The 124,603-nt window shown below is 32.5% G+C and overlaps 2 protein-coding genes across 2 annotated transcripts; both read left to right on the top strand.

Moving 5' to 3' along the window:
* Window positions 1-10,058: 10,058 nt before the first annotated feature.
* Window positions 10,059-77,064, top strand: LOC137927501 (chaoptin). The gene is made up of 7 exons (XM_068771313.1): window positions 10,059-10,375; window positions 65,064-65,325; window positions 69,115-69,378; window positions 69,549-69,648; window positions 70,662-70,951; window positions 73,482-73,628; window positions 73,832-77,064. Exons 2-7 carry the CDS (start codon window positions 65,071-65,073, stop codon window positions 76,745-76,747), a joined length of 3,972 nt encoding a protein of 1,323 aa, XP_068627414.1. The 5' UTR covers window positions 10,059-10,375; window positions 65,064-65,070; the 3' UTR covers window positions 76,748-77,064.
* Window positions 77,065-92,408: 15,344 nt separating this feature from the next.
* Window positions 92,409-118,468, top strand: LOC137927110 (peroxidase-like). Its single transcript, XM_068770909.1, has 15 exons — window positions 92,409-92,430; window positions 93,005-93,143; window positions 95,200-95,283; window positions 95,999-96,138; window positions 96,668-96,835; window positions 97,525-97,712; window positions 99,332-99,527; window positions 99,929-100,129; window positions 101,573-101,717; window positions 101,793-101,949; window positions 102,898-103,065; window positions 104,703-104,901; window positions 105,530-105,635; window positions 107,358-107,478; window positions 118,337-118,468. The coding sequence occupies exons 1-15, from the start codon at window positions 92,409-92,411 to the stop codon at window positions 118,466-118,468; spliced, it is 2,166 nt and encodes a 721-aa protein (XP_068627010.1).
* The last annotated feature ends 6,135 nt before the right edge of the window (window positions 118,469-124,603 follow it).

Below are 124,603 nucleotides of genomic sequence, written 5' to 3'. Positions count from 1 at the left end.
TAGCCAACATCATTGAACGCTTTAATTACAAAAATTAAAATACCATTAGAGTTATCCTTTTTATATTTCAACCAATAATGAATGAATAGTGTTTTTGCTGCTAAATATTTATAACCAAAGCTGATGTTGCAAGATTTATATAACATTTGAAAATATCTTTGTAAATCAAAAGTTTGCAGTAAATTCTAACATATCAACAATATTGGAGGAAATTATTTGAAACAGGATGATTTTTGTACGTTTTTATATAGGTTTGTAGCGTTCATGTAAAAACGTTCACATAATGCTTTTTTTTAAATAATTGTTGGGCATTTGAAATCAAATTCGAACGAGGACTTGAATTCGGTCGATGCTAGTAATATTATCGTCGTTTTACGATTTTGACTGATTTTTGAGGAACAAATACGTGTACGAGTCGTAGTTTACAATCATCCGCTAAATGCTTATAAGTTTGTATGTGAAATCTCGTTAAAAATGTCTAACTAAAAAGGCACAGTTTTAATTAGTAATAACTTTTATCAATAAATCAACTCATCTATTAATTATTATTTTTAAACAGTATTCTGGTGAAAAGATGTATAATTATTTAAAATTATACAAGCGATATTTTTGTAAAAATATATAAAATCTGTTCAATTATCAACTAGATGTATATTTGCCCTTAACTTGAATTGCCGCTGTCAATGTGAATGCACTTAGCATCACGTACTGTTTTACGATTTCTTTTAGAGATTAAGTAAGCAGGTATAACCTGTTCCTGGTGCTTGAATTCACTAATTATTTTTACTGCAAGTAGATAAAAATAGTTGGATGGAGAAAGGATTCCTCTCTACCGTTTTGTTAGTTTAATATTATCATAACAAATATTTTACGGTTTATTACACGACATTAAATATGTTTCAACATCATTTTTATATTATTTTATTACAAAGCTAGTAATATATTTTTTAAAAGAACACAAGAAAGGCACGATAAATGGTTATAGACCATTTATCGTGATTTTACAAAAAATATTCTACACTGATAAGGCACTTAATTGAAAAAAAATATAAAGTAGTAAAGGTACTATACTTTTATAATTAATATTATTAATAAGAATTGCTTAATGTCTTCGTAATCTACTGCAAGAAATAATTTTGCCTTATAACAAAACTTGCAATGGTAATTGATATAAATTACAAATATTGTTATATGATGTCGAAGAAAAATAAAAGATATCAGTTCATAATAGACGAGTAACGAATCGAAAAAACAACAATAGAAAAATTCGTCTTATGTATAACACAAAAGTCTAGTTATGTGGACTAAGATAAAATTTATGTCATTAATTAATAAAATAATAAATAAAAAAATAATGGATAATATTGGTAAATAGGATTCAATTTCAAGAAGGCAAGTAACAGTAAAATTCAGTTGAGTCTACAATCTTCCATAAAGATACATCGTGGTAATAATTTTCATTAAATCGATGTCTAATAAATTAAGATTTATTTAGCGCAAATTCAAAAGTTTGATTTGAATCTGTTTTTTGTTTTGACATAATTACTTTATACTTGTTATTTAAATAAAATAAAACATACATTTTTTATTACGCGCATATTTTAATTAGTAAATAAAAATAGCCCTTAAAATTTGAAACATTATTTTTTTTATTTTGTGTATTCCCCTTAAAATTAACGTTTTTTTATCTATGTTGTAAATATCGTATCTTCAAAATTAAGTTAATATTTCACCATAGATCTTGACATTGTAGTTTTGGTAAGATATTTTTAAATTATTTCTGAGAAAATAAAAAACGAAAATTTATTGAAAATCTTTGATAGGTATTAGGTAAAATAAAAATATAGGTCATAGAAAGGGCGCATTCAGGACTCGATATTACAAAGGCCATCCTCTTCGGAGGCTATCATCTTGAGGCTTACTCCTTTTGAAACTGAGTCAACAGTGTGCCAATCTCTAGACAAACAATTAATATCGTTTAGTGCCGTGCGAGTGTTCAAAATTCTATCGACATTAAAAGGTTATCGATAGTAAAAGAAAATAATTCTTTATCTGTCAAAGAAAAAACAATTTTATTCATCGTAAAAATGGTGTCATTCAAGATACACTCATTTTGATATAGCGTCAAGATATGATGATATCTTGTTGATGATGACATGATCTTGCATCGATTCGTGTATCAGATAATTGTTCATTATTTATATTACGTGTCTGGTTATGTGTTTCTCTGCATCCTTTGTTATTGATATTACAAGCCTGCTATAATTGTTTAAGATGCCTTGTTTAGTTATTCTTTATAGGATTTCAAAGAGAATAACATTAGGAAGGTTTTAAAATTATATAATTTTACTATGACTTATACTGGATCTTTATAATTTAACAATGTTTTATGCCCTAACAATTAGATCATAACGGATATATCAAAACAATAGTAAAAGTTAATAATATCTACTAATTGGGGAAGCGCTGTGAGGTCGGGGCCATAGAAAAAAGGCCAAGAGCGCTGTAACTGCGGGTCTTGACCAAAGATTGACGGAACGGAGCAACCGATAACCCACTCTTTCCTTGCTGCGCGCATATCTAAGGCGCGGTACAGCATTTTCGGTATCACTATTATAATTATTTCTACTGATGGAATTTCGAGAGATATGTATATATGATAACTTAAAAACATAGGTAAGACAGTTCATATTTTGATTTTTATAGTATGATAAACACAGTATACAATAAAATGTGTATTGTAGTTAAACAAATTAAAAAAATTAATTTCAAAATTACCTCCTAAAAAAAAGTAAGACGATTCGACTTTCTACCATCATCTAATAGAAGGCCTCCCCTAAAGACAACCCTAATGACATCTTGAACTGCCCGTATCCGGCGACTTTGACTGTGTCGTTCGTCCTATGTATAGCGTGATTTTCTATAGTAGTTAGTAAATATTTACATACATTTTTGTCAATTAACTATAATCTGATAATAGCAACAGATCGTAGCAATGTTCATTGCTTATGTGCATCCGCGAATCTAAATATAAGTGTTTCAAACGATAGGCCCTGTCGTGGTCTCGTTTTCTTAGGTCCGTGCTTTCATTAAATCTATAATTCGACTTTAAGAAGGTCGTCTTTCCATCTAAAGGGCGGAAGACCGAAACTGCGTTTGCTGGTCTGTGATCTCTATTCTAGAATCTTAAGGCTCCAGCGGCCGTCTGTTCTACACTATGTAAAGTTTTAAATTTTACCATGGTATGAGATAATGTTTGTTACTAAAGATTTTAATGGATTTCAAAATTCAAGTAAATAATTTCATCGATGAAATAACTTATGCAGTTAATTTTTCATCAGAAGAAATGGTGTTTAAATAGAAGTAGAATACTGCTACAATACAACTTAGCGTGCCAAATGCAGTCGTTTACTTGGTTTGTATTACTTTGCAGTAGCTGGTACTGTTAAACTCCGATGTAGCCTGTAGAAGAGCGGGGAATTTCAAATTTGCTGTTTCTGAAAACTTCGTGTTATTGTGTAAGTTTCAAGCTAATAGTGAAGATACTTCAAGACTATGTTCTGCTTTTACTTGGACAAACATTTACCGAATACAATTTGTGTAGTAAAAATAGAAACTTTTTATCCTTAAAAACTGTTTTCATTTCTGAATTAAGTTTGGTTAAAATTGGCGGTAAAGCCCATGAGCGAAAATCATTAATATTAAGTTAAAAAGATCAATAACAATAAGAACTACAAGGAAATGTGAGCAAACTTGTTGATAGTCCAAGAGGAAAGAGACTGTGACACATGTGGAAAAAACAGTACAGTCGATTATTTTGTTGTTTGTTTTGATTTTTTTCTTGGCATCATTATAGGGGCAACTTGTTCACCTCTTATAAGTATAGACAGGGACTTTACTATTCATAGCGTTAACATTTTTTTCAGTTTAATTTTCGTTTCGTCTTTCATATTTCACATTTTCTCTCACATTTTTCTTCATTCTCTTTTCATTCTTTCTTCGATCATTCTTTATTATTTTAATTATGTAGTGCATACATTTATAACACTATGTAGTAATGTACATAAAAAGGAATTCAAATTCACGGCAAATAACTTTGATTGCTTTTATGTTTTAGTAAGATTATTAATTTATAATGAATTTGAATAATTTCAGAAATCAGAAATCTAACATAGCGCTTTGCTTTAAAATCATATCTTGCGCGATGTATTAAATGAAATAGTAATAAATCATCGTCAGTGCTGTCCTCGATTTTACGCGCGGTTAAATCCACGTCCGTCCCAATTAGGCTCGGATAAATGTTGCTAACTTATCTGTTGAAAACCAGCGTATGGTTCTTTGTCGGGCGCTTATTGTGAGGTACGATATTGTGATATTCATTTATTAGACGTCTCACTAACGATGTATGACCCTATTATTCGACTACCTTACCTGTTAACCATGGTGACAACGTAAGTTTTCTAATAATGAAAATATAATCGGAATGGCCAATTTTTAAAATGCACCAATGTTTTTTAAGCTTGCTCTTCGGTAATTTAGGATACTTTATAATACATAATAGAAAATTTAGGTGACATTGATTGTTGCCCGAATGTACTAGTTTCTTAGTTTAATAAATAATGTATAACATAAATAGTAATTGATTATAGTGAATGTTTAGTCCATTTACTGTTAATTAATTGTAATAGAGTTAAAAAGCGTTTAAACTATTCGAATTATATCATATTTAAATGGATTATTGTTTATTATCTGTCCCTGCAGACTTTATACTGCCGGAAGTTATTGGCGGTCACGTTCTTATAGAAAAAAATATTAATGTAGCTTATTTCATAGCGATCACTTTATACAGGATGATTAGAAATAGATGTAAAAGATATAAAGCTTTTTGTTATTAAATGACCCTTATGTATATTATATACACTTTCACTCTTCTAAAGCTTTTAGATTTATTTCCAATTACCTTGTAGCAAAAAGTCATTAAAATTACCGTTTTGCATTGCGTTTCTATAACATAATTAAAAAAAAAACATCAAAAGGCGTAATAGGCAGAATAATACTATTGATTGTGTCATATCTGTCATTAAAAAAATTTTTCCTGAATGTCTACATTCGTAGAATAGCCATTTTGATAATTTATATTAAATTTAGCGAAATGAAGTATTTTATTTATAATATTGTTATTATTTTATAATTACTGAAAAATTAGATAAATTAGTATCGTAGTTGCCTCTTTTTGCACTGGTAAAACTGTACAGCGGTAGAGGACTGAGGTCTGTGATTGAAGGTCGCGGGTTCCATTCCCTGGTCACGATTTTATAACACTTTGTGGGTTAATTATATAGGATTGCCACTGTTTACAAACAAGTTTCCAGAGGATGGGCAGCAACATCCTCTACGTACCATAATCCCACACTCTGACTATATAGCGTGGTGAGCCTTGCAGTGGGCGTTTATGGGTTGAAACGTCGATGCTTTGATAGGCTACTAACGCATAAATTTTTCGTCATTTTGGTAGCAATGTCCCAAATAGTATTTACAGTTTCCACGGATTCGAAGGAGCAGGATGTAGATGACACTTAGCCTAAACCTCCTTTATGGGTAGCGAAGGATGCCTTCCGAAGCCTCGGTTTGGGTCGCTAATTTTGATTGTCTTATGTATATGAGGTCGCCGAGCTCTTAGATCGCTTAGACAGGAGTTCGATTGAGTGATCTGGAGCAAGGGCCCTCAAAAGAGGACCTGAGCTTAGGTTGTAACTCGATACCCGGAAAGCATTCCAACTGAAGAGTTTCCGTGCGGACTGAATCTCTACTTGGTCGGTTCTTAACTAACATTTTTACCACAGAAAGGAAAAGAAGTGGCGAAACTCCAAACACTCTTCTGTCTAATATGACCGAGGGTAGGTTCACCTGTGATAATAGTATATCACAGGTGTCTAATATAGTTTCTGAAGAAGCTGTTTATTTGTAGTGACAGCGTTCCCATATTTTTTTTTGTATTTACAATAATATATAACGACTTTAATGTTCGAGATGTTCGCTCAACTCATTACTTGACGCACAAGTTAATGATCCATAACAAACAAGCAAGTGTCTATATATAGCAGGCGATAAACAGCTTCAGCGGAAGATTAAAAAAGTAGGGTCGTACATAATTTTATAATTGAAATTCCTCTATGCTCGGATGACTCTAAGCCATTTTCTCACGAGTCCTCTTGTCCGCGGACTATTAAGTAGTTGTCGGAATTTGCATCCATAATCAGTCATCATCTGTCTCTGTCTGTGATATAAATGATGTAAGTGATAGATAGATAGCGACTACGAAAGCGTACATTCACAATAAACGCTATAACACGTAAATATTTTTGAGGCGGTTTTATAGGCAAATGGAATAATAAAAATATTTTCTTTCGTTTCTTGTATGCTATTCGTTCTAAATATGAACGCGTCTTATTTGTTTTGTTGATTATTAAAGGTTATTATGTTTGTCTTTTAACAACGCAAAGAGCTGTAAATTGGAGTTGTGTACTTTTACATACGATATTATTATGTATCACTGACAGTTAAACTTGAGAGTAAATAAGAATATTTGGTTATTGAAATACGAAACACGCACATTTTGTATGTATAATTCTATCTCAGATGACAGCACCTTTATTGCGTTGTCTAGATCATAAGCTTTATATTATATATATTTTAGCTATGTATAAAAAAACACATTAAGTATTTGTTAAGTTATAATTAGGTTGTTTTTTTATGCAAAATATTATATCACGTAAAATATTTAAACTTATATGAGAGTGGTTATGACACCCAGCGAACGCTGCTGCCTATCCTCTAGAATTTACATCCACTGGGAATCATATTTAATTAATGCAAAAAAGTATGAATTATACAAGATGGTATCTCAAGAATCGAACCAGCGACCTGCGATCGCAAGTCTCAGTCTTCTACCGCTGGTTTACCTCTGTTCAAAAGAGACATCTATGATACTAATTTGATAATAAAAAAAGGATTTTTAGCAATTGTAACATAACATCAAATTTTCTTAATTAAACGATCCACTTTTTACGAATACAGACCTTCAGAAAATCTCTTTCCAATGATTATAATAAATGACACAATCAATAGTATTTTTATAGCTAATACGCCTTACAAAACGATAATTTTTGTGATTTTTTCCTACAGGGTGATTGGGAATAGGTCTAAAAGCTTTAGAGGAGTGAATGTATAGTCCTCTCGGCTGGGCTACCGCTGCTTTCCATGTACTCACTTATCACGTTATATTTCTTTACAAATGGTTTGCATAAGATTTAGAGACTTAAAATTTGCTAAAAATATTTAATTCGCCATACGCAGTGAGCGTTTTTGGAGCGTTCATTAAAAATGTATATTTTCAGTCTTTGTTTATATATATGATGAGTATTACTTTACGTATTTACTTTATGCGTCTATTTGGTACATGCAATATAACATTTTTTACAAATTACATATATACAGCTACGCGGGGGAATAAGAAAATAATTAATTTATGTAGAGTTCCCTCTATATAAATTAATAGTGATGTTAAATTAAAAAGTGAATAACAAAATAGGTTTTTATTTCAAAAGCAATTGATTTTTAATTTATCATTGATATCTAAAATCGCGTTCTTACAAAGATACGCTTCAATGGTTAATAAATCTTGGAACTAAGCGGTATAACGACGAAGATACTTAGATAATCGCCATGGACGCATCTATCTTCAACGTAAATAGCTGTAACAAATTATTAGATTATGGCCGCCGGTCGTAATGTTTTGAAATAGGTTTCTCAATAAACTAATTTAGAAATTTACTGTTTATAATTACTTAATATTAATATTACTATTTATCATTGTTTAATTATTATTTGATATGTTTTTAATAAATGGCTGTGATGTGGATCGATGATATAATCAAGGTCGCGGGAAGTCACAGGATGCGAACAGTGTAAGACCGGCCATTTTGACTAGTTCTAGGAAAGTCCTATGTCTCGCAGTGAGCGTGTATCGGCTCACTTGAATGAATGTAGGAATGGCTGTAATATTGTAACAGGAAGTTTTTATTGCAAAGTAGTATAAAATGTATATAAAAAGGATTTTTAAAGAATAATAAAATAAACATTGGGCAAAATAGCGTTTTTTCCGTGTCACTTTTCAAATAAATCACACAGGGCGTAAAGCGCACAATATTCTACCGAAACTTGTTCTATCAATCTTGTCATCCCTACAATGTGTGACAGTATTAATATTAAATACGTGAGCTCGCGTCTGGAACATTCGCGCCTTTACATCAATCATTCGAAGCTAACTGTTACAATGCGAACCGTTCGAAGCCTCTGTGAAATTGTTTGGAATGATTTGAGTCAGTTAACATAAGTTTGACAAGCCGTTTAAGCCAACGAATTGTTTCAGTGTGACGATGTCAGAGTTGTCCTAATTTATGTATTACCGTTTGCGTTAAAATAAGGATTCATCATTATCATAATTTCATGGACATAGGCCTACCAGCAGATTTCCTATAGGACCAGTTGAAATTAGCTTGTATCCAGCGTCGTCAGTCCATGTGGACAAATGTCCCACGCTGCCACACATGTGTGATGTGTGGTGATAAGTAGCTTCAGTGGTCGTGCAAGTTTAAGGTTTTAATATCCTGTTATGAAAAATAAAAACTTCTGGCGTAATTAAACAAAAGTGAAAAAAATGTGTTAATGATTTTATATTATGTTTAATTAAAAAATTATATTGGTATTTGTTATTAAATTTATTTGATTAAATGACTGTAAGCTTAAACAGAAAAATGTAAAGAATTTTTGATATAAAAAATACCGTTAAATGTTAAATATGGTTACGAACTATAAAAACCGCAAGCTGATTGATTCTTAAACAGAATACGTCAGTAAGATCGAAAGATCTAAGTCGGAGGATTCTTTGTGTGATTTCAATGTGAAAGCAATTTGTGAGGGAGCAAAAATCCTCGACAAGTTCGCCGTCGCTTGTTATCTAACTTTGCATGAGATACGCGAATTTGGAGCGAGTTGTGGCACGATTTCCAAGTATCAATACTTCTTTAGCTTTTTATGGATTCTTGACATTATTAAACAGAATTGTATAATTTCATTTACCAAGAAGTTTGAGAAATAATCTATTTAATCTCAATTGAATTGGAATGAAGAGAGCTTCTGGGTCTTCCTATCATTGGTAAATATTCTTACAAAGCTATTTTATTTGTGCATCAAAAAAATATCTGAGAAAATTTGGCACGACTTAAAAACTCAAAGCTAAGAGGGTCCCCAAGTCATTCCTAAGGCTTGATATATGTAGAGCCTACAATAAATTCAGACATTTTTTTATTATTTTAACATTACGCTTGCAATAGTAGAGAAATATATCCTCAAACTTAATAATCCCTCTCTCTGTAATAGGTTGGTTTTAATAAATAGTTTTAATAAGTTTTTGTCTTATTAACATTTTTAATTTATTACATGATAATATAGCGACATAAGAGTACATTGATTTTTTAAGATGCCTAGAGAAATGTTCACAAGCTTATTTTTATTTCTAGCGCGAACCTTATTTAAATCGCTATTTCTTTTATATTTTTTATAAATGTATATGTTGTCTACGTATTGTAATATTTTTTCTTAAGGAAACGTTTCTCTTTGAAAGCCTTTAGTTTCTAAATAGATAATACTGTGCACTAATATAATAAATTTATTTACTTGTGTGCAAGAAGCCTCTGAATTAAATGTTCAAACCTATTTTGTATTACTGTTTGAAGCTTCAAGAGTATCTTTGTTTAATGTCCATGAAAAGTGAATAGTTATTGTTATTTCATGTGATATAAGACATAATGCGCGTGCGTTTTCGCTCAGAATGTGTCGAAGGTTAATAAGATCTGTAACAGATCTATACTAACAATGACAAAGGTAATGTCGCACGCAATGAAGTAATGAAATAACTTGGAAATGTCAAAGCCTGTCGGCTAATGTTCGACCTCGCTCCCACTCTCGGAGCAACGGTACTCGTGTCTCGGCCGACGAAGCCTGCGGCTGTCTCCCAGGCACTGAGGTCTGTGCCCCCGCGTCGGTTAATGTGTGTTTGCGCGCGCGCATCTTGTTAAAAACACGATCTCAGGTATAAAATATATCAGTATTTAATATTGTGTAAATTTGGAGAAAGGAACAGGAATTCTGGTTAACGTATGTCGTCTAGAAGATTTCGACGCGACGCGTGTTCTGTGCAATGTCGCGGATTGTGAAAAATTCAAGTTTGCACGACGACAAAGTGCTTTTGTATCGTGTTTGAGCTGTTGTTTGTGAATTTACTTTTTAAGGACTTTGTTGGAATATAGCGGAGGTAAGTTTGAATGGAAATTTCGCATCTCAGTATCTTATCAATATGAATAAGTACGAGGTTTCCGTCAAAACTCGGTCTTACGAATAAATTTGTTTTACAAGGCGGTCGTTACGACTACTTGAGCGAGATGGGTCTGAATAAATGAATGTATTGTCTTGTTAATTAAAGATGAAATTTTGTCAGACGAACCACAATGGCTAATTTAGAAGAAAATAGTAATTTTTCGGGCTTTGCATTAAATTTGTGCTAAGAAAGTGGAAAAATATTAAATATGAAGATTTTTTATCTTTAGAGGTTTTATTAAGGGGGAGGTAACATCCACTTTTTTAATTTTTTTTTGTATTACTTTATTACATCGTTATGCATAAAAGAACCTAACCAGCTGCTAACAATGTCAGACGAAACAGACTAAGCCTCGTTGCTCGCTTTGCATCATTAGAGTAAGTAAACGTGTCCTACTTTAGCGACGAGGAAAAGTCGAAACCCTTCATTATTCCACCTCTACAACGGCGAGCACTCCTTAATTCCCTTTATGAAATTCTTTGCACTAATTAAAACTGTGTTAAATTAAAAATGGAATTTTCAGGAATTTCTTTTGAAACTCTTCGACACTTAGCATGTATAGACATGCTTTATCAATATAGTGAACAAATATTATATCATCATTATTATTTGGACTGGACGTCCACTTCTAGACGTGACCTCTTGAAAGCGGCCTTCATTCTTCATTCATTCAGTGTCTTTTGACGACCTTGATAAGGTTGTCTGTCCAACTCGTTGGTGGACGTTGTTCCGTGATCTCGACTCTCAAAACCTAAAAGCCAGCGGTTATCTGTTTTGCCTGCTATGTGGCTTTCACAACTTGTCAATTGATACCTGTCCTCATATCTTATTCGATCTCGTAGAGAAATCCCAAGCATATCCCTATACATGACTTAATAAAGATTTATTTGATAATAATTGTAATGTTGTACAGAATGTTTCTCAGATCTTGCCGTAAAATAAATAGTAAACATTTATAGAGTGTAAGATTTCGTGGCGAACGGGGCAGACTTATGAAAGAATGATGATGCTTACCTTATTCTAGTACATCGGAAATATCATAAAACCCTAATAAACAGCAATTTCAATTTTTGCTGAAATATATTTCAACCAAAGACTTTCGATATGGCGAAATAGCTTACTATAACTAATGAAAAAAACTTTTTATTTTAACCATGAAGAAATTTTTAATAGGCGCTTCTATCATTAAATGCTTTCTCTATGCTAAGCTTTATGCTTTTTCACTAGTTTCTATTTGAATAATGATGAATTGTGCAATTTGTTACTTTAGGATTTTTAAAAAAAATTAAAATAGATAGAGCGGCGGTAAACAATGTCACATACTGTACGACCCATCCGTAATTCGACAAGAAACCGGCTTTGCGCCATTTCATCTGCCTCGGTGTGCGATGACGTAAACCGTTTCGAGGTGAACACGTGATCCATCACATCATTTTTGAGAACGGTGAAAAATTCATTTTCTAAAGAAAGCAGAATCGTTAAACGGTAAACGGGAGAGCTTGAGTCAAGGGGATTGAAGATTTTACTTCGAGTTTAGACTTTTTTTATATTTTTACCTTGGAAGTCGGCCGTTTTAATGTCATAAGAGAAAGAATCTAGGATAGTAGAGATAGTTACAAGGCGATGAATGCGTCGTAACGCCATTTGAAAAATAACATTAAACTTACGAAATAGGTTTTATAAAAATTAATATCAATTAATCATGTATATGGTACGATTTGATTCATTGGATGTATTCAAAATTGTGTCCTAAATGTACATTGGACACTGTATTCGAAATTTAAAATGTCGTAGTTATTAAAACCAAATTATTGAAATGTAGGATTTTTTTTATTTTCCCTTATAATAATTTTCGTTTTAAATTCACTATAAATCAATTAATAAATATTATTACATAAAAAGTTTAAAGGAATCCATAAGACAAATATCTAACCAGACAGGTCAAACAAGGAAAGTACATGATACCATCCGTAAGGAACAGAAAAAAACCCGAAAGTCAAAATCCCAGTGGTATTTAACTAAGTCGATTTTTTTTTCGAATATTATAAATGTAATCAGCTTAGGGTTAAAGTAACGAAAGAAGTTATTAGACATTTTGTTCTTACAGAGTATTGATTGTCAGTATAACTGCATGGTAGGGTAACATACACATACTTATACAGCCAAATTTTGTCAACAAACCGTATGTAGTTTGACCATATTGCATGTACCTATTTTTTGACAAATAAATATGTGTAAAATAAAAAACTTTACTCAATACATGGTGTAGTCAACGTTATTATTTTTTAATTTCATTAAAAATTACAGCCATATTAAATAAAATAAAGAGAACATAATTATAAGAAGGCCATTGAAAAGTTCTCACAAATGTAAAAAAAAAACAAAACAGTTATATTATCGGTATTATAAATAGAGAATAACTAATTATATATTATTATTACACATGGTGTGATAGTTTAACAGAATAATTTTAAAAACATTGCATTGTAAAAATTTGTGATAATATTTGTAGAACATCCATCCAACCGGAAATCCAATTACTTGATGTGGTGGATTACCTCGCACATGGCGTCTATCTGACAGAAGGCTTGAGTTTCAACAATAAGAGTAACGCAAGACTTACATGTGTTAATATTTGTGCAGTATACCTAGCTAATCCAACTAAGCGTCGAGTCAAATCAAAAGTAAAGCTTTTACCGAGGTAAAAAGTTTATATCGATTGCAATATCTCAAACTCGCCTATCGCACAACAAGGCCTTTGTTTTATAAATATTGTTATGATTGCTTTAGAGATTATAGCAAAGGGTTAGTGAATATCTAAAGATAAATTGATTGTAGGTATAAAATCGGATCCAAAATCATAAATAATGGATCCAGTAATATTAAATATTGCAATAGAGATATTGTTGGAAAAAGCATTACAAAAATTCGGATTACTACATATTAGAATTAATTATTGTTTACTATCTGTCCATGCAGACTTTATTTTGCCAGAAGTTAGTAATTAAAGACTTAAAAAAATTCATTTGGAATATTCCCTTTGCTGTGTTAATTAAGAACGGATTATAGGAAATACAGCTAGTTTCATATAAAATTAACCCACAATCAATGCGTGATAGGCATTGATCCCGAAAGCTTTCAGAACTGTCCAGTTTCAGAATAATATTACAATATTACGAGGAAGTGTATTAAAATAGATCATCGTCTCATTGTTTGGACAGTCCAGCTATTATGCAATATTTGTTTTCAAAAAAAAAAAGATAGTCGTAGCAAATGGGTACAATAGCATTTGTTTGTCTGTTGTTTTGAAAAAGTTTGAAAATAACGTTCTCGTAGCAAAGTCCACTTTCATCAGAACAACTTGTCAGCGCAAAACGAGTACCCGAATATTTGACTATGGCAAGTGTGGAATTGTTAGGTCATCCTTTTTACAGTCACAACCTTCTAACACATTTCATTTATTTCTAAAAAGTTATTCTTAAAGTTCATGGAATACGATTTCAAAATGCCAAAGAAGCGGTGGTTATGTTCTAAAAAGCCGTGGAAAAGACTCTTGAAAAGGAGTGCTAATTAATAATGCTTTTACAGGATGCAACAACGCATAGATTGTCAAGGAGACTATTTTGAAAAACAATTAATAATTTATAAGTTGCTGCTTAGTTTAATTTTTGTATTCTACACTTTGAATGTCACCATTCGTATTACGTGTACAAGTAAGACACTTCCATCACAAAGATTGGATGCGAATCTAAAACACAGAGCATTGTGTTCTTGCCGCTGGTGTTTTCATTCCTAGAGTGCATTTTTTAAAGTAAAGTTTCTTTAATGATGATAAGGATGACAGCTGAAGTTAAATGTTTTTTGTAATCTATAGTAAGAAGTAGTAGCGGAGTGTAATATACAGGTAAATTCTTACGACTTTTATAAAAAAAGTTCCTTAATATATTTTAGATCTTAGTTTTAAATCTAATATTACACATATGTTACTATACAAGTAAATTATTAAATAAATTTTATCACAGCGTTTAAAAGTTTTTAGTTAATTGAAATGTATGGAACTTGGTTTTTTGACTTATTTACATGGTTTATATTATAATGGCATACATCAAACATTGTTAAATTTAATTTTCAAAGAGCAACTGTTTTTAATTTCTTTCTTTCTTGCTCTTCACAGCAGAGCTGGCTTTTAAAATTAAATCCAGCATTCCGAGCTTACTGCTTATAATGGTTAAATAGTTGACGATTAAAAAGTGCGCTTATAAATATTCAATTTGCATTTGAATTTGAAACGATGACCAAGCTGGCTTTGCGCCATAGCTTTATATATAAGCCTATTTACTTTTATTTTAAAGGTTGTTGTTGGTCATATTCGGACGGAGCCCGAATGAAGGAAAGTCTACATTAAAGGAAAGAACGCTCATTGTGCATTTCCAAGACCTGTAATAAAAACTGCGAATACGTCTCTGCCATTAGACATCTTCGCGTTGAAAGAAATATTTCTTGAATATTAAATTGTATGTATATATATAGTGCAGAAAATTAGAAAAAAAAAGTAATATAAGACCCAGCGTTAACTTTACTTAATATTAGCTTTTTAAATCATTTTCGTAATATTAGGCCATTTTTTCTATTTTACATAATTCATAATTTTTGAATTTATAATGACATTTAGGATTATTAATTTATTGATTGAAAATATTTCACGTTTATTGTTTACATGTAATGTTTCTGTAACTGGTAACTTTATACATAATAATATGTATTTAAAATTATCTTATTTTATGAAAATTAAAACGACCGTGTTTGCTATGTAATTTAGATAAAAAAATCTCGATCTTGAAAAATTACATAAATTTGCGAACTCAATTCTCGTTGTATCGATTAGGCAACAATCTATTACCTTAAATTTTCTCTCTATTTTATTTTTAATGTTACCGGCAACATAGCAATAATACTGGCAAATTAGTAATTACATTACCAATTCCAACGCGTAATGTACGTTTAGACGTGCAGTTGCGGGTGTGATTATATTAATTACTAAGTTAACCATGCTTGGCTTAAACGTTTTAGGGACAAAATTAATTTTAATTCACGTGCTAAGTTTCTGTTCAGAATAAATTTATTGATATCACTGATTTATTAAATTTCTATGCAACTTTATTAACAATGAAACTTAATGCAATTGAACATTTACCGTCAGACAACTCATGACATTTAAAATTAAGATAAACTTAAAGAACACGAAAACCGGAGAAATATTTTCCTTGTTTCTTGTTATAATATAGTAATTATTATTGATATATTTGGAATTTTACTTCACTTTTAGTAAAGGTATTTAGTAAAAGCACGAAACTTTATGCAAGTTTTTGAATCTTAGCGGATCTTAGGCTTTTTTCAAGTCCGTGGAGAAATATTTATTTTAATAACTAGCTATAAAACAATCTTATATAATATTTATAATAGACGTGGAATTAATTATGATACATCCGAAATGCGTACAATTTTCTGCTAAGAGTCTTAACAAAGGTTATTTATACACATTGGATCGTATTCTTATTTTATATATATTATAATCATTTAAAATATTTTGCAAAATGTAGCCGTGAAAAGTATATCTGTATATATACATGTATGAGATTTCCACCTATTTACTGACTAATCACGATATCTCTTGCACCATGAGATTAATAAGGTTGAAATTTGGTATTTATATTTATTTTTCCAAAAATGAGTCAGCTAAAAAGAACTTTACAACTCACCTATAGTGGGGTTAAGGAGATGTTCATAAGATTCGCGAAGCGGGCTTGCGAGAGCTAGTATAAAATATCATCACAAATTATCAATAAATAGTCTAATAATGAATCAACTACACTAGCTTCTGTATGTGCCATTTTGCCAATTGCATCACCAAATAGATTCATTATGCAAATTTAATGCAATGTTATAAAATCATCTCTATTAATCTAAACACTATCTCTCTATCTATTATTATATACACTTATTTGTGAATATGAATTTTTTTATATAAATGATGAAATATAAAACTTATGGATACGCAAATTTTGTATCAAACATCGCGAGTCAAAATCCCATGACGCTCGTGTTTAATATTCGTGTTTAACGCGCGTACTTGATAGCGCATTCTGGTCACGTATTCTTTATTTCTCGTGCATTTGACACTGCATTCGCCTTGCATACCCTGGTTGTATAAGGCATCCGTCTATGGGTATTTATATAAAGTTGGAATTACAATTTATTATCGATAAGAAAGGTAATTTGTAAACCTTTTTTATTTTATGTTTTATTTACGATGCTGACAGCATCCTATTATTTGACAGTTACGTTAGAATATATGACATACATATTAAGAGCTTTTTGTTATTCTATACTTACTTTTTTAGGCCTTTTGTCCATCCATTATATGTATACAAATTTATTTTTTCCTACACCTGGTTTTTATTCAATGTTTCTTTACGCTTTTTTAATTTAATATAAATTAGAACTACTATCTAACTAACTATTGTAATTCACTAATTTTTTTTATTTAATTAATAATATTATAAACGAGTAAAATATGAACGTTATTCTTTTATTTTTTATTATGTAAATATATATTTTTTTTCTATTTCGTAGATGTGAAACAAGCTTTTGTAATACTGTTACGTTCATGTACATAAATTTCAAGTACTTACGTTATGGATTTTTATAAGTAAGCAATTGTTGAGACATTTTAATATTAAATAAATAAGTAATTGATTAATACCCAGCAAGCTCGTACTCAGAAAGAATTTAATAAGAATGCCGTTTTTCGAATACGAAGAGGTATAATCGAGGAATGCGGTAAATTTTAGGAACAAGAATTTAAAAGATTCAGTGATTTCTACAAACCCCTAAGGGACTCGCATTGTGGAGAGTAGAACGTGCGCCTGTTCTTCTGGTACCTATCTATATCTATGTAGACATATCTCTATGTAATTATAAGGGCTGTGTAGTTAGATGGGCATGGATATTATTGCCAATTTATAGTAGATACAGAAATACAATATATATATAATATAATCACTGGCCAATTTCAGAAGTGTCATTTTCATCTATGTATATTAAAAAAATTGTTTCTTAATATCACAAGTTACACATGTATAACTTGCGATAGTAGAGCTTATATGAACACTCACGAAATTAACCGGTTTTAATAATAATCAGCGATTGAGACGTAATTTGTTGCTGTTATTCAACGAATAACTTACAAAACCGTTGCGTTGCTTGTTACGCTGCCTTTTAGCTTTTTCGCAAAAATCGACGCGTTACCGTTAAAACTCACTCGAATGTCACGCCGCTCGAACACGTCATTCTCTTTCGAGTTATCGGCAAGAATCTGTCATTGTCGGTGTGAAATGCGGCAACGTTTTTACGCTACGTGAGAATCGAGATATTTCACTATAATGTGTCTTAATGCACATGGCGTAGAGAAAAATGAAACCGCTAGGGCTGTCACACGTCTATTTAGTGTAAATGGGTAATTCTTACGGAGAGTTTCGTGCCCGAGAGACTCGTATGAAAGTGTAATGCGATAAGTTTCCTCCGTTCTAGCCGAAGGTTTTGAAATATTACGCGGGAAAGCCGACAAGAGCGAAAGTGTTTGATAGGTTATATTTGATTTCTTTGAACAAGGCTTACTTAATATTGTTTGTAAAGGTCGAACATGATTGAGGGCAAGAGACATAAGGAGATTGTAAACTTTGTCTGTAATAGGTAGACAATGATATTACTATCAAAAGTTAGTATATTAAATTACGTTCTTATTGTAACAAGTTTATGGAATTTTGATTAATTTCTATCTATTTAAAATTGATGCTTATCTTTGGTTTAGATTAATTTTACATACATATTTAAACGAACTTTTGTGACAAAGTCTGTATATATATACCCTGTAAATAAATTAAAACTACATTATTTCTTTATACTAGTGTTAGCTAAAAATACGGTATTTATATTTAAAAAGATAGTCGACATTCCAACAGGTGACTTTATTTCATATCATCATCATCATTATCATAAGCCTCCCCCTTAGACTAACGAGGTCGTCTGTCCGGCTTAAGAGTGTAAGTCCTATGCTGCACTTGTCGGTCTGTGGTCTCCACTAGAACTAGAACCTTTAGGTACCAGCGGCCTTTTGTTCTACACGTTATGTGGTCTACCTATTGCCAATTTCATATGCCAATCCACTGGTCTATATCGGTTATTTACGTTCATTTACGAATCTTATCCTTCCTGATTCATAGTGAGTCAACAAAAGGAATAGAGACATAAGAATAATATATAGCTTTTGGAGCAACAAATGAATTATTATAAATTTCATATATAGTAAACAATAAATATCAAATAAAACGTAGCAAAACGTCAACAGGAAAACAAAACCGTGGTCTGTAGTTTTCATGACAGAACCGTAAGGTCTTAGTGGCCTTTTGTTCTACGCGAAATGGGTCCTGTGCTCTGTCACTTGTAACTAAGTATTAAGTTTATGCAACGTTTTTAACAATAACGTTATAGTGATAAAATGCTCCTTCAGTAAAAGTAGGTACAGTAAACGGAGACGGCACACTTCACCAGATAATATCACCTCAGTATTGCTTTATTTAACTTAACGAAAGCCTTGTTAATTTACTGTCGGCGTAAGTTAAACGCGCCGCTTTAATCATTCGTCTCGAGATTAACTGACATTCAAGTCTACGGAGTTCAAAATTAAATTCAGTACAACGCTTAAAATTAATCAAATTTAATCAGATATAATTAACGAATATCCCACAGAGACTGTTTTAGATGGTAAAAGCAATTTGCATATTGTTGGAAACGATCTCGAAAGTAATCTTGTTACACATAAGCGAAGTTTTCTGCTGAAACACTTCGAAGTTCGTTTAACAGATTGAAAGAGATTAATTCCAGAATTGAAAAGTTTCGCAGAGGTGCTATTTGCAACGGAGGAGTGCTTTCATGACTGTTTATCGTCCATACCTTTGCATTTTGCATCTATATAAACTACAAGATATTTTTTGGTACCACAAAGTAACGTCGTGGCGATTAACAAAATCATTATGATACAGATTTTCTTTTTGTCATGAATAAATACGAATCTTACGTTGGCAATAACAGCCTTAACCTCTTTATTTATTTATTTAGCGGCAATTAAAAATATTGTAACCAAAACATAAAATATAACCTTTAATGTCGGAATACTATAATTAGTAAAAGTAATAAGTGTCCATGTATTAATAAAATCACTTTTAATTTTTTAAAATACTAAAATGGTTATGTACGGATAATATGTTGTAAAATAAATAATTTTTGCTGTTTATTTTTTTGGAAATATAAACTGGCCATAATTAAACCGAACTGTAATAAAAAAAAGAAATCGCCTATATGTCTACGTCGTATATTAGCTCTACGCATTCTGACGTTGTCATGCTCCCATTGTATAGAAAATCGCCGGCACGGCAATCTTAACACGTGGATGATCAATCATCCATTTTCATTAGACTTCTTTCGAGTGTGAGTTTATTGTACTCAATTATTTGTTAATTCTGTACCAATATAATCTTGTAAATAATGCAATCTATAATAAATATAAAATTAGACTGACTTTTCAGTCATTTTGATTTCTTTGAATATGATAAAGACAGCGAAATGAGAATCTCAGGCACCTTACGTGAAATTAATTAATAACAATTTTCAATGTTTTCATTACAGGAGACTTATTTTAAAGGCTTTAAAAAATAGGTTAGTAACAAGGAATGATATTATAAATTTGAAAAAAGGTTACAAATATAATAATTAACAGCCAACATTGAAAATACGATACAAAACAATGTTTATCGTAAATCTAAGAAACACAAGCAAGGATTACGTAAAATGAATTAGGTCGCAAATAATTTTCACAATTTTTAACTGCACTTAATTGTAAGCTCTGAATTTATTTACAGTTATCACTTATTAATATTCATGGTGATGCATTCAGCATTTCATCATATTGAATTGTTGGAAATATAATAAGGACACTTCCTTATTCAAGAATTTTATACATGTATTCGTAAATTATGTAAAACTATTCGCATGAACATTACGTGTTTTATGTTTCAGGCACGGATTAGATTATCTATGAATATATAGTATTATAATTTGAGGTGTACACCATAAAAATATTTCATATTATTTATTTTATTTTGGAATAATTTAGTGGTTGCGGCTAATTTTACCAAATATCTTAAGTAACTACTTCTCAATTACAATATGTGTCGTCGTTTCAGCCCATAGGCGCCCACTGCAAGGCATTAACCTCCTCCTAAGATATCTATGGGGTGATATAAAATAATTGCTACGCTTGATAGGCGGGTTGGCGATCGCAGTGTGGTATTATGGTACGCAAAGGACGGCGTTGCCCATCTTCTGGAAACTGTTTGTGAGCAGTGGCAACCCTATATAATTAATGCTCAAAATATGAATTATGAATGATTGTATCCCGGGAATCGAACCCGCAACATATATTTTATATTAATTAAACGTGACTATACTTTTGTACTCCTAAAATCTGTTATATTTTAAGCACGGGTAAAAGAATTTTTTACGTCGGAAATTATCGACATTGAACGTATGTAGCGGCGTAATTTAATAAGGAAATTTGTACCGCAACGGCGACTTACGGTTACAAATGTAACGATTATAACAGATGCCTTAATATCACATTTTGGCTTAGATCAATAACATTTTATTTATAAATTGGTACGTACGTATAATTGGTACGTGGTATTATACTGATGGCTGATTTTTATTGAAAAGTAGGTAAAACGTATGCATAAAAAAATAAAATGTTATGGACATTACTTGTTTATATAAATTTAAATCTTAAAAGTCATTATTTCTATGACGTACATTTATCTATTATGTAGGACGCTTCCTATTGGCCTTACTGGAAATTAATAGGGACGTATGTCCTATAGTGGACATACGCCCTCATAAATGAAATTATGGTGATGATGGTTATATATTTATGTTCTGACTGACTAACACCAGCTTTTACGAATGAAATAGATGTGAACTATTTTCTGCCACGTGGACTGGGTGTGTGTGACGTAGACTGTGAGTTTTTGGTTTCAGAGGAAAAAAAGTCATTAAACATCTTGTGTAAAATATCTCTATCTCTCTCTATATCTCTTTTGGGGAAAATAGAGTTATGAAGGGTACCTAGCCGCTTACGGATGCTCAATCTCCAATGGGACATATTGGTACTCCTCGATAATTAGACCAGTGACGTCCAGCGAAGGAGAAATGTGCTTGCTGTAGGCTTCTTCAAATTTTTGGATCCCTTTCTTGGTTTCGGGGGAAAATCATCTGGATGTTCAAGATAGGTCATCATCCCATTCAAAACTTTAGAAATTTTGGGATATAAGTTATGCCGGTTTTTTCACCTTTTTATCCTTTGTTATCTATTTTTATAATTAACAACAAGATTGCAACTGAACTAAATTAAAAGTATTATTCTGAATTTATTATAATATCAAAATCATTTTCTATTAACGAAACTCATTTAGGGAGATGAGTCAAGATGAAAGCTGGTGCAATATCTCAACAATTTGGAGATATCATCGGGCTGAGCTAACGCCGACGTAATTACTGTCTTTGAGACAGCGTGCCATACTCCGGCGTTATTAACAAACTAATAACGCGATAGAGCAGGCCCGATTAAAATTGAATAAGCAATAAATTTTGTTAATGACTTATAAATTAAGGAAAAATTGAAACGGGATTCGGGGTTGGTTACGCCTGAATGGACGTAAATTTAAATGATAGTAATACCAAGGGGACCCACTAGAATAAACCATTGTAGAACAAGACGATAATGTTTGTTTAAAAAATTTCTACTTCATTTAGTTTAGTAACGTAGTTCCATCTGTTTTATTATTACGGTTTCATCAAATTTCGTTTGTTTTTTGATTTGTTGTGTGCAATAAAAATATAATAATTATTATTAAATTGAGAAATCTTGACTTTTACCTGAAGGTTCCATGCTTTAAAAGACAAACAATAATGTACAGGAAAAAAGAGGGGAGTGTTTTTTGGATATTAATATTCCATTAATAACAGTATTCTATTTTAGTCCGAAACTAAACATCTTTATTAGCAGATACTTTAAAATTACATTGTTAAGTGTTATCACAATTAAAAATTTTGGTGCACCTGCTTATTAAAAATCTGTACAGTGTTCACATGTTTATGTGTATATAATCAAGCAGAGGCATGGATCATTTAATGAAATTCGTGCTCGTCTACTATTGAAAAAAAAATGTCCGAATCAATTAACCATTCGAATACTGGCCACACAAATTGTTTTTTTCTATTTTATCAGTGCAGTTACGTTCGGCTGGTTAAATTGTTTCGATCGCTTGTTTTAATTTGAAAATTTAATTAAAGATAGTTCTATTTTATTCTTTGTTTACTAATTCTATAATCTACATTTACTCAATATTTGAGAAATATAAATATAAATTGCCAAAATGTTCTAAAATTCGTTTGAAATGGTGTATAACGATGATTAAATTTTGAGGTTAATATTGAAAATTAGCGATTTCGATTAGGCTTTTCCTTCAAGTGCCTTTTCAGCTTAAAAAGTTGAAAATTTCTCATATTCTCTCTCACGAAATAGTTTGATGGAGCTGATTTTCTTTCAATACAAAACATTTCTTACTAACCACTTTTTTTCTGCACAGACGGAGGCCTAGGCAAGGTCGATTACCTTGCAAGTCAAAGCAATTTCTCAAGCACGACCACAGATATCAAAAATCGTTAGAATGAGCTTAAATCGAAAATTTTAATAGAATGAATTATTTCTGTGGCGATTCAATAGCGCATAAATTATCCTTGGTTTGTGATAGGTCAACGTCAAAGATAGTTTGAAATTCATTTAATTTTTTAAAATTAATTTTTTTGGACCGATTTTGCTATTATACTGGTTGATCAGTGGTAAATTAGTTGTACAAAAATAAAAGAGGCACCCTATTTGCCAGGGAAAAAAATTAAATATTTTACATGAATTAAGTTACATTTTTTTCGTAGTCTAGTTTTAAAGTCTGCGGGGAAAGATAACTAATAATAAAATTTTAATATGTGCTAATTTGAATTTTAAAAACGTGTTTTCTAACCATGAATAGATATCACAATAATTGTTATTGCTTTATATTTTAGCTTATATATTTTTTATTTTTCTTATTAAATTTTGATTAAAGGTCAAATGATTCTCTCAAACGTATCTATTGTTAACCGATATGGTTCCACATAACATTGTTGAAGCCTTTTTTACTAAAACGTACAATATATTGATGACACAGCCCTTTAGCTTTATAGACTTGAAGTACACCTTAGTTTCCTTCCCGGATATTAAACTATTTTGCGCTGATCCCGGAAATTAAGTTGTCTAACGACCACATAAAATCCTGTTACATCTTTACATGACGTGGGTCTCAATAGGGGAAAGGAATATACCGGACGCCCGGGACGTAGCAAATAGCACCTATCACATACGTGATATTTGGTACGCTTGACATCGCTTACACGGAATAAAAAGTTATAAAGTCGTCCAATTTCGATTGTATTTATGAAAAGTATTATGCTTTTATCATCATCATCATCGTATTAGATAATAGGCTCCCACTGCAAGGCATACACTTTCCCAAAGATTGCCACTGTCTTGCACTCCCATTAACTTCCCAACCTTAACTATGATGTCGGTCCCACTAGAGGGGGCCCACCTACTCATCGTCTACCGGCTTGTGATCTCTACTTTTTTCTTAACCTGTCTTGCACTGCCCCCAAGTAACATTTGCTAATCCCACGGATGCATGCGCCCTGCCTTCTCACAAAAGTCACTTGGACAGCAGTGCAAGACTGGCCAAAAAAAAAAGATGCAGAGCGCTGTGTGCTGTGGTCGCTTAATCTTTTTTAAACGCTTCGGCAGACGCTCCATGGGGAGACTAGGGTTAAGTATCGTTATGAGGTTACTTCAACTTGGGCTGTCACTCTTTGATAATACTCGGTTAGCATTTCGACTCAAGGGCGCCCGAAAGAGCCGAACCTCTATTTGATCGGTTAATATCATCACTCCAGAATCTTCCTAATCTAACGGTTGTCCATTTCACTAGCAATGATACTTTTATTCTAAATTTAATTAATTGATAAGCATTTTCTATCCAGAATTACAAACACGACATTTTCGGCCTCATTTTGCTCTATTTTTTGAGATCTTTGCCACTTTTCTAAGGAATTCTTGTGCACTTGTGACAGAAATTGGCGTTAATTATACCCCGGCTTAATTTGTAGTACCTTGTGAAATTACTACACTAATACACGTTTCATCTTAAACGTAATAAGCGGGTGTTGCGTCAAGGAAGTGCTAATAAGAGTAATATTCAAAACACACACAAAGCTAATCTATATTAATAAATTTATATTTTACAATATTTATGTAGTAACTCAATGGTAAATAAGCTAAGAAATAAATAAAATGTAAAAGTTATTTTTATATCGACAATAAAGATATTTATGAATAATTTATTTTTCGGTACGTTGAAAATAAAATCTATTTGTCTTCAAGCGATATAGTTTCGAGAACTAGATGAAGCGAAATGATTATGGTAAGACGATATTGTTCGTGTATATTTAATGTATTGAATACGTGAGTCGGTTGCGAACGAACCGTTTCGTACTGTACTTTGTTCATAGTTTCTTAGCGTGTTATTCGAACGTCATAACTTTGCGAATAGTCGGGCGAGTGTTCGTGACTGGCTTTCGTTGTAACAACTTGGTGGATTATCACTATTGTATTAACACAATTTATTAAATTATGACCCGAATTTAGCCCCGCTGTCTTTTGAATTGCGAATACTCAATTACTGTTGTTAATACTCGTTTGTTTTGAATACGTGATTACGCCTACGTTACGAGTCAAGAGCCCTACGACGGTACACCGGGTTTCATAGCGATCCCTAAATTTCCAAACCATTAAGAGTATTTGCATATATTCTTATAAGATATGTTGCATTCAAACCTTCACTTGCACCCATCGGGCGTGGTTTCGGGCCTTTGCAGCTTTAATCGCAGAAGCGACAGGACCTTATTTATAATTATTTATAGTTTTTATGTATTTATTCTTTTAAAAACGTCTAACAAGGGATTAAAATCATAATTTGCACGTATATACGTAACAGCATCATTAAGCATGTAATAAATTTATTACCGGGGCATATTTGATAGCTGATCCATTTGAATAGCTTGCTGCACGGTTAGGGTTTATAAAATTAGTAACTAAAACAACTGTCTTACAATACACTTCCATGTAATGTCTCAAAATTTACTTTAAATCAATTTAAAAGTTTATTAAAGAAATATTTGATAATAAAATAGCAGATTAGGTAAAATTTTTGAATTTTTTGAAGCATTTTTAGTGATAATAAATCGCTTTAATTTGAAGTGTCCACATAAAAAAAACTTGTCTGTGTTGTTTGTTCTTGTTAAACGATGGCATTAGTGGAAGTTCAGAGATATTTTTCACATGATACTCTTGCGGTTACTGCAAATTATTCTATGTTGATAATATGAATAAAGGAAAATATTTTTCTAATTTTAATATTTTTCTTTCATGTTTTATAAAAACAGCGTCAAATTATTTTATAAAGTTATCATCAACAATTTGCAGTTAATGCTATAATAAAACAAGGGCATTTGGTTATTTTCGTATGTACAGTTGTCAGAAAAAAAATTGGTAACCGTATGATTGGGTAATCAACGTCCTCGTTGCCAGTCGGATCATGGCGTCATTCGAATTGTATCGAAAATTACGTTAATGAAACGTAAATTGGGTTGCCCGGCTCACAACGTTTGTGCATTAGTAAACAGGAACAGATAAGCTCTCACGGTGTTCGTATCAAACGGGGTGGTCAGATTTGAAATGTTTAATCACTTTTCCTTCAAATTTTCAACTATTGCGACATCGCCGCAGTGCAATACTTTATTTGAAAAGATACCGATAACAATATTAAACATTTTAAAATCTAAATCGGAATTCTGTGGTTCTGTAGCGGAGACCACGGACCGGTACGTGCAACGCAGCATGTCCACCCTCAAGGTTGTTAGCATCGTTTGAAGATTTTAGATGTAAGCTTTCAGCTAATCTTCTAGGAAATCTTTAAAGAAGTCTAACGTCCAGTGTTCTATGTTCTACAGCTGAAATAACGATGACAAAAAACAAAAATAAATATATAAAAAATAAATAATTTTTGTTTTGATTGTTTTAAATTATTTATCAGTGACTTAGTTTTCTCTGTGGTTTTAATGAGAAATAAAAATTGGTGTCTTTTCAAAAATGTTCTCTGCATAAGTACCATCCCTGTGTCTTAATGTAAAAATGAAAAGTAGCGGAATCGGTCATTTTTTACTGTGTCATCTTTAGCATGTAAGCCGATAGATGCTCACTGCAAGACCTATGGGCCTATCCCCAAAGATGGCTATTATAACTGGTTCTGCACTGCCTGCATGTAGAGACTTTCCGCAACCTTGAATTTATTGTCAGTCGACATAGTGGAGCGTATATCGGGTGGAATCTTTCAGCCATAATAGCTGTGAACGACAGCGTGAGCGATTTGCCCCGCCCACTGTCACTTCAGACGAGAAATTTTGTAGATTAATTTCTATTTATACATAGGTGTGATATGGATAACGTATAACAATAAAAAATGTCGATAACAGTATGCCGGTAACGTATTACTAACCTTGCGACGTATGTTACACTGAAATGAGACAACCCGCGGGGACCGCTCCCTTTGTTATCGACGCAATCCTAATCCTTATATCTAATTCATCTTTCGTTTTATTGAATCGAACGGACAAGGTACGTGGGAATCGATAGCAGATTGCGCTGGCTTTGTGAAATAGCTGATATAAATCATTTCGTACTCTACAGTGGTACACTGAAAACCTTTCGGTTTTTATTGAGGTTAATTTATCTACTGATCATTGTTAGCCTGAATTTCGGTCGATAAGATATATTTGCAATAAGGAGATAGATGCATCTTTAAAAGGGTATCTTTATGACAAGGTCCAGACCAATCGTAAATCTATTAAGACTACATTCAAGATAAAAAATCATTACATTTTTAAAAAAAAGTTTTTCGGTAATGTATTTCGTATTGCGAGAGCTGCATAAATGAAAAAATCCTGTTTGAGTTCTTTACGGGTTTTTTTTTCAGATCTGAGTGAATTTGAAGACCTCGAAGCGTTAAGTTGAATAATATTTTTATAGAGTAGTTCAATCTGACTCTAAATTCTCCCAGATTGGGCTCCTCTAACATTTTATTAATTGAATATAAAAATAGCTACTGTAAACAATCACAATAAGTGTGTGAATGAATAATTAAATTATGTATAAATACAAGATTTTGAAATTGTAGTTTAATTGGTTTTGATTTAGTAAGTAAGCTCTCTAAGTGTCCAAGAACAAAGATAGATAGACGTATAAGAAATTCCGATTGACCGACCTGGTGAGTGAAAGAAATTATCTACATTCGCACACAGTAACTTTTAGCTTTTCACGTATATAACTAACGAAGGAATTATTTTTCACTTCAGGGCTTTTTTAGGATCAGACTGTCTCTACTGTCCATATGGCATTTGCAGATTCCGCGAGTTTGAAATGGCAGGGGGTACATGGCGCACAGCCTAAGACCTTTTAGGCGGCAGAGCCTCAGCTCGGGCAGCTACGTACTAGTATTTTATCGGATTTAAACTCTAGGACATAAATTTTCTATGTAGGAAAAATAGCAATAGAATCGATAAATCTGTAATAAAGTATACTCAGAGATAAGGGCGTGTTTGAAAGGTTCGTAGATTAAGTTAGAGTTTTCGTCATCATGGGTTCTGCTGACATATATAAGTGGCCATTTTAAACTGTATAGTTTGGTCGGCACATAGTGGAGCCGCGTTCAGTTCTTCGACTATGTGACTTAGGCTTTTGTACGAAATGCTTACAGTACGTACGTTTTAATATTTTCAATTACTTTATAAGAATCGATTAAATCTTTTTGAATCAATGGGTCTTTAAATAAACTTCTATTTCATGTTGTTCATTTACGTTTCTGTGGGATGAAGACGACGTTATAGCTGATTCAGTTGCCGAGTCAGACAGTTTTGATAAAAGCCATAGAGAATAGTGCTTTCAACATATTGGTTGATGAGGTTGAATGTACTAGTAGATGGTCTGTATTAATATGGGCTATAAACTTCATACCAGATGAGCCGGTCAAAAGCCTTTTTAAATAATTAACATAGCAAGAGAAGTTTAGGGGTAAATTTGTAACTCCTTCGGGAAATTTGTCTTAATTTAGTTTACTTATGTTAAAATCTTTGATCGAAGCGTAATGCAGGTATCGTCGTAACATTACTGAAATTTTGATTCAGGAGTCAGGGAGAGTAGACGAGCTAAATTACTCGTCATGTCTAAGCAGATTGGGAAGGTGAAGTGTAATGGGCAAGCCACAAGGCGTCTGTACGCTACACTACTAATGGCTATTCTGTAACAGTTGACTGCTAAGGTCTTGAGGTCCTGAAGTGAAGAAACGAAGCGCAGGATGTCTACGCACTAGGTGATGGTTCTGGATACAGGCCGCTCGAAACGGTCCTCTTTGTGAGCGGAAGTTCTAAGCTGTTCTTCCGGATCCTTGATCTACAATCCATAATCTCGAGGCACCAGGAGGTTTTATGTTATACCGGACAATTAATAAATAAACAAACATTAAGGAATTTTAAGCTACGTAGCCCTGCAAGGCTATGAAACAAAAATAATATTTAATACATGATATTTATATACGGCATATACATTCACTATAGAAATTATAATCCTTTTCCCCTTTACGTGATACAGCCGGCGAGTGTAGAACAATAGGATATTTTATTAAATTGCCGAGGTAAAGACAAAAGCTTCGAGCAGGAACGGATAAGTGCGTGTTTTGCATTGCAATTGATTGAGGTGAACTTTACGAGTCAGTAATGGGTTGTTTGTGCGCCATTACAATAAGCGGCTGTATTGTTAAGGAATTTACAAAAGAAAATCATTTTATTATTGGATATCACAAAAGTTCTTTGTAAATTATTTTCTATTTGTTAAGTATTGAAATTAAAGACTAGATGTAGATGAAATTGCCTATTTATACTTTAATATACGACTTAGAGATGGCTTGTAAAAGTACCTGCAGGTGCTAATTATAAACAGATATGTACCATATTATTCTAAAACGAATTTAATATAGCGCGCCAGATTAGGGCTCGAAGAAAAAAAAATTATCGCGTCGCCGTGATCGATGTCGATAGGGAAGATTATGCAACTGACACTATCAGATTTGGTGCAGTCATCCTATTACGGTATTGCTTGTGGTTGAGGGGATTAAGGTGGTAAGGAGCTTAAGTTTAAGCTAACTTATTTAACATTAAGTTAATGGTGATTTTATGAAGATGTAACTTATGATAAATTTTTTTGTCAAAACCTATTTGATCTAAACGGCGACCATCTTTCATTAGCCTGGCTGGATTGAGTTACTACGAGACACTCGGACCCTATAAAGAGGATATGAGTGAAAGAGGTAGAGCAAGCTGTTTCATTGATCATACTAGTATTGAATAAAATAGCCTTTGATGAAGGCTACTGAAGAATAGTGTATTGGCTATGTTTTGTATCGGCAGCTTACTAGACGGCTATAAGAGAATAGTTTGCTGCACCAATCAGTATCAATATTGGATCAATATTGGAGTCCTACTCTACTTCTTCTTTCCTGCCTAAAAATCGCCACGGCGAGCGACTGCCCGCCACCTTATTTATCTACGCCATCGGCTCACCTATGGGGGGCCTAACCTCGCCGCGTTTTTCGGCTCGTGGTCGCCACTCGTGAACCTTTCGGCCTCAACGGTTATTAGTTGCACGAATGAAGTGACCCTCCAGGTGTACTGTTGTCACGGAATAAGTTAGCAATATCTACTCCGAATGATTCTCAAAAGACGTAAGTCTGGTTTTAAACTATGTTTCTAGATTTGATTTCTTCCATATCATTAACAAGGAACTAACAATCAATGTACAATACAAAGAAAAGATAAGTGAGTTAAATCAAGTTCATGGTCGTTTATTCGCAAATTAATTATTATTATTTCTACTTTTTACAAAGACAATTTGCAGATTCAATATACGTATCGTTTATATAACGCAAAATAATTAATTACGTAACAATTGAATAGAGAATGTAAATAACTAATTTAATTTGTTGTTAATGATGAGTCTAAAGCAGTTCGTTTGTAATTATTTTCTGTTTTTAAACGTTTCGCGTATCAAAATATCCTTTTATGGTAAGTTTGTTTTTGTTTAGGCGCCCAAAGTAAAGTAATAAAAACTTTGCTTACGCCGTACGAAGTAATTTATTGCAGGAACATTGGAAGTGAGTTTGGGAGAAAAATGTCAAAGTTGGTACACAACGTGTCGAAATATTTAATTTACCAGTTCTTATAGAGATTGCTGAACTTCTCTTATTTGTTGAATGATTTGAAAATATTATTGTGAAATTGACACAGTATTAAGTTTGTTTTTTCACTGGTGTGGATGACGTGAGAAATGTTACTGTTTTGGTTTTGAACCGTGATTTATTTGTTTTTGTTTCAACCAATGTTGTATAAGTCGAGTGGTAGTTATTTTGCTTAGTTTATCCGTTTTTGTAAATAGTACGTTTAAAAACGTATTTAATGTTGAAGGTTATATATATGTTTAGTTTCTGTTTTAATTTTTTTAGTCTTTGACTATTCATAAAGCTTAAAGATTTGAAATTTGGAAGGATTATTTTTTTCGCAGAGTAGAAGACTTAAACTGGACTTTACGATAATTTAAGAGATAGTGAGGGGTTTGCAAAGCGGGTGCTAGGCTGCTAGTAATACTAAACTTCCTTCATACGCAATATATATTTATAACTTTGTACTTATTGCTTCTTTCTTTACAAATCATTTATGAATGTATTGTTTAAAGAATTATGTAACAAAACAATATTTAAAAAGACATTTTGATTACGCACATATTGAAAAATTAGAACAAAGCTTTTTTTAACATACGGCACGGATATTGCATATTGAAACTAGTGAGAAAAGACTAGTCATAGTACATCTATCCTTTTCCTACCTGTAAACCAAAATCTTTCACAACCTGCGCGTCAGTCAATCTAGAAAGCACACGAATGTTCGTTGTCAAAGTATTTGCTAAATGAAAATATTTCTCAAGAGTACATCAACAAAAAAGAACTGTATTCGATATAAAATAAATATTGTTATATTTACATTACTTTACGTACTTAAAAGTATGATTGAAGTAGATAACCTTATTTTATATTTAAGAGGTATATCTTTTATGCTTGAAATTTGTGTTAGGGAAATAATAAATTAAAAATGACAGCGATTTTAGATATTTGATTTTCATTCCAGATATTATAAGTATTCAAGGTAAGAAAAATCAGTGAGAGGTATTAGCCCGAGAACCGTTCAAATACTGCTCGCAAAGGGCTCGTGACCTGAAAGCATTCCTTTCAGGGTTCGTATTGTTATACGCAGCGTATCTACATGCATTACGACTTTTTATGCTTTCAGCGATTTTACAGCGAACATAAAGACGATTTTTCGTGAACATTATTTGGGTATAGTATGCTAGAAGTATACAAATGTGGAATTTACTTCTAAAAGAACCGAAAAAATATTAAAATACTGATTTTTTAAAATTACTTTGAACATAAATAAGAGTTTTAATGACACTAGCTGTCTCAACAAACTTTGTACTGTCAGAAGTTATTGGCCTGTCGCGTTCCAACAAAAAAAAGTGTAACATATTTCAGAGTAAACTTTATTTAATAATTAAATATGAAATAAATAAATAAATATTGCAACTGGTAAATAATGATAATGACCGATGTATCTGTTAAACGCCATAATAATTTTTCAAGTTTCTGTGAAATATTTTTTACCATAAGAAAATTCTACGAAATTTTCTGAAATTTCATAAACATAAATTTAATTCGTAAAGTTGTTCTTGAGTTGTGGTCTCACCATGGGCCTTTTCCCTTGGTTATTTTTATATCTAAATGTTTTATACCCATATATAGACTAAAGTATTCGCCGAATGAAAGTAATGGTAGTTCCTTTTTTAATGGCGCCCATTATTGGGGACACCTCGTTTCCTCATCATATTTTTGGGACAGGGATATATTTTACAATGATTCATTTTCACAAACTTTTCTACTTTCACCCTCAGCAATGATAGTTCAGTAGTAGAGGACTGAGACTTGCTTAGGTAGGTCGCGGGCTCAGTTTCCAGGATGTAATCTTATATAATTCACACTTTGTGTAATAATTATATAAGATTGCCGCTGCTCACAAACTCGTCCAGAGAATGGGCAGCAGCATCCTCTGCGTACCATTACACCATACTGCTATCGCCAATTCGCCTGCCAAGCATGGCGATATGGTTCCATAGTTCCCTTGCCCCCTTGCAGTAAGTGTCTATTAGCTGAAACGACGATTTTCAAATTTTACTTATCTATTCGTGACCAAGATGTGTAATATATGTATATGTGATGTGTATAAAAATATTAATATCATTAAGTAATTTTATATAAGGTATAATTAAATTTAATTATAACATACCTGATTTAACACTTATATCAATATTTACTATGTACTAGTCATATATATCTTATATAACAAGATACAAAGTTTATTAAATAAACTCATGAAAAATTTCAAAGTAAAAACTCAGAAAGCTGAACGTCGTGTGAACATTTGATTTATTTTAATGTGCTAAGTTTCAGTCAATTCATCTTGCTTAGGTGCTACTTGACACGAATTCCTTGGGTAAAAAAATATTTACTGGATACTGCACAAGTCGTAAATAGAATCTTGTATAATTTGTAGTTAGGGTACAGTAAATAAGTCTAGTATAATTTATATGGTATAAGGAATTGTATACAGTTATAAGAAATATTTCAAATCTTTCACAAAGGTCAGAGAAGTAGGTGCTAACTGAAGGTACTGCTAGCTAAAGGTGCCTTAACATTAACGGATATTTGACCGATAGAGTAGATCGAATTGATTTTTAAACGACAAAAAATAGTGAATAAATTAACAGCATTTTTTTCGTTTTTTAAAGGAACAGTTCTTACATGGCCTTGCGTTAGATTTTGTATTTTTAAAGATCTTTTACTGCGTCGTACTGTTACGAGTAGGTTATGACACCGCTGAGGTCTTTAGGTGCTGGAGTAGACTACAGACCGGAGTTTGCAGCGCAGGATGACTACTAACAAGCTGGTCAGAAGACTATGTTAAGGTCCTTAAAGGATGTTGAATGCAAGCTGCGTCATACCGATCCCATTGGATATTTCTCGATAGCTATGTTAAGCAGTGGATGTCTTACGGCTGAGATTATGATGATGATAAGTGATTAGTTCATTAAATAAACACAAACTCAGTTCTTACACTTTCAGATGTAAATAAATCAATATCTCCGAATCGCTTGAGATATCGAAATGTAAATTTTCTTACCTTGGTTGTATTTATATTTTATAATGAAATAACTTATATTAATAGATGTTTCTTAATTCAAAATGTTTATAAGAAAATGTAAGGAGCGATGCCTTCTTTATGGCCTATTTCGTAACTTTATTTACAGTTTCGCAAAAGAAAAAATCATTTTCTTTTCGACGAAATAAGCTTTCGACGTCGTAAGGTTCTAAGTTACGATTTAACACTTGGGAGGAAAATCTCCAATCTTTTTTTGTTTTCATTATCGTAGTAGAAAACTACGCTGGAACAATAACAGTCAACGGGGGTCTTTGTCTGAAGACAATGGCAGGGGATAGCGGCTTTTTAGTATGATAGGTTCACTTTACGATTAGGGATTTGTGACGTTTCTTCCTACAGAAAAACTTGGAAAAAGAAAACTGAAATAAGATGTATCTTTGATGAACGTTGATTAATATAATCGTGCAAAGAAAATTTTTCAGAATAACTTCTACTTTTTACAATACATAATAAAATTCAATTTAACTCATTGCATGTATTTATTGTGATATATTTAAGATTGCTTGTATCGTGTTACCTTTATCTCCTCAAAGAGGTTGGAAAGTCTTTTCAAAATTTAAATTGTATCAGGATTAAATTAAGATTAAGTTTCAATGCTCTAAAAAGTTTACGGTTGACGAGAATTAATGTAGTAATTTAATATTCTAATTAAGGACATGGAGAACTAAATAATAAATTTGGTGTTATTAATATTATTAAGTATTATTCTATATATTTATACATTTAAAATCGTGTAAAGAACTGTTTGACTGTAAATCAAATATTCAAATAGTTTCTTTTTATTTTTGTTTTTATACTTGCTAGTCATCTTTTTTTTTAAAAATCCAGTTAGGTGAATGCTGACAGTACCATGATACTGTGATGGACAAATAAAATCAAAGTGGCTTTTTAACAACGATCAATAAATCAAATTGCACTTTTGCTGAAAAAGTTTTTCAATTAATGATTTTCTTGCTTTAGCTTTAATGCAAATTTTGAACTTCAAGCCCGATAAAAGTTTTTAATTATTACAGCAAAAATAACCTAAAACAAGCCTATAAGTCGAAGGTATTTAGATTAGTATATAAATATTTTCAGTTTAAAGTTTATTCGTTGATTGCTTAAAGATGTTCGATATAATGTCCGGTATAAAGTTTCCAATATTGCGTTTTGTTATGGTGTTTTTGTGCCAAATATTAAAACAAGTTAAGTAGAAAAATAGTTTGTGTGTGTAAACTATTGTTAATGTTTTACTTATCTAGTACACAGTTACACGTACTTAAATATAACATAGTTTTAGTGCCATATAAAGATACCTTCCACGGCGGTAATTAAACCGACGTACGTGGAGACGAAGTGAAAGTGCTCGCACTTTCCACACGGTTTCTAAAGAAAAAAACTACAAAATGTTCAGTTACATACGCCTATAATTGTATTGGTGGCCGGTAGTGCAATAAGATAATTGTAAAAGTTAGAGTTGGGGTTTGTACTGTTCGGGGTACCATGTAAGCGATTTCGCTTTTGTTTAACAAAGTTAAGCGTTTGGTAAACACTAGTCCTCGAGCTTTTAGCAAAAACAAAGTTTAGGTTACGCGCCATCTGCACCCTGTCTCCTTAAACTCACGGCATATGTAAATAACTATAGGGCAAAAGTGACTATCGTCACAAAAACAAAAATGCTGAACAATTTTCGTTACAGCCCTAGTCAATATCCTCTTTCGAAGATTGAGCCTAGCCTAGCCTCATGAAGCGTCAGCCTAAGAGATCTTAGAGTACGATGATCTCCCGGGGGAATCTGTAAGCCCGAGACGAGGCTCTCTCAGGTACCTTCGAGCTTATGGTTTAGGTTATGTAGGTATATAGTTCTGGCATCTTTAGCCTGATGTATCCGTAAATTATGATTAATGTTATTTCAGCCATAGGACGCCCACTGCTGGACATAAGCTTACCTCATAGATTTACAATAAGACCGGTTGGAAGCGACCCAATATGTTCCGCCACCTTAACAAAGACATCTATCCAACTTGTAGGCGAATGTTCTACGTTGCCTTTGGTCCCCAGCGGCTATCTGTTTGACAAGCTATATGGCCCGCCCACTGCTACTTCAAGTTGCCAGCCTGCTCGGGTATGTTGGTTATTTTTTTTGTCTACGGATTTCCTCATTTCTACTCTTGATTACTTAGAGAAATCCTGCATAACTCTGTAAATACCGAAAGGTAAACACTGTTTATCTATGAAAAAAAAATGCCGTTAGTCCAACTGTGTAACCGGCTACTGTAATAACAGGTGTTGCGTACTGTGTAAAGAAACTGCTGTTAATAATAGAATGTTGATTTTCATTAACCGAATTATGCGATACTAAAAGTACGGTTGACTAAAGAACGGTGAAAAAAAAAACGTGAAGCACCTCATTAGCTACCGCGAACTAGATGCCGCTTTTTTGTTACAGTTGAAAAATATTGGAGCGTATTTACGATTAAACGTACTAATAAATTTATTTACGTGTTCTAATGATTTTAAAATAAATAAAAAAATAAATATCCACGTTTCGTTAAAAATTAAAGAAAAATACAGTTTTTTGTATTATAAATGATTATTGTATGAAAATAAGTTGAAGTAGAAGGGCAAGCCACATAGCGTGTAGAAAGGATGGTCTTAATGTTTTGGAGTGGATAACATGAACTGGTTGGCGCAGCGAAAGACGTCCACCCTCAAGGAGGATAAAAGTCATCGTTAAGGTCGTCGAAAGACGCTGCATGCAGGCTGCTTTCAATCGGGCCTTAGGAAATCTACGGAGAAGGCCTATGTCCAGTATTGGAAGTTCTATGCGGATAATTGTGATATAGAATATATAATATTTTCTTAAATCAATATATAAATAAATTTCAAGATATCCAACATAAACATAAATCGAGAATTGCAGCTACGAATGTAAACTTTATATTAAATATGTCAATAGATGTAAAACAAAACATGAAGAGAAAATGTGTCGACGTTAAAAAGTGTAAATATAAAGGCGGCGATGTTTACCTGTGGCTGGAGCTAATTAGAACGGAACGCAGCGGACCGGAACGCAAGCCGCAACGCAAAGATGTTTCCGTTTTTAGACGGATGATGCCAGATAGAACGGAACAGAGTCGAAGCGAAATACCTTTGAATTTACTTTTTACTCCACGGGGATTTGAAAACACAAGGCGTTGCCTTGTTTGATAATAAATGAAAACGTATGCAGGATTGTTGGTTGCAGATACAGAAGCTTTGAAAAGATGAATGTATAAACTCATTTGCTGTCAATTTATGTATAATAAACTAAAAATCAAGTGTTTCAGAAATAATAAATGCTGTAATAATAATAAAGTAGGAAAAATCGTTTTCAATATGCTGATAACTACGTATTAAAATTAATGTTTTTTACTATTTGTTCGTCCAGCCTTTGTACTATCAAAAGTTATTCGCAAAATCACATTCCAATACAAAATAAATATTGTAACATACATTGAAGTACAGAGTCCGAATGCAATTGTTTGTTACAATGAAAATTTTTATCAATAATTTATAAAAAACTATTAAAACCGCAACCAAAAGTGATATTCAATTATTCGTTTTTAAATATTATTCATAAACGAAGAGCCATACTCGGATTGTATGTGTATATCAAAAATATAACTCATACCTTCAATAAAGAATGAATTCGTAAAAGTAATAAAAAGAATAAATTGAATATAATATTGATAGTTTTGGTATGAACATAAATTTATTGTAAAGTAATATTTTTATACAGTAGCGTGTTGCGTGTTCGCTTCACCGGCTCAGACACGCTAATGTTTTTAAATATGTACTTTAGTTTCTCGGTCGTGTTATAAATTACATGACTGGATAGGAGTTGATTTTTATAAAGATAACTCAGTTGTTATTTGTGTATAAAAACAAATTGAAAACGCCGGTTACTTTGAACTTCTCTCTTACAATAACATAAGATATTAATTAAGATTTTCGATGTAAAGCTAATTTGTAATACGCCCGCTGCAAAATTTTTCAAATAATAATAGTTTTTTTTTTCTTAAACACACTTTAAATGTTTATATATTTATACAATGGGCAGGCTAGACTGCGTGCAAAACAGACGGCCGCTGTAGCCTTAGGATTCGTCAAGCGCAATCAACAAGTGCAGTACAAAATACTGCAACGTCTGAAGACGAAGGTTTCCGTGTGTTATCGGTGATGACTTGTAGATCCGAGTTGTGGTCGCTTACGGTAGGCCTTATAAAACGGCTAAAGGTAACCCAGAGAGTAATAGAGAGGGCTATCGGAGTTTCGATGTAAGATCGAATCTTAAATGTGGAGATCCGCTGAAGAACCATTATCACCGACGTAGCTCTAGGAACTGCTCGTCTGAATGCAGTCATGCGTGTGCAGTTGGGGGGCACACCGCTCGTGCAATTGAGGGCCGTTGAGGCCGAAGCGTACTAGACTTGCAACCACCAGACCGTAGAAGCGACGTGTGAAGGCTTTCTACTAAAAGGAAAAACGACCGGATATCGCGGCGATCTTTAAAGGAGACTATGTCTTGTAGTGGGCGCCTATCGACTGAAAAGAAGAAGAAACGCAGCGTAGTACACGCACCCATAAAGTGGACAGAGGACAATGCTAAGGCCGTCGAATGACGCTGGATGCAGGCCGCTTTAACAGGTCCTATTGGAAATCTATAGAAAAAATCTATCTCTGGACACCTTAAAGCTAAAAGATGGTGATGGTGATTATTACCATTTACCATTCATTAAAGTATAGTGAATATAATAATTTTATTACATTCCTTGCGCCCATTGTTTTGTAGGTTTACATTGAGAGTATTAAAATCGAAACTAAAATTGAAATTACGATATCGCTTTTTAGGAATACGCGCGGAGTGACGGAAGGTTATATCGTTAATAAGGTAATGCTCTTTTCACTAATGTACTTTAGTCAGAAATGTCATGTACTTACATTGTAAGCTAAACTAGCAGCAAACAGTTTTATTTTTATTTATTTTATTTACTTTATTTATTTTTAAGAGAAATGAATCTCTTATTAAAAACTCAATAACAAATATAAAATCTTTATATAACTTAAACCTGTAGAGACGGAATTATAAAATGAAATAATGTTGCAAACGTAGGTGGACTAGGCGGCCTTCAAAGAGTTTGACGATGTAAAACTTTGCACGCGGATCACAATGCGGATATCGTTCACAAAATTGATGTTTAAAGCGATTATTATAATTATTAACAGACTATCATTTCTTTTAAGAAAGATATGAATAAACACAAATCTTACACTTGAATAAATAATTTTTCAGCAAATAAATAATACTTTTTTTAAATTAATGACGTGGAAAAAGCGACTTGCTAAAATTAAAGTAATCCTAGACAAATATAGGAATACTATGATGTAAATATCATTAGAAAATATATTACATATTACTGGAAACTTCTAGAGCCTTTAATCAAGATTTTTAAGGCAATAAATTTACGGACTAGCGTCCGGGACTTATTTCTTTATCAATTTTGTAATGTTTAACGGTTTAAGGTCGAGAATAATTCGTGATAATAATGGTTTCATTACCAACATAAATACGGTCTTTTAATTTATGACGTAAAAATTTAGGTGACCGGGTATGATACTGAAACGTGGTCTCTCACTTTGGGCTTCATCGCCAAGTCCACGGTCACCCAATGAGATTATGAGAGGGTTTTATTCTGTATTTCTTTACAAGATCGAATCAGAAAAAAAGATATCCGTACAGAAACGAAAGTAACCGATATTTCCCAGTGGATCGGCAAATTGAAATTGCAATAGGCAGGCGATACGGTGCGCAGAACCTATGACCACAGGTGCCTTAAGTTTTTAGAGCGCAGACCACGGACCGGCAAGCACAGCGTAGGTCGTTAGCAAGTTCCCCATCCTCTGAAAATTTGTTAGGGGATGCATATACCCTATAGCAAATTTCTTACGGCTAAAATAATGAGGATTAACTTTATTATAAAAACACATTTTTATTAATTTATATTAATTAATAGACACAGATGAAAATGAAAACATAAATATTGTAAATAAATATTTATTATTGGGTACAAAACGTATACGTTAATGTTATGAAAAAGTTACAAAAAAATATTTATACATGAAATAATAATGTATACTTTATTAATTAACATTAATATACTCAAAATCGATTTTTAAATTGTTTTATAGAGTATCATAAATAATCTTAACTTTTGCCGTTTACATTCTTCGAAATTTGTTTGAGCGATTTAATTTCAGTGTTTGTGTTTGATATCGATGTAACCGCGAATCAGTCTTCGCATTGATTACCCATCCCGCAGAGAGTTCAGCTAGTTATATTGGAAAAGTTTTGTTCAGCATCAGCGTTTTGTAAACGTCTGCGGACATTCCGAGTTGATGGAAGACAGACGTTGTGGTTATTTAAATAATTGCCTGGAAATTGCTTCTGTGGTAGCTTAAGCAAGTTTCTTGCTCTGACGATTTGACAAATATGTACAATATTTATTTATTTATTTTCACATCTAATGCTTTATAGATATTCTCCAAAAGTTAACCGAGGTAAGTAATTAGTTTGTTCCGTTGTAAAGTTGATAGAACACGCATTTGGAACACAATGATTGAACAAATTAAAAAAAAGTACTCTATTGTCGAATAATCATTTTATCCACGTCTAAGTCAACTTTCAGATTCCACTTCTAAACTGTTTCGTCTTTTAAGGCGGTCCAAATTAGAAGCCAATTTTCGATTTATGCGAAACAAGTGAACTGGTGAGCTGCCAAATCGGGCTGCACGTTTTAGAACATCTAGTAATCAGATGAAGGAACGTCCGGCAAATGCATTCGGTATTGTAAAATATTTAACACGAGCAGTTTAATTTTTTTTTGTGAAAAGGCTGATATCTCTCAAAATTCAAGCGTTTTTATTGTAAGTCTCCTGTATATTTAGTCTAAAACGCTGATTCTTTATAAAAATCTAGATGTTTTTGCAGCATTATATTTAACAAATTTTTGGTCCACCATATGCGCAGTATCCTCTCAGTCACGATTTTTTTTCTTAGAGTTATCGTAAAATTAAAAAAAAAATTAATCCAAGTATTTCTCGATATAAGCAAACTTCTTTTATGTTCATCATTATCAATTCAGCCATCAGATGTCCACTGAACGTAAGCCTTCTCCATAGAGTTCAAATAGGAAGTCCTAAACAACATTAATAAACACGTGTTTATTAGTGTTGTACAGTGTGAAATTTTTATTACAAAACTCTTTAAAGCGCAACGTATAATTTACTGTTCGAGTTTGTTATTTTCTTAGTTCCCAGTAATTTAACTAAAATTAGAAGAATGTAATTGTTAGAGTACATTCTCGTCTACAGTACAATTTGGTGTCTATTAAAGCTGTCCTTTGAATAGTTTATTATAAATGAAAGTTTTATTTAAAAATGAGATATAATTTTAAAATAACTTACGAATTATATCCCTCAGTTCATAAAAGTATATCGATATTCTTATTAATCTAATAATTTATTGACCTTTTTACAATATGTTTAGTGGCGGACTTTAAGCCCCATAGTCTACCAGTAAAAAAAAAAATCACCATACGCTTATTGTTAATTGCATTACAAAATGAATAAATATTATTTTACCCGGTTGTTTTTAGTATAGAATGGAGTCATAGCTTTGTGAAGTGTCATCAAAATGTTAAAACAACGAATGAATAAGAAAAACGATTACGCTCAATGATGTTGGCAGTGTAAACAGAACTTGTAAAGGCGCGTCCAATCTTACTCTAGCAAACATTGCGGTCGCTTTTCGTTTTGATTGTTTGGCTTGAGCGGCGAGCGACAATCATGGATTTCTTTATTACGACTTCACTTAAATTTCGATACTGTTTTATTTACCCTGCTATGTACGTCAGTCATTATTATAATTACACAATAACGCACAATTTGCATAAAAATATGACGTTTGTCAGTAATGTTAATTTAACTGGATTTTATAATTATATTCGTGGCAGATTAGTTCGTGGTTATGACTAAAGAATGATGTAATATAAAACTCAAGTTTTTATATATATATATTATACGAACAGTATGCAGTATGCAATAGCAATTCTTCGAGATGTTCGCTCGAAGAATTGCTCGTTTGTAGTGATGTTTGTAGCAATGGCCGTTATGCTCGAAAGGTTCTCGGGCGGTAGGTCTCTAGGCGTGACCAGGTGGACCGACAACATTATTAAGGCAGCGGACAGTCTCTGGATATTTAAGAAAGGCCTTGCAAGTCTACCAGTTGATATAATGATGATGATACTGTTTGTTTCTTATAACTCTATTGAATAAAACATTACAAAAATACACATTTAATAACGTTACAGGTTATACTTAAAAACCCACCTACAGATTATTTCAATTCCGAAATAACATATACGTAAAAGCGGTTGCACTCGACCTTTCCCAGTATTTTTCAAAAGGCCAAAGTAATCGCTTTCTTTTACTTTTTCGTTGCGATAGCTTTACCGTTAAATTTTCTTTTTTGATGAAAGAGGATTGGGAACAAAGCTCTGACCTATAAGTTGCTTAAAAGACTCTTTGTAGGGAGTATTTGCGTTTCGATAAGAGATTTTCTTGTGAATGATATGATTTTTATTCAAAGTAAAGTCAGGTGTCCTTTTGTGTTTTACGAATTGATTTCTCTTTGCATTATTTTGCTAAAATCCTATCTTTGTTGTTTTAACATACGACAGTCCGTGGGTACTCGGGAACGAGCATTCATTATTATTTACAAAAACGAGCAACGTAAATGACGAAAACGAAATAAAATGTTCAAGATTTCAAGGCAAAGCCGTGAGAAACTTGCAAATTCAATAGATAAGTCGAAACTTAATTACAAGTTGCCTTAAACTCAATTTCGGTGTCGAGTCATATTAAAACTGGTTAAAATAATTTGGGTAGTATGTCTAAAAATAAGACCAACTAGTACCATCTATGTTTAATGTTATATCTTGGTACGTTAAAACTCATGGCGGGCATTAATGTAAAAATATTTGAAGTTAGAATTTCATGTCATCGTTTCTAACGCGTACACCAAAAGTAATATAAATAGTAATCTAAGTATATATCCTCTCCATACTCTCTCGTAAAAATGAATGTAAACTTTTTATCTATATAAATATATTGATAGAGGACAGACTTCGAATAATGCTTAAAGCGCAACAGGACACCCGTTGACTAACGTCGCCCAAACGTGCCACTCATACGTCGCGCAATTAAGTTAACCCGTCATGATATTATTCCCGAAGGTAGATAAAGATGTAGCTATGTATTCAACTACATCAATACAAATATTTGTTCATAGCTTTCGTAAAGAACTGTCGTGAAGTGTTCTTCACACTACTGACTTTTTTTTATTTTGGGCTGAGAACCTCTCTATACTCCAAAGGATCTCTATACCTAAAATATAACGGCGACTCATATATTATAATCGATTATTTAAATTTGGTATTAAACAAGTTACAACGGATTATATAAATATATATTATTTGGCAAACTTTGTTAATTTGCATAATGAACGGCTAGATGTAGTAGTTTGAATCCGTTATACAATTCCGTTATATAAGTTCTTTAATATTCAATTTGGGAAATGAGGCAATTTCTATATATTGTTAATAAATTATTGAAATTTTATTTAACCAAAGATTGCATTATGACATTAGCTGTAAGAATCATTTATATATATTTATTTTACAATAGTCGTTAATTAATAAAAGTAATATTAAAAACTATTTAACAATTTACGATCATTACGAGTGTGAGGTGTCCACCGCTGGGTATAAGCCTTCCCCAAAAGATTTCCAATAATATCGGTAAGAAGCGGCCAGTATATATCGTCTTCTAACGATCTTAACCAGGTCCCTGTCCAACTTGTGAAATGTCTTACGCACAGTTACCGAATCGTGTTCCACACTTCAGAACCGTCGGAGTTGGGACCCTGCGTCCATTTGTTCTGTACGCTATGTTGCCTGCCCACTGGCACATCTAGTTGCCTCTCCGTTGGATTGTTTATTACTTTCGATTGTATACTGATTCTTGATTCGAATATTTAGAAAAAAATCTAGCAATGTTCTCTTCTTCTGGCATCTGGCTCATCGAATGACTTTGAGGTTGCCAATGACGCCCGAAGAGCAATCTAAAAAATAAGAATCTGTTATTGCCTTAACAAGTATTAAATCCATCGGAGTTTGAATCAAATAACATTTACTGTTGATAGTAAAGTAATATTGCTTGCAGAGACATTTTGAGGCCTATTCATATGTATGCGTTCATTTTTATTTCTTGTGGAATTTCATGAGGTTTTCCGTTTGATACTTCTGCGAACTTTTAGAACTACGGTGGAGGTGTGATGACGTGATTCAATTTGTGATGGATCTACGTCCATTAAAAATTAAACATCTACGTGATTTTGCTTTTTGTCGAGGAGTGGAGAGGAGCGCATATGGTTTGTGTTTTTAATTATTGTTTGTAACCTTTTTAAAGTTTTCTTCTCTTTTCGAGAGGGTACAGACTTCGATTCAATACATGGGTGAGTGTGCGAATTAATAGATTTTAAGTTAGTATATTATGAATTTTTAAATTAGCTGGTTTTTGATGTATTTTTCACCGTTTATGAATATTAGTAATGTTATATATAGCTCGTTGATATTTGAACGCAACCTATCCTCGTTTGTGCGGTTCATCTCAGAAAATTTGCATGACTTTTTTTAATAATATTTACTTTTCTATTTGTTCCTTCATATTGCCGAGTGTAACGTTTCTATAGACGTCAGAAAAAATAATACTATACGACATATAATTATAAGCAATCAGCATTTCTTGTTAAATATAATAACGTGTTAATCCTATCATTTGATTTCGGCTTACCGTTAATTAATGGAACATCCTGTATGTTACCAGTTTTCTTGTAACATTTTTTACGGTTTGCGTACAGTGGTGTACTATTTACAACTGTATATTTCACGCAGTGTGTATACGCCGAGAATAGCATACGCAATATTCGATGGCTAGCGACAATTCGTAACGCCTGGGTTTTATTTATTTATCTGTTAATGAAAGTTATTTGATGAACTAAAGCGAATTGGATATTTGTCCAGTTTTATCTAGTTTTATAATTATTTAATAAAACTAATTTATAAGTTTTTAGGTTTTGCTTTATGAAATGGTTCTTTCGATTTACGAACGCAACCTTTAATACGAGTATATTATATTTGCATATTCACCATTTCTCTATAAAATAAATTTGGACGGTCGTTCACATCTAAATATGTCTTAAACACCTGATTTAAGCGGAGTCGGTGTGGACGTACCAAGGTCTGGTACGCGGACCGGTTTCGGGCGGCAGTGTTATTGTACTGTGACCACATTTTTTAACTCCGCGAGGTGTGAGAACCCGTTATACCGAACGCTGGGCAGTATAAAATATATATCTAATTAAGTTTTCGTAGCGGTTCAGATTTGCTGTAACTGTGTAGGAGAGAATCGTAAACTTTTTATTTCCAGTAGAAACAGTTTATGTATCTAACTGGCCAATGAGTTATTTGTTTGACATTTAAAAAAAATAGTATCTCTGTTTTTTTTTGTAATAAGGCGTTATGCGAGAAATGGTATACTTCTTTGTCGTCTTATTCGTTATAGAACTTTGTACGCATTTTGGTAACTTCCGCCTGTGTGAGATAACGGGATATGATTCTAGACCTTTTTGGCTTTTAAGTCTTCTCCATGTAAAGTTTGTTCACTGTAACCAGTTCAACAAAGTTTTCTGTCAATTTGCGTATTTTGTGAGTAAAGTAATAGAAAAATCGCTAATTCTAAATTCGAATTTTAATATCTCAGCATAGAGCAAAAAGGCAAAAACAAATTTTAACTTTAATGTCACGCAATTATAACGTGTATTGAACTAAAGACCCAAAAAAATTATTAACAAAAATAAAAATGTAGCGCTAAATGTGTTACAAAGTGTTTACCAGAATGACTTTTCGATTTCAGACTTTTCGCTTTGTCAGATTTTCAGTAATACATGAGACAAGCTTTTAAAAATGAAAAGTAAATAAATTATAACATAATAAGATTTAGTAATAGTATATATAATATATATAATTAAAACTACTATTTTTGGCCACACAAACCACAGGACTTTTGTAATCAAGTCTAAAAAAATATTATGTGAAATACAGTACTAGAATAACACTTATTTTCATTATTAATCGTTGCTTTTTAAAAGGACATTAAATGTGATTACTCTTTTACATTTTTTTAATGGGATGTCACAGGCTAATAACTTGATTTCGAAGTGTATATAGCAAGACTTAGTAAATAATTATTTTAACGTAAAGATACTGAAGTGTTTGCACGAGAAATGTCAGAATATTTTTTGTTAAAAGCAGTGTTCGTACACCAGAATCTTAAAACTGTAACACTCGTGTTGTACTAAGTAGTAATACCGAGAATTTTCTTGTCATAAGTACCGTTTTATAAGCAAACTGTTCGTGGTCTTGTAATAATGGGGATAGTTGACATACATTTACATTCAATACACTATACCGTGCAATAATAGCCATAATCTTGGAAGTTTTGTAGGGAAATGGAATGAAGATGGTAATGGGGTCGCTTGCGTGTCAGCTGTCCCCCGCCTGGTATGAACAATTACCGCTATCGGCTCCAACCGGAAAGGCAAACAGACCAACGTTTGTTTAACTGTAGAGGAACATGCATAGTACACTTGAGTGCAGATATCGCTCCACGGTTTCTCCTTTTACGCCACTATCGTACCTCCATTTTTTTAAATGTAAAATATCCTGTCACCTAATACCGCCAACATAAAATGACCGCCATATTGTTTTTATATTTTTTTAAATCATAATACGGTTTGTTTGAACTAATTTAGCCAAAACTATCCATGTACTTAGAAATAGACCTTAGAAATATAAAAGAAATTCCTTTCCATAGGTCAACATGTAGGCAATAAGTGGATATTAATTTTTTGTAATTTTAATTTCATTAAAAAATTATGAATATGTCTAAGAAAAAAAGGATTTTTTTTTCTTAAGGTTCTTAATTTTATTACAAAGTGTGAGAAAAAAATATACATTAATTTGTAAAAAAATCCATTTCTCTCACACTATGAGGTTTAATAGTTTAAAAGTTATGGTTGCTTGAATACGTAAAAACTCAAAAACCCAGTATTATTTACTACATTTTTTCTAGACATGTGGTTTCAGCATTAGTAATAATGTAATGGAAATAATTTCAATTAATAATTTTGAGGTTTTTAATTTCATTTCCTTTTGTATTGTCGTAAATATTTATGGTAAGGGAAAAATAGTTTCAAAAATATACAGATTTTTATAGTGACAGAGTAGTTTACTTTAAGATTTTATTTCTGTCGTCTATCATTTATTTTTTCTATCACCCACTGTTAGGCTTCGAGGACCAGACATGTATGCAGGATGATGGGTTACAGGCATAAAATTTTAAAAGGGGTGAATGTGTAGCTCATTTGTCAGCAAAATGTTTTAGAGTTTGTACACTTGTTTCTAATTCACCATATAAAGTTATCTCTGAAATATGTTCAATTCATTTTTTTTTGTAGGGATGCGGCAGGTTAATAATTTTTAGCAGTCCAACCATGCAGGGATAGATAGTAAACAATAATTGATGTGAATAATTAGTAATTTGATTTTTGAGAACGTTTTTTACGCAATACCTTGTTAATTATTTCTAAAACGATTGATTTTTGGATATGATAAACCATACGCTTCTTAAATACTTTTACTTAAATAATCGACAACTCTACTTTACATAACAACAACGACAGGAATAAGTTATTCCTCTGATAAATAGTACAGAAGCCTAATTAAAATACATTGTATATTTGACTTCAGACATAGGCGCGAAGACACCAACCGTAGCAAATTTTCGTTCGAGAGATTTTCACTTAAATAAAATTTGCAACAAACATTTTCTATTCATAAATTAAAGATTTAAAAAAAAAAGGATCAAAAATAGTATTGAATAAATAACATTGTTATAGTTTCTCAAACAGTTTTTTTCTATGTTACAACATTGAAAGTAATCAGTGAAAGAAATACACGATATAATTCATTACAATGCCGAAATGTTGCTTATTCGAAAACTTATTCATAAAAGAATGAATAATATTAGTACGTATTGGTTGTGATTATATATAAAATGAGACCATAATTTCATAAACATAGTGTCGAAATTAGAATGTTTCGAATTCAATTTATTAATACATAAACAGAGCGACGAGGTGAACTGATTAGTGTGTAGCTAATTTACAGCAACTCAGTATCAAGGTCGTTCGTAACGGGACAGATCCGATACGACGGCTGTCGATGACTTTTTAAGCTTGCCCACTAAGTATTGTAAGGACAGTCTAGAAAGTTCCAAGAACCAAACGGCACAGTCGATTTTTCTAGTAATTAACAACGAGCGCCTCGCCTGACGGGATGTCGTGGAAACTAACTGCCCGCATACGACCGTGTTTGACACAACGGAATGTCGTGTTTTCAATCCGTACACTATTTTATTTCAAAATGGTTTATTTAATTTTTTCTCGGTGCACATCCTTCGCTCAACTTAAGAATGGCCTTTTTTAATTATTTCGAACATTTTAAATGATTACGTTGTTTATACAACGCATTACAATAACTAACTTAATTCTTGACCTCATGTACATATACAATATTACGATATAGACGAGCGTAAAACTGATATTATTTTATTGTGCATATGTATGTATTTATACGGGCGATTTATTATAAGTGCAAAAATTTAAGAGGTTAATAAATATTTATTTATTTTATTGTTAACAACACCTAAAAGGAAAGGCAACAAAATATAGATAATAACTAAAAATTAAACAATTTATACAGAGGTACAACTGGCGGTCTTATCATTCGCTGCTAGGCAGCCTAGTCAAGTTCTAGTTTTACACATATTTCCACTCAACCTGTATAAAGGATCACTTTAAAATATTTATTTTTGGTATTTGAATACGATACACCTATGGTACATATACATACATAATTTCGGGAACGCTTCTGGTTACTAATTAGTTAACAGCAAATAAGCTGTACATTCACCCCTAAAACCTCCTACACCTATGACCAAACAACTTATAAATGTATTAAACAAATTGTGTTTTTATTGAGAAATGCCAAAGGTCAGGACTTGGTTGTGCCACGTCAAAATGTCTTTGCACATCTTGACCGGATTCCCATTTCAGCACGATATGCGATATGTGTTTGACGTGGTCATCACTTTTATTATCGAAAAAAAGAATAAAAAATTAAATTAATACGGATGTTAGTCAAAAAATTATTATTATTATTATATTATTATTTGTTTCGCTAACTATGGAGAAGGTTCCTAACGGCTGCAATTTTTTTTAAACCAGTATAGACGCCAACAACATACTACAAATAAATATTATGTACTCGTAATTTTATATAAATAAATACCAGAATAATGATAGATTCGATGCTAATAGAAATGTAAGTTTCGTGATGCTGCGATTTGAATAACTCAAGTTTTTTTCTCTTTTAACTTTTAGTGTAATAAATAATACTCAAAATATATAAGTTTATTAACTTTTAATTACATTTGATAAAATTCTTTTATTTAACAATTAATTGTGTATTGCGCAATACTATTTAATTTCTTAATTTGCGCCTTTATCTTAATTTGTTAATGGATACTAGATTATGGCTATCATTTTGTTTGATATTTATTGCGGTTAAAAAAATTTTATTTTAGTCGTTCTTCGTACTTAAATATCTAACGATAAGTTGTCGAAGATTTTTTAAATGTTTTCTTTGAACCTGATCAAGGTCAGAAAAGAATATACTGTTCTATTTAAAGCATATTGCAAAGTAAAGCATGTTTTTAGTTATTTTTTTTAAAAAGTTGCAAGAGGTGCGTAGTTACAGTTTATTAGTTGGCAATAAAGATATATTAGATGCTGTAATATTAAATCAATATTTAGTTTCATAAATATTAATGTTTAGGTAGAATTTTAAATGTACACGAGTTTTCTGAAATATTGTTGCTGAAACGACTAAATAAAAGAAAACAAACCTTTAAGACATTTTTACGTCAAGAGCACTTCAGAGCAGTAGTTTTGAGACAGAATACATAAAAGTTATACAAGTAGTACAAAGATTTAGGTAGAGTTTTAACGAAGTTCGCAATTTTTATTGCAAGCGACTGTATGCAGGATGATTGGTTATTGGTCTAAAAGCTTTATAGAGGTGAATGTATAGTTTATTTGTTGTCAATTAACGTTCAGTACACCGTATTCAAAAATCAACGATTTCAGAACAATTAAATAGGGAAAACCGTAGAAAGCGTTTTCAAAATTCCGATTATAACATATTAAAGTTAATTATTGTTTACTTCCTGTATAACTTATGTAGTAGTAGTAGACTGTGCTGCTAAAGTTAATAAGTTACTTAAGTCCAATAGAAAAGATTATTAAGCGTAACATATTTCAGAATGTTCACTTTATATAGGTGAAAAAGCTTAAAAGGAATTGAGCTGTATATTCCGTAGGTTCCAGTGTTGATATAAGGTATGTTTTATTTGATAATAGTTTAGTATTGTTTTATTTGATAGTGGATTGTAATATTAGTTGATAGAGAATTGTTTCTCGGTTGAAAGCATTAAGCCAAATGAGAGTTTACCGATGTGTCGTAATCCTAGACCCTTGTAATCCGCGTCCCTTTAGTTTCAATTTGAATTGATTCAACCGAGCCGAAGATAGGTTTTGGGACGACCATACATTTTGATAACTTTTTTGCAAAGATACAACTATCGAGTTGAACTTTGTACGATAATTGTAATTTATGTGATATTTATACTAACTTTTTAATCGTTCTTGTTTTTAATATATAAACTAATAGAATGTTCGTTTAATGGTGGTGCGATCTATTTATATTATTGCAGGGATTTGTAATTCAATATTATTGATAGTTAAGTCTGCAATCATCGCATACAAGTATATGATTTTATAATACCCGGCAAGTGATTTGGCACATCGGTATCTCTTTTGTAAGAAATTTTAATATTTTTTTTAGAAACAATCGGTTTTATGTACTTTGTATATATATGCTATATACTCTATGTGTCGACGACTAAGCTGTAATTTTTTTATAAAATAAAACTAAAATACACGACTAAAATATTAATATTTTTTAAAATACCTAATTATCGCTAATATCTGTAACAACCTACAATAGCGAGGATTATGACCTTTACCAGTAGGTTCAGACTGCTCGCCATTATACAGGAAAAAACTCTCTGCCATTACATAATTCCCATTGTGTACTTACCACATATTTTTCCTTCACCATTAACATTGTCTTTAATTGTTTTTATATTTTATTTTGCTTATAGCTTCTATGAGGATAATGTATTGTTATAACTCTTTCTTATCTTTTCAACCTCAAATTGTCACAATGACCGGTCCTGTGCTACCCGCATCCTGCGACTTCCTGTGATTTTAACTATGTAGTCGGTCCACCTACATGTAGGCTTACCCACGCCGCGTCAACCGACTTTTTTGTGCCTAATTTAAGTATAACATGTTGTGCACATCTGCCATTTGACATATGCACTAGTTTAAGATTTACCGGAATGTTTTTCGTAATGCTAATGTTAACATAGTTCATGTTCTACTTAGTCTCGCCAAGAATATTGTTACAAAGACAAACAACATTTTTTTTGCACATAACAGTACTGTTACAATGTGTATGTTTAATATATTAATATAAAAGGCAAAATATATTAAGTTTGCTTGAAGTTGAGACGCTGTAATACAGTTCTATAAACTTTGAGGTCAATTATCACTAGCAGCAAGCACTCTTTTTATGGCAAAGTTCTTCATTGCCAATCGTATGGATGTTTTTAGGGCACTAAATTATTATTGCATTTAGAAGAAACTTTACTCCCTAAAACTGGTCATTAATTATAATCCAGTGGATTAAGTCCGGACTAGATGACCATCAGAGCTGAAGACTGGGTGGCTCGAGCCTTATGACCCAGCGCCGAGTTTAACTAAACCGAACCAAAAACGATGTTAAGAAGGAGTTCTTAATAAAATATGTTTTTGAACTATAGTTCTTATAGGTATAAAACTTGGTAATAATTGTTTTAGTAGAATACAAATTACCTGAAATGGGTTTTAGAGAAGAAACAAATTTTAAAGAATTACGTTGATCAATTTATTAATATTTAAATTCTGTACACATATTTTGTATTTTTGTTTACATATTTTTAATAAATTTAAATACTTCTTTCGTAAATAAGAATAATATTCTTTTGCATCTTTTAAATGCGTATTCAATTGCACGGGCCTCGGGCTATTAGGTGCTTGGCCAGCCTTCACTTAATAAATATAAAGCTTTAATTTTAATTTTGTATAGTTAAAAAAAGAAAGTTATCAATTTAAAATGAAGAAACTTAATAATTATTTATTCACGTAAAGCTAGTTTACGTATTTGATTTACTACCAACAGAATATGTGTTGTGTATATCGCGTCTAAGAAGTTGCCAGGCAGAATAAGATCAGGTTTCCTTCCTTGCAAACTCTAGACGAGACCGCTAGTTTAGATGTGCTGATTTAAATGATGTAATTTGTTTATATCATCATTATAATTTATACGGTAAGTCATCCGCCACTGGACATAGGCTTCCGTTGAGTTTTCCAAAAATATCAGTAGGTATCGGCGTACACACTGCATCTTAGGACGTTATTATTAATAAGGTTGTCTGTCTTCTCGTGTGTGGACGTCACACGCTGTGTTTGCTGGGTTGTGGTCTCTACTCCCGCATTTTGCCACAACAGTAACAATTTTTGGCGCTATATGACTTACCAATTGCTCCTTCAACTTATCAATCTGCTGGGCTATTTATGTATATATATACATATATACTATATATATAAAAGCTATAGTTAATATGAACTATATAGTTATATATATATAACTTTCGTACGTCTACGGATCTCCCCATTCCTGATTCGGTGATTCGTTGCATGGAAGAGTTATATTTTTTCCATAGATTAAACCTTTTTCTACCTAGAAAGATCCTTGAATTGCTAACATTAAGTTAAATATAGTGGTTATATAGCAGTGTTGAAAAAGTAATGGTTTTTCAATGAAATATTTATTGTCTTTCGTACGCACTTAGCTCAAAAAAGTCTTACCATACTTGGTTACAACCTTGGCATATTGCCAAGTTTCTTGTCACGCACTCAAGTCGTATCCATGATATAAATGTCAATATATTTGGCTACGTGTTATCGCAATGTTCACTTTTTTATCTTTGTATTTTTTGCTTTATAAAGAATAAGAGAAATAAAGCGAAAGTTAACTTGATTTTAATAATTAAACGATACCGTAATGAGAATAAAAATCTGGTACCAGGCTCAATGACATCAAGATTTTAAATCAAATTTTTTACTCAACTGTCAAAAATAATAAAAACAAATCTGTAGATTTTTAAAACAAATCAAATTGACGAGTTCATTTTTAGGTTACTTGCATTGACATATCATGGCTATCTGTTATTTAAAAAATACTCTGTTGTTTTTTTTTACGGTTGCTTTTAAAATCATGGAATGAAATAAAATTAAAACAATGGTTATAATGAAGTTTGAAGGCTATTAGAGACAATTGATAGATTCATAATTAATATAATATATATATACGTATCTAGTTAGCATGTTTATAATTTCATTACCTGGATATTAAATTACACACAATACAAATTATACTAGTACTTGCGATATACAGGTTGATTGTTTACAGAGTTAAAAGGTTTAATGAGGTTGTTATATTCTTAAAATAAAACGGTTTTTCATGTAATAAATATCTTAATGAAAATTTAGTAAAACAAGGCATATTCACAATTCGCATTTATATATATATTGAAATCAATTATTTTTACTATCTTTTCATATTTTTTACTACCAGAATTGATTGGCCAGTCGTGTCCCAAATTTAATGTAGTCTTTTGACACCCAGCTTAAACATATTCTAGAAATAAGCGATATTAATTTTGGCTAACCGACTGTTAGAGAAAAGGGTAAATAAACAAAGTTCGTTTATTTAAAGTGAGTCTTCCGTCATACATTCTTAAGTAAAACTTCGTACAAAATGCAAAATAAATTTTGCATTTTATGTTAATATGAAAATTATATATGTGTATATATATATATATATATATATACATACACGCATATATATTGTTAAAGTTCATAAAGCTCATATGTATATATATATATATATATATATATATATTTACACAAATGTATATATATTCTTAGGTTTAAGTAAACTACTACGGTTAAAGTTTCTTTTATTCCCATGTAAACCATATTTTTGTGATATTTGGGACAGTTAGTATATTTACAAATTTGTAATAAAGTACTCTTTTTTAAGATTCATTTAATAATCGTTTATTAGTTACTTGTATTTTATAAAGTTTTTTATTTAGATTAACATAAATAGTAACTTAACTGACAAATCTAAAATTATTTCTTATTTATTAATTATTAAATTTTTTTATCAAGTGTTGACAACTTACGTATATTTGTTGTTTTTTTTTTTAATATTCTTTGTATAGTTTTTAACTTCAAAGTTAAATATAGATCACAATGAACTTTTATACTTTTATTTGATTTAATTTTTTCTCATTTCACCAACGATGTGAGACATATCTTATAATTTGGATACGATATTATTTAAATTTAAAATTAAAAGGGGGTTACGACAATTGAAGTCGTATGTTATTTGATTTCAATGGCGATGTTAAAATAATAATGTAAAATGTGGACGCACGTACACCGTTGCACGTAACGGTTCCTACGTGTTTATCAAGACATTGGCTCATAGTGAAGCTGTGGTTTTATATCGTGTACAGAAATGACCTCGTGAGCTGAGAGAGATATTAATTTCTGACATTTTTTGTTGCAACGCGATTTATATTATATTACTAGATACCATAACTTCGTGGCAAAAGTTACAGTCATGACTAGTATAATAAAAAAGGTAAAAACACTAATTTTGAAGCACTTTATTTATTTATTTAATCTCTTAATACTAACTACTAATATCTGCAACAAAAAGTTTTCTATTATGCACAGCAGTCAACACCTAATAATGTGAATGTCATTGTATCGTTTTTTGCACATTTATCACGGTATTTTATGCTAGTTCAAAATATTTGTATGTAAGTATGTAGTGTATTGAAGTAAAAAATCTGAGAGTAAGATAGTTAGCATTTTCTCTTGTATGAACAGTAGTATCCCAGCGGTAGACGACTGACTACACTTTGGGCATTAATTAAATAGGATCACAAATAAGATTTCAGAGGATGGCCAGCAGCGACCTTTGTGTACTATGAAATGACACTGCGATTGCTTACTCGCCTGCCAAGCGTGGCAATTATGTTATATTTCTCTTTAGTTATCTTTGGGGGAGGCCTATACCTAGCAGTAGGCACCCATGGGTTGAATTAACGACTCTTATATGGAAAAATTAAAGAGTTGTTTTACTACTTTTTGTCACATTTTTTCCCTTCATAAGGACCTTCTTCATTTCTTAAAAATATACAAAGTAAAATTAGCCGAAATGGTTGAGTCTTACTCGTGTTCATACATTTAATGGATCACTGTTAAATAATGAAAAAATATTATTCTACCGACTGATAATTCATAATTTAAAAAAAAGTTGAAACCTGGTGGTAATATAAATAATGTAACACATGTATAAAAGAAATCTTATCTAATTTTTTATATTTATTTTACATGTTATATATTCTAGTAATATGCTACATAAAGTATGTTATGTCTTACTGTTGTAACAGTAATTTAAAAATCGATTTTGAGGCTTTTACATATAACAAACAAATTTTTATTATTAACCTTCTAAAGTTCTCAATATTGAAATATGTTATCTCTTTGGGAAAGGACCGCCTGCAAATCAAAAGGTTAAAACTGTGTCAGTATTCAAAAGCATATTAACAATCATTATTTGTAATACAGAAGTAAAAAAAATTGTTAGTTTTTAATACTATATTTTGTGTACATTATTTGTATTTACATTACACTTTGAATTACAATTTTACGAATTATAAAATATTTTTTTTTACTTATAGTTAATATTCTCATTTTCATATTAAAATAATTAATTGCACACTGCATTTATACAAAAATATGTAATTTTCCAAAATTAGTGCTATTTGATGCCACTATATGGTAACATAAACAGTACCATTGCACGGTAATTTCCTTATAAATCTATTATTATCTATTGCTATAATTCTAGTAAAAGAAATTATTTTTTTGTGTTAGTCGACATAGAAGTTAATCTTTAGGTTATATGCTACCACAAATAGATTTTTATGTCAGTAGATTCTGTACATTGAAAGCTAATTTTAGAGGAGGAGCTCGAACGTGAAATTGGTTCTTTAAAATGATGTCGCTTTATTATCGGTTTTACTATGTATCATAAATTTTAACGACACTATTTTTAGCATTATTAGATGTTTCAGCGTCAAATTGTAGTAAAATTTCTGTGTTGAACATTGATCTAATAATATTTTATGAATACACTAAAATCTAAAAATCGCTTAGTTATATCTAAATTTACAACCAATGTAAAGATTATGGATCCAAAAGCACACCATCCAAACATATGGGTGAATATATTTTACATTTAGCTCATTTGATTTCATTTAACGTATGGTACACCGTATCCAAAAATAACGTAATAATACTATAGAAAAAGCGTTTTCAAAATTTTAATAACTACATATTAAAATGAATTTTTGTTTACTAGCTGTCCCTGTCTGCCTGTCGCAACCAGTCGAAAAAATATTTTTTTGGTTTGATCACTCTATACAGAGTGATTGGAAATAGTAGTGTATAAGATCTTTAATGTTTTTTGCCGACAAATAAAGTATACATACCCCTTTAACGCTTTTACACCTTTAACCTATCACCTGTATATGGTTAATAAATAATGCGTTTATATTGCTCTCCATATTGTAGTAACGCACGTAAATTTTGCTATCGGTATGTTTTTTTTATTTAAATCACGTTTGCACTCTCTATTCATAGAAGGTTGGTTGTAGAACTCACAGCAAAACATGGGCTGGATTTCATTTTGTCGAGCGTTGTAATCGGCCAATACTCTGCTAGATAATTGCCCCAGATAAAGATAACGTTTTACAAAACTGAACCGATTATCTCGCTCTTGTTTCAAATGTGCCTAATCAAATGCCGGGTTGTAGTATTTACTAATTTTTACATAAAGTCCGAGTTATGTTTTAATATAAGTAAGTCTGTATTGATTCGAGTAGAAAGCTTGTGTCTCAACAGACCTTTAACATCGTTGTACTCATATGTAAATAAAGTGTCCCTAGAAATATATCTCTCAAAAGAAATCACACTATTTCACTATCGAGTCTGCGTGATATTGGAAATCACTTTCAATGCACTTGGTGTTTTTCTATGTCACTACACACATTTCTATTCCACGCCTTCCTATTCAACATGGAGATATAACCGGAAGGTTCTAATTTCCTGGCATTAAATTTTCCTTTCACAGAAATTACTGAAGCGTACCCGTACTTAGCGCTCCGAACGGGTTAAAGGTTATAAAACATGAAGAAAATTGAGCAGGTTTTAAAGGTGCATTTATGGCGCTGAAATAATTAATAAATTCTGGTATCCGGTATTAAAACATGTTTTTTTTTAATTAGAATTTTGCATTTCCTATAGTATTTATTTTTACTTTATTTTTTTGCTTCATAACTGTGGCTGCTCTGCTACTAAAAGCAATAAAATTTGTTGTTATGTGAGAGTATCAAACTTTTTTTTATTTATTACATTGTTATATTTTATTAAAGTGTTTTTTGCAATAAAACAAAAAAAATTGGTATCAAGATTTCCTTTATTACCAAATTACGGAATTTCGTTTTTCATGCAAATTTTTTAACTGTTCTTTTTGACCTCGTACTTCGCTTACAAATTTATTAAAAAAAAGGTATTTTTTATTTATTATTTTTTTTTAGTTTATTCATTATATAAAAATTTTGCTTATTTTATATTACTAATTAGTTTGTTGCATTTTAAATAAATAGTTACTGTTTTAAAAAAGAATCGGGGGAACAGTTTACTAAGTTTAGTAAACATAATTAAGTTTCCTTTCATTAATTTCGTTTTTCCATGATCCTTAATCAAGTTATGTATTTCTTTTGATCTTCAGATCAGAGATATTATTAAGCAATATCTAAGAATATTGATGAAATAAGTAGTGATAACATATCACATATTTTTTAATGCGTATTACGAATGACATCACATTTTGCAGTACATTTAATTTACGGTTGAGCGAGCCTACAATGAAAATGAAAACAGCTATCGTATGAAAATTGCAAAATGGAAGCGTTCGTAACATCTGAGTGCGGATGCGCTGAACACTCATTATGATGGCTCACGAAGGTTCTTTTGCGTTCGCATCGTGAATGGGTATCGAAAATAGTCGAGTTGTACAAACGACGGCAGGAAGTTGAATGCGGTTCTACTATGCAGCTAGCGTTTGATGATCACGTATGTAGAGTTCATTAGCACGGAGACATTCCAAGAGCGATAGAGCGCATTTATGCGAAACATCTTACGTTATTTTATTGCAGAAGGAATGATGTAGATATTTACTTTGCAATTTTAATGATATTATATGGTGTCAACTTGTACAAACTTGATAACTTTATCAAACGATAGATTTCTTTTGGAAAAACTCAAAAGGCAGCAACCTACATCGAGTGTCAGATATTCACTTGTAGGTGAATGTCTCCTGTCCAGAACCTTGAACCTCGGCTTCCAACTGTTTGTGGTGTTCTATCTACTGCCACTTCAATGTCCAAATTTATTGTGCTATATCAGCTACTGATGGGTTCTATATGGCAGCGCAAAAGCGATTTTCACCGTAATCCTGCAAGTAGCAGCTTTGTGGCTTTTCGACTTTATTGTGGGCTTGCCGATGTGGTTCGATTTGAGCCGTCGTTATCTTATGATAACTTTATCATCTTTCGAACCCTTATGGATAGGTCGTATCATATATATATCATTTACATACTATGTTCGTATCAATGGTTTATATTATGAAGCACAATTATATTTTTTATCATAATCTTCATAAATTAACCGGGATCGAAATTAATACGCGTATCTCTAGAATCCAACTCATTATAGCGCGAGTAAGACACTCGAGATACCAGAAACTCCAAAATTTGCCGACAGACAATTTTTAAAAGAGAACTAGATGTTTAAATTATCATACAATTTTATGTCCCGTTATCTCCATTTATTAAAACTGTTTTAAATATAACTTTATTAAATATTCGGCGGTGAAACGTCACAGTAGCTCAACGTGGCTGTAGAGGGTACGAGATCTATTCAGGAATGAGGAGGCCTGTAGACGACCGTAAGATACCGACATAGCACAGTGGTTTGATAAGTTGCAGTAGTAGTGGACAGGCCACATAGTGTGACTAGCGCAGCTTGGATTCCATAAGATGGAAAGACGATCTCGTTAAGATTGTCAGAAGATGCATACCGCATGGTATTATAAAGTCCTTTAAGAAATTTATGGCATTAAACTATGATTGAAATGATAATGATGATAAACGTACGTCTATTTTCAGTAAGGAAACAAAACAGTAACAGTGCAGTACATAACATGCTGATTCTTGAGTTACTCTGATTACAATATAAATAAAAAAGGAAAAAAAAACCTGTCCCTGGTATAATGGAGTTAAGTTATATTTTTTTCATCTCATTCATTGTAATTATAAAGGACTTTAAATAAAAATTGTCCAACTAATTTACACTTAATACAAGTCAAGTAACTTATTTGAAAAATTTAAATAAAATTTCTCGTTAAGTACCTTTATATTAAAACGACCCTGAAAATGTTAATAAAAAAATTGTACCTTTTGTCTTCAAGAATTTGGGCATAACGTAAAAAGAAGACATTAACAACGGCAACCATAATAAGAGGTTAATTGAATCAAAATAATAATGGAGAGCGTATCGAGGCTATTGCTCCCGAAATCGTGAGACCGGAAATGACAAAGGCTTTTGCTGGTGTTGTTAAGTGAAGCAAGAAATTAAATTATTAAATAAAGGAGATACGTAACATATATAACTTACGTCATATTTGTTGCTTACCGGCCAAAATTCTTTTGAAGCCATTAGTCCCGAACGCAATATCTCCATCATTTAAACATCGCTACAGAGATGTTTGGAAAGATTAGAATACATTTCTAAAAAATACATTAGAAGAAAGTACTTTTTCAATTATTTGGTACAATAAAAAAAAAACGAAAAAACGGTCAAATTTTAAGCAGTTTAAAGGTAAATGTTTCTCAGTTATTTTGTTCCATTTATATATATAATGTTATTATTATTTTGAATTATAAGAACATTTTGTGTAGTAAATTAAAATACGTAATAAAATAGTCTGTGGCTTAAAAAAGTTATTTTGAAATAAATTTTATATAAAGAGATAACGAGTAAAAATACTATGCATGTTGATTTTAATTCGAATTATTTACCAGTTGCCTAAAGCATATGTTTACCTATTAATTACATAAACGAAAATAAAGTGTTTGTAATCGCAAAACTCAAAAACGGTTCAGCTCATTTGGTCTTTTAATTTTTTTCATATCTTCGTTAAGACACAATAAAGAACTATGCTATTTTATGAAGAAAAAATGTACAAGGAAAATATTTAGGATTTTTTTTCGTGTAGTAATTACTCTATTGTGTATATGATGGTATTTTTAAATACCTGTGTTTTGTGTGCTTGTGAAACATTACTTAGTTTCTTACATCAAGCATGTGTATGTCAAAGGAATAAACATCCTTTCATGTGCTGCTTGAGTGCCCAGCGGCGCAAATACTCAGGACTAAATTCTTTTAAAATCCAGTTTAGCCGGTTTGAATAAGGTTAATTGTTCTCACCCACACGCATAATATGCGCTGATTTTAAGTTGCGGATGTAGCAAGCTAATATAACATCGTATTATAGTGCTAACGAAACTGATGTACCGCGCTTTAGGAAAGCGAGGTGGAGGCCGGGGAAAATGTAGCATGAGCGCTGCCGATGAGAGCGTTGACGGCGGACTGATGGAATGGAGCGGCTGATACTCCCCCCCCCCCCGTCTCACGTTAATACCTAAGAAACGGTACAGTGGTTTCAGTAGCACTATAATACTTCCAGCGTTCTATAATTGCATTATCTATCTCAATTCGTATTAGATCTGCGTGTTAGTACCTCTAATCAGACAAGACTACTGTCAATACACGTTGAGAGAGTAAAGAAGGTGCTTAGCATAATTTTCTTTACAGAAACTATGTTAGATGTTTTTCTAAGGGATAGCCGCTTAGTCTAACACATGGACGGCGTGGACTCGAAATACGTTCAGCATTCTGCTTCGGGTATGTCCGTCCCCGAGCTCCGGTTCGATAGATTGCTATTATTGAATTATAGGTATCGGGTCTTTGTTGATTTTCATTTATTAATAAATTACCTATTTAGCCAAGCGGTGCCCTTTATACAACTATTCGTGTCAAACGGTAGTAATAGCCTATCGACTACTAGTGCCATCTACCAGCGCCGTTGGAAGTAAAATTATATTAGAAAAATTTCAATGAGCTTTCCAACATATGAAGTTTCTTAAAAACATTTTTAATGACTTAATTGTACTTTTATGTATACCGCACCTGCTAATTAATAAAATTTGTTGCCTTTTTGGTGTTATCTTGTTCCTTATAGACATTCTTAATAGAAATGCTATAAATTGTAAGGGAACCTATTGCATTTTTTAAGAAAAAATATATCAGTTTGAGATAATATTAAGTCTGATAAAAATTTCCTTTGATGTAAAAAATGTCTAAAAATGCAAAAAATGTGTAAAAAACTAAATGAATTTTGAGAAGTAACATAATACGAAAAACGCTTTTTTATAGTAACTTCAATAAAAACGTGTAAACAAATACGTTTTGTTTGTTTTTCTTCTTATTTTGGACATTGATTGAATTCTTAATTTTTTTTCTGAGCCCTTTACTACTGTGCTCCAGGATTCACTCATTCCCAGACACCCTGTATATTACATTTGTGACATGTATATTTAATTAGCACTTTTGCCGTTTAATAAAAAAAAAACGAAATAGTAATATTCCATTAACAACGATTTTGATATTATGTGTGGATAATCTGTTTAATGGTCTGCATTACATTCAGTAAGAGTGATCATAAAAGCATTAACGATTTGAGCAGCGGGTTCATTATCGTACGTTAGAGCGAGCAGTAAATAACGCTTATGCGGATAATGACGCAGTTTACGCAGTTTAACGGTCTCAGCTTGCTGCCTTGTTAACTAATAAGTTATAATGAATAACATTATTCAATAATTTTTCAAATATTAAAATAAGACTATTATACTTTGAATTTGCTGCCAACTGATATTTGAGATCAAGTTAAAATTAAATTGGCTGGTAATGAAAACATCTCTAACAGTGTCTCATTTTCGTAGCAGATTTTAAAAATAGAATATTTTGATGTACACACTTTTTATTTTGCTTATTTAACGGCACATGTTCACAGAAATTTATGGTGAAATGATATGATTTATATGATAGTAAACATGATTTTACACAATATTCTTCCAATTTTATTAGGCAGTAAAGCTTTTACGTCAATAACCAATCACTCTGTATAATGTATAACTAGATATCATTCATGATCTTCCTCCAAACGTTACATCCGTGTCTCCCGTGCTTTATTAAGCATAAGTAATACATGTATTATATATACAACCATGAAAAAATATTATAAACTATACATAATTTATTTCAAACCTTTACTTCAAATCGATGTAACTTAATATAACATGGTTTGTATTTTTTAGCCTTGTAATATTCGGAAAGTTGGGATGAAGGCCTCCTCACGGAGGGTAAGTGCCGTATCTGCGCTTGGTTCGTGTACTAAAATAATATACAAGATAAACTAACTTTGACAAGTAAATTTTGAGACAAAATTACACGATGAACGGTCGTATTCAGGAATTTTCTAAAAAATATTTCGGTGGTGTAATTAATAAATTTATTGATCTTAATTGTGGGTTTTAAAAAGGTTAGATAAAAAAAATATAAATCCTGCTTATGTTACCGTAAAGATACAGTCATCTTCATTATTTTACGGCTGAAAAGGCGCCCAGAGCTGGTCATTGGCCTCTTCCATGGATTTTCTATGGTATCGGTTGGAAGTGACCTATATCCAGTGTCTTAGGTGGGAACTTAACAAGGTCCAACTTGTGAATGGAGGTCCTACGCTGTGCTTACAGGTCCGTAGATTTTACTGCAGAACCTTAAAGCCGCAACGGAAATATGTTCTGCGTGTTATGTGGCATGCATGGCTTTCATTCCTTCACCAATCTTCTCATACCTGGTAGAGAAATCCCGAGTAAAGCCCTCTCCATATTTGCTCATAATATTATATATGAATTTTCTATAGAATATTATACAATATTTTTAACATCGTTGTGACGTAAGACGCTTAACAATATAATGACAGAGGCCCATTCATTTGCTTAAAGAATATTCTTCGCTTTCACAACTTTCTTGAAATTATTATTTACACTTTCACTCTCTATTATCGCAGAGACGCACCTGGTGTAAGCTAATATTGACCGATTATAACTAGTCCACAACATGAGTAGACATCGATATGATTTAATATAGAATTTAATGCTGTAATAGTGTTACATTAGTCGATAATATATAATAATTGATGCAATTTTTTGTGATATTTTAGTATATCCTTGAGCTGAAATCTGACAGAGGGAGATATTCGGCTATAATAGTATTATAATGTTCCAACTTTCAAAATTCAAAATTGTATATTATTGAATATATTTACACTAAGTGGTAAAAATCTATTAAGTTGTTTTGAAAACTTCTTGGAGACAGAATTTGCTTGATAACGTAATGTTATTTAAACGAGGTCTTGCAAAGGGAAATAGTTTATATAATAATTTACAACTGTGATAATGATAACTGATTACTGTCATTGTCAATTTTTTTCTTACAAAGAAAACAAAACTAATTTGATAACGGTTCTCAAATGGTTTTTTTTTTAAGATTAAGACTGTTAACGTTGTCGAAAGATACAGGTCGCTTTTATTCGGTCCTAATGGAAATTTATGGGGAAGGTCTATCTCAAGCAGTGGACGCCTCACTGCTAAAATGTAGATTATGATGATGATTTAAGAAATGAGATTTGCATTCGTTTGATGGTAAACTCTCATATTGTCTCTGTTTCGTGTTACGTGTTCCATGGTTTTATAATACAAAATCTGATCCAACTTCTCGTTAACATTTTGTTATTTTGAGATATAAGACGATTCGGGCTATTAAGCTGGTTATTGGAGACTTACCGTGGCCGCCTTTTAAAATCGGTCACTATCATGATTGCATACGACTCGTTTGAATTGGTGTTATTAGCGGTTAATCGCTTGGACCGACGTGTAGGAGGCTGTATTCTAAACTTAGATCCTTTATTTAGAAGATAAAGGTCTACACCATTGCCTCAAAAATAGTAAAAAATGTGACAATATTTTTATGCTGTCATGAACGTTGCGGAAGAAGTAAATCAATAAGCATCTATTGATTTTTGATTAAAAGATCTAGTACCTGAAAGAAACGTTTTTGTTTAGTTAGAATTTTAGTAACAAATCTAAGCCATTCTTTTCTAATAAAACTATTCATTATTTCCAGAATAAAAATGTGGAAGTTAATTCTACTATTAATGGTGACACACGGCATGGGGCAGCAGAACTGGGTCCCGTGTTCGGAACTAAACGATGACCTGCGATATCCCTGCCGCTGCAAGGTGCAGGTGGATCGCGCGTTGCAACTCGGCATCCTGATGAACTGCGATAAAGTGGTGTTTGCTGGTGACTTCCCACCACTGCCATATGGGGCACCGATAGCCTCGTTTAGTCAACGGTGGGCTGGACAGCAATCGCTGCCAACGCAGGTAAACGAAAAAATTGTCTTGATAATAAATTTTAGTTCATGTTTACTAAGGTGTAAGTTTCATCGCTATTAGGATAACTAATTAGGATACAATATTTACGAAATCTGGTTAAAATAACAAATTTTTGCAAATTTGAATCGATTCTTAAAATGCTTTTGAATGTTTATCATAAAAAAATACCGATGGAACAGATTATACAGACATATGTTAATATTTTTAATTCGAGATATTATTGATCTTCTACGCACAAATGTAATTAATGTAATCAAATAAATCCATGCTATGTATTATGAACAATACATTTAAATTAACGGCACATTTTCCTGTTACGAAAAAACATTTTATCATACACATCGTTAAATATTATAATTCATCATAAAAATGTGCAAATTTTATCCAAATTCAAATTCAAATATATTCAACATCAGACGACAGCGTAAATAAAGGTTCAAATAATTTTTTGACATTAAGATTTATTTATCCCCGAGTGTCCACATTGGCAACATATACATATATAATGTTTTTTCCGCATTCTCATCGTTATATACGTTCCCGGTGGGAAGTGATATATGAATGGAGAATAGGAATTTCATAGACTGATTAATATTTCAATGCCTATAATCATCTGTAATAAATTCCGTTTTCTATTTACAAAGCGCGCACGCGATTCATGTTCTGTTAACTCCGCATTGAGAAGTGGAAAACAGTGTTCGGCTTTGGAAATTGTTCGCATCGAAACAATTAATAAGATTATGCTACTGTATATTAGTGCGAATGTAACTGAACTGAGAATAGAATAATATTCAATATAAGTAGAATACCTAGTAAACGTTCATTTAACGTAATAATTGTAAACAAATATAATACAATTTTAGTCGTAGGACGACCACTACTGAATAAAAGTATCCAACATAGATTTCCAATAAGACTGGTTGGTAGCCACCTGTGTCCAGCATCTTTTAGTAACTATAGGAAGGTCGTCTGTCAACATTGTCCAACAGTGCGCTTGTCGATTCTCCAGAACCTTAAGGCTCCATCGGCCAGGTCAACTTCTCATGCCTCTGGGCTATCCGTTTATCTTCTGTTCGTCTACTGATCTTTTTCTTCATAATTAGATCTAATTGAGAAATCCCGAGAATCTCCATGTCTTGTTTAGCACTGTTAGATCTATGAGGCTCTACTATTTAAATTAAACACCTTTAAATTGAAAGGATCAACAAGAATGTTAATTTATAAATTATATTAATTAAATGTTTACACGAAATACAAAAAGAATGGTTGGGCTGAAGGAGGATGGGTTATTATGTTTTCTTCACTGAAAAACTAGTCATAGTTTTTGTGGTCACGAAAAAGGCTGTATATCACTTATCATTTACAGAAAGGCCCTTGATTATCTTCATAGTATCTCGGCTCAAGGCTCCCTCGGGAATGATCGCAAAGTTTATTATGAATTTCAACGGTTCGGGAGAGCCACCAAGCTCTTTGGAGATTATAACGTATCCTCCGTGAAGTAATTAATTGTTGCGCACAGTTGTGTGAAAGGCCCTTGAGGGCTAACACGGTCACCCGAAGGGAGACCTCGACTTGCGCTGTCACTTGAATGAGTTTCACCACGGCATTACGAGGGTGCCCAAGATAACGATGGTAAATCTTAACTCCATTTTAATTAATGTTTTAACTGTAATAAAGTGACCATAATAAAAAAATCCGTCTTAGTTTATCGTGGGCACTTCTCAGATCAGGATGCGCTTGAAACCCTTGTCGCTTTAAGATGAAAGTTGATGATATTGGAGGGCTTTGATTCATTCTAGTTTTTATCAAAGTGGGATCTTCGGATCTAAGTTTCTAAAGTGGAGAACATGGATCAGCAAGAGCACTGTAGGAAGGCCACTAATAATTTGGCCAGTCGACGTTGTGAAGATGGTTGGGAGAAGTCCACCGGTGGTGAAACAATAATGATGACGATGAGCGTTATTTTAGATACGTTAATGTATAACTTCGAATTAAAACGAAACTTTTTAATTAAAAGAATTAAGGAATGTTAAATAAAGTTTTAAATGTATTTTTTCGTGCTAAACGTTAACTTTTTTTCCGGTGCGGCAGCACGTGCTTTGGTCACGAGGCGTGATCTCTCTCGCGACCGCAGGACGTGCATCCATGTGCATAAATGTTACACCGGAGAACTCGTTATTGTACACCACAATTTTTTAAAATTAAAAATTATCCCGTTTACAAAACTGCAAACATATTAAAAACTATATGAAATACAAATGCAATTTCTAAGTTAATAATGAGTATTTATTTAATTCTCTAAACAAGTACCAAAGTAGCAACATAAAAAAAGCAAACAGCTTAAAAATAGAATTGAAATGTCACTCGTATGGAATACGAATGTCGTACTTGCAAGCAAAGAAATACAGACAATCTACACAGTACACAAAACAGCAACATAAAAAGTTTTCTTTACAAGTAAATTTACTTCTGAAAAATATTAAACGTTAGTTATAGCATTGCTTGGAATTTATTTAGAGTACAAACATGTTTAATACTCATTTTGATAGACTTTAAGATCGATATTTTAATAAACGCAGACTGCTTCCAACTGGTCCTTTTGGAAATCTATGGGGGAAGCCTATGTATCAGTGAACATCTTATGGCTGTAATGATGATGATCATGTTTTAGTTAAAACTTTTTTAATGTATTTATAGGTTTGGTTAATAATATATGTGAGTCGAACTAGAAATATTTTTTCATTGTTTATTATTTAATTTTGCTCACGAAAGGTAACTGGGTTCGAACGTTGTAAAATATGGATATTACAAATTTTAAAAGCATTGCAAAGCTACTTTAAAATTTTGTTGTCCCTGGGGCACTTTACGTTAGTTTAAAACTTTAAAAGTATTTCCTTGTGCTATACCGGATTAAAAGTTAGCAATCATGCTTATGCTGGAAGTTGAGAGCTCCTCGAAGTTTTAATTCCGGACATTAAATTTGGTTTGTTTATAGACTCGAAGGCGCATTTTATATCAAAGAGAAAATCTTTACAAATACTGCAGTAAAACTTTTACATAATTGATAAAAAAATAATAAAAATTTTAGTTCGTCTTATCATAAGACTGTGTAATGAAGTAATTTTGACAGCCTTGTTATTTCAATTACAAAAAAAATTAGAAGAAAAATTTAGAACAAGGATTACAAACAAATTGACTGAAAAGCCATATTACATAATAAACGAATAAAGAATGACAAGTTTCCTTGGCAATAATGAGGCTCGATTGTTTTATTTTTATTTACACAGATATACGCTTTTTACACAGATATAGATTTATTTGAAATGTGTATCTATAAATCAATATTATTAAACATTAGTTTTAAAGATGTGTTGTTATGGAGCTTCTTTTCGATTTTTCCCCTCGATTATACCTTGCGAAGCAGCGTAGCATCGGAAATGAAAAAAAAAACAGCTAAAAAAGTTGACGATCAATAAAAGTTCTGTTATAAGTTCCAATGTTGAAAAAATGAATTTTATCTTTATGTTTCTTAATTAGGTAAAGACATAATGACACACCTTTTAAAGTGTAAATAATTTGTTGTATCAATTGCAAGTTATAGGTCGATAAATATTATTAAAATATTAAAAATCAATTTTAATCAATTTTTTACGCATTAATTGTTTTCATAAGTTGTTTTACAATGTAGTCATCTTGACTGCTTTTACACAATGTTTCTAGTGTAATTAAACTACGATAATGCTACTTTTTTCAACTGTGTCATTATCATTTTTTCAGATATTTTCTTCGTATGGTTTACCTCTTAAAGAACTCGATTTCTCGCACAATAGCTTACGACGTCTCCCTGATCGATTGCTTTCTGGAGTGCGTGGGAATATCACTAAATTGGCATTAGCTGACAATTTGCTCGGAGATAATTTGAATCCCATCTTTTCTACCACGGAGTTCCATAACCTGCCGGCTCTTGAAGAACTGGATTTAAGTGGTAACAGTATTCGAGGCTTAGAAGAAGGACTACTCATTGGATGCGATGTTTTAAAGGTTCGTTTAATTATTAATATAAGAAATATGAAGTAAACGAAATATTTTTTATCAATTTTTGGAATTTTTGTTACAAAAATTTTAGATATTAAGCAGTTATATTTGTAACTGGAAAAGTAGGTCGATGTACGGCCCAACTATTCGCATATTAAAAATGAAGATATTTTCAGAGTTTGCGGCTCGACCGTAACAATATGAATTCTCTGCCATCATCCTCCCTTAACGGTCCGCAGTCATTAAAAGTTCTCTCGCTGCGGGAAAATAGAATAGGTAAGTAGGAGTGGGCATTTATTAAATGGTTCAAGTTTTAATTTATTTTTTGTACTATCTCATTTCCTTTAAAAAACTCCGATAACGCTCATTTGATTTCATATATTTACTTTAATTTTGGTGACAGTTCAATAAATTGCTGTGGTAATGTAGTAAATTTATCTGGAATTTGTTAAGACTTCGTTCAGGATGAAAAAAATTGGATATGAATTTTTCTAATATAAAGGTCAAAAAAATTAACAAATTTATTGAGTTCCTCTTTAGTTTTTCTCAGTTGGCGGCGCCTTACGTACTAACATAAATTTAATTTTGTGCTGACAATTATAGATGATTCTAATGGTCTAATAAAGCTATTTTAACTTTGAAGTCGACAAATTAAAAAAAAAATTATTAAAGTATGTTTATATATATACACATACATCTACATACTTATACGTATACATATACATATATATATTTAAACTTACCAGTCACATTAATGGTTCATATATACACGCCATTACGTCCGCCATTGGAATTAAATTTTAGAGTAATATTAACTACACTCCTTAATAGTGTAAGATCATACAGACAAGCACTGACATTGATAACTGTTACATAGTTTGGATGCAATGATGACTTTAAAAATTACTAAACTAACTAACAAAATTACTAATAAATAATGCTGGAATATGGTTCTATAACCTTTTATACTATTTCACTCTTTAATTATAAAATGGGTAGTATGGGTTCTTTTTCATTTTTTCATAAGTTACAAATGGGTGAACGTCAGTCTAGGGACGGAGGTAATTTATTTATGCGATCTACCACTCTACTACCAAAGTAGACAGCAAGCCATTAAGATCAGGTGAAATGATGTTGAAGAAGTAATCTTTAACAGAGAAACACTTAAAGCGTAACAGTGTCATGGGAAGACTATTCTATAAATATAGATATTTTATGGCTTTTGGAAAATAATTGAGATTTATTTTCAAAAATAAGGATGTATATTAAAATAATATTCACATTTTCAGCTTCGATCCGACAAGCGTCGTTCATATCACAAAATTCACTAGAAGTAATAGATCTACATAGCAATATGATATCAACGATAGAAGGCGGCGCCTTTGTAAGTTTAAGAGATTTGCAAGTCCTCGATCTCGGTCGTAACAGGCTATCAAAGTTTAACAGCGACGTATTCCTGGGCATAGAAAACTTGGAAAAGTTGGATCTCTCGGAAAACTTCATAACAGATTTCCCTACCGTTGCTATGAAATCTTTCGTCGCGTTGCGACAGCTGAATCTTTCCAGTAATATGATTACGGTAAGTGACGTTAACATTTTATGTATAGTAATTCCTTTCGGAAAATTTTTCAATATTATTATCGTACATAAATAGATTTCATAGGAAAGACAGGTGGCGGCACGTGGTGTCTAGTGATCTATTTAATAATCAGCTTTAACCTTCGAGGTATACAAGTTGATAGGTACTCGTATAAATGTTATAGCTTTAAAGAGGTGAATGTAATACTCAAATGTCAATTATTGTAATGTAACACTCTGACCATGTAAGAAAAAGCTATTGTTTGCTATTTGTGCGTGCAGACTTTGTATGGACAGAAGTTATTGGCATGTCGCATTTGAAAAGAAGGAAGCAAAAAAATAATGTAACATATTTAAGAGTGTTCACTCAAAAGAGAGTGATTTGAAATAGGTGAAACTTTTTGCTGACAAATGAGCTATAAATTCAACCTTTTTAAACTTTTACGCCTATAACCTATTGGTTAGTCAGGGTTATTACCCTGCGTAGGTTTAACACAGCTCTTCCTACTGATCAGACAGTGACGGTCTGGAGGTCTGGGTCTGATTAATAAGGCATTACACCTACTAAAATATTGTAATTAATTATTAGTGATGTAGCTTTCTTTGTCTGTCAATAATATTGGCGACTGACCGGGTCATTTAAAATCTCTTTATACATATTTTTTGTTACTTTTTATATTGACAGTTCGTGACGCTTTGACAGTTTTGCTTGTTCGGTTCTGTCAATCAATTGTTACAAAAATTTATTACTGTTAACTAGTTTTGTAAAATTATAATTAAATAATCACCACCATTTTCATTTATTGAATCCGTTTATACAGTCCATAAGCCTGCCAACGTTTTTCGGCTCGAAGACAATGTTTTATTGTAATCTAAAATCAATGTCTTTCTATCTATCTAGTGACATAAACGCATACTTATTTCATTAATTATTACTTTTCATAATTTCCTATTACTATTTTGCACTGAATACTAAGTATAATACACGTCGGGATAGTCTCAGCAGTAATTTTTAAAGGTGCAGTGTCAGTTTTGCTGGCATTTTTATCATAAACTTAGAGATTACAAAAAACAATTCTGTTTTGGAGAATGTCTTAAGAGATCCAAATGTTCCGGTGGTTTAAGCGATGACTTTGTTTCTGCTGTCATTGTTGCGTTATATATACTTCCCAACAAAACTTACAAATATTCGCTCGTTTACTATCACGAAATATCTTTTAATAATTAGGTGATAATGAAGTATGTGTTTACCCCACAATTTATTTCAACACTTTGTTACCAATCGTGCGATTTTACATGCCGACTACTATCTGCGTAATTAATATACATAAAAAAATTTCACCCATGTTGAACTTATTTACAGACTCATCACCAAACCTCGGTAATTAAAAGACTTAGAGATTTGAAATTTGGTAGAAATATTACATTTTACCGCAATGAGGTCAGCTAAAAATTTTATGAAACTCCACCCATTAGGGGCTGTTTAAAGCAAACTCGATTTGAATAATTCTTTTGGCTTTTTAAAAATAACTAAAAATGGATTTTACGATATTGCACCCAAAAATCAGCAGTACACGAGATATGAAGCGCATTTAAATACAGATAGATTATAATTAAAGTTTACTATGAAGAATTTGAGAAATATTGTTTATACAATACATAATATATTCATCGACAAAATCTGTCCTGTAAATTATACAAATATTTGCTTTGATAGGGATCAAATTTCCTCTTTTGGTGACCTTTGTTGAGGTCAGAGGTCACTGAGCTCAGTTGTCCTTCTGATCTGATAATAAATATTTTAAACGACTGAGGCTCCCGAGGAAGCTCTTGGGGTTAGTTACTAAAAACGAGATTTAGGCTATGCGTCGTCAGCTTTTGTCCCTCTTTAATCTGCGAAATCAAATGCCAGTGACCTGTCATCAAGAAAAAAGGATCCTAACTACAAAAAAGAGGTCACTTCCAGTATAACAGCAATCACTAAATCAGTTCGCATTTAATGCAATTAACAAAAAAATTTCACTCATTAATAAACCTATTATTCATACCATCGATAATTTATTTTAACTAGAATTACCCGTATTTCAATTTATAATTTAGATGTCTATTGTAGATTTTAATACATTGCTGCGACCTAACGACCGGCTTCGGAGATACGAGGTGTAAATTGTTAATGTATGTGGAACAGATTCTACAAATTATTATCTGCTCAAAACATTCATTTGAATATGCACTATGATTCACAAAATTCACTGAGCTTACGGTTGAATTACATAGAAAGTTATTTATTTTTGTGTTGATTTTCCTTGTCATTTAATAATATAACGTTAATCTATTACGTTTGGTGAATCAAAAAATTTTGATGTATGTAATTACTTTAAGTTGCATAACAAATGGAATGATTTCAAGTATATTTGTTTACTTGTGGTCGTTTGGCTTTATTCATAGTATACAATTTTATGATAATGTTTAATAAGTTTTCTTATGGAATAAAAATCTAAGGTTAATATTTGATTGAAAAATATTTTCAGAACATTGACAATAGCCACTTGAGTTCTTTGGTCTCATTAAAAGTACTAGACCTCAGCAGAAATAACCTCGTTAAACTGTCACCGGGGACGTTCGTGGGACTCACTGAATTGCAGTATTTGGACGTTGGTGTGAATTCTCTTCGAACTGTAAGTAACTTTCTTTGACTGGTTTTATTGGATATTCGGTAAAACTAAAAATCTATTTAAAAGTTACGTTAAATAAGCTCAGTTTAGTTTTAGATTTAACGTTTTTCTATTGTAAGATTAAGTGGGTAATTAAAGTGTAAATTTAATTTTATTTTTTGACTCAAATCATGGAGAAAAGTGTAATGTATTTTTTATTCTTTCAGGTTGAAGATGATGCTTTTGACGGCTTAACAAGCTTACAGACGTTACTTCTGCGAGATAACAATATACTTCTGATTCCTGCCACAGCATTATCACGTCTCCCTAATTTATTTTCTATTCATCTAGGTTTTAACAGAGTCACGGCTCTGTCGAGCGATATTTTAAGAGCAGTTTCCGACAGAATCAATAGTTTGGTTCTTTCCCGCAACGTGATTAGAGAGCTTCCAACGGGCGCCTTCGAGCACTTTAAAACATTACGTCACTTAGATTTATCAGGAAATCTTCTAAATTCAATATCAGCCGAAGTTTTCGACGGTTTAGAGGCGTCTCTAGAGTTCTTATCGTTAAATCAAAACAGAATTTTAGGATTTACAGGAGAAGAGCTAAAATTTGTTAACTTGTGGTACTTAGATATTTCAGATAATCAAATTTCTGAAATTCCAGTAAACGCATTTCAGTCGATACCTAGTTTAGTACATCTAAATATGAGTTATAATTCGCATATAAGTGTTTTGCCACAAAACGTTTTTGGTGAAAATCAAGCTATGAAAGTTGTCGATCTAAGTCATGTTGGCCTTAAAGCGCTACCGGTTAATTTGTTCTTAAAAAATCCAAGTTTGGAACGTATTTATCTTTCGCATAATCTTCTGCAGGAAGTATCAGAGAACACTTTCAAAAACCTGAGAAACCTTACTGTTCTTGACTTGTCATATAATCACATAGTAAGTATAAAAACACCAGCATTTGTGAACGTAATGTCTATTCAATATTTATCGTTAAAAGGTAATCAACTAAATGCGTTTAAGGGGGAGTTCTTTAATACAGGAACAAGTTTGGAAGTAATCGATATTTCGGATAATCAATTAAGTTACCTTTTCCCATCTTCGTTCAAAATACATCCGCGCTTACGTGAAATTATCCTTACGAATAATAAGTTTAATTTTTTCCCGTCCGAGCTTATTAGTACGCTTCAATATTTAGAATTAGTCGATTTATCTGGTAACGCGTTAAAAAATGTCGACGAATTAGACTTCGCCCGACTTCCGAAGTTAAGAACCGTTCTGTTAGCTAGAAATGATATTGAAGGAGTAAGTGAAATGGCGTTTCACAATTCTACCCAAATACAACATTTAGATTTATCATTTAACAAAATTGACAGGCTTGGAGAGAGATTGTTTGAAGGTATAATAAGGTTGGAAAAATTAGATCTTGGTGGAAATCTTTTGAATGAGTTGCCCGAAACCATTTTTGACCGAACACGCTTGCATATGTTGGAGTCAATAGTTTTAAGTAATAATTTATTTGAGCACCCACCTTTGAAAGCATTACAGAAACAATATTTCTTCATATCCTCTGTAGACCTTTCGCACAACGAAATTGTGGAAATACAAGTTGAGGATAGCGTTATGGTAAACATCAAAAAGTTAGATCTTTCATTTAATCCGCTTTCGGAAAAAACTATAAACAACATTTTAACTGAACCCAAAACTGTTAGAGATTTAAATCTCGCCGGCACTGGAATAAAAACGGTTGGGCAGCTAGAAACGCCATTTTTGCATCAACTGAATTTATCACTTAATAATATATCGAAATTATCTGAGAAAACATTCATTAGAACAACGTTATTAGAGTCATTGGACTTGTCATTCAATCAAATAGAGGATGTTTCTAGATCACTCGCTGTTTCTTGGCCAAAACTTAAAAATCTACAAAGACTTAATATTTCTAACAATCCTATAAAGATGATCGTGGATGGTAACTTTGAAGGGCTCTCTTCTCTCCGTGTTTTAGATATAAGATATTTTGACAAATGTACAAAAATAGAGAAGAATGCATTTAGGTCATTACCTAATCTTGTCGAGCTGCGTGCGTATGGTTATCCAAGGCTGGGTTATTTAGATGTGCAAGGTACATTACAATATTTGTTTGCTTTAGAAAAACTAGACGTAGAAGTAAAAGATACAAATATTGGGGCAGATCAACTTGCTTCTGCATTACATCCACGGTTAGAAGTTTTAGGATTACGCGGAGAACGATTAAAAACTGTTTCGTCTGGAGTACTCGCAGGACTGAAGGCTCCGTCTATAATCGTAAGATTTAGAAATACCTCGATAACCAGTCTTCCACCAGCATTACTGTTTCCTTTACCCAGATCTTCACAGATAACGATTGATGTTGCTGGTAGCCATCTGCTGACTTTGCAACCACAATTTTTGATAGCACTTGATGACCGACGGGCAGATCTCTCAATGTTTGGTTTAGATACAAATCCAATACGTTGCGATTGTAATGCTAGGGCATTGCGAAGATGGCTTCCTAATGTTGGGATAGAAAATGTGCGATGTCATACACCTGATCATTTGTCTGGATTTTTGTTGGTCGAGATTGGCGATGACGAACTCACTTGTGACTCAAAAAAGAGAACAACTGGAACATTGGCATCTAGTAGTGTAATGACTACTACTATACCACGTCTGGTGCATAGAACCTCAGCAGAACCTGATATCATATGGTCAGTAGCGCCATCACATGAACGAGCAAAAGTGCAAGGAGAACCAAAAGGAGCGCCGGTGATCGCTTCCTCAAGTAACGACGATAATCTTATTATAGGAATAGTAGGGGGAGTTGTTGCATTTATAGCAATTCTTATTGTAGCCATTTGCGTGGTGCGGCTAAGAATGACGACAACATCATACCGGGGCGGTCCATTAGCCAATAGTGGAAGTGCTGGTGCAGCTCCGCTTTGGGGACCGGCATGGCCAGGATATGCTGCAACTTTACCTCCTGCTTCTTTGTCTACTGCTACTTTACCCCACAAGGTACAATCAGGTCCCGGTTCAGTTCGGTACTTGGCACCACCGCCACCAGCGCCATATTTTATAAGTTTGCCGCCACATGATGATAAAATTTATCGATAGTCTTAATGTTGAAAAATTCTCTGTTTATTGCGTACATTATGAAAAGCTAGTATTATATAAATGTACATATATTTAAATAGTATTTTAAAGAAATCCAATGATATGTAAGTATAGTAATGCTTGTAATTTGTGCTTAAATGTTATATAGTTCAGAAGAGTTGGCCGAATACTTGAATAATATTTTCATTTATGAATCTCTTGATATATATCATTTGTATAACTAATGTGTTATGGCTAGTTCACGCAAGTCTAGTCACCAGTGACAGATTGAATATAAAATATAATAACAACTTTTATTTACCTTCTCCAATTTAAAATGTTACTTAGCTATATATTTAAAATGAAATAAGATGATGAGTAATAGATATTTTTAGAAAATATAAAAATAAATATAAGAAAAGATAAAATGTTTTTATTTTAATAATTTGAGTTTTATTTATGTTTTGGTCGTTGCATTTGGACTGATGGTCAGTTGAGTATATAAAAACAGGAAAAGGTAATAATTTTCACAGTTAGAACAAGTTATACTTTGAACTAACAAAATAACATACAACATTAAGCAATTATGGGGACCTGCGCAGAAATGAGTGTAGTCTTAGTAATATCGTAATTAAATTGTTACTAGTCACTTTTTTGATCGAATTTGTTTATTTTTTTTAGAAAACGTACCCAGAAATTATCTAATGCTATGTGGTTCTACAGCCTAGATTAGGTGCCAACCTAAACCATCGTAACTTGTCAATGGTATACGCTCCAAGAAAATAGTAACTGGTATTTTTATAAACATATTTTCCCTCGGAGTAAACTTTAGATAAGAATCATATATAAAATACTGCCGAAATTTTTTTGTATTAAAATACTTTTGTTTAAGGCAGAAATGACATATAATTTTTTATTATAAATATAAATTAGAGTATTCGAGAGGTATTGCAATACGTTTCCCGTTTCAATTTAAAAATAGAATACTTTGTAAAGTTTTTCTATTGTTTCATGTCTCCATTTTACTCTTGAGTGTAAAAAGATCTAACTTTTTATTTTATAGTAGGAAAGGAATTGCGCTGTATTCTTGTTAAAAATGGACTTCGATAAAAGTTCCGATTAAAAATCTTCCGATTGCAAGCAGAAAACAACGATAGAAGATATCCTTTATAACGGCAATCCGTATTATTTAGTTTTATCTCCAATTTCACTGTACATTTTTATTGATTTGATGGAGGTTTCTATATTTATTATTAACTTTCTGTAAAGTATCTCAACTATTAATAAAAGAAGTTTCAACTTAAAAATATATTGTACATATGCACAATCAAGTCATCAAATGAATTTCGTCGAATTTGGTTTTAATGTCTAAAACTATGTTTAGCAAACCAAAATTGACATTATCAAATAAAAAACAGCTAACAAATAGTAATGAAGAGATTTTGCGAAAGGAATATAGATAACATAATTTAGTATCGCATAAATAATTCTTTCGGAAGTCCAGCCATATAAACCGAAATTCAAAATTTATTTAACGTCACTTTTTTATGGTTTACATTCCAAATTGTACAATTTTACTATTCATACATACAGATTTAAGCAAAATTTTTAAAAACTGCTTTTGCAATTTTTATTTACATAGTGGAAATGAAATGAGAACATCCAACATACAAATATCATGTACATCAAATTGAGTCAACAATTTAAGCCTACGGTTAAAATTGTATTCGATACAAACGAAATTGCATCAAACACAATGCACGCTCTTTTTTCAATCAAATTAAAATACTAAAAAGAACACTTCATATAGTATAAGGAATATGCATGAATTTGTATGAATATTCATAGGTTATATTTGGATCCCATAGTAATAATTTATTTATGTTATGAATAAATTTACGGAATAGATATATCATTGTTTTGTTAAGGTGTTTAATGGATTCAATCTTTAATTACAAAAAGGTCTTTTATATTATTCTTTTAAAAAATCCTTCTGGTATGTTCGGTGTTTCCAAAGTAACGAAGGTATTTATAAAAATGGATTTTTCGATGAATATCCATTGATCGATGAATGGATGAATAGTTAATGGATTTCGGAACCATGATTAGACACCAGTCTGTACAATGAGAAGATTGAGAATGAGTCATTAGTATTTTTACTATCTTGATTTACAAGTAAATAAACTTAATCAAAAAATATTGTCTACGCATATTTATTTATTTACTCTTAGTTTTAAATTATTAAAAGATATAAACAAAATAAGAGATATAAACCAAATAAAATAGGCAAAAGATGAAGTGTAAGGGGCGGTCTTATCGCAAAGGGCGATTTCTTTCGGACACCTAGTGGATGGACTTGGTTAATATAAAAAAGGAGCTGGAAATAAATAATATATATTATAGATTGGTCATTGTATAGTATATAACACAGAGTATATTTATAATATAAGTAACTCTGTGTTTGGCACTAATCGGTGTAGATAACTCCTGAAGATGCCCCGTGGGGGGGGGGGGTGAAACACGTGTTGAGTGATTTAACCCTTTCAGGACCATAAGGTATATATGGTACCTTATTAAATCAATTTAGCTAGATGTAATGAATTAATAGGCATCTTAAAAACTGAAAAACTTTTAATTTTTTTTTGGAAATCTATGGGACAAATATGTCCCTATGGTCGCTAAGGGTTACTTTCTACTTAAACATCTAAATTTTGGTTTACTTGTTGGTAAGTCTGTTTTGTTGTAAATAATGTACATTTGTTACTTAGTGTACGTTTTTTTACTTATTTATGAATGATATAAATATAACAGGGCAAGTTATTTGTGGTACTCGACGAAACAATTCCTGTTGTTAGTGTAGCAAAGGTGCACTTTACACAAACACAAGTATTATTTGTGCGGTTTTCTTTTTCGTACTTGGCACAATGTACGCACCTCTTTCTGGTATTCGACTTTTCCCTTGGGTGCGATGGTAATTGTCGTTTCACTGCTTTGCGTACTACACTACTTCTTGCAGTTGGGAGGCCTCTTTGCCTGTTGGTAAAACCATTTATCAAACTCCGAGCAATAACTTGTCTGAATTGCAAGGTCAACAACAGAGATCCTTCAATTTATTTTGTTCATGAAGCTTAGTGTTGATGGTATGTGCATTATTGACCGATATATCTAACAGATCATAAAATAGGCGAAGATAATACTTTATTATTGATCTCCGATCTATTTCATGGCACACTTTTAGTTGGTCCATCAGGTCCACTCCGCCCATATTTTTCTTATAGTGTGACACAATTTTAGGACATCCCACGTCAATTTTATCTGCTAAACCAGCCTGCTGCCGTTTAACGTTATCAGTTTCTACAGGTGACAGAAAGTTGATCTACAAATATACCGCTTTATTATCCATCCATTTCACATACGATATGCCTTGAAAACTTGTGGTGTTAATGTCTCCACGCCTTATTTTTTTATCCACTGGTGTAGTTTTCGGAAGATGTTTTCGGTTAGTTCAAACAATCTTACATGCCTTGACATTCTGGTCAATCAGTCTGTACTGCAACAAAGGTGAGTTGAAGAAATGATCAATGTAAATTTGACATCCCAAACCTTCCAGCTTTGTCGTAAGTTTCAGCGCTACTAATTCACCTAATCCATACTCAGTCCCTGAAGTTCGTTCATATAAATCGTTTATATAAATCGAATTCAAATAAGTAAGCCATTGCCGCATCACATCTGCACCATAATTTGAAACCCCATCTTACTGGTTTATTTTTTATGTATTGCTTCATTACGTTGTGGCCTTTGAATTTGATCATATGCTCGTCGATGGATTGTTTTTTTTGAGATGTTGAAGGTTCAGGTGATTCTTGCCGTTGAAGAGTCATCGTTCCTTGAATCTGGACATCAAATACTCGTTGGTCATCATCCTGTGTTAGAAGTCTTTGGTCTTCGTCATCAAGCACTAAGTCATCTTCCTCATCGCTATTGTCAACCATCAAAATTTGATGAATTTCATTTTTTCGAAGTTCAAAAACTCCACGTTCCTTACGAAACATATTCTGCGAAAAATATGAATAAGAAAATGATAGATTTTGGTATATCACCAGGCCAAAAAGTTAAGAAATTCCGTATAAAAAGTATCCCTTTATGCCGACGGGGACAGCCGTGTCCCATAATCTTTAAAACGATTTATCACAGAATATAACATAAATACATTACTACTGAATATTTAGAATAATAATTTACTTACCAGGTAACAATAATTTGACACTGTAAAAACTTGAAAAGCACTTTTACAATAACAATTATTTATTCCAAACAGCAGATCATTCGCGCCAAAAGAACTCTAACGTTCCGGTGACGATAGACAATAAACGGTGTTAGTTATCATATATTTCCAGTAAAAAATAATAAAAAGGTACATTCCGAAATATTAAAACAAAAAAATAATTTACAATGGTTACGTAAATATTTAATTAATCCATGATTTTTGCTTGGGACACCGGCGTCCCCGCGGTCGTGAAAGGGTTAACGTTGTAGTTATCTAATTCGCATTGTTTGCCGCATGCGCATTTATCAGCGGGCTGGCGGGCGGTGCACTTTGTTGCACGACTACGACTGCATGTGCGGAAGTGGCTAAGTATTGGTCCTTTTCTTACTTAATATAAGTATATCGAAATAACCTACTCGTAATATAATACTTAAATTACACCAGGATAAAGATTCTACGATAAAGTTGGTTGAGAATGCTTCTTATAAACCTAAAATAATGATGACGTATTTAAAAATAATAATGTTGATTTTTACGAACAAAACGGGCGTTGTTTTCAAATTAAATCAATACTGAAGTATTAATATTAGCATAAATTTTTAGTACTTAGGAACTAATATGAAACCCTTCATATTAGAATATTCAATGGCAACCTTTTCATGCCCGAGATCACTTTGTTGCCACTCTATCAGAGTTTGCTTTGGTTAGAGATCTACAGGTAAGAATCTCTACTCATCATCCATGTCGTTGGAGCTCTGTCTCCAGTGAATAACTAGCTTTCCTTATTTAGTTATCAACTTTTCAACACTAGTTATCAATATCTAAAAAACGGATCGGTGTTATTAAGCCTCAATAAAAAATCACCTATGAGTACACTTAGTTTCATATATATAAGTATATTAATTCATTAGACATAAGTTCATTAAATTTCTTTCGGTAAGCTTATACTCAAATATCGATTTTTTGTAGACTCCGTTTTTTTCAAAGGGATAAAATTATTTTGTTGTCAATTTCCAATTCTTTTGGTACTGCTATGCCGATTTTGACATTTTTTTTCTAAAATTGGCGTCCACTGACCATTCGGGATACCAAAATTCCCGAATTGGAAACGCTTATAATAACTTTGTACCATTATTATTGACAATACATTAGTTCCATTGAACATCACATATTTATTTCGCGGCTAGCGTTGCTAGTTTTTTTTTAAATAAAATAAAAAAAGTTTCGAATTTTTTCATAAGATTTAATAATTTTCACAGGAATAAAAATTAGTAAAAAACAGTTAAAAAAATATTTACTAAACTGATTAAAGTTTAAATTATCCACTACAAAGACTGGAAAGAGACAGCACCAAAAATTGTTATTACAATTCTTATGTACATGTGCAATAGTTTGTTAAGTCACCACCGCGTAAATTTCAAGCCGCGAAAAATAAACTGAGTGAACATAATTACTGTAGCGAATATAACGAAACATTGTGACATGGCCACAAAGCTTTGACCCGTGTTGTATAACCCTCACAAAGTCCGGAACGTTAATTGCTCGCAAACCGGTCTGGCTCTCACCTAGTTTTAAATGTAACATTTTATGAAACTACTGGATATATTTGAAGCATATAAAATTTAAATACAAAACAAGCGAAACAAATGCAAAATTTTTTGTGACCAAAAAGTCAAATGGAAATCAGTTGTGCACAAATGAAGCTAATTGAAGTTTAAAAATTATATTGAAAGTAAAATAGTATTTGTAATTAACATAGGAAGACAATGATTGGGTCGGCGTCATTGTAAATAACTAAGTTTGAACCCAAACTTCTTAAATTTATATTGCAAAAGTTACATTGAAGATTTGTGGTTGGTTCCAACTACGGAACTCAGACAGTATGTTTTATTGCCATGAATTTCATTTAAATACTTTAAGAACTTCCAGTTGTCTATTGATTTCGGATGCCGGTCCGGTTCTCACCAATTATGCAAATATTATCCAAAAGTGATTAAATCGAAAATCGACGATTATTTTCGATTTAATATTTTTATAACTGTAGAAGTTATAAAGGTTAATTGCATTGATCTTATTATTAATCTTTACATATTAGTAAATGAAATTACAGTTCGGCCGCGTTAAGAAAGAGACGAATGTTCAACGTATGTTCGTCACAATGCCTGGTAACTGTGAATCAAGTCCTTGCCCGCTAAACCGGCAGAAAACGACTTGACATTCTTTATTTTACCTCGAATCAACTATAGAAAAAATGTTAGAAATGCTAACCACATAAATAATTAAATAAAAAGTTAAATAAAAATCAAATATATTCGTGTACTGTTAATATTAAATTACTATATCAATTAGATGTTGGAAGTCTTTTTTGAAAACATCGTAGACGATGTATTCAAAAAAGATATAGTGAGAAAGCTATAGACAGCAATATGATATTCTGCTTCTTAAATCTACTAAATAATGGTTTGTTTTTATATCGCTTTCTACTTCGATACAATTATTTCTATACCACTATCAGAAATCAGAAGTTATCTAAACAAATATTATTAATAAATGTAATCGAAAACTATAGCCGGTTCAATGTTATATGTTGCTACGAAACTTACAAAAGTACTAGTTGGAAGAGGCATTCAACGTCTCACGAAGAACACTTCGGCACGAGCGTCGACTATCGTTGACGGCCACAGCAGAGTCTTACCTGCCGCGCGCCGCATCGCAATAAACCCATCTTGCTCATTAACGCATTTGTAATAAGAATATTTTACATTACAAGCGGATAATATTTGTAATATAATTAAAACAACGTTTGCTTCTATTTCTGTATTTTAAAATGTTAAGTTTTGATTTTATAAATAAAATAATTTAAAATTTACTCATAGTAATTGGTTTATTTCATTTATATCGCAAGTTTTACAGTATTACAATAAATGTTACTTATTATACGACGCATGACGTTTACTTAAGTAATTATTATAAATTGTAATTGCAAGGACAGGTTAAAATTTCTTGGTTACCAACTAAAGTCGTCGCTCGGTCGTGCGTTTCCACATTCATGCCGTTGACTAAAGTCGACGCTTGGCTGTGGGTACGGTTTTGTGGCCGACGAGCACCGTACCGAAGTGGTTAACAAGGTCGTCCGTCTAACTAGTAGGACGACTACGCTAGGTTTGCCGATGCTCCGCGGTTTTAACTCTAGATAATAAAGCCTCAGCGGTCTTCTTTTCTACTGGCTTTGTAACCTACGTAGTGCTAATTTACTTGTTTATTCTAGGCTACACTGTACGGTAACTTTTGAAGTCTATGAATCTATTCTTTCATGATACTTAGATTTACGTAAAAATGATTCATGAAATAATAAGTATTATTTTTAAAGCTAATTAAATCATAGTTTATTTTTGTATAAAGCGAACAAAAAGCCAGTAAATTTATAGTTTACATAGTAAAACGCTGCTAAAACTAGTCTGCAGTCTGAGAACATAATTTAAATCATACACGCCCCAAAATAAAATTTTGTTAAAAACAAACCCTCGCTAAAGAACATAAACTCTTTCCAAGATTCGATAGCTATTGAAATTAAGAAATACAAATTTTAGTAAAGATGGTAGCTGGGTGCTTCCATCTACATGGGAATTCTTATTTAACTTAAATCTAAACCCTAACACTACATACCATAACTACAAGTTACCAGGAGTTCATCTCTACCCAGAATAACTTTGATTTATTAACGTCCAATACCGTTCATCAGTGATCCTGGGTGGTACACAAAAGCAAAACTAAGTGTGTTGTTCATTTCAACTATACAATATAAATTATTATACAACCCTTGTTCATTTTATTATGTAAACACATTATTGCGTAACCGTAGATTCAAAGAGATTATATAATTTAAATAGCATAAAATACTTCGCTTAGAATTTGCATCAATAAATCGTTTTTTATTGTCGGAAAGTCTATTACTCCACATTTTTATTACAGCCACGCACTATTACGAGTTGGTGAGGCAATATTCGTAAAATGCGGGACTTGTTGAATGTCGTATCAAATATACATTGTTTAATTTTTGTATGCATTTAAATGATCGTTAAAATTAAAGAGTTTTTAAACATATTTTTATTGTAACGCTCACATTACCTATCTATATAAATGTATTCAATTTAAAACTTTATATTATTATCCTTTGTTATGATACATTATATTTTATTAATTAATGTTCAGCACAGTAGAGCGTCCATCCACAAGGTGGACTGACCTTGATAAGGTCGTCGGGAGACGGTGGAAATCCTGGATGATCCTACGATGGAGTCCCTCTGAACGGATCCTATTTAAATCTACATGGGAGGCCTTTATCCAGCTGTAACCTGAAATGTTGATAAACGAGACTTTAAGCTATTTATAAGTACGCACGTTATTTTTCTTTATGTATTTAATAATGAGATGGCGAGTGACATCAAAGTCGTAGTTAACATTATATTAGAATACATTACTATCTCGTAGTGTATATGTAACATACGTGGGTCATCTATATTCATCAGTAAAGAAATCTCTGTGCATTCCTTGTGTAATTTAAAAATACAATATCACTAAAACATTTCTGTAACGTTAAAGAAATGTTTTAAAGCTTAATCTGATTTAGTTCTCACAAAGACTACGAAGAGAGCTCCTCATAAAGTTGTCTTCAACTCGTCTGCTTTTGAATGTAACAGTGCAAGTATATACCTGAAACAAACTAAACGCTTTGTGTTTCGGTTGAACTATCTGAGGAGGTTTTATCTGACTTCTGGATTTAGTGCAAAATGTTAGCTAGAAATGTCTTAATGAAATGTTTATTTACGAACTCTATAGCCCTGGTAATGATGATTATAAATATCAGTTTACAGTGCCACCCTAGATAACATGCACAATTCTATGCAGAATACTATAGGCAAGCTTTGCGTAGCAACATGTTATTATACCTATTACTAACTAACCTTTATTAGGAATTTTCTTTTTATCGAGTAAAAATATAATAATCAATTTAATTTAAGATCAATTTTATATAAAATATACTCTTTTTGTGTGTCATAACCATATCTTTTGACCTCTGCCTCGCCTGATGTTAAGCGATGACGAGGTCTATGATTGTAAATGTTTGCCTAGAAGCTACTCTATATCACTCTCGACTTGAAGACTGCCAAGTTATATCTAGCTGGAAACAGCGACGCTGGTAGGTTGTTCCATTCCTTGGCTATTCGAATTATAAACAGCAGTAAAATGCTTGGTGCAGTATGAAGGGATTTCAACCGTGTATAGATGTTGTGAATCCATGCGTCTTGATATTCGAGGGAAGAAAGGAGATGGAGGAATTAACGCATGTAGCTATAACATATACTTTTTTAAATGTAGTATATAGAAAACCGATAAACTGGCAACTTTTAGCCGATGTTCCAAGCTCTTAATGTTTACAAAATCATCGTTACCAACATCGAGTACAAAGCTTCTAGTTGGTATTTCGTCGATCCCTCCCACAAACGGCTACAGTTTTATATTTATCAGACAAGTCATTAATATAGAATATTGTGTTTTCTATTATATACATATGATTAGTTATAGCAGATCCGAAGACGATCAAAAGTTACTGATATAGTCTAGGGTAATGCTCCGCAACCTTTTCTTATCTACCGCACACTAAAATCTTTGCTAGAATTAGACGGCGCACCGAAAGCTAAATTCGAGAGACGAGTGAATGTGACGTACAACCGTGTCTCAAATACAAAATACGTATAATGAAAAATTCCAATTTATTAAATTTTCCAGCGGCACACTAGTATCCCGGTTTACGGCATTCCGGTTGCGGAGAGTCTAGGAGAATTGAAACTTCAATTGGCAGTGGGAAGGACATACGGCAAAAAAGATAACCGCTGAGTGAGCTAGATTAGAGGAATGTCGAAGGACGCTGGATGCAGGCGTATGGAGGAAGCCTATGTCCAGCAGTAGTTATCTTACAATTGAAGTGGCAATGATTATGATTACATGTTTTTGTAGATGTTATTGGTTTTAAATTTAACCATAATTTATCCACCTTTGAAAGTGCAATGATTGAACAGTATCGTTTAAAAAATTGTTATTATTTATTAATTTTCTGGAATATATTGTTGAAGTTGAAGTGAATGAGGTTTAGATAATATAATAAGGTAGATAGCTAACTAGACGACCATGAAATTAAAATGAAGATGATAATGTTTGGAATGTACACAAAAACTGCTGGGTTGTCGGCAAAGTGCAACGTTAAAATTCATTTTCTCTGCGACTACGAAATAAAGTCAAAATATGCATCAAGTTGCGGGAGCAGTTCGTTAAATATTCATCGACCAGGATGCTAACTTGATTGTACGCAACTGGCAAAAGGTTGGAGCAAACTTTGTACTAAAAATTTTGCTGTTGGAATTAAAGTTGTTTGCGTATTAAGAAGTCTAAAAGTTAAGAGACATTTTAGCATGACGTTTTTATAACAGACACTAACTTTCAACGAAAAAAAAATTAAATATATTTTTTAAAAGTAATTTTAGGACAGTAAAAGTTTCGAATATGATGAAATGCATATTAAAAGCTTCCACAGGAACCTCGGGTCGGGCTTTTACATTATTTCACTGGAGGAGAAGCCGTCGAGGTATTATGTGCTCTATGGAGTGACGGTACACAAGAGCCTCTGAAAGGAATGTCTAAGCATGTTGTTATAAATAATAATATTGATGGATATGATAAAATTCCTTTATTCAACATTGGAATTTTTTACAGTACTTTTATTGATTGTCAAATATATAATATTATTTATTTATATTATTTTTGTCTCTACTCTGCTTTGCAAGGTGTTTGTCAATGCTTTGTCGGGAAACGAGAGGGCTATGCTCGGTATTTCTATACGTGATCGTATAAGGAATGTGAAGAACCGTAGACGAATGTAACCGACATAGACTAGCGAATTACTGGGTTAAAGTGGTAGTCAACAAGTCACTTAAACATATGGTTATTAAGATCTTAAGGTTCTGGAGTGAAAAGTACAGACTCTCTAGCACAGCCTGGGTTGTCTACCCACAGCGTGAGCTGACAACCTTGTTAAGGTCATCGGTCGCAGTCACTGAATGTAAGCTGTTTCCAACTGGTATTGGAATTCTATGGCGGAAGCCTACGTCCGGCAGGTGATATCTCACAGCTGAAATAATAATGAATAATATATTTAAGAAGAAGAGAAAAATGAATAACATATTTGGCTTTGTTGTAAAACGTTTTATTATTTTGCAGATTGAGTTTTTTTTATGTTCAATAATCCAAGAATTCAGAAAAACAAAAACTTTTTACTTAAATAGGTACTGGCTTTGCTTATAAGCATAGGATTAGGGCATTAGTATTAAGGAAAAGTATTACGGTCGATAACAATGCCTAAAACAGTAAAACACACATCCATAGCTTACAAACTATAGAACCGCTTCACCCGGATCGCTACTGCCGTGAGGGGTTTCAACGTAACGTCATTCTTCACAGCGACCACAAATCCGCAACGGTTCAAGAATTCTTCAAGATTTGCTCAGAGATTTACTTTGAGTCAGCCTCTTCTCACTCAGCTCATCATGTTAATCTCCCCCTACCTCCCACGAAATCACAAAGGGGTGTTCCCAAGATGTCTTCGTCGCTCCCATCGTTGAATTTCTACAATCCACGTGCCACATACCACAGACGCTTCATACGCTTTCAACATTGCAAGCACTGTTCCCACTATAACATCAGCCACGGTACCTGCGGGATTTCGAACACCGCTCTGCGTTCGTCATAACATAACAAAATATTGCACACGCACGAATCGCATCGGGGGTGGCCTCCCGCCCCTAATTTGAGCAGCGTGGTTGATAATGGGAAGATCAGGATCCTCGTGGTCCACGCTTCCGTTCCAAGGCTCACACACAACACTTCAAACTTCTAGACGCGTAAAGCTGCCACCTTTGTGCGAACGACGTCGTGCAACTGGAGTGCTTGTACCCAGTAAACATTTTTGTAAGTTCACGAACCCTTCCCCTCCGTGAATTCATCTCCGATGAAGTTGTAAAAGCCTCCGGGCTAGCAGCATTTATTTAATTAGAAACAATACAATATCTAATGCATCTATTATTAAAGAAAATACGATAAGTACACAACTTTTTAATACCAATTAAATCTGTTGTGTAAAATTATGAATAGTTACGAATATCTATTATGAAATATGATTTTAGAGGTACTCTGGTTTCAATATCTGCTAACACATATAGGTCGCAAACATAACTGGCTTCAATTTGTAACGTTATCTCTCTCCACAGACGTATGCATGTGATCAATACGGGTGTAATAAGTGATACTGTCAACGGTTGGTGTGGGACTCGGTAATAACAGTACCTAGTCTTCGATTCACAAGCGTTTCACTCTAATGACACAGAAAATTCTATTCTTAGGGTGTTGATTTATATTCTGTGTTTTTTTTACTATTAGTATTAATTAGATATGGAGTGACTTATTTATTTATATTATTATCTTTATAGTATTATTTGATACATCAGGAGAGTTGTCTATTAAGAAACTATAATCAAATTGAATTCACCTATAATAGCATTCAATTTAAGTTACGAAGCTTCCTAATGCGCGCCTGGAATCTGCAATGAGCGCACAACAAAGTCGGACGGCTTTTTTTTTGTGGTCACTTTTACAATACGCTTAACACAGTATTAGAGCAATAGATTCCCAAGCTTTAGTATCATTTCAAAATCCTTCGTACTATGTATTTCTTCGTAATATGTAATCTCCTCCATTAGTGAAGTTAATTTTTATTATTTAAATATTTAACACAGAAGTAGTGCTAGAAGCCGATTACGAATACAAACAAAGAAAAATCTTATATTTTTATTTTGTTATTGAACTGTCTGTTTTAGGGGTTACGTTATTTATTTACACGGGTATATGATATAAAGCCTTGAATGTATAGCTCATTTGCTTCGACTAACGCGTGGGACACTGTATCTAAAAATAAATGGATAGAAAAATAATAAAAAAAACGATAATACTCAGAAAAACCTTTTTTTTTAATTTGGAGTGCTATTTATTACAATTAATTATTGTTTACTATGTGTCTATAATAGACTTCGTACTGTCAGAAGTAAAGCTTGTCGCATTCCAATAAAAAATAATAATAATTTATGTAACAAATTTCAAAGTGATGATTTTATACAGGTTGATTGGAAATAAATGTAAGCTTTTTGGTGATAACTGTTAAATGTGTTATTTTTGGCGATAAATGTTAATCGTTGGTGATAATGTTTCTTCCTGCTAATCTAAATTTGAGTATAATACGCTGGTATATAAAGGATTACTCTAAATTGCAATATCTTTCATCGAATTCTAAATCTTGAACACCTTATTTAAACATGATTTAGGTTGTCGTCGGTTTAAGACAAGCTTAGTCGCTAAGCATTCCCGGCCTCCGGTTCAAACGTAATAATGTGTAATCTAAATGTAGACAGAAACGTGAACATATTCCGTGGTATCTGTCTCTACTATAAGGCAAACAACACAATATTGTCGGGAAAATTGAATTGGATGGAGACGTCGGATAGTTGTTATTCCTGAATTGAGTAACAAAATTATATCAAATATGTTCTACGTACAGGGTAAATGTTATGAATGTCCTCTTTGCCATAATGAAATGACAGTTAAAAGAAATAAAAAAGATTTCCTTGAATGTTATTTGATTTGCGAATAAGCTATTTTATTTGACAATGTCAAAGATTAGAAGAATAATGGTATATACAGTGCGTGTCCAGATACTGAAAAATAAATAGGTATATTTAGTGTTTAGGTTAGATTTGTTTGTATTGCAAATGATTCTTACTAAATCAAATAAATGACATGAATTGATGTGTCATAAATGTACATGAAATGAATTATTGACGATAATGACTATCATAATTACTTTAGCAATAGGACGTTCACTGCTGGAAATTGGTTTCCGCTATAGATTTCCAGTAGGACCGGTTGGAAGCGGCCTGCTATCAGCGTCTTCCAATAAGCCTAACAAGGCGGATTGGAAGATTGTCAACCTTATGGTAGAATCAATGAAAGAAAAAAGTGAATCATTACGTATAAAATAATGCTAATGTGTATGTATGACTAGTCGTGTATTAGCAACATCAGGCAATGACTCCTAGATAAACCCTCCTCATATAATAATTTTTTTTTTTTTTTAAAAATTAGTACCTTAATAATTAGGGCACTAAAAATCTTAAAGATAACTCACAAGTTGGTCCTACTTATAACCTGAACATTTTATGAAAAGCATCATGTAACTATAATATAATGTCCTGTTATCCTTTTTCATGACTTTTCCACAGTGTCTAACACTGCACGTCAGTCCAAAATGTTATTTCAACCTACTTTGCTCTGGCAGGCTGCGCGTAGTGTAGTGTTTTGTTAAGCAGTAAATTGTGTTATAATTCTGATTTAACGAAAATACTAATTTTATTTTATTACTAAATTAATTCTTTGATTCATTTTCATTAGTCATTAACAAGAGATTTGTGCAGAGTTTAAATATATAGAGATTTATGCTAATATATCTATAGCCGAATAAGCTATGTTATATGCTACATACACTTATGCTATACGCTATGGAAGTAATGAAGCAGAATCGGTTATGTTCAACAGCAAAGCTTAATGCTTCGTTGCCACATCATATAGTCCTTCGTAATGTTACCTAATTTATATATAAAAAAGAATTAAGTAGAGTGACGGAAATACTGCTTTTTTATTTTTTGAACGACTTTCATTATCATTATCATCATTTCAGCCATAGGATGTCCATTGCTAGACTTAGGTGTACTCCATAGATTTACAACAAAACCGGTTTGAAGCAGTTTACATCCAGGGTCTTGCGTCTAACTTGCGGGTGAACGTTTTGAGCTTCGATTCCGTGACATAGTATTCACATCGGAATCTTAAGGTCTTTCAACTTGCCGATCCGCTGAATTTTGTCGGTTACTATTCCTGGTTCGATCTCGAAGAGAAGCTAAGAGCGAGACATATATATATATATATAATAGCATAATTAATTGAATATAGAAAAGTAATAGAATAAATAAAGGTAATAGAACTGTGATAGTTTAACGGTAGCCATTTATCTACTACTTACGTATTACGTACTATTTAAATGAAATGATAACGGTGATGTCTTAAAAATAGTTTATTACCTTATTACATTAACACTTACAGAGATTATTGAATTTCAGACTATAATAAAAAGTAGAACCTGTTAAGATTATCTAAAGTCGTTGAATTTAGGCCGCTACCAAACGATCCTAAAAAAAAATCTATTGGGGAAGCTTAAGCCCAACATTGGACGTCTGGCGATGATGATGCGTAGACTATATGAAGACAAATCGAAGGTTCGGTAAGTGCTGACTGTCACAGTAAATTTCGAGCACCGCCGGCAGCCTCGCACAACTTCTTTGTTGTGAAGAAAGTTTACGGTATTGGCATAGTAAGCGAAATTTTCAATAGAATACCTATAGTCTTTCTAATGATATGTAAAACCTGATACATTCTGAAAAATATATTTTTCTTTCTATAAACAAGAAATTTTAATTTCTCTTAAAAATATGTTTTTAAAATGTGCATGCGTGGAGTACGCTTTTTAGGCACGTATAATTTTTTTTTGTTTGTAAAACATATAAAGTGGTTTTATTATTATGTTAAGCTTCGCATGTTAAAGTAGTAAAATAGAGTTAACGTTGGATATTTTGCGTGAGAAGCGATGTTTGTCTCTTCCATTTTGCTAAGCAAAATTTTCGCACATTTTTTAAAACAATTACGTTTGTTCAGTGTAACATATTGATAATTTATATAGGTTTACAATTTTTAAACTACTACCTTTATGTACATCGTACTTCTACCTAGGATATGTCATTTTGAAGAGCTAGGTTTCTGTACTTGTTAGTTAAACTAAGTTGACGTACGGATCCGAGACGTGGTCGCTTACGACGTGCCACATAGGAAGACTGAAGGTTGTCTACAGAGAAATGGAGAGGGCTATGCTCGGACTTTCACGAATCTAAATGAGAAGATCGACAGAAGAACCAAGATCACCGAAGTAGCGGTGGGCAGGTAACGTATATAGCTCGTGAAACCGATGGCCGATGAGGTCGACAGGTTCTTGTGCGGCGACTACAAGCCGGACGTCTAGACGCGGTGTGGGTAGGTCCCCCAATAGACAGACTGACGACAGAGTTAAGGTAACGGGAAGTTGTTTGATGCGGGCAGCGCAATATAGGTAATCGTTGCGGTCTTTGGATGAGGCCTACGTCTATCGGCTGAAAAAGAAGGAGTAGAAAACACATGTGTGTATTAGAATACGTCTCGAAGCACTTAAAATTTGATACTTTTATACAGCAACTATGTATAAAAAAGTTTTTTGTCATTTTCAATAGAATCTTCTAGATTAGTAAGCGAACATTGAGAACAGATATGTCTTTTTAATTAAAAACAAATAACGCAGAATTAAATTATGGTTCGGTAAAGATAAATGAACACAATACATTTTACATTCATAACATGATATTTAACGTGTCAGATAAGCTTTTTGGATTTGAAAATTTTTATTAAATTTCAATAAAAAAAGCAGAGTAATGTTATGTTTTCGGATCAACTAATAAGTAGAGAATGCAAAGGCGACGAAATTGAATTTTAATTTGATTTTTATCGATTTTTTTAAATTTTTTCTTTATGCTTTATAATCTATGTTGTAATTATTGATAAATAATTGTTAATCATTTTTAATTGATTCATTGTTCATGTATCTTTAAATCTTAATTACAGATTATTATGTATTTATTATTTTAATTGTATTTACATTGTAAATGATGATTTGAAATTGGAATGCACTTCACATTATTTTATTCTTATTTTATTTTTAAATTTAGATAGTGTTCATGGTCTTCTACCTTTACTATATTTTAAGTTTTATTTCAATATATTTATAACAGCCGGATCTAAATGAATATATAGGTAATTGGTTAATGTTTGAAAAATTAATAAAACGATATGTTTCTACCGGAATGTAGCTATTAGGACTCTTATCAAATAAAAGAGGGAAAATCATTAAAAACTAATTATTGATTTCCTTATTCGACTAATTTTATTTGCGAAGTTTTTTTAGATTATTCATGAAATGCATTAATGTCGACACAATAGCAAAAGAATTAGAGAGTATCGTATCAAATACTTTAAAATAATTATCGTTAGCTTTGTTGTGTTACGGACACAAACGTTATTGTTATTTTGTTGTGTTTTCGTTGTTTTCTATTCGAACATCAATAGAAATATACAACAGATCTTTGCCGAGAGCTTTATTATTGTATACAAGCTTATTTATATTTATATTGATCAATAACGAAGATACTTTTATTTTACAAATTACGACTACTATTTATATTAAAATAATACATATGTATAAGATAAATACAAGAAATAAAAATAAACTCTTATCACCTAAATTTCGTCTTTAAAAGGATGCAAAGCCAACATTACTTATATTACGCAAGGGGAGTAGGTGACGGCGTGTGGAGAGACGCAAACAGATTTTAGAAGTACGATTGATTTGGTAATATTAGTATGTATAAGCAACGATTAAGAGATTTTCCTTTTCGTGACGTCTCAAAATAATCCAACTCAGTGGAGTGTAGGTTCCCGATAGTGAGATTGTTATCACTCAAGTCTTCAAAGAGGAAGTAAGTGAAGACGTTGCCTTCATGCAGCTTGGTGTTAGTTTGAATGGATTACTGGATAAATACCAATTAAAATTTGTCCAAGTACATTATTTAATCGACAGTGTGTAAACGATAGCGCGATGTATAACACGATTAGCGCCATATAGTACTATCTAGAGAAACTGCGTCCGTTATATTATACCTATAAAAATTATGACCGGTAAATGTTGAATAATGCATATCCTACGTGAAGAAATTTAGCGGCCTCAAAACTAATTGCTAACGATTCTACTTCGTTCATAAAAGTGGTAGGAAGAGTTATTGCCGGCATTCAGTGTTGCGTATAGAAACATTCCATTAGTCGTTATTGTGTTTTAAATAGTCGAGGATATCGAAGTTAACATGAAGGAATATTTCGTGTGCATTTTGATTTTGAGTTATGTTATTTGTGGTAGGGTTTCTGTTACGTTCGACAAATTTAGTGGAGAGAAAGTCGCTGGCAAGCGATTACATGAACTTCGCTTCCCCAATGCAACTACGTAAGTATTTTTCTGTCCTAATCATCATTTAAGCCGTTAGATGTCAATTGCAGAACAAAGGCTGCATCTGCAGATTTCCAAGAGGACTGGCTGGTAGTGGATTTCATTCAGCGTCTTCCTTAACAAGGTTAACTGTCCAGCTTGTAAGTAAAAGTCCTCCGATACACTTGCCGAACCGTGGTCTCCGGAACCTTGAGGTCCCAGCAGCGATATGAGGCCTGTCCAATGCCACTTAATTTTGCCAATCGGTTGGGCTACATAAGTTACTTTTATTCATTTAAGGCATTTTTTACTATCTCTTAGAGAAATCCTAATAGTATTAGATTCTTGTGTTCAGGGTATATATAACAAAGGCTCAGAAGGGGCTCGCTTTATACTGATAAGGTCGGTGGTTGCGGAAAGAGCTAACCTATAACATTTCTAGCTTCTTAAGGTGTTACGCGGAAAATTAACCCTATATTGTAGCCATACGAAAATTAATCCTATTTAAAATTTAATCTATAGAGGAAGTCTATGTCCAGCTTTGGGCACCTTGCGCCTGAAAATGATGGTGATGACTAAATTTTACCGCAATTTGTGGCAGAGGACTAATAGCTCTGTTTTGGCTGACTATAGTTAGTACGGGTAGTAATTAAAATTAGACAATAAGTTAATGTACGCAAGATAATTAAATTAAAAATGTCTTGTCCTTTATAATGAAATTATTCTTTTGTAGAATATGTACAATAGATATTAAGGCTTGTACACCTTACGAGGGCAGTCGAGTTGATGGCACTTGCAATAATTTCAAATTCCCATCTTTGGGTTCAGCGGGTGGGCCATATGCAAGACTTCTAAATCCTGATTACGGAAAAAGTAAGTAAAAAAAATTTAGAATTCGTATATTTTTTAATTGATATACACATATTTTGTACAACGAAAAGATTATACAAAACTAATGTAAAAACAACTTTTAGTAAACGATGACTGCAAATTGAAATAACGTTTTCTGTAAGCAATGTGAGTTTGTACGCTATTTATTAAAAACTATTAGATTACTCGGGAATCCTCCTTGATAATAAGCGGTGATGTAGGTAGACAAGTGAAGAAAGGCATTCGTTAGTAAAACAGTATTCTTAACAACAGTAACAACCTTTGTTTAGTCTACACAGCCTAATAAATTTTCCCATTTGCCGTATATTCTAAAAAACACCCAATATTATTTTTCCGTCAAAAAAAGTTTTTTAAAGTGGAAAATAAGATAAAATCTAGAGTTTGACATATGTACAAAAAAGTTTTTTCGACATCACACTTATTTCCCAGGTAATTCACTCGCTGCAGCGCTATCGAAACACTATAAAGGGATATCATGAGTGAAATTTAAATATTTTATTACTCTTTACAGATGGGGAAGTGAAAAGCAGTAAAAATGGAAAGGCGTTGCCTTCTCCTCGTCTTGTCAGGACACATCTGCAAAGCACAGGTCGTGTCACGGATAAAACTGTGTTTAATATGGCTGCAGTACATTTCTTGGAGTTTATTCATAGAGATATCAGTGTGTTGTCAGAACAAAGTAAGATTTTGATTTAGTAATTAATTTAAAACAAAATTCAATGTTTACGATCATTTAGCTTCATTACTAAGCCAATTATATCTTTAGGACCACAATTAACAATATGTATTATATTTGTATCTGGATCAATTACAAGAAAACCATGTTAATATTCAAGGTTTGTAGTAAGCTTACAAGGCACAGACGAGTCTTCTAATAAATTCTAAAAATACTGGCTATTCACAATTCTTAACCCAATATAATAAAAGTAGATATAAATATCGCCATCAGATCATTGTAATTGTTGTTAAATTCAAGAGTTGATATTGCTAAAGTCTAAATATTACATTTTGCTGTAACCGAAAAGACAATTAGTTGATAGACTGTAATTTTTTTTTCTTGACTTACTATGCTGTCCAAGTGGCATTTGTAGATTCCCCCGGTTTTAGAGGGTACAGAGGGCGTTTAGCCTATAACCTATTTTAAGTTAGCGAATCTTAATGTCTCCATGGGGAGTCATAAAGTAAAGAATTTCGACACAACCTTAACATGCTTGGTTACTATTTCCCGAAAAGTCGCGAAAGAAAGTTCCCCATGTGAGGAGTCGACTTTGAATTTGAGAGGGCTGAATGGTTTTTGAAGAACTGTGAAATGTTTTACACGATATATTCGAGGTGTATACACAATCGTTTTCTTGTATTATTCCCCAGATGATTATCTGACAAAGGGAGTAGATTGTTGTCACAATGCGAAGCAAACGGGCACCCGTTGCATACCAATACCAGTTCCGGAAGATGATCCTTATCTTAAAGTGACGGATATTCGTTGTCTAAATTTTTCCCGCGCGGAAACATTTCAAGACTTTGGCTGTATTTCCGATTCAATGTTACCGGAACACGTAAGTAATTTTTTTATTATCGTAAAAGATATTAATTTCTTAGAGGTATGAATATTTAAAACAATTGAATGTATATTACTTATTCGTTAAATTTGTTTACACCTATTTACAATCACTTCATAAAATTATGACTCCGTAATATGTTACTGTAATTTACTTTTTCTAATGGCATGCAACAGGCCAACAACTTCTGGCAGCCTTAGTTGGTTTGAAGAGACAGTAAGAAATAATTAATTATAATATCTTGTAATTCGAATTTTGAAAAGTTTTTTGCTATGTTATCATTACGTTAATTTTTGTTTTTGAAACCATTGATTTTAAGATAAGGTGTATGTGTATGGTAATGAGTTATACATTCACCGCTTTAAACCTTTACACCTATAACTTATTATCCTGTAGTCGCTTCGTTGTTAAGTGATACTATTAGTAGAATCCTAAGACAGTTATTACGTATTTTTGCTACGAAATGTTTCTTTACAGTTTCAAATAAAATAGATTTGATATTAAACGTTATTTGATTGTAATTGTCTATATTTGTAAAAAAATCCTGGTCAGTTATCTAATGCTATTTTTAACTATTCACGAAAAATACATGTAATTTATTAACTATTCTATGCCCAACGGGTCGACAGTTATGTCATTCACGTTTCACGTAACTTTATTGTCCCAAACAGAAGAGGGTCACGTTTCAGGCTTATACCGGACATAATTTTGTAGAGATCTCTTCGGTTAAAATCTAAAAAAGTTAAATAAGCGTATAATTGAAAACTTCCGATGTTAAAAGCACTTACTACTTCAATACGTAATTTTTTACATCTGTTTCGGATGTGGATACCCTTTTCAATTTTTTTTTTCGAAGGGAAACAACTTCTCGGAAGAATCTAATTATTATTGTGCTTCCTTCTTAATAGTAAATGATACTATTCTGTTGTAACTTTTACTAATGTTAAGTTTTAAGGCACAGGCCTCCACCAAAGATATCTATAGACGATATACCATAATCGCCATGTTTGGCAGACGGGGTGACGATAGTAGTGTGGTATTATCGCACGATGCTTGCTACTTTTCCTCTGGAAATTTGTTTGTTAGCAGAGGCAATCGTGTATAAGTAATACAGAAAGTGTGAATTATATATAAGGTTCTACCCCGAGAATTCAAACCGCGTCATATGATCGGCAAGTCTCTGTCCTTTATTGCAGCTTTATTAATATTATTCGTGTTTTAAATATTATATTGTATTAACTTATATTGATTTATTGTTTTCATTCTAGGTATTAAAACATTCAGCAAAAATTTTAATATAATGGGATTGAGCATCCATCCATAGTTTTTTTTTATAGTCTAACACTAACTGGCGGACAATTTGCGTCACTTATGATATCGCCGTTCAACAAAAATAAACAATCAAAACGTCGCAATTTGCCTCATAAACAAAAAATTGGAGAGATAGACCGCATACGGCCATATATATAGATCCCGCGTGATGGATTATCTGCGCACCCTCTTTCTTATACAAAGCTCATGTCCAAATGTTATAAAGATAATCCGACAAAAAAATTTAATAGAATTAGATGATATAAATATTTACAAATCACTTTTAATTTGTATTAATTTTACAGGTCAATTTACAAACTCCTGTTATTGATTTATCGACAATTTATGGAGTTGATGAAAACTCTATGAAACGTGTGAGAAAATGGGAAAACGGTTTTCTATTAATAAAAGAAAGAAAGTACGGCCATTTATCTACGAGTAACTCGACTGAACAGTTATGTATCCCGAATATGGAAAACAAAACGAGCTGTTACACTTTTGGTGAGGTTTTAAGGAAATGTTGTTGTTTAATGTATAAAAAAATAGTTAATTATGAAGATTTATTATTCATATGTGAAACACAGTTTATATAAAAACATTCCAATGATAATTAACAAAATGTTTGAACATTGGAAGTCCATCAAAGGGGCGAACACATGTTTTACGTTAAACGCTGGATACGAGTGATTTCAATCGGTCTTATTGGAAATCTATGATTGAGACATATGTCCACCAGTAAGCCTCCTGTGGCCTAAACGATGATGATGGTGATTTCGAAAATTTATTTTTTTAACAAATTTTCATGACTGTGTCCATAGTCCTCGAGGAATTTTTTTAAATTAAATTATTTACTTTTATTAGTACTTCCAATGTGACGAGATGTTATTTTTGGTTTTTAATAGGTTTTCCAGGAGTAAGTAATTTTGATTTGAGAACGACAAGTTTTGCGATATTTTTCATAAAAGAGCACAATCGGCTTGCTCAAATTCTGCACGAATTGAATCCTTGCTGGAAAGATGACCGCATTTTTAAAGTCGCCCGACAGATTAATATCGCAACTGCAACCAATATATTCATGAATGAACTCTTGCCTATATTGTTGAGTAAGTTGAGATCTTTCAGATTATTAATTAGAATGTTTAACATATCGTAGTATTTGACTTCTGTGAATGACTTCATGAAACATTTCAAAAACAGAAAAAATTGGTAGCGAAATTTATAAGCCAGCTGTAAATTTGTTGGTTTCAAGTCATCAAGTATGGGTAATAAAACAGGTATGATAGGTCACGACTCCCTGTCATGGGAAAACGATTAATATTTTATAACTTTTCTTAAGTTTCCACTATTAATCCATATGGTTGTCCTCAATGAGAACGCACAGATCATAGTTCAAGTTCAATTGCGATTTTTCTTACGACCTTTCGAATGTAGTCAAAATGCGGTTTTTTTACTGTTATTCGATCGATAATTGGACCCATCAATTTATGGGCAATGGCAAAAAATATGGGTGTACGGTTTTACAATACATTCTCTTTTATTATTTGTCATGAATTATCACATGAAACATTTTAAAAGTTTACTAAAAAAATAAAGGTCTATTACATTGTGAAGATTTTCTTGTGATAATAAAGCCTGTGAATGAAATGCTCTACTACTTTGTAAGAAGGTTGATATCCTAACAAAAAACTTAGTTTGTTGCGGGTTCTCTGATAACCCTTGCAGCTTTAATTTAAAGTATGCCATCATATAGATGATCTGCTTTTAGTTTCTCTAAAATTACACTCTTCCGGCACTGTATGAGTAAATATTAATATGAATAAATAAACAAAATTGATTTAGTTTTAACATAATTAACATGATTTATTACTTCTCTTACTAGTACTTGATAATTTAACATGTTATTTCAAAGCGATCAATAAACAATTTTATTTAAACGCACAAGTATATGTATCGTAAAGTGAAATCTCGTTATATTCGCACCGACACGCCAACAGCAAAATTTCCGCATAATCGCTCTTATAGGTGACATTGATTAACGTTAATTTTGCGACATGTAGGTTGCATGTAATTTTATTTTTATTAATTTTAAATTAATAATTCTTACTATTGCATTGTATAAATTTAAAATATTGATATATTATATTCGTAACGAGTTCGTCAGAAATGGCTGCATTTTGTATGATTTAAAATGTGTTACGATGTCATTAGTACATAATTCATAATTTCCAGTATAGATAAATAATTTCTTATTCCGTAAAATTGCTGCTGATCATTATAAACGCAATACGTAGACAAGCGACCTTATTATGATCGATGATACAGGCTGTAGCAATGCTCCTAAACTGTGAGAAGTAAGCGCTGTGTAGGATGTTTATCCACTAGGTTAATACACTATCTTGTTGAAGTCGTCAGAGGACCCCAGACGTAGACCACTTTCAATCGGTCCTATTGGAAATCTGCTGAATGGAAGAAGCAAATGGAACAGTGGAGCAACCTTAATTTTCCTAGTTTCACATTTTTCTGTTTATATATGGTTTATATTCCAGGTTATAGAAATATGTTAAAATACGGCTTAGTAACAAACCGCATGCAACAAGTTGCCCAATATGACGAATCCGCAATACCCCTCGTGTTTATTGAATATGAGGTTGCATCGCGCTTCTTTCACACCTTACTTGATGGAAGAATAAAGTAAAAATATTTTTTGAAAATTAAATAGATATTCACTGATATAAACAGGTGTAACGTGAATCCATTTATTTTCAGGAAATACGACGAAAATTATAATTATCTGGATGAACTGTCATACAGTGATACAATATTTAAACATGAAATTTTAGAACAAAATAATAATTTCGAAGAAATAAATCGTGGAACGTTTTATCAGTACGCTGGAAAATTTGATGACATCATAGATCCGGAGGTATAAATAATTCAAATGATTATGATGAGATTTATTTATCAACAAAAGAATTAAGCATAGCATTGTTACATTTATGAATAAGTTCGTCCGTAAGTGAAACGCCCAATTTACAAATTTAAAAAATCTGTTATTAAATATTAGGGAGACCAGAAAGTATTGTCGTTTCTGTCGACATATTTTACAGAAAACAATTGACTTTTAACGCTCCGGCAATGAAAATTTGTATACTAGATGGCAAGGGTTGTTGAAAAGAAAGGTAAATATGTTGTTGAATAAAAATAAACACTTGTTAAAAATGTAGTCGTGTGAATTCAACTAAAGAAGGCGACATTACTTTCCGGTCCCCCTAATAGTTATAAATATAACTATGTTGCGACATTGTCAAACTCCCTGACTAGCTTCGTTGGAATCGATTAAAAAAAAGTTTATTTAATCATCCTTAAAAAAAGTATCGATATATTAAGGAGTAATAAAAAAAGAAAAGACATATTTTGGACAACCACATAGTTGCTTATTGTCCGTTTTCAAGTGTACCTATTAGTTTTATAGTATTGCTATATGTTCAAGTTGAAATAATGATAACTAAAACTTTAAGATAAGATACTATAATATATAGTATCCAATGTACATCATTTATAAAAAAGGCTGTACCGCTCCATAGAAATGAGCGGCGAGATGGGGGCTGAGGAAAAAGAGCAAGAGCGCCGACGCTTCGCGCATTGACTGATACTCCCCCCTGTCTCGTTGCAGGCGCACTTTAGGCGCGGTACAGCGGTTTCGGTTGCACTATAATGAGTTAATAGCAGCTGTGTTCTCCTTCTTGTTCAATTCACGATAAGTGAATCAACATAAACTTAATCTACGTTATCATTTTGAAGAAAGAATACCATCGCTATTGATAGTTAATTGTTTAATTAAAATAATTGTTTGAATAATTTATGATTATAGATTTCCGAACGTTATTATGGTAATATACAAAAAGCCTTCGATTATACTGCTGGGGACATTCAACGAAGTAGAGATTTGGGTATGAGAGGGTATAATGAATACAGAAACATATGCGGCTTAAAAGTCGCGACCTCTTTTGAAGATTTTGCTGATGTCATTGATATAGAGGTGAGTCTAATATTAAAAAATAGTTGTACGTCGCCCGCTTCGCGAAATTAAAGGACGGTGTCACAACCCCATCTTTCGGACGGGATTTCCTAAAATTCATTCTTAGCTGACATTTACTAGTGGAAGGATATTTACTATTCTCGTCAAATTTTAATTTCAGACATATTATAATGAGTTAGTGCATACGGCGAAATATCTAAAATTTTTTTTTAAAACTAAGTAGTAATAAGAAATTGCATGTTTAGTTAGAGGTTAACATTCTTTAGCGTGTTAATACTTTAAGTATTGAGTACTAAGACTTTTGCTATGAAACCGAGTTCTGAAGACACAAGAATATAAAAAAGTTTTTTTTTTTAAATTGAGTGGTCTGTCCTTTAAAAATATCTACTACTATTATCATTACTCTTTTGGTAGTATCTATCTATAAAACATTTTTATTTACAGGTATTTTCCACACTTTTTTTTTCTCTCCCTTACTTTCTTTAGTTTCAGATTTCACACTAAGAGTATGTTATTAAATAACACAGTTGATGATATAATGTATTCGTCAAAATTGTTAAATTTCATTAAAAATAGCGACTGTCTCGTTTCTGGCCGGCTCTTCTCAGCAGATCAGCAATCCGAGCTGATGATAGCTTACTACTTATAACGTTAAAATTATTGTTGCCCCGAAAGTTAACTCTTGTTTTAAAAATAATATAAAGAGTATTCATTAGAAATAGAAAATTTAAATTTTTATGTAATTGAGATTTTCTAAGATCTTATTTTCATAACTACGAATATTATATGTTTGAGGCACAAATAATTTTATCTTTAATTATAAATAAATGTATTTAATGTAAATTTTAATTAAAGTCACACTCGAAATTGAATCCGAAATTAATGTTAGAAGGGTCTGTCGGGACGAAAGGGTATAATATCTCTTTCTCACATTATATTCTATTTAAAAACCTTACAATAATATGTTATGTATTTCCAGTGGCGTACCTAAGGGGGGGCGGTGGGTGCGGTCCGCACCGGGCGGCACTTACCTTGGGGCGGCATTTTTTATATTTACTTATAGTTGTAAAAAGCAACTTTTTCATTTCAAATTTATTTTCTTTCTTGAATAATAAATGATTATTATAAGTTTAATATTTGATTTATATAAATTATTATTAACTTTATGATTTCGAATATTATTCCTCGGTGTATATAAATGCGTTTTAGTGTAAATTTTGGATTCTAATTTAAGAACAAGATGATAATTTTTTTTTATTGTATTCATTAAAATTTTTTGAATTCGTAAAAGGATCTTTACGACTTTGTTCGGCAATTTTTCCTAACTAAAATTTTTTGATGTCACTTTATAAATGTCATTTCTTTTGAAAAGTTTTATGATTACTTTGAAGTGATATGTCAATACTTTTTAAATCAAAAAACCACTATTTGATTGACATATAATAGAAAGGGCGGCAAACTGAAGATCGCCCCGGGCGGCAAAAGTTCTAGGTACGCCACTGTGTATTTCTAACATTGTTTGTTTAGGCTTTTAAAATAGGTTTGAATAATGGTTTTTAAAGGGCCCGGGGTGATATAAATTTATATTAAAAGAGTTTAGAGGTATGTTGTATTTAAGAATAAAACATGTTTTTCAGAAAGTTGAAATCTTAAGACAGCTTTATGAGGATGTAGACGATGTGGATTTACTAGCTGGTGTAATAAGTGAAAATTATATAAAAAATACGTTCGTTGGACCGACTTTATTCTGCATAATGGCTCGACAATTGAATGTCTATAGATATGGCGATAGATTTTGGTTTGAGAGAGGAGATCAAATTCACAGTTTATCGTCACGTAAGTTTATTCATTTTCTTTCATTATTTCACCAAAAAAATCTACATTCAATTTAGTTTATTTATTATAATCTGTTTCCTTTTTACAACTTAAAATGGTTTCAAGTATTTTTAATATCGGTTCCAGCAATTCTTCTATTGTTTAAAGATAAAATGTAAATTCCTTTTAATATTAAAATAGGTCGTAAAAATAGATTGTGACGATGAAATCTAATTAGGTGGAATGCTGTTATATATAACTACAGATAGTCCCATACCCAATACTCAAATGGATCGGTAGGAAGCGGCCTGCATCAAGCATCTTCGATGATCATAACAAAGTTATCTGTCTACCATAACGTCCTACGCTGCTTTGTCGGTCCGTTTTTTTCACTCTAGAACCTCAAGGCACCAGCGGCCTTCATTTTACGCCCTATGTGACCTGCCACTGCCGCTTCAAGTTGCCAAGTGCTGAGCTTTTCTGGTTTCTTCTTACTGGTTCAATCTCGAAGGGAAATCCCGAACATAGCCCTATGCATGTCCCGTTGAGAGACTGAGTTTTTCAATGAGACTCTGAGTGAGAGACGGTGCCTTTTGCCGTAAGTCAGCGTAATAGTAATTAATGCATTGATAAAAGTTTGTATTTTCAGGTCAGTTGCAGGAGATTAAGAAAACAAATTTAGCTCGGCTGGCTTGCGATAATGCTGATGGCATTAAATATATTCAACCGCAGGCTTTCCTGAACGTACGAACAGAGTACGTATATATTCATAGTTTTTATTTATATTTTTAAATAATTTTAATTTTAATTTAATTTTCAAACTGTGTAAGGAAGTAGAATGTATAATAATACTTCTTACACTTTACGGTATGTTCTATGTGCAGTATTAAGGGTAAAATGCTAGTAAAAATAAGTTGTTTCGGTTTTAATAGGCACACTATTATATAATCAATAAACCACCATCAAAAGTGAAAAATGGTAAAGAGAAACATTAATAACAAACCGCCATATGCTAGAAGCAAAAATAAGAGAGGTATATAATTTCCACTATTCAGTATTAAGACGTTTTGCATCTAAGAGAAACCTATGATTTAGCAGAGGTTATTGGTACACATTTTAGTTGTCATGCAATCATGCATTAATTTTGGAGTAGGACACGATTTCATAAATGTTTTTACTGGTATTTAGTATATGTAAATAGCGGCATCGCGATGTTAAGGTCACCATTTTCTTTAGCTTTAAATTTCAAATAAGACCGGTTGAAAGCAGTCGGCGTCCAGCGATTTTTGATAAAACAAGTTCATCTGGTTACTTGTGGGTGGATGTCCTACAGTGAGCTTGTTACCCTCAGTACCCCTATCTGACTTAAACAATGCTACTTCAACTTGTCAATCCGCTGATTACATCTCGTAGATAAATCTCGAGAATAGCTCTTTCCACGTCTCGTTGAGCGATTGTGAGCTTGCCCAAAGTGAACGTTAAAGGTAGCGCTTACTTTAGTTACATAAAGTAATACCATAAATTATGCGTATAAGTGATTACAGACTTTAACTTAATTAGATATGGCTTAGATTTACAATTATTTTTTTTATCTTCTCGACGTTTCCAATTTTTGTAGCTCACATTGTCACGGGTACTACCAATAATCCGTTTTTAGTTTTAATTAATTTCGTACATTGCCATACATTTATAAAATACTATTTTAACAGGTATTAAATTACTCTATTACATTACAAACTATAAATAAAATGTGAACACTAAATGCATAAAATCGAGACTAAGTTACACTGTAGTCTACGCTATACTACAGGCCAAGTTACACAAAACAAACATGAGAAGTAATAATACCAAGTATTATTACTTCTGAAATTTGATATGTTCAGATATTTTAACATTAAGAAATCTCTTTATTCAATGACTAGTACTGACCATAATTAATTTGCCGTGCAGGCATGTTAAAAATCATCCTGTTATTCACACGGCTATTGGAATGAGGCATAGTAAAATTAAGAAAAATCGCACCTGCCACCTTGCGTCTACTTTCAAGAGAGATTTATTTAAAATGAACTAGTCTATCTTCGTAATTATTTAAACAGTTAGAGAGGTCATACGCGTATGTCAAATATGACTTGAGCCTTTTCTGGATGTAATCCAAATCTTTGAATATGTGTATTATACGACGGGGTCCAGATAATAATATACAATAACTTAATCAAATCACAACCATTATCAAAAACTTACATTCGTTTAGATTTAAAATGACTTTAAATTGTTTTACATTGCTCAAATAAAAGAAAATTGCATTTGTTCGAAAATGTAATTTATTAAAACTTTAAACTGAAATGTTGTTATGGTAATAAGATAGTATTATATTAACATTTCAGTTACTTTAAATTAAACAGAAATTTTGTGTTCACAGAGCGTTCAGAAATATTACGTTGTAAAATTTTATATATGCTGTTTTGTTTTTATTTCAGTAACACACCAGTATTGTGTTCACGCATTCGAGGTGCGGATTTGACAAGATGGCGCGATCAAGCCTGTTACAAAGATAAAGAAGTTTTTTATAGAATTAATGACGACGACGATTATGTATCAGTACATAATAATCGTTTTTCATTGAGACCGCGGATTACGTTTACGTAAGCATAGAAACTATTGTTGTTGAATAAAATTTAAATTTTAGAGAAAAAAATTGTCAAGTATGATATTTGTGTGCAATGTTTGATGAAAATTTTTATGTTATCTTTAAGGCGTTAAGTTTTATTAATATATTTAATTGAATATTTAAATAAGTTACTTTAAGCGATAGCAATAAAAAAATAAAAATGAAATTTTATTTTTTCATTCATTATGTCAGCCGTTAGGCTCGTGGTTGCCATCCAAGAACCTTTTGAACCCAGCTTTTGTTCATTATAAAATTTAAATTAATATTTAAAACCTGTCTTATTATTATAATAAGACCAAAGCTCGTCGTAAGCGGAAATAAGAATGGAAATAGGACACAAAGCAAACCTAAACAATGAAAGATCAAGTTCTTGCTGCACTAAACATTAGTTTGAAAGCCACTTGAAGAATAGGATAACGTGACTTATGGAGACGATTCATTATAAAGATACAATTAACATACAGTAGGAGATAGGATCCTAATTTACAAGGAACTAACAGAAAAAATAAAGAGATGGGGAAAAGAAATGGAATAGAGATAAACTAGAAAGAAAAAAAAGGAAATGATCAAAAGCAGGAAAATAAAAGGGAAAATTTGCTCCAATTCATTTTCAAAGATCTTTATTCTTGTTGAAATTTAATACAACTATTATTTCGTAAAATAAGACGTACCGTCAGATTCAACAAATATAAAATTTAATATGACTGAATTATACAAAACTACTCGACGAAGTATATTAGCTTAAATCAAGTCTTCGTGTTTATCTTAAAGTAGAAGCTGACTATGTTTGCGAAATGCTAATAAAGTTAAGTGCTTCATAGCGAAATATTTTTTATGAGAAGCTCGCGTCTTTACCGCGATTCAATCTTTTTTAAGTTAATAAAAAACCTTTGCATATTTTATCTCAAATGTGACAAGAATGGCAAGAAATCGTCGCGTTTCTTATAAATTTAAAGGTTATTCATGATGTGAATAAACTTAAAAAGAAAAATTATCTTTTACTTGCTATTACGAGTTAAGATTCATAATTTATATAAACTTTACATTTTTATCATACGTGTAAAATAAAAGCGGCGGTAAGATAGCAAATATAGGTTGTTCTTTCTATTTCCAATAGATATTTACTTTGTGTAAATGATATTAGAGATATTAGATATTAAAAAATTTATATAAGTCTTGAGTATTACCGTAATGTTCTGAGAACGATATTATGTACCGTAATAATTAAAAAAAAAATTAACGTCGTCATAAAATAATCTCACTTCTCTCTCATCTTAATCAACATTGCACAAAAATATTGAACGAATATATATTAAGTCGTTTTCTTAAGTTAAATTCACACGACTACATTTTTAACAAGATTTTATTTCTAATCAACAATATATTCACCTTCGTAATCAACGACCTTTTGCCATCTATTAATATATAAATTTTCAATGCCGGAGCGGTAAAAATCAATCGGTGTTTCGGTACAATATGTCTATGACTTTGTGTTTGGCACTAATTAGTGTAACATAACTCCTGAAGATGCTCCGTGGAGGGGTGAAACACGTGTTGAGTGATTTGGCGGTGGCAGTTGTGTAATTCGCATTGGCTATATTTCAATGTTGATGCTCGCTGTAAGCCGTTTTGGCTTTTACAGCTTCATTGTTTGCCGCATACGCATTTATCAGCAGGCTGGCGGGCGGTGCACTTTGTTGCACGACTACCACTGCATGTGCGGAAGTGGCTAAATATTGGTCCTTTTCTTACGTAAAATATGTCGACGGAAATAACATTACTTTCCGGTCTCCCTAACATTATGGGATAGTACCAAAAAAATATGCGGTAATCCCCTTATTAACACGATATATCAGGCCAGCGGTATAGAAAAACGCGGTATACGACCATTCTCTCAAAGGCACTCTAATTACTCCATATAACGCGTCTTAAACAAATGATTCACATTTATCTTTCGTCGTTCAAGGGCGCTTGAGTCTAATATTAAGGAAAAACTATGTTATGAATCGAATATTTATATTTGAATTAAATAAATCAAGTGCATTAAAAATAAATAAAAAGATTAAACTATAAAACACTACTGGCCTACGTGCCGATTAGTTACAGATTTAAAAGCTTTAAAAGGGGGAATGTATAGCTCATTTGTTGTGTATGCTAAAATTAACGGTTTCTTAAATAATAAACAGAGATAACAATAATATAATAAGGAAAACCGTTTCTAAAATTCGGAATCACATATTAAAATTAATTTTTGTTTGTGGACCTGCAGACTTGTTACTGCCAGAAGTTATTGGCTTATCGCATTGCAACAGAAGTAAATGGATTGAAGTATCATGTTTCAGATTGGACAATTACCACACGATGATTGGAAATACACGTAAGTGTAAAAGCTATATACTGACTAATAAGCTGTACATTCACCCCTTTAATGTTTTTACACATATTAATAATCACACTGTATGTATTACGCCATAAGATCACACAGGCGTTTGTGGTTATTTTGAGTCCATATCCTCTATTTAAAAATAAGGAAGTCTAACATAGTACTATTGTTTTATTCTATAGGAGTTTGAAATGAAACGATAATGTTTGTATGAACTAAATAACACAGCAATTTATACACTGGCGAGAATAATATCAAAGAGTTCAGTCAGTCGCATAGCGTATGAATGGCGACGTCTGTCAATGCAATGTCTTGTTGCAGTATCGTACATAAAGGTTACTCACATAAACAAGACGGTTGTTCAAAGGGTGGCCACTACGCTCGAAGCGTGGGATCTGTGTGAGCCCGCGAGTTAAAAGATATGTGATATATGTGTAGCTTGTACTATGGCAGTTATGTCATAACTATCTGAACTAATTGTTATCATAAAGAAATTGAAAAAATAGTGCAAAAGATATAAGGGAGAAAGCAATAAGTAATACGGCTAATGGATGCTGCCTACAAGATGTCGTGCTTATGGGCATGAATATCGTAGATACAATTAACATGTTATCCTGATTACATATTGTCGATGTATATCCACATACGGACGAGTAGAACCATCGATAGAGTTGCAAAATAAATTTCAGATTTAAACGCTTCCAAATTTAAATTAACATTGTTTTTTTTAGTAAAAAAGTAAAATGAAGCCAACATCATTATTTCAGCCGCAGGACATCCATTGCTATGTATACATTTATCTCCTCCATTGTTTAGGACAGTCCAAAAGGAACGGTTTGAAGTGATCCTCATCCAACATCGTCTGACGACCTTAAGGTTGTTAGTCCACTTTACGTGCGGACATTTTACGTTGCGCTTGCCGAACCGTGGTTTCCACTCCAAAACCTTGAGCCCCTGCGGCCATCCGGTTCTATACTTATTCATACTTTTTATAACATAAATACATCTGAAAGATAATCACGGGGCAATTTTTTATTTGCTTTCTAGTTTGTTTCTTAATCTAGTAATAAATACAGGCTGGCAATTTACCGTCCTTAAGGATTCGATTTTATCTTATATACATTTATACATATACACACACACACACACACACATATATATATATATATATATATATATATATAAATTAGATGTATAGATAGATTAGTTTACGATTTGCAGTCGATTATGTACTCCCTTACAAAACATAATGAAATTTAGTGGTTAATCTACAACGTGGTTCGTCATAAACATAACTGTAATACACTTTCGGTGTGCATGAAGTCAATGAAGAACAAACTCATTAATAAATTTTACTATCCAATTGGAATTGCATTTATTATAATCACTTACATATGAATGTCATGAGAAATGTACAAGTAGAAGCCATTTAATAAAACTGGACTTTCTTATAATGACATCTTTCAACTTAAAATACACCCTCTCATTGTTAGGTCTCTTGTCCACTACGATTTTTTCTAGCGAAGCAGTAGCGACGCTGTAGCGAGTTCGCAATGATACAGTCGAGAAGCGGTCGATAGCTCTGTGCCATCGGCCATGATTCAGTTGTAATGAAAACGCGATTCAGGAAAGTTCTCTTCCTCGCAATCTATCGCTACTGTAGCGCGTCGCAAATGTGACTAGCTTGCGTTAGTAGTGATGCTGTCAGGCGTTTAGTAAAGTATCGCTGCAAAATTCGCTATAAGCGAGGAGCCTTATTACTTTCACAAATATTTGTAATACATCATTTATGGAAATTTGTTGCCAAGATGTATTATTATTTGAAAATCAATTACACAACGATGACATTTTTATTAGGTTTAGTATCTTTATAATTTTTTTCGTGATAATTTAAAGCCAATTCATAGAAGTTTATTGTAAGAGCGTTCATTACTGCCTATAAAACTGTTACTAAATTATAGAGTCTAGAAGGAATAGCTGTACATTATTTTTAGTGTTTATCTATGTACATCTCTATTTTTACAATATTTATAAATTATTTATAATCGTAACTTTTCTTTAAAATATTATTTTCTTAAAATTTAAGAGTATCAGCTATTATACCAAAGATTTTACAAATAGCCCTCTCTCTTTCGTAAAACAAAATTTATATCGATATTAACATTACTGCCCCATAAAGTTTAAACGATTTTCCTATTACGGAAGTATATTGAAAATCAAGGTTTATTTAACATAAAAAGATGGCGTAGTTCAGACCGTGGTCCACCTGGTAGCCCACTGTCCCGCATTCGGAAGACTCCCGGTCTACTCCGAATGCCGGTTAGGCAGTAAGGTTAGCGAGGACTCTATGGCCTCGCTAATCAAAGACAAGGAAGCAAGACCAACGTTCCTAAAAATGTGCAGAACGATTACGGAAAACGTGATAAAAAGAAACAAGAGTTGAGGTAAAATTAAAAAAAATGTAAGTAAAATTGTAAAAATAGGCAAGTAAATAAATAAGAGAATAAAATAATACGTATAAAAATGTATACCTAGACTATTCTAAGTTCAAAAATATGATATAGAATAAAAACAAAGTAATTGTATGAGTAAAGGTATGAGGAGAAGAAAGAATGGTATCGAATAAAACGAAAAAATGGATATGAAAGGGAAAGAAGAATTGCAGAAAGAAACAAATAAAGGAGTGAAAGATCATAGGAGGAGCAATAGAAGAGCGCGGAAAAATATTAAATAAAAACAAAGTCCCTGTCCCACAATATATAGGGGAAACGAGGAATTCCCATAGAAGGGGCCTTTATTAAAAAAAAGACAGCAAGAATGAGAGAAACGACGATATTATTGTCATCATCATCATCATTATTTTAGCTGTACGATGTCACCTGCTCAACTTAAGTCTCATTATAGATTTCGAATATTACTTGTTGGAAGCTGCATCCAGCGTATTCCAACGTGGACGTCCTGGTCTCCACGTCAGAGTAATTGTCAGTATTATTAAAATAATTTTTCTCTATTATTTTAACACTAATTAAAGATTTCTCTCTATTAATTAATAAAATCAATATAGTGTATAAAATTAAAATTAAAAATGCTTTTCATCTCTGTATATTTCCGTATTAATTAAAGCCAGAGTAGCTAGTGCTGCAAACAACTAGATGTAAGATTTCAATCTCTTGATTGCCTGCACTATGTCATTAGTACGCGTACTAATAATTCAGAGTTGCGGATTATGGAGTGTTAAATTGGATTTTTGTTTATGTCGGAATTAATGACGTTGTTTTAAAAATATCATTGTATTTACGCGTTTATGATCATTTAATTAGAATGGAATAAAAACAAAAGGCGATTTTTTGAATTTGCCTTTATTTTTTACGTGTCTATAATTTGAACCTAGTAAATACATTATGATTATTAAAATAGGGAGATAATTAAACAAACAGCCGTGTTAATGGTAAAAGTTTACTATACTAGATGACCCAACTGACTTAGTGTTCTCAAAAATTATTGGCCTGTCGCAGTTCGTTATATCTTTTTAATTTTTTTAAAGACATACTTGATTCTCACGCGCATTTTTTAATTCCATCAAATGTTTGCCAGTAAGAGACATGTGTATTATTTTATTTTGATCAGGTTAATGTGGGAAAATAATAAATATATAGATAGATGTCTTAACTATGTCTAATGTCTTAACTATTTTCCCCGAATTTTTTCACTCACTAATCATCTTCTTGCCTTTATAAAGTTAAATTACGAAAAAAATAAGCTGTCGCGTTCGTCGAGATGTTTTCAAGTTTGTTGCTTTTTTTTAAAAACACAACGGACGTTTCCTATTTATTCATAAAATATTTAAAATCATAAAAAATATTTGTGTACCTTAAAAATAAGTAAATTTTCTCTTTGTTAAAGAAATCACAGCGGATAGCTTTTAGAACTGGCCAAAAATGTAAAAATAAAGAGCAGTTTACTAATCTTGAGCAATGGCAGCCTAGCAGTACAGGACTGATACTTACGATCGTAGGTCTCGCGTTCGACTCCTGATATGATCTTATGTAATTCAAACTTTGTGATTAAATTATGCAAGATTGCCTCTGCTTACAAACAGAGGAATGACAGCAGCATCCTCTGCGTACCATAATACCGCACTGCGGTCGCCAACCTGCCTGTCAAACGTGGCGATTATGGTATATCATCCCATAGATACCTTTGGATTTGTCTTTGCCGTGCAGAAGGTGTCTATGGCTGTAACGATGACTAATCTTTTTACAGCGTAATTTTTCTGATAAAATACGTTATGCCATAATTGTTTTTGAAAACAGTAACAGCGTTGTGGTATACCAGCATTATAGTTTCCCTACTTCTTTTTTGTTATTTCGGAAAATTTCAAGAACAACGCCCCAGTAGCAGAGTCTTCTTTCATCGGAAAAATGAGACAACGCATTTAGCCAAACAACTGAGTGTTTGACAATGGTGGATTTGTTGGAGTGTCCTTATCGCAGTTCCGAATTTATCACGCGATTTTCATTTATTTTCAATAACAAAAGAAAAAAAAATGAGAAATACGGTTTCTAGATGCGGAACAAGCGATTGGGTTTGAAAAACACCGTGGAAAAGACTTCCAGAGAGGATTGTGCAAACTGCTTCTCATTATTTGTTTTAGATTGTCAAGGTAAAATAATTTACAAGATGATTTTTAGTTCAATTTTTTGTGTGTCTGAAAAGTCTCCGTTTCACCTCTCTTATACTTTATCGTTAACATCGTTGATTTGGCCCTAAGATATACATAGATTGACATAGGCCGCCCTCATAAATTTCCAACTGGATTGATAAAAAGCGGCAGGCATCTAGTCTGTCCCGATGATTTTAGCAAGGTCATCCATTTACGTTGTTTTTATATAAAAAGTACAAATTACAGTTTATAGGACATGTAACGGTTTGAACTATATTTACGATACTAACTCTAAAAAATCTTTCAAGAGATGTGCAGAACTGAAGGGAAATAAAATAAATTGCATATATTATACTCCCCTATATTCATAGTAATTGGGTTTTCAGAACGTGTCCTACAACAGCTGTTCTAGTTTCAGAGACGAAACGTGACGTTTTATCTAAATGCTTTTTAAAAGTCTCGTGGTGTCAGCGTATAGAGCACAAGCCACTACAACTATTAACCAATGTAAAATGGTTTTTGTTTAACTTTAAAATAGTCGTTTGAAAACAACGCTTTTCATTATTTTTATAAAATACAAAAATGTATAGATTTTTATTTCGACACCTGGTATAATGGTCATAAAAATCAACAGGTTTTGGTATCTCAATTTAAAAATAACAATACTTCTGTAAGGAGGCATTGCTCTACTTTATCAATATATTTTTTTTATTATAATCTTGCAGTGGCAGGCACAATAATAATTATAAAAATACATTTAACATAAAAATTAGTAAACTCATTGAAGAGTATATGGAAATACATGTGCGATCGTGTATGCGCTTGCGTTTGCATATGTGTGCGCGTGTGTAAATATTATAATGCACACACGAAAATATTTGAATGGAATGGAATAATATTTTGAAAAAACTTTTTAAAGTATGTCTAATTATTCGAAAAAGGTTCAGCAATTAGTACATTATAAAACTGTTAAAAGTTAAAAACCTTAATTGACTAATCTTGCTGAGTTATATTTATAATCATGTGTTTGTCATTTTAAAATGTTAGGTCACCAATGTCTTGACTTTTAGACGTTCTTTTTTTGTGGTATAAAACTGATGAAATCAAAATGAAAATACAGACAATTTTTTTTTATTTACGAGTGTATTTCGTTATCGTGGATCGTGTACGAATCTGAAGGTAATTATGGATATGTAGCGGCTGCCGTTGAAGTTCTTAATAATTACTTTATTAATAGATGAATTAATGATTTACAATAAATATTCAACTTCTGACTCTGAAATACTTATTTTAAAATGAATTATTTCATAATAATCAGTTACTATAGACGAAGTAAAACGAGAAAATGATGTTGAGAAAGAAATATAAGTTGGTAAGCCTTATAAAATCAGTTCTTATTTTACAGCAAACAATATACATAACGCTGGCAGCAGAAAATTAAACTTTTGTTAAATGAGGCCCGGGAAAAGTAATGCGATACTTTTCAATGAAGACTCGAGATTATTTAAAAAAAAATTGTTTTATAATGAGGTTGAAATCAGAAACGTAACTTGTATTCTTATAGCTTCACTGGTCCATTACGTAGGGGAAGAAGGACTGAGAACGTTGTTCAGCGCTGATAACCCACGTAGCAGATTTACGAAAGTATTCTTTTAAAACACTGGAAACACACCATAATTCACTTTCTCACTATCCATTTAAATTTTAGAAGATTGATGAATGCTGCTATGTCCGTTCTAACCCATAATAATCCGAAGTAAAAGGAGTGAAGTGAGGAATGATTATGTATTCTAGCATTCCCTGTCATAGTTTCCTAGATATAATAGAAGGCTAAGGAATATACATTACAGCTGTAATATTAACTGTAAAATTTCTCCATATTGTGCCACTACTTGATCTAATATATTTTAAATTCAAATGCTAGTTGTTATTACGTACTGTCTCCTCAAAAAGATTAAATTATTTTTTTTATACTTTAAAACATTGCGGTATTGACGTATATTGATAAGGTCAAGTGATATATATTTACATTAGATTCTTATACTTTTAATATAATTAAATACTAATGTATTTCACTTTTTTATAGCTAAGGTCATTCCAAATTGAAAAAATTCTTTATTACGGTTACATAAATATGTATAAACAAATATTAAATAATAAATCTTATATCAAATCTGATAAGGTAGCTGGAATGGACGCTACGTTGGTAAGCGTGCGTGTTTCTTGTAAAATGAACCTACTACAAGTATATAAATGCATGGTATAGAAAAGTTTCAGTACCACCCGATTTTTATTTCTCAGTGTATTTGTTATTCAGCCCCGCGCGAAAAGTTCCGCGCTAGGTCGCCCCAGTTATTATTCATACAGGCAAACGGAATATTTTGACCGAATAGCCGTGAGTGGCACTTTCGCGAACATGTCGCGAGCCCGTAAAGATTTGTTTTACATAGAGATTTGTTTTCGGGCAGGGATTTACGTTTGTTTAACACGCTGCGTTCGAGCCGTTTTTGAGGAGTAAATTGTAAAAAGCATATTTAAAAAATATTCAGCAGTGTTTTTAATTAGCATGAGGTCAGCAACTCTGAAATAATTAATATTATTTCGATGTTTTTTTCACACAAACTTTTTTCTATCAAATTTCCTATAAAGAGGTTCTTCTTATATTAAACCTCTTTTTTCCTTAAAGGTGTGGTAATTCATAATTAATTGGAAATATAGTACAGTTGTTTGTTAATTTATTTTAAATTGAACCACAACTACACTAGCGGAAGCTAGTCTTTGTTGCGATTCGTAGTAACGTAATCATTGCAAAATATTTCGAATTGGCGATGTTATGATTTTATATTTTTAAACATGAAATACGCAAATCCCGTAGAAAAGATACCCTGCAGGGGTCTTAAAGGTCTTTTCCGCAGGAATAAGTAAATGCCGGATGTTCTGGGTGAAAGGTGGACTAGCGACATTGTTATGGACGTTGGAAAACGCTCGATACAAGTCACTTCCAAATAGTTTTATTCCGTGCTGAACACGGTTATGATCCAAATGTTCTCGTGACGCGGAGGATTCTCGGAGTACGTGCATAATTTTAAACTCAAAAAGAGCTCCTCGTGCATCTCAGGCCCTGTGTTTTACCAGACCGTGGTGCACGCAATCACTTACTGTCGCACACGTTGCGGTATAAGAATGGATTTAAAAAATTAATTAGGAAAGAAAATCGACAGTGGCAGTATCGCCGCCCCGATGAGAGATGTAAGATACCATCACACTTTTTTTGCAATATTTCCAAATTATTATTATTAATAATTTATTACAATACTAATAATTAATTAAAATAATAATAATTAATTAAAATATGATTAAAGAATGGGAAATTAAAATATATACCAAGGTACAGGTAATTAAACAATGCATCAACATAAATAAAAAATAAGAATTGTAAATTAAAACTGTAAAGAAGAAAATAAAAAAAATGAATAAAAATGTAATCTATCATGAACATATATAAATGAATGCTATATGAGTGAGAGAAAATGTGAAGAGAGAAGATATATTGCATAAAGAAAACAAAACTGAAAAAAATGTTTTGTGATCGAAAACCATAAAACAGGAGGGACCAAGGGCCCAAACACGAGGCCATGAAAAAACCGGTCTTGCTGGATATCTATGGGCGAGGTCTTTATCCAGCAGTAAACATCCTAGGTCTAGTCTGGTAATAAAGCGATACTTAAATACTTATTTTCAGCTGATAGATGCTCACTACAATAAACAGAACTTCCTCAAATATCGGCACGAAGACATGGTTTTACGTTGCCTGACTACAGTAACTTCCCGCAATCTCAACTATGTTGACACTCAACCTAGGGACTCCCCCTAAAAGATGTCTTAAAAGATTTATATTGGATTTGCTTACTAGTTGTACACATTATTATAACAAGTAAGAGTGACGTGGGTCTATGTCAACTGGTTCTTGAAATTAAGTCACTGCATAGCGTTTCTTGGAACCCGACCAAGAATTGAATTTGTAAGTGTATTATGAAATGGTGATTCGGCGGCTGTAGCGGGTGGAGTATTCTGTAATATTCATATTGTTACTGTATTGTGTAGTTTCTAACTTCATCGTTTCAGTTTTTAGTAATGTTTGAGCGGTAATTCTACCTGCTACTTTTCGTATCCTTATAGAAGTCCTTTAAAATAATTTAAATAATCAAGATGTTGGTAAACGATAAAAGACATTCGTTAATATGATTTAGGTAGAATTTTGAACTTTGACTGTCAAAAATATTTTAAATATAATTTATATATATATTTTTTTTATATAATGGCTGTTGGTGACCTCTCGTTCCCCTATCTCGTGTGGGACAGGGACTTTTTAATTCTAGGAATTTATTAATTTTTTTTTATTATTATTATCATTCTTCTCTTTCATATATCATCTTATCTGTCGTACTGTTTCTTTCATTCTTCAATTTTCCCATTTCATTTCATTCCATTAGCCATACATTCATCCTCAACCACTACATTCTAGGTTTCCTTACTATTTTATTTTGCAACATTATTTATTTTACCTGTTGCATTTATTACCACCTTCCTGCAGTAGCTGAGAAAGCATACTCTCTCCCCTTTGTCTTGCATGATGACCGAGATATTCCTTTCTTCTATCTTTTTGCCCATCCGGCATTCGGAATCTGCGCGCAGTCTTCCGAACGCCGGACAGTGGGCCACAAGGTGGACCACGGTCTGGCCTACGCCCGGTTCACAGAAGCACGAGGCGTCCTCCTTCAGCTTGAATCTGTGAAGGTACTCAGAGAACCCCCCGTGACCCGTGAAGAGCTGGGCCAAGACCGTATCCATCTCGACACTGCGGAGCACGCGGTAGGCTGAGGTGACGTCCGGGAAAAATATCCTCGTCACTGAAGCCGTCGTTCCTTCCATATACCTCCTGTCCCTATTCCTCGAGCGACTCCAGTCTCAGTTGTCGCATGACGAATGAAACGGGGCATCTCTCATATTCAGGTCTTCTTTTGCTCTTTAGGGCCGCGTCCTTGGCCAAATGATCCGCCCTCTCATTACCCTCCATCCCCGCGTGCGCTTTCTCCCAGTATAGTCTTATATTCTTCCCATTTTCTCTCGCTTTCATAATATTCTCTTTCACTCTTAACACCAAAGGATGGAGGGTGTCCGATCTTGCGACAGTTTGAGGGCGGACCGCGAGTCGCTCATTATGGCGCATGACTGCGCGGACCTGCTGGCCGCGTACCCTGATGCTTCCGCTAGAGCTAGCAGCTCTGCCTGGTATACAGTGCAGAAGTTGCCCAACTTGAGTTTCTTAGTATGCTGCGGCGTCCCGCATAACGCAAAACGCCGCACCCACCTTATCCTCAATGCGGCTGCCGTCGGTATAAATTACAAGATCGGCAGCCGCGGTGGCAAGTCGGACTTCCTCCGCACTTTCCCCCAGGCAGGAGAACTCTACACCAACTTGACCAGACGGGTGTGGTAGTCTCAGGTAGCTGACACGTACCTCCAGGTCCCGGTCCCATACCACTTGCCGGGAATGACCCTTTTTTATTTCAAATAAGCGGGTTGCTTCTTGGACCCGAAGGTCCAGAGGAAGCAACCCGGCAAGTATGAGGGCCGAGTTCAGGGACGCGGTCCTGTGGGTCCTCGCGATCTTCTGTGCGAAGCCCCGCTGGACCGCGCCCAACTGCCTGCGGACCAGCAGCTTCCTAGTCGCCGGCGCCCATACACTCGCCGCATACAGAATTATCGGCTCCAGTATATAATTTATATTGATATTTACAACATTTTGTAACAACGATGCATGAATTAACGCCCGACAACAGTCTTAAAGCGAGTAATGTATTGTAGATGGGTCGATAAAATATATTTAAAAAAGCTGGTTTTCTAATTTTGAAAATTACTAATGCCTTTGGAAACAGCAGATTAATTTTATTTTAATCATATGATGTCGTTTTTATTACTATGACTACAAATCTTTACTTTTATGTATTTTTTTATTTTAATAAAACATTGTCACCGCGAGTGTACTTCCTGCTCATTATATCTTCCGAAATCTTCTTTAAATGGCGGTCAAAAATTCGTAAATCAATAAATTTATTTAGAAAAAAAGTAGCTTTTTTGTCAAATCATATATTTATTAATATTACATTTCCGGTTTCAACTGAACGTGCGGAAATAAAATATTAAAATGAATTTAGGTGTTGGCCACTACCTGTCTTTTAAGCGGATTTCGGCTTAACATTGATTTATGGGACATTCTGGTATAAGCCTTTTATGGTAGCCGCTTAAACAGCTTCCAAGGTAGACTACCAATTACTATCATTTCATCAGTTGATATAAATTTGTTATAGGTGCAAAAGCATGAATGTATTCCTAATTTGTAAGCAAAAAGCTTCAAAGGTTTTACAATTATTTCCAATAACTCTGCATAAAGTAGAACTATGGCAACGCGACAGGCTTATGCTCGTAACTTCTGGTAGGAACAACCAGTAGGAAAAGATTGTAAACAATATTATTTTTCATTAATTACGTAGAAATATGAATTTAAGAAACACTTTTTCTTATACATTGTCTTTATTTATTATTTTCGAAATTTTTGGATAGGTTGTACTATATCTTGACTGACAGAAAATGAGCTTAACATTTACCTTTTTATAGCTTTTATACCCATAACCGAATATACCTGTACACGGAGCTCATTACCATTAATATGTTATCATTCTTTTGATAAGGGCTCAAACAGATTGTGGCGGAAGCGAAGTATTGATTAAAATGGATAGCATTGCAATCTGACATTATTGATGTGCAATCAAACAAATTCACAAGCGAATAATTTGATTTATAATTTGTCAGCCGGCTCACTAACTGTTCGTGTTTGAAATAAACGATTATTTATTTATAGCGAAATATCACATGTACAGAAATAGTTTATGTATTTTAAATCTGTAGTCATGTATTAAAAGCTACATGTTTAATGTAAAGCTTTTTTATTAATTTATAACTTATCTCCTTAATTTATCTCACGGTTATGTTGCAAAGTAAAATGATTATTATTGTGTTAAACGGTTTTTTATGACCCAAACGCGGTTATATATATTATAATATCGTCAAGTTTAAAGTCACAGATCAACATGAAAGCTATTATTAAAAATAGATATACATGATTCTCATGTTCATTTCAACCGTACGACGTCTATAGGAAGCGACCTGCGTCCAGCGTTCTCAAATGATCTTAGCAATGTTGTATATTGACCTTACGGGTGGAAGTTCTATGTGCGTTTGCTGGTCTGTGGCTTCCACATCACAATAAAAAAGTAAGAAAAATATACAAGAATTATTAGTATGAATATATCTACGTACTTTGATATTATCAGATAAATAATTTCATTTAATAATTAATAGTAATTTTCGTCTGTTTAATTACATCTAGAATTTAACAGTTACAACAAAATTGTTGGGTTATTTTTTAAGAGTGGCCCCTTGGACTTTATATAATAGCGACATTAATTAAATTCCTTTTAATTGTAAAAGATCTTCGACGATCGTAATGGATTAACTTTGTGAATAACTTCGATTTTACGATGAAGTTTGATTGAGATGAAATTCTGGTAATCCGATGTCTTGATCTACTTTGAAACCATTCCGGCGGCTTGAATTTTCGTAGCTAGATTTCAAACGAGCTTAGGGTCGATACGATAAAAGATTGCTGTATAACCAAGAAACAAGATGCTTGCTAGGCGTATTTAGAACTGACTTTTGAAATTTCGTGCGAAAATTTATATTTTCATAAAATAATTGCATCGGTCAATTTACATTTATCCAACGATTAAAACGATAACTTTGAAATAAGTTACAATTTCTTTAGAAGAATGTGAAAAGCCAAAAATTTCTGTCAGTACAAAGCCTGTCGACAACTAGTTATTAAATGAAAATGAAGCGATATAATACCGTAATTAATAGTTTATTAAATTCTAATATCTTTATACACACCTCTGTATATATATAGATATACATCTGTACGTATATATATTTGCATAATTTCCTTAAAATAATATATTATTTCTTAAGTAAAAAAAATGCTATAAATAAAATTTTTGCCACTTTTCCTCTTACGTATTCCAAGAGCACGCGACTCTGTGAATAGCTGAAGCCGTCGACTTTACGGTACATTAATCCTACAAGTTCCCAAAGGCTGACTAAACTTATTCAACTTATTCGTTAATTCAAATTTATTCGTCGCTTAGAAGTTACCCTTTGGAGGTGTACCCAAAGCCATAAAAGGGTTTCACTTTTTATGTAATAATATACTCAATGTGGTAGAGCAGTATTGTTTCTTAAGTTGTTTGACACGTTGTTTTTATAACATAAAATGACGAAGAGGATAATAACTGATAACTCTTTGTGCCACATCGAAATGTCGTCATCATCATAAATCAGTTGTGGGACGACCACTACCAGACATAGGCCTTTCGTATAGATTTTGATCGGTTGGAAGCGGCTCGAGTGAACACCCTATGCTGCGCTTGCCGGCCCGTGGTTTCCACTCCAGTCCAGGTCAACTATTCTGCGTACTAAGTGGTCGGGCCACTACCACATCAACTTGCCAATCTGGGCTATGGCAATTACTTCCATTCGTCTACTGGTCTCCTTATTCCAGGCTCGATTCTGTGGGGAAATCTCGAATATAGCCCAATCCACGGCTCATTCAGCTCATTTAAATGCTAATTTTGAACAATGTGACCACCATCTATTCCAAAACCGTATTGGAGTATCGTGTTTTTATGTATAGCTTTTATTCCCTTTAGCTAAAGGTATAAATTCATTAAGATCTATTCCTCTTTTAACGAAGTCCATTATCTACCTTATGGACGTCCCACGCTGCACTTACCTGTTCGTGATATCCACTCAAGAATCCTAAGGTCCCAACGGCTATTTGTTGTGCCCGTTAATGTGCCCCGCCCACTGCGACTAATCTGCTGAGCAATTTCAGTAACTTTTGAACGTGAATGAATTGATTCATAATAAAGAAATATCTATTCAAAACTGTTTAGTGAACGACCTAAGTCAGTAATGATCAAAAGCCATTGTTATTATTTTATTTTATTTTAAGCAAAGAACATAACAAAAATATTATAAACCAAGTGAAAATGTAACAGGCGTAAAAATATAAATAGATATCATGTACATGTTATGTGTCGCATTATGTCGAACTACCGATTTTACTATGTCCTACTGTAAAATACATAAATCGACATATTCGGCTTAAAATGGTAATTGGCCTTTACAGTTTTGGAATGGTGTAGTTGATTCTAAACGTGTTAACATTTGTTACGTATACTTTATTATTGTTAAAATATTATTAAATTACTACCGGAGAGTCATTATAATACTGTTTTATGTTTTTATTGTTATTTTTTAGCATATGGTTTGCCGTTGCGACATGACCCTCCATACAAAGAAAGAATAATGCTCAAAAATTAAGGTTGGCTGTTTTAGAATATTGTACTGATAATCATCAAAGATCGCCACGCTTGGCACTTAGATTGGTGATCGCTGTATGGTATGCGGAGAACGCTGCTGCCCAACCTTTATAAACATGTTTGTGAGCAGTGGCAATGCTATGTAAATAATGCACAAAATGTGAATTATATGAGATTGTATTCTGGGGATCGAACCCGCGATCTAGGATCAAAAGGCTCAGTAATCTACCGCTGAGCTACCATTGCTCCATTTTTATTTGTACAGAAGTATTTTTTTAAATAATGAGCTCTAGTTTTGCAATTAGATATTTAACAACTTTAATTATTAAATGACGCTTAAAGACGCTGAATGCAGGCCGCAAACTAGTCTTGTTGTAAATCTATGTGGGAGGCCTATATCCAGCTGTGGACTTACTACTGCTAAAATGTTGATAATGACTGTTCGAATGATAGTGTTGTTGTTTGTACAGTGTTTATTATTATTAATTAACTTCCTGTTATCAATACGA

The sequence above is a fragment of the Battus philenor genome, unplaced genomic scaffold (assembly GCF_028537555.1).
Source record: "Battus philenor isolate CCGP_79_NKW_IND1 unplaced genomic scaffold, ilBatPhil1.0.hap1 SCAF_10, whole genome shotgun sequence".
Lineage (NCBI taxonomy): Eukaryota > Metazoa > Arthropoda > Insecta > Lepidoptera > Papilionidae > Battus > Battus philenor.
Note: the sequence above shows the minus strand (reverse complement) of the source record. Positions and strands in the feature narration are given on the sequence as shown.

Excerpts from the sequence above, each read along its gene's own strand:
- LOC137927501 (XM_068771313.1), top strand. The coding sequence starts at position 65,071 with ATGTGGAAGTTAATTCTACTATTAATGGTGACACACGGCATGGGGCAG. Across the intron at positions 69,649-70,661 it reads GCTGCGGGAAAATAGAATAG|CTTCGATCCGACAAGCGTCG; the intron begins GTAAGTAGGAGT and ends TCACATTTTCAG. Across the intron at positions 70,952-73,481 it reads TTTCCAGTAATATGATTACG|AACATTGACAATAGCCACTT; the intron begins GTAAGTGACGTT and ends AAATATTTTCAG.
- LOC137927110 (XM_068770909.1), top strand. The coding sequence starts at position 92,409 with ATGAAGACAAATCGAAGGTTCG. Across the intron at positions 96,139-96,667 it reads AAATCCTGATTACGGAAAAA|ATGGGGAAGTGAAAAGCAGT; the intron begins GTAAGTAAAAAA and ends TACTCTTTACAG. Across the intron at positions 96,836-97,524 it reads CAGTGTGTTGTCAGAACAAA|ATGATTATCTGACAAAGGGA; the intron begins GTAAGATTTTGA and ends ATTATTCCCCAG.